This window comes from Cupressus sempervirens, chromosome 5, assembly GCF_028749045.1.
Source record: "Cupressus sempervirens isolate cs-2001-9-10 chromosome 5, ASM2874904v1, whole genome shotgun sequence".
Taxonomy (NCBI): Eukaryota; Viridiplantae; Streptophyta; class Pinopsida; order Cupressales; family Cupressaceae; genus Cupressus; species Cupressus sempervirens.
In genome coordinates, this window is record NC_143122.1 from 243551326 (window position 1) to 243672284 (window position 120959).

Below are 120959 nucleotides of genomic sequence, written 5' to 3' on the forward strand. Positions count from 1 at the left end.
GCATTGGTATTACAATAGTTCAACTCTATCTCTTGAGATTTAATTTTCTCTCTTACAAGATGATGTTGAGTTTCTATATGATTTGATATTGCATAAAAAAAAAGGATTGTTTGCAAGCTTGATTGTACTTTTCTTATCACACTTGATTGAAGTAGGTCCTTCTTGCTTTTCTCGCATATCTCCAAGAATTCTCCTTAGCCAAATTGCTTCACATGTAGCATTGCATAATACTTTGTACTCAGCTCCAATAGATGAAAGAGAAATAGTTGGTTGCTTATTTTTTCTCCAAGCAATAACACATGATCTTATGTTGAATGCATAACCATTTTTTGATTTACGATAATCTAGATCTCCTACCCAATCAAAATCAGAATAACCTTTCAACTCAACATTCAAATGGTTAGTATATTCAATTCCAAAAGATATGGTGCCTTGTAGGTATCGAAGAAATCTGTTTACTACATTCCAATGGACCTTGAGAGGATTAGCCATGAATTCGCTAAGTATATTGATAGAATATGAAATATCAGGTCTTGTAGTGGTCAAGTAGTTTAGACTTCCCACCATCTACCTATGCAATGTCCCATTGACTTCTCAAGTGTCACTATCACAAGAGAACTTGAAATTTTGTTCCAATGGAGTACATGTTGCTTTACACTCTTGCATATTAATCTTTTGGATTAACTTCTTTGCATACTTGAGTAATCAAAGTCCTACCATTTTGTTTCCACGCTTCAATTCCTAAGCAATAATGCATTTTGCCAAGATCCTTCATTTCAAATGTCTATGATAGACTTTCCTTGATTGAATCAATCAACTCTATAGAACTTCCTACGATGTTAAAGTCACCCCACATACAAAGAAATCGAAACAACATTCACATGTTCATCATTCTTTATGTATAGATTTGGATCATTTTTACTATTGATATATCCTTGTTGAAAGAATAATTTATGAATTTTCTCATACCATGACCTTGGTTCTTGTTTGAGACCATATAATGTCTTTATTAAATTTTATACCAAATGTTATTTTCCCTATTTCACAAAACCTTCAAGTTAAACAAGGTAAATTTCTTCATTTAAGTCACCATTTACAAATTTTTACTTAACATCCATTTGATGAAGAACCCAGTCAAATTTAGTAGCAAGTCCAATCATTAATCTAATAGTACTCATTTTAGCAACTGGTGCAAAAGTATCTTCATAGTCAATTCCTTCCTTTTGTGAGAACCCTTTTGCAACTAATCTAGCTTTGAATTTATCAACGGTGTCATCAACATTAAACTTTGTTTTGAAAAACCATTTACAACCAATAGGAGTTTTACGTGCTAGTAGTTTAGTCAGCTCTCAAGTATTATTATTCATAATTGAAATATATTCTTCATGCATTGCATTCATCCATTCATCATGATTCTTAGATCCTTCAAAATTTTGAGGTTCATCTACACTCATTACTTGGGTCATTAAATCATAATCATTATACATGATTAGTGCCTTGATTTTCCTTGTAGAGCTTCATAATACTTCATTATTGGATGGAGTGGCCTTATCTTGACTTGTCTCATGCCCACTTTGATCATGATTTTGTTGATCTACAATATCTAAACTGTCATTGTCTTCTTCAAGTAGTTTCAATGAAATGGTTTTGTCCAACTTTTCTTCATCTTGAACATCATCTACAAATTCATGAAATATAACATCTCTACTAGAAAATACCTTATGACTAGTAGGATTATACATAACATAGGCCTTACATGATCAATAAAATAACCAGAAAATATACATTTGAATGACTTTGCATCAAGTTTCCTGCTATTCTCTTTTGAAAACTGACAATATTCCTTACTTCGAAAAATTCTCAAATGACTAATAATTGGCTTAATTCCAAGAAGAGCTTCATAATTTTGTTTGCAAGATACTTAGTAGGTCTTCTATTTAACTAATAGATAGTTGTATTAACTGCTTCAGCCCACACATTATTAGGGACATTATTTTCTTTCAACATACTTCTAGCACATTCAACAATTGTTCTATTTTTTTCTTTCAACTACACCATTTTGTTCAGGACCATGGGCAGCTGTGCATTACTTAAGAATGTCATTATCTTTGCAGTATTTCACAAAAAAATTCAAAAGTATATTTCCCCCTCCCCCTTAATCTGATCTAAGTATCATCACATTATGAGTAGTTTATTTTTCTACCATTATTTTGAATTATTTGAAACATTCAAAAACTTCACTCTTATTCCTTAAGAAATACACCCAAGTGTATCTAGTACAATCATCAACAAATATAAGAAAGTAAGATGCTCCCCCAAGGGATTGATCTTGCATGGGACCACACACATTTGAATACACTAATTCAAGAATAGTTCTTTCCTTTACATTAGTTCTTATTGGAAATTCATTTTTATGTTGTTTTCCTAATGCACATCTATCACAACTAATTTGTTCATCCTTGAATATCAGAAGACCTTGCACCATCTCTTTCCTTTGTAGAGAAATTAGATCTTTTAAATTGAAATGACCATTCCTCTTATGCCATAGCCTTCAGTAGATACACACATGGTAGTAATTGCATGATGACTTTCCATTTTGACGTCAAGTTTATACAAATCTCTCATCCTGATTCCTTCAGCAATCACATTATTGTGATTTTCCATATCTTTGACTTGGAAACCTGACTTCAAGAACTTTCTCAACAATTGTTTTTGATGTATTAAAAAGAAGCCAAAAAAGGGGGCTGACCCTAGATTATAATAGGCTAGAGGCCAGCCGCTAGTCATTCAATAGTAGTTCATCCTATTCCTTTTCTAAACATAAAAAATAACCCATCTTCACAATAAAGATCTAAATCCTTCCTACTAACAATATTAAAAAAATTAAGCATAGTATCTAACTGACTAAACCAAAGAATATAGTAGCAACTCATACTATAAGTGATGCTATACTTTTGGTAGTGTTTAAAATTATACATATTAGCCCCATTAGGCACAGAGTTTATAAAATACCAAAGAATATCAAAAACTTTAAAACAAAATCACAGGGGATAGCTCCCCTTTTTATCCCCTGGGTCATTCTTCACAGTCATGTCTTCATCCTCCTTCGTAGATTTTTCCAGCAGAATCTTAAACCAAACATCTGTCGGGAAGTGGTGGAGAGAGCGAGTGGTTTCACATTCTTTTGTCCCATCCTTCTCCTCATTATTGAACTACAGAAGATACAAATTTATGGTCGTTGAATGCATTACCTTAGTGGTGTACTCAGTAAGGGTCTCAAATTTCCTGTACAAGGTCTCCTAGTTATCCACAAGTTCATGCAAGGATTTCTCTATCCTATCCACCATGTTTTTACTTTTATCTTTCTCATAGGGGGTCCCTCTACCTTCCCCCCACCCCTCTCTGCATTCCTCATAAAGGAAGTGATATCACAACCCAAGCTCTTGTCTGGAGAATGGTTACCTTCAAGGGTATCAGAAATATGGGATGGGATAGGGTTATCTTTACTCTCAGAGCTAGGGTATGTCATTTTCATTTTCCTCTTCTTGGTAGGTTTGGTCTCCGTCTTTGTGGGTTCAAAGCTCACATCCTTTTTTGGGTGGGGTTCTATTTTTTTCTATTTTGAGCCTCTTGCTTGATATCCTAGTGACTTCATTGCTTTTACTAGTATCATTGTCCAAGTTAATAACACTAATAGCCTTCCCGATACTAAGGGAATTTTTAACATATTTTTTCAAGGTCAAACTAGGGCTCGGGTTGTTGGGAACCTGAGGGGTAGAAATGGCTAGGGGGTTCACAATTAGGGGTGGATTAAGGGCTTGGTGGAATTTTTAGAGCTTGAAAATAAAGGCGTGGTGAACAATTTAAAAAGGTCTCCCTTTTTCCCTCTTCTTCTGGACATTAAAAACACTATCTTCCATAGAATGCAAAATGAGATGCGGAAAGAAGATTAAATCATGGTTTCTAAAATGGTTGAAAATTTCAAAGTGGCAATAGTAAAGCACCTAGAAATTATCCTCGAGTGTGATATGCTACATGATTGTGTAGAAAACAACATCTTAGGGCTCAAGAAGATCCTCTCTGAAAAAGCCACCATGAATGTCCACTGGTTCCCCCTTAGAGCGGAAGAATTTTTGCAAGCTTACCTCGTTTGAAACTCTCATGGGTTTCTTACACCAACTCTTTCCTTGAAGAGATAGGCCACACACATTCACAATGAGTTCCTTCATGATTTCAAAATAAATCCCATTAATAGTCACCTTTCTGTTAGCCTAGGTGTCCACAAATTGCATGGACACCTTCTCTTCAAACCCTTCAATACACTCCATGAAGAGAAAAAGGTCTCCTTCCCTCAAATAAACCCATGCAACTTCATTGTCCCTTAGGTAGTCCTCAATCTTCTCTAGTTCAATTTGGTTAGGTTGGCACCCATGGCTCCTTCTCCAAACTCAATTGCAAAACCCTTAGTATTGAGCGATATACCTGTGTTGCAGGTAGAAGCTTGAATAAGAGAGATATTTGAGACTTATCATTGTGAATGGCCTTATTTTCATAATCAATATTTGTATTATGATCACAAGGCATCACATTTTCCAAATGCCACCTTGTCTTTTCATGTATGAAGGGTACCTTCCCCATCATGCTCGAGGAATGCCAGATGTTTCACCATCTTGTTTTATGATGCACTAGAAAGTCGTAATTATGATCTTTTAGTGTGTCTGTCCTTCGCGGTTGCATTCCACTGAAAAGATCCTCATGGATTGTCTTTTCACCTTCATCATAAATGTTTTCGGTCATGGCCATGTTATAAAGGATAATAATATTAAAACCCTCTCTTTCCTTAATATCATTATGACATTTAACCAATAATGAATCATGCCCTCATGGCATAATGAAGACTTGCGACATGTTATAACCCTTCATACTACGCCAATATGTTGTGAAGTTGGGTAGATAGTGGGATCTAGCTAATACCATCCCAATTTTGTATCCCATTACAACTATGTCCTATCTTAACCATGTCATCAACCATGATGTTTCATTTTTTACAGACATGGTCCACTGTAACCTCCTAGAGTCTACTCATCAAGGTACGGATTTCTTGAATAATCGATTTAGTGTTTGAATTTCTATTTTTGTCACCTTTCACGAATTTAATAATTAACATAGAATGTCTTTCAATAGATAGCCTTTCCATTCTTCTTGATTTCACTATCTTCATGCCCCACAAAAGAGCCAAGGCTTCTACTTCATTATTTAACCCCCTTCCATAGCTTCCTACATAGGCAACAACAAGCCTTCCCATTTCATCATGGATAACCCCACCAGCAGCAATCCTTCCCTCAATGGCAAAGCCATCAAAGTTAAGCTTCATCCATGAAGTGGGGGGAGGTTGCCACATCGTGTTGCATTTGCCATTGATTTTGGAATTGTCATATGTCACCACCCTCTGGCTAAGGTCCCATGAGTTGGCCCATTTAGTATCATAGTCACTTGAGGGGTTCGGTGTAGGTTTCCAATGCTAGATATCTATACATTCCTACAAAAGCTTTATCAATTGACTCACAACCACCGATGGGGGGGGGGGGGGGGGGGGGGGCTGGCTTGTCTCGAAAGATGCAGTTATTTCGTTCCTTCCAAATTTTCCAACACACAAAAGGCAGGGTGATCTTCTAGAAGGATCTTTAAAATGGGTGGTGGGATGGGTTTTTCCAATCCACAAACTAATGTAGTTCCTTGTTAAAGTACCACTGAACCTTCTATTTGGAGAGAATCTCACTCCAAATTACCTTGGCAAAGGGGAAATGGATGAGTAGGTGGGGGATGGATTCCTTGGCATTATTGTAAAGAACACAATGATTTCCCATTTGGAAGCCTTTTTTGGAGATTATCAATGGTGAGGATGCTCCCATGCAAATTCATCCACCAAAAAAAAATGATTTTAGGCAAGATCCACAAATGCCATACATGCTTCCAATCCTTTGGTGCATCACCTCCCTCAATACAACAAATGTAAGCAGATTTAACAATGAATTCTCCTAAGGGGTCCAGGCTCCAAACTAAGAAATCTTCCATAGGGGTTATGGGGATACGATATTTGTCAATAATTTACTATAGATCTTTGAGCAATTTGGTCTCCATAGGATCTCAATGAATGTGTAATCTCTTACATTGTTTATCAGGGGTATTATAGCTCCACACCTGATCTCCAAAGTGGTTGGAGCAATACTCCCTAGCAAGATGGAACCTAGAGTAGGTAAGGGGCCCTTCATCAACCCAATGGTCCTCCCAAAAGTCAATGGTAGCTTCATCCCCTAACACCCATTTTATGCCCTTCTTCATAATTTTTCTGGTGTTTAATATGTTATTCCAAATTCTGAACCCTGGGGGAAGACTACTACTATAGAGATGACGGTGGAACAAGTCTCCCATTAAGTATTTAGAATGAATAATGGTGCAACAATTACTCGAGGTTTTTTCTAGTCTCCATACCACCTTAGATAATAAGGCTCTTTTCAAATTTGTGTTCCTTCTAATGTTCAAACTACCTAGGGGCTTGGGCTTGCAGATTTTGTCTTAGCTAACAAGACTTAACCTTGTCTTCTCCTCTATCCCAAACCAAAGGAAATTCTTTTGAATCTTCTCTATCATGTCATTATATCTACCTAGGAGTTTAAAGAGGGATAGGAAATACACTGAGATATCCTGTAAGGATGCTAAAAGGAGTTGGAGTTTCCCTGCATTACTTAGGATCTTTCCTTTCAAACTTGCAAGCTTTCTTTGTATGTGTTCCACTAGCCCATTCTAGTACTGGGATGTCACCTCCTTAACCATGAGTGGAAGACCAAGATAGGTGTCTAGTAAATCAACCTCCTGGCACTCTAGTATATTATCACTTTCCACCTAAGGTCCCTTTTCATGTTGAAGAAGTACAGCTTGTTTTTCTAGTAGTTTAATCATTTCCCCAAAACCTCCTCATATTGATCAAGCCAATTTTTCCATGCCCTAGCTTCATGGATCGAAGAGATACCATAAGGGAAAGTCTCATTTTTTAGGATTAAGCTCAAACAAAAATAAAAGTCACATGCAAATATAACTAATATCAAAAAATAATAAATCACACCAAACAAAATATAAGACACAAGGATTTAATGTGGTTTGCCCAATCCCTAGGCCACGTCCACCAACAGCAAGTTCAATATTATTATTATCCAGTGATTACAATCTACAATCCCTTACATCTCAATATTGTCGCAAGAAGTTACAATCTCATCATACATTATGAAATCCCTAACTCTAAGCCATTTTATACAAGCTTTTGTCACTTACAAAATTAGGGCTAGAATAAGTTGTCCAATAGAAAAATAGTAGTTGATGCCCTTTACAATGGTAGGGTCATTTTTGGCTTCGGGAGCAATATCCCCAAAAACCCCTATGGGGGCATTACCCCTCGACCCCACCCTATACTACGACATGGAGCGCACTAGGGCACTGCACCCAAACCCCTATAGAAATAATATGGGAGGAAACTGCACCGAATAAACCTCTGAGTATGATTAGGCTCCACATCACAACATCATCAACAAATTGTTGTAGCACCTATGATGGGAGCAAGGAGGCAAATCATATGCCTTTGATTTTACCCTAACAGGCTAAAGCCATTAAGTTTCTTCCCAACACTTATATCACCACATCCTTTTATATCATGTGACCTATTATCTCCTAAATAGATCTTTCTACCGCCATTTTTCTCTTGCAAAAATTTTGAACCAATTTCTATGACATGACATATGGATTGATGCCCCTGAATCTATAAATCAATCATTACAATCACTTGATTCAGTTGAAAGAACATAGTCAGAAACAAACAAATTTAAATCATGAAGGTTATCACTTATTGTATCCTCATCATTCACAAAATTACCCTCATATTTGTTGTTTTTGGACTCATTTTTTTTCCTATTTGTAACATTCATATGCATAATGACCAAGTTTGCCACAATAATTATAATTTCTATTTTTCTTTACATTTGATTTTGATTCTTCCCTGTCATGATACCATTTCTCTTCTTTGTTCCTTTTGTTGTCAAACTTACCCCATCCTTTGTTCTTTGACCATTTCTTTCCTTTATATGGCTTCTTTTCTTTCACCATCAAAGTTGACTCTACACTTTGAGATCTGTTATTCACGTATTTTTTTCTCTCCTCTTCTTGTAGAAGGATACTTGCCAAATTCTCAAAAGGTGTATTTTCTCTTGTAGCCAAACCAATAATGCAAACTTGATAATCGCTAAACATTCCATTAAAAGTAACTGTTACTAGATCATTACTAGATATGTGTTCACCAACATTAGCTAACTTATCCCTCAATTCCTTAATTCTTGATAGAAATTCACTAACACTTCCATTTACCTCCATTTTGATAGACAATAATTTTATCTTTAAAAAACAAATTCTATTTGAGTTTGTAATCTCATACAAAAGTCAAACTTAGAATTTGACAGTCACCCTTGCCTGTCATATGTATTTTTTATGACAGAATATTAATGCCTTTCATTTTACGTTCTAAGATATATATTGTTTTTCATTATTTAGTAATTATTTCAAATTTTAATATTCAATCAATATAATACAAATATAAATTAGTAATATTTGCAAAAATCTCAAATCTAGAAGTTTCTAAATTCATCAGTTCTATTAAATAATATTAAATTTTAGAAAGTGATTATAAATTAGTGTCAACTTAAGAAAATTTACAAGTTCATATTTCGCATACTGTCATGCCTTGATTTTTCTAATCCAGAACACATTCTCATTTTTATTTATTTATTTATTTATGCTATAAGTTAAAATTTGCAAATATGTCTTTTACAAATTCTTAAAAGAAAGAACAAAACTAGGATGTAACTTTCTCTTTGCCTCATTTATTTGTGTTTATAAATGCAATGTGTGTTACAATGGAAATTTATTTCCTCTTCATTTCATATAGAAAATTTTTATTTGCAAAATGAATAACAAACTATCTATTTAAGGCAAGAACATAATGGTGCAAGCTTTCTTTTAGATAATAACAACACAAAACAAGACTACAAGTGTAAACTTTATTACATTTCTCATTTCTTACTTACAACATTTTTCAGTCAAATAAGACAACAATCATAAAAGAAACTAACTAAAACACCATATCCACCTTGCTCTTTTCCACCCTACCATAATGGCATCATAAGCCCTCAATGGTCCTAGCCATACCCAAAGCAAGAGAACTCATTGCATCAAAGGATTGTTTATGTTGTCATATGAGTTTTGTCTTAACACAAGAACTATTTCCTTAACACTTTCTCTAAACTACATCATTTTGCTACACATATCAAATTTAATAAACCCTACTCAAGAAAAATACCATAAAAGAAAAGAGTTAAAAATACTCATCTTCATCAAGCCCCCTCTTATTCTCCATCTCCAAATACTAGATCTCCAATCTCTCCTTCTCCATCCTCCTCCAAATTCTACTAACTCCACAACTTGTCTTCAAGATGTAAAGTAGGTGAACAACCCACCAGCTCTTCCCATCCTCCCTCTAATATTAATTACTATGACATAAAAGTGGAATTTTTCTTTGCGATTTGAAAATGATGTAAATTGATGAAACATTTAAAAATAGATAAGTTTGTGATTTATTTTTATTTATTTTTAAATTAATAATAATTGATATGTTTTTTTTAAATTTTGATAGACAAATTTTAAACTATTGAAAACTAAAGAAAATTAGTGCTCTAGTTCCCACTATACAATTATATGTAAATAAATTATTTCTCCCTAATTTCAATATATATTAGAGAGAACATATGTAGCTAGTGCATGAAGAATAAAGATTGGTTTTTGACTTAGATTTTCTCTATTATAACTACTCCATTACAACTCACCTGAAATTGACAATTTTCATCTCTCATCATTTTTTTCATAACAAATCTATCCAAATCAAAAATATATATACATTCTTGAAGAGGACTTCCTCCTCTAGTGCCCCATATATTTTTCAAATTTTTCTAATATGATTTTCTTTCTTTCTCTAAATAACATCTTCACGACTTTTAAAATACCTACATGTAATATTTTTCAATTATAATAGACTATGTCTAATTAAAACGCTATTAAATCTATATGAAGATATTTTTTATTCTAATTTTTGGACCTCAAGGGATATAAAACATGAATTAAATAGATATTTTAAATTGGAAAAGTTAAAAAACTTATCCAACTTAGTTATAATGAATATATCAAGACCATTTGCTTGACCAAAATTAGTTTTAGTTCAAAATACTCAAATTCAATGGTGCAGATAAATTAGCGTGAAGTGTAGCACTGATAATGCTTTTACCCACCATTATATTCAAGTCAATACAATCTCAGAATGGTAGATCTTTGCTAATTCTCTACAATAGTCAATCAATCATTGTGTGTCAATGACTGAACTCAATCTAAGGATATTTGCGTTTACCATGAACAAATATGATTTGTATACTAAGGATATTGTCGACAATATCAATATATATGTATGTGATATTTTGATCTGATAAAATATTCCAATCTATGCTTGGATTCAATGACTATGAAAAGTTCTTTGTCATCCAAAGATGTCTTGGTATGTTGGTGTGTGCTTTATCAAAAGAAACGATTTAGTGGCAACTGATGATATGGAACTATTATTATTATTTCATAGATGTGATCACAATTTTGAGAAAATTATCATACTTGTATGCTATCAAATGTATGATGGTCTGTATGTATTAGTGATGATCGGATCAAGGAACATTATTATAAGCATGTCAATATTGATGGTCTTTTGGAAAATATTGAACAAATCCCAAAGTCATCAATGAGAGGTACTAGGATGGTGTCATGGAGCTTGAGCAACATGTAAATATGTAGGAAATTTGTAAATGAATACATATGTTGCACTTAATGATGGAAGCCATGTTAGAGTATCAAATATGTCTAGGATTTCTAATGAAGATGAACCTTGCCTTATGTTATTGGGGGAGAGAGAAGGGAGATGAGTTTGAGAGTTTTTTTCTAGAATATGGTCTTATTAAATGTATTGTCTTAAAATATGTAGACTTTCTTTGAAAACCTTTTAGCCCTCATTTTGGCAATCTCTTAGAACATGGATGCATTTATATTTAATTTGTTTCCTTTTCTTGAGTTTCTAGACATTTTTTCTCCATCCCACGATCTCAAAAAGATACTTATGCAAGAGGTCTCCTGGGTTGAGATTGATGTCGACCTCAACCTGAGGCATTTTCCCTCAGGATCCTAGACACATTTTGGGGTTTTTAATTGTGTTTCCCACCTAGTGTAGTTGGCCCTTTCGATTTTGATCCCGAAATCACTATAAAAGGAGGTCTTCTCACTTCATTTGATCATCCATTATTATGCATGTAATCCATTCTTTTTGCAATCTATCCATCATCATATATTATACACAAGGAAACCACACTTTCAAGCATACAAGTCATTATTTGCAAGCAAGCTTTCAAGGTGCATTCAAGGATTTCAAGTCTAGCAAGAAAGGATTCATTCAAGGCCCTAATTTTGTGTCATTATTCATGAATTTTACTCTCAAGATATAGCTTATTTCTTAATTGGAGATAGTGGAGTTGGCCATGAAGGAAAAAAATCTTCATTCATCAACCTTGTCCAAGCATTCAAGAGAATAATTACATCCATGGATCAATAATTTGTGGAGACATCTAACATTATCATTTTACATCATTCATCTACATGAAAGCATCCACACATCTTTGTGGATAGTGGATAAGAATCTATCCATGGAGATTTGGCAAGTAAGGTGAATATTTAAATTTGTCTTATTTTTACATGTTTTCTTTTCAAGTTTAATTCCTAAATGAGGTCTTGAAAATGGCAAGCGCCCCCCACCCCACCCCCCCCTCCCCCCCACACACCCAGCCAAACAAAATCCCTTTTTTCATGTTTGTAGGAGCAAATCCATGACTTTTTGAAGCGACAAATTTAGGTTTTGAAACTAGGGTTTTAGGTTTGTTAGACTTTCAAATTTTAGTTTTTTTTGTACAAAGAAAGTTGAGATCGAAACCTCATCAACCTTGGTTGTCCTTAACCTTGATTCAACCTATACCATCTAGATCATCCTTTGCCAAAATCCCCCAGATTTTTAGAATTGGAAAATCTAATTTTTAGGGTCTTCAATCCAGCATTATTTCAATTTTTATATGGTTTGATAGCCAATTTTCATATTTGAATTGGCCTCTCCTATTAGACCTCAAGGTGATTTTGATTCCTTATTTTTCATTTCATCACACTTACTTTTATGTATCACATCTGATCCTTTCATGTGCTTAGTTATCATATGTGTTTTACATCACCTACAATTCAATTGATTGACCAAATTCCACTGAAAAAAATGTAATCAAATCATTTAATCAAAAAACATTAAATGGAATGAGTATCTCATATAAAGATTTATTTTGAGTATACATATTGGAAGAAGACTTCAATTCAAAATTGGTACCCCTTGCATCCACTTTGAGTAGTGTTAGTCTAAGTTGGGCCCTTTGGAAGGTTATGCTTGAAGGTCCATCTTTTTATTTCCATTGCATGTGCCTCCTATTTTTTATGTTATAATAAATTCTACTACAGAAGTTTCCAGAGGCTTCATGGATATAGCTCAGAGATTTCAATTGTTGATGTTGTATGGAGTAACAACTCTACATGAGTCTTAGATATATTCCAATGATTCTTGGGTGGAGAAATTTTGGAGTTCTTATTCTACACTTTCTTTGATTCATTTAGATGAGTAACAAAATGTGTGCATCTTTCCATTCGTATACTATGTGTTGCTCAGAAGTTGGGTAGTTTGGAAATAACAAGAAATGGATCCTCAAGAGTTCCAAAAAAATTAAATGGGTGAATCTTGGGAATGGAGTAGATATTGTACTCTTAGATTGTCCTCATGCAAATTTTATGTTTTGTTATTTCCACATGGACTCTTTCAAACAAGAGGGATCTCCTAGCAAAAGGGAGTGGAGTACAAGGGGATTTCGGTCTAATCTCAGGACTGTCATATTTATGTCTCATTTAGGGCTTGATTTTATGATAGTAGATACAAGATGGTCTTGGATCTAGCACTTTTAGAAATATATGGATCATGCAAGATGATGAGATTTTTTTGGATCAAGATATCTTTCATAATTGGGACCATGTAAGAAGGGCATGCTTATATAAAAGAGAGAGAACCTAGAGGTTCTACTTCAATTGACTTCTAAGGATCTTGATCATATTGGTTCATAGTGGGTAGACCATGTTGAGATGGTTTATCAAGTGATTGAGAAATTGTAGCAATCAAAGGACTATGATTGATGGGATGGAGCTTTATGTGTATAGTTTGAAAAGCCTTTATAATGACACCAAAGAGAGAATCACATTGTTTCCTAACTAAGAAGAGTGTGATTTAATTAAACTATTTTCTCTCAAATTTCAATCTAGAATAGTGACTAAACAACTTAGCATGAAAGATTCAAATAACTATTATATAATTATTGTGATTCAACATGATTTGAGCAATGAAATGACAATGCGATTAATTAAATTATGCTAAGAATGATCAAAGATTAAGCTAGATGCAAATTAACAATATGAGAGTATGTAAATGCAAACTTAGATAAATTGAGTTTTGAATGAGTTTCTTTGTAGAGTTGAGATTCATTTGGATGGTTTAGATTCATCTTGAAGAGTGGTTAAGATTAATCTTCTCTTGATCCACGTGATCATCCCTTGATTGGTGGGTATTAAGTCATTTGTCTCTTAGTGATTAGATGGAAATTAGAGGATCTAAATAAATTGCTATAATTAATATATCTAGTCAAGGGATTTAATTACCTTGATTTAATTAATTAGGCTTGGAGTATTAATTAATGAATTGATTACCTTGATTAAGCTTGGATGCTTGATTATTTGATTAACTAGATTTTGACGAATGATGCTAGCAAATTTATTGATCACATTAACATAATTAGGAGATTGATTTGATTAGGATAATTTTTTTATTAATTTGATGATTTAGACCTCTTAGTTTGACTAGCCCATTTTTAGGTGATTAATAGCCCTTGTAATGCATTATTCTCTGAGATAGAAAAAATTGATGTGAAAGCCCTTGTAATGCATATTTCTTTAAGATGGAGAAATTTGAGCTGTCAACCCTTGTAATGTATTTTTCTTTGGGACAGAGAAATTTGAGGTGTCATTCTATTGCATTTTTCTTTGAGATGGAGAAATTTGAGGTGAAATCCCTTGTTACTCTTTCGGCTCATAGGAGTAGCCTTAGTGGATGCCACATTTTGAGAGACTTCATGACAACATCAAGTTAACACTGTGATATGAGCTTTTATTTAATTTGCACATGGGAGTAGCCATGGTGGATGTCATGTGAGACACTCCATGACTTGGCACTTGTGTTTATTCACCCTTAGGGAGTAGCCATGTTGAACATCATGAAGAGATGGCTACATCAGATTGGGTAATTTTGTGATGAGCACTTGTGTTCATTTGCATTTTCATTCATGGGAAGCATTCCCTCTAGTAGTATTCATGGTGGATATCACTACCTAACTCAAATATTGAGGAGGATTCCTCTCTAGCTAAGAGAGTGTTAATGTTATTGTAGTTATGGTTGAATTCCTTCAGGCCGATATAGATAACATAAAGGTTATGATAATATAATAATTATATTGATAATATAATTATTACATTATTATGGGATAAAATAATTATATTATAATTATTATATAATTATTAAATCAATGGAATCACATGTGGAGAATGGTAACCCTTAGTGAAGAGGAACCACCTATAAGTATAAAGGAAAAATAAATCTTGCTCTCTCATTACCTAACATAGACACAATCTATAAAAATAACAAAATATGTTTTGACAAGTTCTAAATTAACTGATAATTTGACTCAATTTATTTGTGTTGCCAATCAACTCCATCCTATTTATAGGACAATATATCGTGCACTCTTAAAATTAAAAAGTAGATGGTCCTTATATGCAATTTATAGCATAGTTGTGGTCTTTTGAAAATGGAAGGATAATAGGATCATCCAATTCAAGTATGATACTAGAGAAATTATGGTTGTTATTGTAAAGTAACAACTTTAACAATGGCTTAACCTACTATAACGATGGATATCATATGGTTGATATCTTTGGTTGTATTGTGATAGTTCATATCTCTTACATAATGATAACTAAGTAGCATGCCAATACAATGAGCTATATTATTGAGATATGTCATGGTGGATTTTATGAGATGTAACATCCGTGGATAGGCCATGAGCAGATGTCTTCTTTGGTAGGCATCATGGGACTTCAAGCTAAGGCATATACCAAAAATGATATTAGTATGATGGACCCTATGTGTGTGACCTTCGGGTTATGTTTAGGGCATCCTTGTGGACCATTCCTATGTTTGCATAACTATTGGATTGTTCGCATTGGAGTTAGAGATCTTTTGGTGGTTGTCTGTATCATGTTCTTCCTTTTTTGGACTGACTTTGGATTTTTGTTTGCGATCTTTGATCCATGGGAGTTAGCTTATGTAATGTTGGATCTGGTTCATTAGATAGCATGTGGACCTATATCTAAGGTTGCATAGTATAATTTTATCTTATGAGTTAGTTATGTTCATAAACTCGGGGCCTGTTCTAAGTATTTATTTAATGTGATATGCTAGACCGACTTGTGGCTTGTTTGGTATAAAGTAAAGAGTTTTGTGTTGTTTAGAGTCATAGGTGGTTAGCATGAAGTAGCGAGGAGCATCTTGAGGGATGATAGCTTGGAGATGGAATTTCGCATATGAGGATTGAGATGTATTCTTATTTGTCATGGTCATAACTGGGAAGGCCTGACAGAACGACATGTTGGATGTAAATCTTATGACTATAATATATGAAAGAGTTTTGTTTTGGATCATCTGAATCTTTGTGTTGTTTGTATCTTCCATTGTGTGGCTATTTGTTGGGGGCTAGGTCACCTCCATTGGGGGTACACCCAACCTTGCACCGTGTCAAGTGGTATCAGATTAGGCTTTCAATCTTGTGTCAATTGTGTGGTGGATTGATTGACTGTGGAGTCCTAGATCTCTTTATTGTGATGTAGTGAATCTTGGTTCTGACTTGCAATTGCAGAGGACTCCTAGATGGATAATTTTTTGGTTGTGAAACCTTGATGTGAGAACATGGAGTTTTCCTTGGGTGAAGAGATTTTTCAAATCGAGGTAGGTTGCAAAGATGGAAGGCAGATCATCGAGTGTGAGGTAGTTGTAGTCTTGCAATCAAATTGCCAATGTGAGGTAGTTGCACTTTGAGAGGAACTTGATGGATAAGTTGGATCAGTTTTGGGATAAATTTAATAAAAGGATTGAAGAGACGATGCAATCTTGTTTGAGTTGGCATTTATCGATAAAAAAGAAAGTTGTGTAGCCGGTTAGAAGTATTGTTCATAGAAGAAGCCAAATTGTTGAAATGCATAATGACTTCATTGAAGATTATGAGGTATCATTTTATTTTCATGACCAGATGGATAAATTAAAGAGATTGTTGATGATGAGAGTTTCACTTGTCTTGGTGAAGAATTACATATTTTTGTTGATGTGAATATGGTTTTGGATTCACATGTTGTTGCCTATATGGTTGAGGATTCTATTGTTGCTAATATGGACATGGATTACATGTTGCTGATGTGGATTTGTGTATTGTTGATGTGGTTGAGGATCTATATGTTAATGTTGATATAGATATGGATGATACTACAGATGTGGATTTGGATGTTGTCGATGCAGATTTTCTTGTGGTTGACATGGTTGAAGATTTTTTTATTGCTAAGATGAATAGTGATTTACATGTTGCTAATGTGGATTCACTTATTGCTATTGTGGTTGAGGATTTACATGTTGCTATTATTGTGGATTTGGGTTTAAATGTTGCTGATTTGGTTTTGGATTTTCATGGGGTTGTTGATATGGTTTACATTTATAAGGATGTTACTATTGTTGGTTGTGATGATAAGTTGCAGAGATTATTTGAGAAGCCTTATGTTGTCCAGTTTGTTCTTGTGAGTGAGCATGTTGATTGGGTTGTTGAGATTCATATGTTTTGGATGTTTGAATGGATGAAGCGGAAATGGTTGATTTTCAGAAGTGTTATATTGTTCTTGAGGAATTGGAAGCCTTTGATGAAGATGAAGTTTTGTGCAAATATTTCTTTTGGCATCAAAGTCTGGAACACACTTTTCTATTTACCTCAAGAGTCTGATGTAGGAGCATCGAGCATGGTTTTGGGTGGATCCTATGTCCACCCTCTTAGGGTTATTTTTAGGGCATCCCTATAGATTATTTCCTATGTTCACATAACTATTGGCTTGTTCGCATTGGAGTTAAAGATCTTTGGTTGGATGTTGGTATCATCGTCTTCCTTTGTTGGATAGACTTTGGAGATTGTTTTTGCGATCTTTGATCTATGGGGGTTAACTTATGTGATCTTAGATCTAGATTGTTGGATAGCGTGTGGACCTATATCTAAGGTCGCATAGTATTATCATAACTTATGAGTTAGTTATATTTGTAAAATCAAAGCATATCATAAGTGTTTATATAGTGTTATCTACCATGTTGACTTGTGCCTTGTTTGATATAATGTAAAGTCTTATGTTTTCTAGAGTTTTAGGTGGTTAGCATGGAGTAGCTAGGAGCATCCTGAGGGATAATAGCTTGGAGATGGAAGTTCACACATGAGGATTGAGATGTATTCTTATTTTTCATGGTCGTAATCGAGTAGGCCTTGTAGCACAACATGTTGGATATAAATCTTATGATTATTATATATGAAAGATGTAAAGTTTCTGCTAAATCCTTATCTCTTAATCAGACTTTTAATCCAGTCTTATATGTTGAGAATGATCTTCTAAGTAGTATGAATATTGATGAAATTAGTGCTTATTATAATGCAGATGCAATATTGAATATTCAACCTTTTATTGTGATAGAGAATCGCAGATGTAAATTGCAGGATATAAAATGCTTATAGGAGCAAACTGATGTAACTGTGTGTCCTATAATCTGCATTTACAACCTACTTATATATCCTTTTTAAAGGGTATGTCTCTCAAGGGACATAACCCTTCCTAACTTGGCACCTATAGGAGAGGTATATATATCATTAAATGTCAACATTACAAATATATTACTATTAAGAGAAAGTACTATTTGTACTGTCAGACCTGTAGGTTTATCTTGGTTAATATTCTTAACACTCCCTCTTAACCTGGTAATCCTATAGAGAGATATTATATCTAGCAACACCAATACAAATGAATAAGCAAGAATTAATACTCTATATATGTATGTCTCTTCTTAGTTTGTGGTATCATAGAACACATGATACAAAGTCATATTACTAAACTTGTGATATGACAAATTACTACCACTAGTGATATTATACAGGATAAATTTGAAAAGTAATCTCTTCATTTATCCAAGTTATGATTTCATAGAAACTGGTATTTCCATATCAAAACATGATCTTGAGTTTTAAGATCTACCAGAATACAGGATAAACCCGAAGAATACTAAGATTCTTCCTTTATCCAATTTGTGACCCATGAATATAGCAATGTCAACATCACAATATGATCTTGAACTTATCTAGATCTTATAGTAGAATTCTACTGTTTAGCACATTATCTAAGAGATCGTCACCTCTTAAAATAATGAATACAAATGGTGGAGCCCATAACAGTCAATAGCCTGACAAAATAAAATTATTTTATTAATAATCAAGAGAGTACAAATGGATTACAACTCAACCATACCAAGTCTCCTCCTGAAGTGTTCTATCTTCACTCTAGATAGAAGTTTGGTGAGTATGTCTGATGTCTGATGTGCAGTGCAAATGTATTCCAATTTTACAGAATTCCTATCTACCATATCTCTTACATAATGGTAAGGAATTTCAATATGCTTGGACCTGTCATGGAAAACTAGATTCACTAAGAGCTTGATGGAACTCTAATTATCACAATGAATAATTGTGGGATTCATAGCTTGCCCAAATAATATCACAAGTAACTTCCTCAATCATACTGCTTCTCGAGAGGCCATCGTTGCTGCAATGTATTCGGCTTCTGTGGAACTCTGTGCTATTAAAGACTACTTTCTACATTTCCAAGATATCATTGCTAATCCCAAACTGAAACAGCATCCTGAAGTACTTTTCCTATCTTTAACACTTCCACCCCAATCTGAATCAGTGAATCTATGTAAGTCTAAAGCAACTTTCTCATATTTGAGTCTGAGATTAAGAGTGTTTTGTAAGTATCTCATAATGTGTTTAATTACGACTAGGTGAATCTCCTTCAATTCACACATAAACTGACTTAAGGCATTAACTGCATAGCAAATATATGGTCTTGTATTTACTAAGTACATAAGAGACCCAATCATCTATCTGTAGAGAGTAGAATCTATGGATGGTGATTCTGCAGCTACTTCCTTAAGTTGATGTAGATTAGTCTCCATTGGAGAAGACATAGGTTTGCAATTCCATATTCTAAATTTCTTTAAAAGATTTCATGTATACTTCCCTGTATTTAGTATGATACTGTCAGAATTTTGCCGTACTTCCAGTCCTAGGAAGTAATGAAGGAATCCCAAATCTTTCATCTCAAATTCTCTAGTTAGATCTTTCTTGCATTGATCTATGAGATGATTATCACTTGTTATTAGTAGATCATCAACATAAAGTATCAAAATTACCATATCATCTTTATCTCTTTTATAATATAAATTTGGATCAACTTCATTCTTGGAGAATCCTAAGTTGGTGAGATACTTATCAACTCTTTTGTACCAAGCCCTAAGAGCCTGTTTAAGCCCATAGAGAGCTTTCTTGAGCCTGCAAACAAAAGCATTAGGATCATGAGTTTCAAATCCTTCAAGTTGCTCCAGATATACTTCTTCTGAAATCTTTCCATTTAGGAATGTTGTTTTCACATCCATCTAATGTACCTTCCATCCCTTTGATGTGGCAATTGCTAAGACAACTCTTATGGAGGTATATTTGGCAATAGGAGCAAAGGTTTCTTCATAATCAATCCCTTCTTTCTGAGAAAATCCTTTGCCTACAAATCTAGTTTTATACTTCTCAATACTACCATCAGCAGCGTGCTTTATTTTAAATATCCACTTGGAAGAAACAACAGATTTTCCTTTAGGTCTTGAAACAATTTTCCAAAAATCATTTTTCACGATAAATTGGTATTCTTCTATCATAGCTTCTTTCCAAGCTATATGTTTAATAGCATTAGAAGGATTGGTTGGCTCTATTTTGGATAAATCACTTATGTTAGTTGTATAACCAGAGAATCTTTTAGGTCTTTAGCTTTCTCTGACTATTCTAGAAGGTACAGCAAAGCCTTGAGCTGCTTCAACTATTTTAATGGCCCAAAGTGGTATTTTCTTTGAATTTTCTTCAAGGTTCATATTTTGAATTTCATCTTCAATTTCTTCTAAGTTCTCCCTCTGGGACCCAGATTCACTATTTCTTTCAGAACTAGATAAAGGAGAAGGTTCATCAGAACTTATGGCTCTTTTAAATGCAAGATCTTTTTCAAAGATTACATCTCTGCTAAGTTCAATAGTTTTCTATCCAGGTATTAAAATCATATATGCTTTAGAAGTTTCACTATACCCTACAAAAATACCTTTCCTCCCAAAGGGTTCTAATTTGATTCTCTTTTCTTTTGGAACATGGATATATACAGGACGTCCAAAAATTCTAAGATGACTTATATTGGGTTTCACTTTAGTAAATACTTCTCCAGGTGTTTTATCTTTAAGATAGAAGTGAGAACTTTTGTTTTGAATATATACATCAATACAAGAGGCTTCTGCCCAAAGATAATATTCTAGGTTTTGGTCAAAAATCATAGCCCTAGCAGCTTCTATAATTGTCATATTGTTTCTTTCTACTACCTCATTTTGTTGTGGGTTATAAGGAACAGTGTATTCCCTCTTAATCCCTAATTCTTTACAAAATCTTTTAAACAAGTCTGAGGTATATTCTCCTCTGTTATCAGTTCTAAGGGCTTTAATTTTGTCCTGAAAAATTTTCAGTTAATGCTTTGAATTCTTTAAATCTTTGTAGGATTTCTTTTGATTCCTTGCATTTTAAAAAGTAAATTCATGTTTTCCTAGAAAAGTCATCTATGAACAAGATATAATACCAGAATCCTTCAAAGAGAAGGAACAAACATAGGTCCACATAAATCTGAATGAATTAATTCTAGTACATTGTTTGTTTTCCTAGTACTATCATGAAAGGGACTTCTGGTGCTTTTACCCAGAGCACACCCTTTGCAAATGCTAGGGTGGTCTTTATTTAATTTGGGTAATCCAGTAACCATATTTTCCATAGTTGATAAAGTTTTAAAATTTAGATGCCCTAATCTTTTGTGTCATATTACATTTGAATCTTCAACTTCGTGGACTAGGGCTTGAATGGATCGACTAGATTTTGTATTCAATTCATACAAATATCTCTTTCTTTGACCAATTAACTTTGCTTTCTCGATGGAAGAGTTCTTAACCCAAGTTAATACTTTGCCATCCACGAATGCAACATTGTGTCCATCATCTTCAAGTGTTATAATTGAGATTAGGTTTCTTTTAATCCCTAGTACATAGAGTACACCTTTAAGAAGAAGAGTATTTCTTGATTTTAGTTTCAAAGTACAATTTCCAATTCCTTCAACGAAGTGTGCTGATTTATCGCCAATGGTAACTTCACCATTAACCTTCTCTAATAAAGAATCTAGAGTTTCTTTGTATCCCATTATATGTCTAGAAGATCTACTATCAATTACCCATGTTTTATTTGAAATTTCATTTGATAGAGAGGAATACAAAACACAGTTTTCGGGATCATAAGTATGTTCTTCTCTAATGACATTTGTACAATTTGCCTATTGTTTGACATTTTCAAGACAATTAGATCTATAGATCTTTCTTGGGCTTTCCATTCTTTTGATTTCCTTTTTTCTTCTTGAAATGCTTCTTCTTGTCTTAATAAGAGTTTGTATTAAGAACGTGAAGTTCTTCATCTTCTACTTGTGGTTTCCCTCCTTTCTTTAGTTTTATGGATTCTTGAAGACAATCATTCTTGAGTCTATTAAAATCTAAGAGCTGATCTCTGGCACTTATTCCTTGTGCAAATGTCTCCCATGAATCTAGCAATCCATCTATAGCCATAAGTGTTAATTTTGTATCACTAATGATGGTTCCTATGCTTGATAGTTCATCTCTAATGCCGGCAACCCTTAAGAAGTAAGAACTTATTGATTCTCCTTTCTTTATCTGAATGTGATTTAGTTGCCTTTTTAGTGCAAGAACCCTGGTTGCATTGTTTACTTCATAGGCATTTCGTAATGCATTCATCATATCAAAGGCAATTTGATGTTTTGTAAGCATAGGTACAATATCATTTTTAACTCCATCTAAGATGATTTTAATAGCTTTTCTATTTCCTCTGCTCTAGATAGATTTGTGAGGTTCAACTGGGGGTTGTTTGGATGCTCCATCAATGAATTGTTTTACATTGTTCTCTTCAAGAATCATCATGATTCTGAACTTCCAGGCTTCAAAGTGCTCTTTCCCATCAAACCTGTCCTCGGGTCTGATTATGTAAGCCATGGAAGATAGAAGATTGTTGTTTGATGTGTACAAAGTCTGATTACTGAAATTTAGCAAAGCCTAGGTTCGATTACCAGAGCTCTAATACCATGTAAAGTTTCTGCTAAATCCTTATCTCTTAATCAGACTTTTAATCCAGTCTTATATGCTAAGAATGATCTTCTAAGTAGTATGAATATTGATGAAATTAGTGCTTATTATAATGCAAATACAATACTGAATATTTAACCTTTTATTGTGATAGAGAATCTCATATGTAAATTGCAAGATATAAAATGCTTATAGGAGCAGACTGCTATAACTATGTGTCCTATAATCTGCATTTACAACCTACTTATATATCATTTCTAAAGGGTATGTCCCTCAAGGGACATAACCCTTCCTAACTTGGCACCTATAGGATATATATATATGCCAACATTAGAGATATATTACTATTAAGAGGAAGTATGATCTGTACTGTCAGACCTGTAGGTTTATCTTGGTTAATATTCTTAACAAAAAAGTGTTGTTTTTTATCATCAATATCTCTGTGTTTTCTTCATCTTCCGTTGTGTGGCTATTTGTTGGGGCTAGGACCCATCTATTGGGGGTAAACCTTGCCTTGCACTGCATCAATATTCATGAACATACCGTACTCCTAATGATATCATGAGGTAACACAAATCATGGTGTATGTCATGTTGATATCCTTTGTATCATTGTGATGATACTCTTCTCTCACAATACATTGTTTCACTGAATAGAAACCACCCTCCCAAACTAAGAGGGAGTGTTGATGATTTGTAGCTTTGATCAAACAAGTTCAATCAGTGAGATTAAATAGAGTAAATTGTTGTTATCTATCCTTCCTTATTACTCTTGTCCAATATATATATATCGCTAATTGTATATTGAAGTTTATTGAATTGCAAAATCAATAATGTTAATCAACTATATGAAGTCGATACAACACAAATAAACATGAGAATCAAACCCAATACAATACAAATGAATATAAATCAAGTCATTGTGTTTCCTTGTTGCACTGTTAGCACCGATGATGATTAATCATTAACATATCATAAATCATAATACACGTAGTATGATCCTTCTATCTCCCTCCCTCCTCTCCTTTTAGTGCCTCCTAAGGTTGCAATCTGTAATTTTATTTTCCTTTACTCTCCTGCATCCTAATGATGGATCATGCAGTATGACCTGAAATATTGGTGCTATAAAATTGTTACACAATTGATCCCAAAAAGAAAAATGTGCATTGATATGGATTGTGGAAATCTGATGGACTTAATAATAAATGTTATGAATTGTGTGCACCGATCGATGAGGGAACATGCCTTGCATAGGGACGTGTCCCTACGTGAACCATGTTCATTGAGACGCATGTCTCTACATGAGTCATCTCTCTCTCTCTCTCTCTCTCTCTCTCTCTCTGCGCGTGTTGATTATAATTTGCATCTTGGAAAATACATAAATTGATATGTACTAGTACAAGTTATAAGAGATTAATATATATTTTTCCAACTTACAAACAGCAATATCATACTTACTGATCGGCAGCCTTGTTCTTATATACAATTCTGCAAAAGAACAATCTCATTAGTTTGAAAGGAGATCAATTCAATAAGACATTTCAGTTTCTACTTATTGAAAGAAGAAATAAAATTAAAATTTCCTCTATTGGTTAAGAAGAACCACCTATAAGTATAAAGGAAGAATAAATCTTCTTCTCTCATTGCCTAACACAATCTGCAAAAACAACAACGCGTGTTTGGACAAGTTCTAAATTGAGTGATAATTTGACTTAAAATTTTGTGTCCCCCATCAATTCCACCCTATTTATAGGACAATTTGTTATACAATCTTTAAATTTAAAAGGTGGACACTTCTTATGTGCAATTTATAGCATAGTTGTTGGGAGTGATCTTTTGAAAATGGAAGGATGGTAGGATCATCCAATTCAAGTATACTACTAGCAAATTTTGATTACATGAAACAATTAGAATTTTTTAAATTTAAGATATCGAAAGAACAATGTAAAGCTTAGAGACTCTTCCCACATCATCATACCGATGCAAGATCGCATAAGAGTCCAACTGTCAACATCAAACAAATATATTTTCCCTCTGAATAATACACTGTGTATTGCGTATTCTCCTATTCGATATGCTCCTCTCCACTCTTGGACTATCCTCCTATTGTGGGTTTTTGTTGTTCGGTGGAAGTATCTTCGTTTTGGTGGCTCAGGATTCTTTTCCTTCTCATGTGCTGATTTTCTCTGCTGCTCTATTTGCTGGGAGCAACCTTGACAGTGCAATCTTCGCAGCTTTTTGTGCTCAGTGAGTAGTGTATTTTGCTGGTTTTGTTCTTAGTAGCCAGGGCTTTGATTTTCTTGGTTGACAGTGGATATGTGGCTGCTGTTTTTTTTGGCGCTCTTGGTGCCCTTGGATGTATTTGTGCCCACAAATATCCTTGGAAGTGTTCAGCTGTCCTCTTTGGTGCTTTCTTTATATATATATGCACTTAGTGGTACACGCTACCTTTCTTGTTCATTGTAGAACTCTTATTGCTCATGCCCAGAGCTTGTCTAAATGTTTGGGTGGAACAGCAGACGGTATCTTCTTTGTTGCTAGGACTACTGGCTCCTGTATGATGTATGAAGTGATTCCCTTCATTGTATCTGTGGTGGTTTGAGGACTCTCTCCCATGAACTTAACCTCCTTATGTGGGTCTGAAGCTGGAATTCTCTTTCTTTTAACTTGATTGTGTACTATTTTATTTACTTAATATATTACACGCTATAGGTGTTTGGCTGAAAAATTTATCAAATGCATTTTTGCTTTAATTTTGGATTTTAGAAAGTGTAAGAAACCATCTTTAATTATTCAAATTCAAATTTTTCCCTGTTGAACATTCACCTTTTATTGAAATCTTTCGAGGTCCCACATGACAATTGAATATTTATTCATAACACCTCATTAAAATCAGAGTTACAATTTCACATAGGATGATCAGAATGATAGGACGCATGCATGTTGCTTATTTAATTAATGTGTGTAACCTTAGCTAACTTGTCAAAAATGAAGAACGAGTCTTCCACATAAAAATGATTGAAATTTTGAACAGATGAAAGCCCGTCAATTTAAAAGAGGAACAGATATCTAATTAATGCACATTTAAACATACCAGGTACTCATCATAGGTTTATAGATAAATGGAAGTTGAATGACATGTCCTTGGGAACAGAACTTTCAACTTCCAACAGGTTCTCCACACTCGGACATGATTTGTACATAGCAAGTGCATAGTTAAATGACGCTGCCAAGAACCCACTTCTCATTTTTATTCCTAGATGAATGATTTAAAAAATAAATAAATAAACTTGCAGGCATAATATAGAATTGGGAAACTCATTGTGTCAATTAAAAAAAATCAGTTTTCAAATGAATGTTAAGACTGCCCACAAAAATTTAAGACCGAGTACTCTGCAAAAAATTGAATGCAGAATGTTACACATTTTCCCTTGGCAGACAAAAAATTTCACATTATTGTCTTTGTCCGAATTACTATCTATGAGCTCAACAATCTTTACAACTGAAGTGTAACATACTTTTTGAAAATTACTCTTCAAGCTCAATTATCTTTACAACCGATGAATCGCCTACTTTTTGGAAAACAACTATGCGATCATGAGGCTTGATAATTCCTGTTGCTTTTCCATGATCCAAAGCTATTTTCAATATAGACTCATTTGTAGCACTTGTAGACTCCGCCTGTATATTACATTCAAGTTTTCAACCATTAGTGAGACTAAAATTAATTTATCCATTTGTCCAGTTTATCAGATGATACAAACACAATATAATGCCTGAAGGCTAAAATGAAATGAATTTATCAATGTGCTATCAGAAATGAGAGTATTGTAGGCTAATCATCCCCCGCCTCCATAAGGGAGACCAGTACGACAGTCTCCTGTCTTTGACACCATATTATATATTCCCATACATGTCAATGTTCATAGGATATATTCAACATGGCATAAATTAATCATGATCTAGAAAAAATCCTACAAAACTGTTGATTTCAGCTTATTGTTCAGTCATTGAATCTGCTGTCATGGTACCAACTCTATATCAAAATATGGCTGATAAAGATAGATAGATAATGAAATCTTAATCAGCTTCTTATCATTAAGACTGACATCAAAGGCCTTGACTTAAAAACAGTTTGCATGAAATACAAATCAATATAAGAAATAACAGATTCAAAAAATTTGATGCAAATTTTCTAGCAATTCTGGAAAAAATAATTCTGAAATAAAATTAAAAGATGTAATAAAAAGGAATGTTCTTCACTGTAGCACAGATTTTATGTATTGAGAAGACTGCAAAAAAGATTATGTTATGCAAAAATCACTTGTTAATGAGAATGCTATCAGTCGACAGAAATGATCAAGTTTTTAAAGAGTTCATGCAATCAATTTGACATTTGATAAAATATAAATGTAATTAAAATTTACAATTTTTCAAGGAAAGATTGCTGAAATTTTGGTAAAGAAAGGTTAGAAATGACTTCAGGCATATCTAACAGCTGTAAATTTTCAAGTAGCTTTCCAATAATATTTGATTTCTGTGCAACTGTGCCAAAGAATCTTACCGCATGTCGAGGATCTGCCAATGTTGGGAAAATTCCTCTCACAGAAAGACACTGTCTTGCCTGCACCATTTTGTTTTTCTTGATTAGCTTTTTCCAATTTTAAATACAATGAACCTTTAAAAAGGAAATCCAACAGAATAAGAAATGTAAACATAAAGAAACTCTTTTGCTTGAACTGCCCACTTATAACGCCTTGACAACATTTACTTCGAAGACAATCAATTATTCTAATAAATCTGTACCACTTGAATCTACTACATTGTTTTTTGACTTTATAATGATGCCTAATATTTCATGTTGAGAATGCATTGGGAAAAGCACAGAATATCCACAGATAAGAAAAGACTGCATCATATATAATACAAATAATTTTAATAAACAAATTCTTAAGCAGTCCACTAATAGCTAATTTTTTGTTTGTTACACAACACCTGTTTGGACTGTATGTGCATGATGCTCTATTGCTCATATAACTACAAATCCTATGTACTATGTTAGAGATCCATTAGTTGTCAACTAAATGCACTGCAGTAATTTTACAAAACGGGTGGGATATAGAAGGTTTTTTGAAGATATAGATCTACACATTTACGATATAACATTCCAAATACCCCATCCCCAACAAAATCGAAATAAAGCTAATGAACATTAGTTACCAACAGTAAACAAAGTTATGGGAATTTATTCAAGGTTGCATGGGTACTCGTACCCACACCCCTGGTACTCATACCCAAGTACCGGGTACACGTATCCCACGTACCGGGTACTCGGTGGAGAGCATCATAGCTAAGGATCTTAATTAAGATTCTGATTTTTTTTTGGTTTTTTATTTTTGTATTAGCTTCTTGTTTATCAAACGTAATTCAATATCAAATCAGTTTGAAACTTTGATACTCATTAACAATAAACTTTCACTGTTCAAGTCATAAGTTTATCGTTTGCAATATGTCATTGTCATATGATTTAGGATCTTCTTGTTCATGTTCAAAGTCTACCTTCTTTGTTATGCATCTAAGCATTTATCATGTATTATTATTTCAAACATATAGCAAATCTGAAACTGAAAACAATACATTACATTTGCAAACTTTATCACTGTTCTTGTTTTGAAAAACCATTGTCATGACTCATAATTTCAGATTTTTAATAAATATAGAAGTATAATTTTTAAATAAGTTTGACATACCCAAGTACCTCAGTCCCCTATTATGAAAAATACTTTAAACATTAAACATTCAGCAATAGCATATATATATATATATATATATATGACTTATGGCTCATATTTTCAAATTTCTTGTTTTGAATGCTCAATGTCATGACTCATGACATATATTTTGATTTTTATATTTTCTATAAAATATTAATTATATAGAAAAAATTAGGCATGCACACGTACCCCCGTCCCCTATTTTGAAAAATATGCGTACCCGTTCCCGTTCCCATACCCGTTCCCATAACCGCGTACCCGTGCAACCTTGGAATTTAAGCTTTGATAATGCCTATTGAACAATTATAATACAGTTCGGTTGCACTCAACATAGCCGATTTGAATGCCCATGTTTGGCATCTGCAAAAACATACGCCAATGCAACATGCCTAACAATATATTCCCAATCAATATTTTAGTCTGATTAATAAACTTCAAGTTTGTTAAAGTTCCAATTAAAAAATATCTTCCTTACGGTCTAATTTCTGTACTTCGTCTAAGACTTAACCCAGCCCATAATCTTCATAGATGAGAACTTAAAAGATTTAAAATAGCACTTGTTATGTTGCCAGTCAACTTTACCCATTCAAGCATGTGTAACTCCCAGGGTTCCATGCTACTAAAAATGCTAGTATTATCCCTTTCTGCATATTTCTAAAAACTTCTCAATTGATAAACTACAAGCAGAAGGGATTCTAATATTGTACATTGTCCTAATCATCATCCACATCTGCTTTCTTATTTACAAGAATGAAGTAACTAATGTTTTTTAGATGAAACACCCCAATTTGAATTAGCTGCTACAACGAAATACTAAATTGTATCCAACTCAAGTTGCCACAAAGCCTATACCTTCCACTCATTATTTCTTCAACAAAACGATAGTGTTGTTTTTAATGTAACATCTGATAAATAATAAATGTCAAGGATACATAGGTTTTAAAGGAAACATGAGGTTCACATTCACAACACTAGGTGTGAATCCCGAACACAATTGAGCAGTTGCAATTGTAAGGTGGTTCAAACATTGAAGAGAGTGGACTAAAAAAAACTTAAGTTCATTCATCATCTTTGACACTTATGATCTAACTATTAAAACATCAAACATGAAAATTGAAAATTAGATAATTGCTATGTTCCATGGTATTTCTAGGCTGGAGGTGGTAGTCCTGGAGGCTTATGCTCCACAGGGATACGTACCCTGCCAAATTTTCCTTGCACCCATCTCGAGGATGGTACAGAGACACGGGGGCAGGAATCATCTTGCACACTTACAATCTAACTATTAAAACATCAAACGTGAAAACTGAAAATTAGATAACTGCTATGTTCCATGGTATTTCTAGGATGGAGGTGGTAGTCCTGAAGGCTTATGCTCCACGGGGACACGAACCCTGCCAAATTTTCCTTGCACCCATCTCAAGGATGGTACAGGGACACGGGGGCAGGAATTTCCCATTTTATTTTTTCCAAAATAGGGAACATTTCGGAAACACCACTTTGAGAGCAGCAGTATACGGGCACAGCTAGAAGTTCCAGGGACGGCTAAAAGTCCCCTACGTATCCCCCAGACTTCTGGCTGTCCCCTATAACCCATTTTTCGACTGTCAATATCAAAATAATAAGGCATTCTTATATTTGGAAAAAAAAAATTGGCTGGCCCCCAAGGACACCAAAATCATATTTAACAATGCCCTAACCTTATCTAAGCATAAAATAACCAAAAAAATAACATTTTCACATTCGAAAAGGAGAAGAGCAATAAGAGAAGAAGCAGCTGGTCAAGGAGTGAACAATGGTTGAAAGAGGAGGTTATGGCATCAAATTTACTTGATTTAAGATCTTAGACATACCATCTACTGATTATCAGTTATATATTATTTTGAACTTCTGCATTTATTGCTTAGTAGCTTAATTATAGTATTTACATTTTAATATCATTATGGACAGCTGATTATGGAGTTGGACTTCTAAGTTATTGTTTACTACTTAGTATTCTAACTATAGACTTATAATAGGATGTCTATTGTTAACATTTCAATATTTTATGTCATTTCATGCATGAAACTTGGAGCCTTTGGGCATTTTTGCTATGTGTATTCTATATTTTTACAACAAAAGTATTTGAATTTTGTTAATTTGCAATGTATTGAGCTTCTAAAATGTCTATGATGAGTGGTTTATCAATGTTATGATATGCATATTTGAAATCTCTATATATAAAAAACTCCCCTATTTTTCAAAAGTCATCCCTTACTGTCCTAAAAATTGGCCTTTAACAATACCCATACCGTAAACACATCCCCATCCCCCAAACTCAGTGGAGCATAAGACCATTTGTGGGGATGGCAGGGAGCTTCAGTTCAGAAGACCATATTTTGGGGACAGAAAAGGATGTTCACTTAAAAAAATATATACATATACACTAATTCAATTATAGCTGCAACAACCTTTCAAAAATTATCTAATAAACCTATTTTAAAAAAACTATAGCTGCAACAGCTTAAATTTTTTTCTCTTCAATGTTCAATACCACAAAGAAAAATACAAGATGATTGTGGTTGTGAAATTGTGAGTTCCAAAATGATGGGTGGAATAGTTACTGGTACACATATCCCAAATCCATCTATCTACAACCCTCCAAGAGATATCAATCTTAAATAATTTTAGAGTTTCCCTTTTTATTATTTTGTCACTATCTAAAAATTATTTTATTCTATTTACATTGTTTCATTTATTTTGATTCAGAGGTTATTTTATTTACTTGAAAATATATTTTATTTGCTGAACATTTATTATTTAAAAAATATTCTACAGTAATTTCTACTAAATTATTTACTGTATATCTAATCATATAGTTATTTAAAATTTTGTATTATCTATTATTTATAGCTTTATTTACAGAAGTGCAAGCTACTTTATATTATAATAACTGTACAAGCTATTTACTGTTTTATTTGCTAAAGTACACAGTTATTTCATTAAATTTATTTTGTAGAACTATGAGACTTTTTTGTCTCACATATTTTACCGGTTTCATAATGCCTTTTGTGTAGGCTCTTTCTCTTTAATATTTTTTGTTAATACACTCACTCCATCCCTTGCTGCCATCCCAGGTACGCCTCAGTGTAATAAAAAGGTTTTAGGGTTTTATAGGTAGAATTGGGAAACTTGTAGGCTCCTGTTTTCAATAAAAATGGGGACAATTTGGACTTCCTCCAATTGCTCCCTGTGCAATAGATATTTGTAGATTACTTTTGACAAGAATGAATCCAAGCATGTAATGACTATAGGGATAAAAATTGATTGTTGAAGTGGATTCTTTCTGAACTGGCCCGAATTCTCAGGATTATAGGGAGCGATTTCATTTTGATTGAGAATGAGGAGAAGTATGAGGGATCCCCACGAGCTTGGAAAGGAAATAAGCAATTCCATTGGATTAGAATGAAGAAAATCAAAATGTTTACACTATTTGATCTTGTAGAAGGGAAGTAGAAAGATAATAATAAGTATTTGGTGTACATGGTGCAATAATCAAAGCAATTGTAAAAGAGACTACTGCAAACTTGATAGGTTATATGCTCAAGAAGAAACCCTTGGTTGTGACAACAGGAGAGATTCCAATTGTGTCCATATTGAAACATTGTCTAATCGTTAACCCACTGAAGCTAGAAATATTGTGAAGAATATTGTGCTAATACAGTTCTTAGGACGAATGGCTTGGGATTCTCAAAATTGAGGTTTTGAAGTACCCTGATTTCCCGGAGGATATTGGTACTGTTAGATATGTTAATAAACTATTTTTTCACAGGAAATCTGCCAGAGACTAATGGGAATCCAGATGGACTGGTCTCTAACTTCAAGACCTTAACAAGAACAATTAGAAAAAGCTTGCAAATGTGGGCTGAAGAGTTTAGTATTTGTTGTGAGATGAATTGTTGAGTGCAAAAACGAAGATTCAGAAAGACATGTTCAATGGGGACCGCATTACATATCTCAGTTTAGGTTTTGTCAGTTTTAGGTCAGAAAGGCACAAGGGTATAGAATTAGAGCAAAGGTAAATTGGGTCAACGATGGAGATAGAAGCACTAAGTATTTCTTTAATATGTTGATGGTGAAACAATCAATGGAATCTATTGGGCCAATTTAGTTTAATAACAGATGGTATCGTGACGATGGGGATATTAATGGGAAATCTCTGGGGGCCAATTGTCTGGCAGTTGAGTTTTATAAGACATATATGGAATAGATAGTTGATTTTTTTTTTCCGTGTTATCAGGAAGCTATTGAGGAAGGTCTGATCACTAAAGATAAATTGTTGATGCGATTTGACATTTCAAAATGGGGAAATCTCTTGGGGCCAATGATCTGCAGCTGAATTTTATAAGGTTAATATGGAAGGGATAGAAGATATTTTTATCGTGTATCAAGAAGCAATTGAGAAAGGCTCTCTAGGGAAAAATATAAATAGGCTATTATTACACTTCTCCCTAAGGATCACAATAGGGAAAGTAATGTTAATAAGTAGAGGCCCATAACCTTGTTGAAATATCATACAAGATAATTTTCAAATTGCTCATTCTAAGATTATCTGAGCTTCTATCTGTGATGCAAGTGCATCCTAGGGTCGTTGGCAAACTTGCATCACCCAAATATTTCCTTTCGGTTTATATGTTTACTGTTTATTTGGACAATTTTCCTGTTGTTATAGCTTGTGATTGACTCAATTAGCTCATTTTCTTATGTGATCCTTATGGTGTGGTCTAGGCATCGTAGTGTTCCTATGTCTAGCTTTGCATCTTGTTCCGATGTTTCTAGATGAAGTTATCTTAAGATTTGTTGGGTCCTATACTAGCTTTCTTGTTCTAACGGTCAGGGTGGTGAGTTGCAACTTGCGATGAAGCTTCACGACATGCAATATGAATTGGCGCATTGCTCTATGTTGTTACACGTTTGATTGACCCTCTTATATGTTCACACGTCATGATGTATTCATTTGGGGATGTTCTTGTGATTTGAGTCCAGACCTAGCTATTTGTAATATGTTTCCTTTGTCTTGGAATTTAATGATCGGATAAGCCGACTTGTAGTTGGCGATCTTGTATATATGTAGGGTAATAGTTCTTGTTTAAGGAGTGCTAAGTGTCACAAGAGTGCTAGAATTGATTCGGAGAAGCAACTGGGATAACTTGGGTATGTTTGAAGGTCGCATAATTTGAGGAATGATCAGCTATGAACTTGTTAATGAGGAGAGCAAGTCTATCTGACTTGTTAGCAGTTGTATATTGTCAATGGAGATGTAATAACTGCATTTGCAAACCAACTTGTTGATAATTTAGTAATCTTTCTTCCATTCTATGTTTATTGCTTGTTAGTTGGTTTGGGCATTTCCACTGTGGTTTAATCTAGCTGCAAGGTCAGACATCTCCTTTGGGGGATTCTCTCTCCTTGGCTGCATCAAGTCATATCAGAGCTGGTTGGTTGTACATCAAAGCTGAACAAGCCCCTGGAATCCAATATCTCTAACTTTCATGCTTCATTGTTGTCGAGTGGCAAAAGTTGAGGATCTAGTCCACATCAGAGGATAGTGCAAGGTGGAAAGAGAAGGATTGGTTGTTGGAAGATTGGAGATCACACTTGTGAACCTCATTGTGGGGTGGCAAGATCGGATCTGACCTGCAATTGTGGAGAGTTGCACAAAAGGATTGGTTGGTTGGCAAAAGTTGATAGTTTCCTAGTTACCAAAGAGACCTAGTTGCTTGAGACAGATTGTTGGTGTTCGTAGATTGTCAGATTGGATTAGGGCAATCAACAATTATAATCAGACCATTGAACCTAAGGGCTTGAAGATTGGCATCTTGTTAAACATGTTGCCTAGAAGGATGAATTCTAGAAGACTAGATCAAATGATGGAGGATTTTAGAAATGAGATAAGGATTGAGATCCAAAATGCTTTGACTAGGGCTAGGAGAAACCTTGAGACTTAAGATGCATTTGAGGAAGCTGCTAAAGATACGGGGATAGCTGAAGTTGATATACTTGTAGACGAAAGATTGTTGAGAGCTATGGCAAAAATGGGTAAGAGTCATAGAATTGATGCTACATGCTTTTATGGTTCTTTAATCTAGAGGAATTAATAGATTGGATTAAAGAACTAGAGGATTACTTTGAGCTTGAAGATGTTAGAGATCCACAGAGAGTTAGCACAGATTAAGTTGAAGGGCCATGTTGCCTTATGGTGGAAAGAATTGCAAAAAGATTGGGAAGATAATGGGGAACCTAAGATCACTAGATGGAGAGTTATGAATTCTAGACTATAAGCTAAGTTCATACAAGGGGATTATGAACTGGAATTGTTTAAGAGATTGTAGAATCTGAAACAGAAAGATCTGACAGTTAGGAGTATAACAAGGAGTTCTATAAGATGACAATCAAATCCGAACACCAAGTCATCCAAGGAAAAGGTGGCTAGGTATGTTACTGGTCTGAGACTTGAGATTCAAGATGAGTTAAGTATGTTGAAGATTAGTACTATTGAGGATGTTTATCTATCACTCTAAAAGCATAAGAAAAGTTGAAAAGAAGACAAGTTACCCCTAGCTTTAGGGATAAACCAGTTGCTGACAAAGGCAAAAACAAACTTCTGACCGAAGAAGAACCTGATTTGAAGGCTCAAGGAAGGAGCAGAGGGAACAATGAATTGAAAGGCACTCATTTCAAATGCAAGAATGTTAGTCATAGAGCTTTCCAATATTCAGGTGGTGCTAGGAAAGGAAAGCAGAACCTAGTGGTACATGAGGAGCAAGCAGAACTTCTTGAAAGGGAAGTTGCACCTGAGATGGGGGAATCTCTAATGTTCAGAAGAGACGTTGAGCAAGAAGGAACCAGAGCCCAAGCAAAGAAGGTAATTGTCCAAACTGTTTGCAAGTCTAGTAGCAAATGTTGCAAAGATAATGGATGGTGGAAGTACAAATAACCTTGTATCTGAACAAATGGTACAAAAGTTGGGATTGAGAAGACTCAAACATCCTTGTCCTTATGGGATAAGTTGGTTTGGATAATCATATGGTGGAAGCAAAAGAATAGTGTTGGGTTAGTTTCAACATTGGACCAATATCAAGATGAAGTATTGTGTTGATGTGGTAAACATGATTTGCTTGCCATGTTTTGTTGGGCAGACCTTGGCAATATGATGTTGGTGCTATTCATGATTGTCGAAGTAATTTTTCTATCATCAAAGATGGCAGAAGATTTGCTTTACTTCCTTTGAAGGAGGAAGGAATGAAAGCTAAGAACCTAAGCATGATGAGAACTTACACCTTAGGATATCAAATTGTTTCAAATCAGAAGGTGATGGATCTGCAGCAAGTGGCTGAAAAAGTTTCTGAGGTTGTACAATTGTTGAAGAATTTGATGGAAGAATAAGAGGCGATGAACTTGAAGACTGGTGACAACTGGATGATGAGGATACAACAGGTTACTAGAGGAATGGTATCAGATGAGCAGTAAAATCTTGGAAATGGATTGAAGGCTGAGAGGATATTGCATGATGACAGAGGTAAAGTCACACAGCAAAACTTGGAGCAGGTATTAGTTAGTAATTGCAGAAATGACAGAGACCAAAGCACTTATTGTGGTAAGATTGATCATAACAGACATTGTGAAAGCAGCAGAAGATACCCGATGATGGAGTGTATTTTGTTGGATATGTGGGTTTGCAGAGTCAATATAGTCCTTGCTCTTCTGATGGAGAAGGCAACTAGGTCAAGAATGAGCTTGAAATTTATATTCTGAATCCTGTCAGATGTTCATAAATTCCTTTATGGAACATCTTCCAATTCACCTGGGGTGTTTGATGCAGGTGCATAGTTGGGTCGTTGGCAAACTTACATCACCCAAAATATTTCATTTTGATTTATCTGTTTATTGTTCATTTGGACAGTTTTCCTGTTGTTTAAGCTTACAATCAGTTCAATTGGCTCATTTTTATGCGATTCTTATGGAAAAGTCTAAGCATCGTGGTGTTCCTATGTCTAGCTTTGCATCTTGTTTCAATGTTTCCAGATCAAGTTATCTTAAGATTGGTCTAATCCTATACTGGCTTTCATGTTCTACTGATCAAGGTGGCAAGTTGCCGCTAGCAACAAAGATTCACAACATGCGATGCAAATTGGCTCATTGCTCTATGTTATTACACATTTGACCGAGCCTCTTGTATGTTCACACGACACAATGTATTCATTTTGGGTTGTTCTTATGATTTGGGTCCAGACCTATCTATTTGTTGTACTTTTCCTTTGTCTTGGAATTTAATTATTGGATAACTCGACTTGTGGCTAGCGATTTTGTACATATGTAGGGTAGAAGTTCTACTTCTTGTTTAAGGAGTGCTAGATGATTAGATGGTTAGAATAGATTCAGAGAAGCAACTTAGGATAACTTGGGGTTCTTTGAAGGTTGCTCAATTTGAGGAATGATCAGCTCTGTGAGCTTGTTAATGAGGAGAGTGAATGTATCTGACCTGTTAGTAGTTGTATATTGTCAATGGTGATGTAATAACTGCATTTGCAGACCAACTTGATGATAATTTAGTGATCTTTCTTCCATTCTGTGTTCATTTCTTGTTAGTTTGTTTGGGCATTTCCGTTGTGGTTTAATCTAGCTGCAAGTTCAAACATCTCCTTTGGGGATTCTCTCTCCTTGACTGTGTCAACCCTATGAACGTCAAAGATAGCCAAAATGGGTTTGTCAGAGGAAGGTATATTTTAGATTTTGATTACAAGTTGGGAATCCTTAGATTGGGCTAAAAGAGGTAACCAGAATGTTGATATGCTACTGCTAGATTTTGCAAAGGCATGTGATATGGTAGAATGGTCCTTTGTTATTTCTATCCTGGGAGCTTTTGGCTTCCCTCGGAGGTTTTGCAGAATGACTAAAGTGCTGTTTAAAGATGCTAATACACAAGTGGAAAGTAATGGGTCCCTCTCTAAATCTTTACTATTTGAAAGATCTCTTTGGCAGGGCTCTGACCCTATTTGTCATTGCTTTTAAAGCTCTGTAATAAATATTAAGAACTATATTGATTAGCCCTAAAGTTCTTGCTGTTGTCCTTCAGACTTCCTGATAGTTCCTCGTTACTCAATGTTCAATTTGTTGATGACACTGCTTTATTCCTTGTGTTTACTGAAAGCAATAAGGATAACCTTGTGAACAGATTGCCAACTTTTTGTCAAGCTTCTGACTCTAAAATTGCATATGCTAAATCTATTATGATGAGCTGGTCAAATGAACCTAAAGGTTTGTTTTCAAAATTCGGCTAGCAATGAGGTGGGCCAAATAAGATGATAGGTACCTGAGCATTCCTATCTCTGTCAATCTTCTCTAAGACTGGAATTGGATGTATAGCAAGATTGAAAAAGAATTGAAGGGTGCGGAACAAAAACGACCTTTCCTTCATAGGTTGAGGGTATAACTGCGCCAAGAAATTCTTGCCTCAATCTATGTTTAACTTTTTGCAAAGTTATCAAATTAAAAGCATGCAAAAATTTATCATGGATTTTCTGTGGTCAAAAGATAAAGCGAATAACAAAAAGCATTCAATCAAAGGGTATTGGTGAGATGGGTTTTAAAAGCAATTGATAGACAGGAGCAACGGAAGGTGCTCATTAGAAAAAACATCCAAGATATTGTGCCTAAAGTTGCTGAGCAATGGAGGGATCTTCATATTTTGTTTAGAATGTTCTATGTTAAGCCCTTGGGGTCTGCTGTCTTTACTAGTATTTGGAATACCTGGGAGGTTAGTACGAGAATGGTCAGCGGATGTGATGCAATAAGCAGAAGTAATGATGCGTTATCTGGTTTCAAATCTATTTGGTAGAACTTGAATCACAATAATAATCCCATTGCCCTATTCCAAGGGTATTATGCGAGAAAATGGAGCATTAAGGTTGTATCTTCCTTCAATGATATTTTGATTAACAGTGAAATCAGAAGTTGGTCCCAGCTGAAGATGGAATACAGCCTTCTTGATTTAAATGAGAGATCCTTCTTTGTGCTTAAAAGAGCAATGATTTTGGATAAAGTTTCTATTGAAGATGTCACTCCCCTCCTGAATATCAATCACATAGACTGTACAAGTTATTAACCGTATCTCATGAAGTCCTTGACCATGTAAACCAGGTTTGAGATATTAAACTTGGAGAAAAAGGATGGTCTTCATTGTAAAGCTCTACTGGTCCAATAAAATTGATCCAAAGAAATGTTGTTTCACATAGATGTTATTGCTTTAAAAAGTTGTGACTAGACCTACCCGTTCAATCTACTATTGTCTTGAAAATATTGATAATAATATAGGTTTTTGGTGCACTTCTGCCACTGTTGTTTGGTCTATCTTTATGGATAATGTTGCTGGGTAGGACTAGGGATAGTGTTACCTGGGTTAAGATTTTGCCTGGCTACATTAAAGGTCTGAGTGCTGATCTTAATTTAATCTGGTCTGTTCCATCTACTGAACTCGTGTGGCTTATCTAGAAAAGGAGAAATGAGCATTTTGGCAGGGCAAAAGAAGATGACTTATTGAGCCTACTCGTAGACTCGTATCTCTATTGGTTGTTAAGTGGCCAACACATAATTTCATGAAGATTCTGGATGAAGGATCAGTACAGTTGCTCAAAAATGATGTACAAGAAGCCGATTATTGGCCACAGGGCCTGTGAAAGGTTGATTAAAATTTCAAAAAGAATACACTGATTTCCAGAATATATACTGCAAACTCCATCAGTGTGAATTAGAGAGAGATGATGCTATTACAGACCTAGAGATCACATGCCGGAACTTTGCAAATAGCAATTAGAGAATATTTCTCCCCCTTATGGGACTATTCCCCATGTTGATTCCTATAAGGGCAGTAATACTAATGCTGTGAATAAAGATCAGAGCAATGTTGATAAGGACTGCAGCTAGCAGACTATTTCACTTCTGCTATGTGATCTTCGGTTAAAACTGTTCTCCATGATTTGTATTTTGTAATTTTTGATATGCTGCCTGATTGGCCTATCCTAATGTGACTACCCTAATCACAGATATATTATAATCAGACTCGTTCTCTTTATGGTAATCGAATTTCAATTTGAAACAAAAAAACTGATGGATCAATATATCTCTGCTGAAAGACTAGATGTCGACAGCAGAAGTAAGCTGCAAAACACTTGACATCATTGTCTTAATTGCAAATTGAGTCTGGTGCCAGAGAATATCAGCTGATGTGGATAGTTATCAAGTAAATAGGAATAGACAACATCTTATATTTAAGTTTCTCATAAAGTAATAGGCTTCAATTTCTTCTTTAACAATTTTTTTTATCATTTATTTAATAGCATGTATCCAAAATTATGGTAGACACACCAAATGAACTAAGCACCAGGTGTAATTGGCGTAGAGAACATGGTAAAAAAATGTGCATCTCAACAACACTGAAAAAACCAGTGTCATGAATTATCTGTTAAGCAGCTACAATTACCACCGAACATGACCAAAATAAAATTAAGTATCACTCATACTTTGAAGTCAAAACAGAAAAATTGTTACCAAGCTCCCTTGTTCAGGTTAATCAATAGCATTTAAAAAGTTACTTCCTTGCCCATATATAACAAAAACTTGAGATGTTAGATTTAGAAATAATCACATAATTACAAAACATATCAGGCTCGGTGGTACAAGAATATAAACAAAGTACACAGTAGTAGGTATCCATCATGTCCTTGACACTATTGATAAATCGTGTCAACCACATTAAACCTCAAATGCCCATTCAACTAGTCTGCATGAAACACCTACTAATTAACCTCCAACTTAAGTCACATTATACTAAGGAAATGGAAAGAGTTTCCAAAATAGATAGAAGTTTCAGAAACACCACTCCAAAACACACAATTATAACATAACAAAGAGTACCATATCTTCATGTATATATACTGATAACTAAAAATAAGAGAAAAACAATTAGTGAGTTTCAATAATCATAGCTATAAGTTAAAACTATTCAAACAAATGAAATCAAATCATAGAAAATATCAAAATGTAAGATTGAACAAAAATTTGCCTCTGTACAATATTTTATATTTGAAATTCAAATTTTATCATATCTTATCATGCTACAAAAAATTATCTTAGTGAAATTTACCTAAACGTTAAAAGAAATATTTGTGTTATATATCCTAAAAAGCTGCATTATATCCCTAAAAACTTGAGAAGAATGAAATAAAACTACATCTATATCCAGAAATGATCTAAGTAGGACAATACAAAAGATATAGGGTTAAGAGGACCTCATATTTTGAAAACTTAAAAAGTAACTAAACCTGATCACTAAAGCAGTTTAAAAATCAAGAGGAGAATTACTAAACAATGATCACTAATTGCAATTTAAAAAGAAATTCAATAAAATCTTATTATCCAAAAGAAAATGGATCCCACAATGAAACATCAATTTGATGAAAATCAAAGCAAAAGCTCAAGACAAGAAACTGCCACTCTCAAACATCAAGGAAAGGTGACAGCGAGAATAAACAGCAATGTCATCTACTATGTTGAATGGGAAAACACATACTACCTAGAAAGTTATTATGGGGAATATCTGCAGCTAAGGGAGATGGGCAATTTTAGGAGGACGGGGAGATGCAAAGCAGTTCACTTAGAATGTCTCATATCACCAAAAACCAATTGGCCTCTTTAAGGCACAGAAAAATGTTAAAAGTCTTGAACTACCAGGCAAGGCAGGTTAGAAGGCACTCAATGTCAGGGGGCATAAATCCACAAAGCCTAGTATTATGGTGAGCAAGTTAGGATGCGCTATTAGTTGCGCAGGTAGTCTTACTGACCTCTCCCCAATTGTGTCAATTGACAGTGTCAAGGGTGCTTAATGCCTTCAAAATTCAATATTAGTTACAACATTCAAGAAGGGAGTAATCAGCTAGGTAGTTCTAGAGGTCCTGTGTAATATCACCTGAAAGTGACAACTTCTTGGACAAAACATACCAGACACCTTTGAACAGGGGTTAACAATGGACAGTGCAAAGGGAAAAGCCATAGTGTTTGAACAAAACAATTCCTCCCATTAATCTCATAGAAGTCTAGGACACGTTAGATAAAATATTATAATGTTATAATATTATTTCATATCAATCTCCTAGAAAGAGACAAGATGACAAATCCTCTCAGTAAACAGAACACAGTGATCCATCTCAACTTGAAATAGTAGAACAGCTGACAACCCAAAGAAGATGCTCACAAGAGACGGGATCATCCATAGTGTGCATGAAATGTGCAGCATATGAAACTAACATGGGGACGAGAGGCTCCACGGAAGAGAGATGTGTCACTAGAATGTGTGGGAAGTACATGTCCTTTCATAAGCTTAAATGATCACATGTTTGAAAGTAAGGAAAAAGGGGGCATCAAAGAAGCATGTGAATGGTGGAAGAAAATCAATGTGGATATTGACAATTTGAAGACCAAATCTGGCCTCCTAATACCACCACTGTTGATGCCCATGACTAAGAGAGACACAGAGACGACTCCCTTCAAAAAAAGGTCCCAAATATGGACATCTTTCATGACTAAAAAATGAATCCCAGGTTTCTAAGCCTGAGAATATATAAAAGTGATCCAAAAAAATTCAAGGGAGCTAGCCAGACAAATCTTCTTGGAAGGCATAAAGGAATCAGCTCAATGTGATGGATCGAACACTGAAGAATAATAGTCTAAACCCTCTTGAAATAATAATGGTCAAGTGAACTCTTATTGGATCCCAGTCAAAGCAAGAAGGGAAAATTTCAGATGATGTATAACTTGCCATTTTCTGTGTATACAATAAATATGCATTTGAATTTATCAGAAGCAAATTAATTTAAGGAAGCAGATATAAATGGATAGTATACCACAATTTTGTCTTAGCATGTTAACGTTTTGTTGTGCTAAAAGAAGCTTTACATTTTCCCATGAAGTTTTCTTTTGTCCAGCGTGTCATATTTGTGGTTTCTTCAAAAAAAAGTGGTTTCTTCTTGTGTCTCACTTAGATGTGCATTGCCCTATCCCACAAAAATATTCAAAGCATTTTCTGTGCAGAGAAACACTTTAGCATATGGGAAACTGCTAGAAAAGTTTAAAACATCTATGAAATCTCTTAAGATTAGAAAGTACTCTCCTGGTACCTCTTGAAGTCTCACAAAGACAAAGACAGTAAAACCGAACATAATCATATCATTAACACTGAACGTTGATTTGATTTTACTGTAGTGATAAGAACATCTACAAGCAATAAAAGTTAAGGCACTAGTGAACAAACCTGAAATGCCCCAGTGAAAGACCACCTTAGCAAATTAGTCATAAGCCGTGGAATCACAACAGCCAAAACAGGCATAGATGGCCTGTATTTCGCAATCAGCCTAAAAAAAAAATATCGAAATTCAAAATTCTGTTTGATATACAAAACAAAGGAGATATAATATTGAAATTATGCCCAATTTCTGAGATAAATTTATAGCAATCATTCAAAAAGCAGAAAATTATGGGTACCTTGCAGCCCGTCCTGATGATGTGAAAACTATAATAACAGATGCCTTCACTTTGATTGCTGCACGTACCTGCAAATCATATGTTCCAGCATTCATATCCTTGGATTAATGATTAAGGTCTCGAAGATAATAAGAAACAAAATACTGAGAACAAATAGCCTGCCACACCATAATTTGCGCAAAAGCAAAACTCATTGCACTCTAACAGACAACTTGATGATGGAGAATTCAATAATAATGGAACAAAATCATACCGCTGATGATGCTATAGATTCCAAATGAGTCATCGGTTCACCAATATATTTGACAGTTTTTTTAAAATAAATAGCTTGGTTGTAAACTTTCTCCGCCTGTATTTGTTTGAAAAGTCAAATAAGTCTACAGTTCATTAGAAGACATTTAATGGACTTTATTTGTAACAAAAAAGAATACAGGTTCAAATTTTCATTATGACAAACCACAAAGCTATTCTCTTTGATTATGATTTTTGTTGTGGGTTTCTTTTCGATTTCACACTCTCTTAGATAACATCTTGGTTTTTGAGTCATTCTCAACAAAATCAATAAAGTTATTTCCATCCAAAGGAATCCATAATAGCTAATAATTGATAAGTATGATAACTTACTTCTGCACAAATTCTACCCACTGTTGTTATGGTTTCAACAGGGTACAAACCCCGAAGAGTTTCTGCTCCTAACAAGATTCCATCTGTGCCTGTGACAATCAGGGTCTCCAACTAGTTAACCAAATATAAAAAGAGAAAGAATATGATTACCTTAAAAACATAATGTCAAAAGATTCTTGCGAAAAAAGTGAACAATGTAACTACATTCCCCAACAAATAAAGTCAAAAGATGGAATTGGAATATTTGAAAGCCAGCACTTGCCCATACATACCATCAAGGACAGCATTTGCCACATCAGTTGCTTCAGCACGAGTTGGTCTTAGGTTATCAGTCATACTGTCAACCACACGAGTGATAATTGAAGGCTTCCCAGCCATGTTACACTTGTAAACAGCAGCTTTCTGAAACAAAAAGACCTGATGTGCACAGAAATGTTTAGAAATTTAATTCAGCTCAGTTATTAACTTAATTAAAACAATTTAGAGAAATATTTTGGTTTTCCTATGTAACTTTTATTCCTTTTCTCCTCGGCCTCAGAATTGTAATCATATTTAACTTAAAATGGCATCAGCATAATGTTAATTTACAACAACTTTTGATTACATTAAGCCTTTTGCAGTTTCTGTATTCTCACAGATCATTTCAATGAAAAACAAAGATGATTTGCTCACAACTTAATGTCTATAAATTGCTTTCTTCATTATATCTATTATCAACAAATAAATTATGTGACAAAACATGATTTTGACATATCCATGGAGAAAATGCAGTTTGGTTTTGTTGCATGACTATGTTCACAGGAGGCAGCTGACCAACACTCTCTTCTTTACAAAATTACAAATAGCACATGTTATTGTATTTTAATTTTTACATGACTGCTTATATTTTTGCAACCGCATTTGTTTCATCCTGCAACTATTATTTTGCATCAGGATTGAATCTTTGTATGTTCTCATCACAATCTCACCTATGTTTTCTAAATTAGCAAAGCCCAGAGCTTATAGCTCAACTTTAGTTTCAAAGTTTATGGTAAAGCTTTTTGTTTGTTAATATTGAATTTCTAGTTTCTCTGCTTTTTTAAACATGTTTCAGCATGTCTAGTTTCTACTAATAGATTCAATTTCTTTAACATTTGAGAGGTTCTTGTGTGCTTTGTGGATGCCACTGCATTTTGATATTGCCAATGTAAGTATTGTTCTGCAAATTCAAAGCTTATTCTAAACAATGTGCATACTATCATGGTAAAATAATGAATGTTTTATTAAACAGAGCTCATAAATGATCTATATAAACAAGTATCAACAAGAATGTTTTTATAACAAACAAAGAGAAAAATAGAAGCATTCTGAAAAGTGAAAGAGGAAGTTTCCATATTGAACCAAGAGGGAATATGGAAACATAGAAGAAGAGTGACCATCAGAAATAGAAGAAAAACTACAAAAGAGAGAGAAACAAAATTAGAGAGATTTAACTCTAATACCCTCCCTTAATGTTCAATCTGTTACATACCAAATTTTGCCCTAAATTTTAAGTTGAACATAGCCATTGTTTTAACGAAACAATATCATGTGAAATTGAGTTAGTTAATTATAGCCATTGTTTATTTCTTAATATCATGTGAAATTGAGTTAGTTAATTATAGCCGTTGATCATTTCTTCATCATCATGTGAAATTGAGTTAGTTAATTATAGCCGTTGTATCGATTTATTTATCACATGAAAGTGAGTTAGTTAATTATAGCTGTTGTATCAATTTATTCATGATCATGTGAAAGTAAGTTAATTATAGCCATTGTACGATGAACATGTAGAGTTAGTTATTCTGACATTGATGAAATCCCTAACGGTCACTTGATGATTTTGAATTAGCAATTTTAATTCTTGAATTGATGTTTTGGCGAGAATGTTGTTTTGAATGATTACACGAAGAAGACTGAAGAGAGAGGGGAAGCATTGCTAAACAGGGTCATCGGAAGGGGATGGTCAAATAGCCCAGTCATCAGAATCGACAGGATTGACCTAAAACTATCTTGGCAAGGTTACTAGGACTTGGCAACATATGTCATGGTGGAACTGCATGAGCTATAAGAAGAACATTTTAATAAATAAAGTAAAATAAACATAAATTCTTACCTTTAAAAGACTTATCAAATATTATTATTTAACTATTATTTTACGTTCTCAAATACGAACATATGTAAATAATAATAAGATGACACCAATACATTATAAATAATAATAATCCAATGATGCCACCTTATCATTACGTACACATAAGCCTAGATAAGAAAATATAATAATAATAAAATAATAACTTTTAAAACTTTTCATCTTCTTTCTTTCTTTCTTTCCCTCCTTTCTTTTTATCATTTAAGTCGATTTGAATGGCTTTCGAATAGAGTCTTGTAATTGTTGGAAGCCGATGAGTCAAATTAAACCTTTTAATAGAGTCTCACGAGTTCACCGAATTCATACACCTCTGTTTTTCGATGATTTCCAACTCACACCTTTGAAGGAGTCAATCTGTGAAATACCTCCTATTTTCTATTTACTGTGCACACTACTCTTCTGTCCACAGAGCTACAAACCAAAGTCAAGCTCAATCTATATCTTGCCACAACAAAAGATAGGATCAGTCACGTAAGAGTGTATTTTTCCTTTGCACGTTTATTATACTTTCTTTTGCTATGAATTGCATGAGCCATCGAAAAATTATGCATAATCTTAACCATTTGCTTTGCCGACTGTAAGCCTGGCTAACCGATGGAACTCGGCTAAATAAAATCATTTTAAGATGAGGATGTGATATGTTTTAATTAAATATTGAAGCCACCCTTTTTCCTTTCAAGTCTGAAGTCGATTAAATTAAGAGAAGAATCTTGTTCACTCATTCTGTTCAAATCTCTTTGATAATCTTTGTTCTTACTTTAGAGTATCAACCTTAAATATACCGCAGTAATCTTGTATAATAATTTTGATCAAAACATAATACATTCTCTTCTATCATACTGAGATGGTAATTATAATCCACACCGAGGAATTCACCGGCGATAATGCCATAGAAGGTGAAGAGGTGTATGGTGGCTATGACTCGTGAGCACCTGGGAATCACCAACATGGTAGCCTGAGAAGTGAGGTGTTGAGAGTCTGCACAGAGAAAAAAAGACATCAGATGTGAATAATAAATTAAAACACTACAATAGTTCATGCATGTTCCAGTTACGCAATATGTTGTCAAGACAAGTGGTGGAGATTGGGTTTGTAGACCCAATTTTGAAATCCTTGGCCAGGGTGGAATTAGGCAAATTTGCCGAAAAAGTGATCTTTGTTGATTGTCCAAATGCTTCAGTTATTTTGGCGAATAACTGTTGGGACTTCAACCCACCTGAATACTCTAATGGCTGGACTTATGAACATCCCAAGCCCGATCTCAAGGTAGGGAGGGCCGTTCTATTAAATTAGAATAAGTGGGGATAACTAATGGTCCGCAATTGGGAGGTTAAGCCTATGTCAATGCTTCTCCTCTCACCAATGCCGGGGCTTATTAAAGAAGTTCCTCAAATTATAATGTATGTTCTTTAAACCTCTGAATGTTTAGTTATTTCATTTCAAGATGAAAATCATTTACTTTACAAATAGCTATTACTTAATTTAGAAGAAGTTAAATGTTCGCAATTATCCCAATTTGTAATTAGATAGATATTTCATTTCAAGAACATCTGTTATTTAATTTCCAGCTGGATATTTAGTAGTTAAATGATCACAGTACATAAATATTTCAGTTTATATTTTTAGATATTTCATTTCAAGAACATCTGTTATTTACTTTCAGCTGAATATTTAGAAGTTAAAATACAAAAATATCACATTTTGTATTTTCGGAAAACTCGGTAGAATATATAATGTGTATTGAAAAGAGTTTGATTTCAGTTATAAACAGTTGATGGAAATCTTTGTCATGTGATATGAATTAGGAAATCAGTTTGATTCAAGATTAAAACTTGTTTAGGAAAATCTGTATGTTACATATGGTATCAGAGCACTGGTTTCGACACTGAACCTAGGGAACACTACCTTCTTAGAACTTAATGAAAATCTGAAATGACTACAGGATGTTAGTACGTAAAACTCCTTGCAAGAAAACTCGGCATCCTATCTTCCCCTATCTTATTAGAAACATGACTAAGTATGACTACTCTTGTTGTTCTGAACCTCGAGATAATGAAATCTTGAATCAGGCAATTTAGCGAATGAAAAAAGAAAGAGTCAGGTGGACTCCTGCCAAAAAGGCGGCTTATAGAAACAAGCTGATACAAAGTTGGAATGCTCAGCAGAGCAGCCCCCTATTACAGTTTCATAGATCCTGAATGGTACGAGATACGTACCAGTCTAGACCAAAATGTAATGCTGTAAAGCAAGATTAAAATGTTATGTAGACGTCTTCAGTAGAGGCAAATTTTGTTAATAAAATTGCTTAGTTGAGCAATGGAAATAAAATTAAGTTATTGGAAATATGTGTTGTAAGACTATCTCTATTTTTTCTTTTGAAATTTTTTGTTTTTTCCACATAATAACACACTTGTAAATTAACAGGTGGGAAATCTAAAATATAAAAATGAATAACAACATAAATGCAGAAAATCAAGATATAATATGCAAAAACCCTCAATCTTCCAATGAACTACTACTCCAAATCTTGCAAGAAATGCAATTAAAGTTAGAAACCATGGAAAGGAGGATGAGTGAAATGGCAGCCCAGATGGGGCAAAATCGTGAAGAAGTGCAAACCACACCCACTTTTAGAGCAGCGATAGAAGTCTCTGAACGTAATAAAACCCCCTCTCCCAAATGATCAGAAAAGCAAAAAAAGAAAGAAATAGTGGCTAATTTATCAACAAACATAAAGAAAATTAAACCACCTAAGTTTTTTGGTTCTGAGTCTGAAGAAGAAGCAGAAGCATGGTTGACAAAAATGGAGCAATATTTCAAGATTAGAAACTTCTCTGCGACCTCAAAGGCAATATGGGGTATATATCATTTTACCGAATAAGCTACAACTTGGTGGGGAAACACTAAGGTCGAGCAAAACATTAGAACTACTAATATTACCTGGGAGAAATTCGTGGGCATATTTCGGAGATGATGGCTGCCTCAGAGCTTTTATGATCAGAAACTCTTGGATTTCCAAAACTTAAAACAAAAAGATTTGTCAGTGCATAAGTATTGGGAAAAGTTTATTCGGTTGCTTAAATACGTACCACCTTATCAGCAAGACACCAATCTGAAGGTGAGAAAGTTTATCATGGGACTGAATAACAGGATAGGAGGAGTTGTTGATGTTCTTGCACCTCAGACCATGGAAAAGGCTTTAGAAAACGCTGTTCGACAAGAGCATAGGATTAGAAAGGATGACTCCATCCGAGACAACAAAAGAAAGACTACCTGGAATTTAGAAAGCACTGATTTTGGACTGTCGAACAAACAATTTAAGGATTATAAGAATAACAAACCTGAAATTAAAAGCAATGGAACAAGAGATGTCAAAGGTAATTTTTATGTGAACAAAAACAACTGAAATAATGAGAAAAAGGGACCACTGGGAGGATGTTTTATCTACAGAGAAAATCATTATAAGAAGCAGTGCCCTAACATTAGTCAACCACAACATCCACCTTTGCCGCAGCAGCAACAAGTCTTTCAACACAGGATTCATGCAGCCTTGGATAATAGGCAAGTAGAGCAGCAGATAGGCCCCATTGAAACCCCGGGTAAGATTTACGGAAACCCTGTATCCATATTAATTGATACTGGAGCAACTGAATGTTTTATATCACCTAGGTTGTTAAGTAGATTTCCGAAAAGATCTGGTTTTATGGCAAAACCATGGACAATCGAGTATGCAAACCAGTCAAGGGCCAAGGTAGAGCAATGCCTATTTGAAGCTCAGGTTGATTTTCCGAATTTCTCTACAGAATTGAAATTATATGTAGCTCCACTAGGGTCATATGACATTATCATTGGAATTAATTGGCTCAGTGAACATAAGGCTAAGGTAGATTGTCTTGCCAAAACTGTAAACTATGTGGATGATCAAGGTAGACCCACAAGCATTTCAAAGATTAAACATGAAATCAAACCAAAACAGATTTCTACAATGCAACATAAGAGATATGGAAGAAAAGGCTGTGAAATTTTCACAGTGAAGATTGAAGATACAAGAGAGCCTAAAATAACCACATATGGGGATGACTACATTTATGAAGACGGAGAAATCAAGCAAAAATTAAAAGAATCCTTTGAAGAAAAATATCCTTATTTGAAGAATTATCAAAATGTGTTTCCTGAGGAACTTCCTAGATTACCCCCTTCCTGGGCATTTGATTTTACCATAGACTTGATACCGGGAGCAGAAACCATATCCAGGGCCCCATATAGAATGACCACCGCAGAGTTAATGGAGTTACAGATTCAACTGCACGATATGTTGGATAAGAAGATGATTCGACCAAGTGTCTCACCATGGGAAGCCCCAATGTTATTTGTAAGAAAGAAGGATGGAACCATGAGACTATGTATAGATTATAGGATGCTTAATAAAGTCACCATCAAAAATCGATACCCATTGCCAAGGATAGACGATCTTTTTGATCAAATAAGGGCGCGACTATATTTTCAAATTTTGATTTAAGGTCAGAATACCATCAATTGCGAATTAAAGATGAAGATATACATAAAACTGCAATCAAAACTAGATATGGACATTATGAGTTTAGAGTGTTGTCATTCGGATTAACTAATGCTCCAGTAGCTTTCATGAATTTAATGAATAGTATATTTCAGAATTGTCTAGACAAGTTTGTATTGGTCTTTATAGATGACATCTTAATATACTCCAAAAATGAAGAAGAACATCAGAGGCATTTAGAGATAGTTCTGCAGAGACTAAGAGAACACAAGTTATATGGGAAATTATCTAAGTGTGCTTTTTATTAAAAGGAAATTCAGTACCTAAAGCATATTATCTCAGCACAGGTTATAGCAGTAGATCCATCTAAGATAAAAGCAATTAAAGAGTGGCCCATACCTAGAAACATATCTAAAGTCAAGAGTTTCATGGGATTAGCTAGATTCCACAGAAAATTTGTCAGAGATTTCTCGAGGATAGCCTATCCAATCACTTCACTCCAGAGAAAGGGGAAGAAATTTGTTTGGACGAAAAAGTGTCAATCAACTTTTGAGTTTCTAAAAGAAAAATTGACTACTGCACCTATTTTGAGGGTATTCGATCCACAGAAACAGTTTGTAGTTATCACTGATGCATCAGGTGAAGGTTTAGGGGGGGTGATAATGTAGGAGGAACAAGTCATTGCTTATGAGTCTAGGAAACTGAAAAATTATGAACAAAATTACGCACTTCATGATTTGGAACTAGCAGCAATAGTGCATGCCTTGCAAAACGTGGAGACGTTATTTAATTGGAAAACCTTTTGAGCTTAGATCTTATCACCAAAGTTTAAAATATATTTTCACCCAACAGAATCTTAATGCTAGACAAAGAAAATGGCTGAAATTTTTAGCAAATTATGAGTTTGACATAAGCTACATTAAAGAAAAGGAAAACAAGGTCGCTGAAGCCCTAAGACGAAGAAGACACATCTTGACAATGACTATGGTAAATTTCAGGTTGAAAGACCAAATTTTACAACATTTGGAACATGATGAGTTTTATACATAAATCAGCATGGCACTTATTAGAGACCCGCAGGATCCAAAGTATTCAAAGTTTAGCCTAGAAGAAGATGGATTGTTAAGATATCGCCACAGAATCTATGTGCGAAATAACCCTAAACTCCGAAGATTGATTTTAGGTGAATATCACTCAGCTCCATACTAAGGACATCTAGGAGTAACGAAAATGTTATCTGATATAAAACTTTTATATTTCTGGAAGGGAATGAAAAGGGAAATAATCGAGTTTGCAACAAGTTGTTTAGAATGTCAAAGAGTGAAGGCAGAACATTGGTACCCAACAGGTTTGTTGCATCCAAATGAGGTACCTGAGTAGAAGTGGCAGGTAATATCCATGGATTTTGTACAAGGGCTACTTATGACTTAGAATCGGCACAACACTATCTTGGTCGCGGTTGACAAATTGACTAAGGTTGCTCATTTCATACCAGGAAATTTATCTGATGGAGCAACTGAAATTGCTCATAAGTTCATAAAAGACATTTTTAGGTTACACGAGATTTCAAAGAAAATTATTTCAGATAGAGATGCTAGGATAACTTCTATATTCTGGCAAACATTATTTTCAGGTTTGGGCACCAAATTGAATATTAGTTCAGCCTATCATCCTGAGACAGATGGTCAAACCGAGCGAGTAAATCAAGTATTAAGGGATCTCCCAAGAGTATATTGTATGGATCGACAGTATCAATGGTAAACATATTTACCTTTGGTAGAATTTGCATATAATAACTCTTACCAATCTTCAATTAAAATGGCTCCTTTTGAGGCTTTGTATAGTCATAAGTGCAGAACTCCAATAAGTTGGAATCGATTGTTAGACAGGGTCATTGTCGGGCCTGAAATGCTTTAGGAAATGGAAGAACGGGTACTTCAGATTCGTTAGAGATTAAAGGAAGCGAACGACAGACAGAAGAGTTATGCTGATGCTAAAAGAACACCTAGAGAATTCTCAATAGGGGACAAGGTGTTACTAAGAGTTAAACCTCAGAAGAGTGCTATCAAGTTTGGCAAGAATGCAAAATTAGCCCCCAAATATGTGGGACCTTTTGAGATTTTGGAGGTTGTCAACCTAGTGGCTTACAGGATTGCTTTACCACCAGCCCTTGCCAGGATGCATGACATCTTCCATGTGTCTTACCTTAAAAAGTATATTAGCCACCATGAGCATATGATTGATTGGAAATTACTGCAGGTGCGAGAGCCAAAAGTGGTAGAGGTAAAACCGCTCAGAATACTCGAGGTACATAGGCTATGCTTACGAAATCGAGAAGTAACACAATGCAAGGTCCAGTAAGACCAATATACAAAAGATAATGCCACCTGGGAAGATTATCATGATATTTTTCAAAGATATCCCTACCTTTTCTCTGAAGTTGAAAACTGAATACTTTATTTCTTTTATTTTAACTGATTAAGTACAATTTGTTATTATTTTCATCGAGGACGATGAAAAATCCAAGGGGGTGGGTATGTTACATCCCAAATTTTGCCCTAAATTTTAAGTTGAACATAGTCGTTTTAACGAAACAATATCACGTGAAATTGAGTTAGTTAATTATAGCCATTGTCTATTTCTTCATATCATGTGAAATTGAGTTAGTTAATTATAGTCGTTGATCATTTCTTCATGATCGTGTGAAATTGAGTTAGTTAATTATAATCGTTGTATCGATTTATTTATCATATGAAAATGAGTTAGTTAATTATAGCCGTTGTATCAATTTATTCATGATCATGTGAAAGTATGTTAATTATAGCCGTTGTATATACGATGAACATGTAGAGTTAGTTATTCTGACATTGATGAAATCTCTAACGGTCACTTGATGATTTTGAATTAGCAATTTTAAATCTTGAATTGATGTTTTGACAAGAATGTTGTTTTGAATGATTACAGGAAGAAGACTGAAGAGAGAGGGGAAGCATTGCTAAAGGGGGTCATCGGAAGGGGATGGTCAAATAGCTCAGTCATCAGAATTGACAAGTTTGACCTAAAACTATCTTGGCAAGGTTACTAGGACTTGGCAATATATTTCATGGTGGAAGCGCATGAGCTATAAGAACATTTTAATAAATAAAGTAAAATAAACATAAATTCTTACCTTTAAAAGACTTATCAAATATTATTATTTAACTATTATTTTACATTCTCAAATACGAACATATGTAAATAATAATAAGATGACGCCAATACATTATAAATAATAATAATCCAATGATGCCACCTTATCATTACGTACACATAAGCGTAGATGAGAAAATAAAATAATAATAACTTTTTAAAAAAATCATCTTCTTTCTTTCTTTCTTTCCCTCCTTTCTTTTTATCATTTAAATCGATTTGAATGGCTTTCGAACAGAGTCTTGTAACTGTTGGAAGCCGATGAGTCAAATTAAACCTTTTAATAGAGTCTCACAAGTTCACCGAATTCATACACCTATATTTTGATGATTTCCGACTCACACCTTTGAAGGAGTCAATCTGCAAAATACCTCCTGTTTTCTATTTCCTGTGCACACTAATCTTCCGTCCTCAAAGCTACGAACCAAAGTCAAGCTCGGTCTATATCTTGCCGCAGCAAAAGACAAGATCAGTCACGTAAGAGTGTATTTTTCCTTTGCACATTTATTATACTTTCTTTTGCTATGAATTGCATGAGCCATCAAAAATTTATGCATAATCTTAACCATTTGCTTTGCCGACTGTAAGCCTGGCTAACCGATGGAACTCGGCTGAATAAAATCATTTTAAGATGAGGATGTGATACGTTTTAATTAAATATTGAAGCCACCCTTTTTCCTTTCAAGTCTGAAGTCGATTAAATTAATAGAAGAATCTTGTTCAATCATTCTGTTCAAATCTCTTTGTTAATCTTTGTTCTTACTTCAGAGTATCAACCTTGAATATACCGCAGTAATCTTGTATAATAATTTTGATCAGAACATAACACATTCTTTTCTATCATACTGAGATGGTAATTATAATCCACACCGAGGAATTCACCGGCGATAATGCCATAGAAGGTGAAGAGGTGTATGGTGGATATTACTCGTGAGCACCTGAGAATCACCGACATGGTAGCCTGAGAAGTGAGGAGGTGTTGAGAGTCTACACAGAGAAAAAACGACATCAGATGTGAATAATAAATTAAAACACTACAATAGCTCATGCATGTTCCAGTTACGCAATATGTTGTCAAACCGAGTGGTGAAGATTAGGTTTGTAGACCCAATTTTGAAAGCCTTGGCCAAGGTGGAATTTGGTAGATTTGCTGAACAAGTGATCTTTGTTGATTGTCCAGACGCTTCAGTTATTTTGGCGAATAACTGTTGGGACTTCAACCCACCTGAATACTCTGATGGCTGGACTTATGAACATCCCAAGCCCGATCTCGAGGTAGGGGGGGTCATTCTATTAAATTAGAATAAGTGGGGATAAGTAATGGTTCGCAGTTGGAAGGTTAAGCCTATGTCAATGCTTCTCCTCTCACCAATGTCGGGGCTTGGGCAACAAGTTAAAGAAGTTCTTCAAATTATATTGTATGTTCTTTAAACCTCTGAATGTTTAGTTATTTCATTTCAAGATTAAAGTCATTTACTTTACAAATACCTATTACTTAATTTAGAAGAAGTTAAATGTTCGCAATTATCCCAATTTGTAATTAGATAGATATTTCATTTCAAGAACATCTGGTATTTAATTTCTAGATGGATATTTAGAAGTAGTTAAATGATCACAGTACATAAATATCTCATTTTATATTTTTAGATATTTCATTTCAAGAACATTTGTTATTTACTTTCAGCTGAATATTTAGAAGTTAAAATAAATTAATATCTCATTTTGAATTTTCGGAAAACTCGGTAGAATATGTAATGTATATTGAAAAGAGTTTGATTTCAGTTATAAACAGTTGATGGAAATCTTTGTCGTGTGATATGAATTAGGAAATCAGTTTGATTCAAGATTAAAACTTGTTTAGGAAAATCCATATGTTACACAATCTAACTTAAAAACAAAAAAAATTACAGGCGAATCCTCAAAATGCGTAAAAGGCAAACTCAGGCTGATCAGTGAGCTCTGCATGTTCTGCAATACTGACCTGTAGCTAAGACCCTCCCTATTTCTGATGTTCAAAAGCAATGCGAGTCCTACATTCTCAAATCAAATGACCAAATTTGTGGCAATAGTTGCACAAGATTTGCTTCTTCTAAAAGCTATCCTGAGGCTGAGCAGATGACTGAGATGGGCCTTCATCCTTGTGAAAGGATTGAACTGAAAATGCTTGTCCAGAGGAGTGTGAAGGGGCACTACTACCAAATTGTTGTTTCCAACAATCCTGCTGCAGAAGTTTGATGCACAAATCTGTAGATTTGAGGTCAACATTAGTTGCAATAATGTTAAGCATCTCCATGAAGTCCTCATAGGATGCTGGTAGACTTTTCAGAGTAATGACCACCATATCCTATTCCTCCGTTGTACAGCCAATGAACTCAAGTTGATCTCTGATGTCCTTAATCTTTAGAAGATGTTCTTGTAAGGACATGTGCTCATTCATAATTATTAATGATAGAGAAAAGTTGATTCTTCAGAAAGAAAGCTATGTGCCTTCCAACAAAAGATTGGTGAGAGATGCCATAACACGTTTTTTATGCAAAAAAAACATGAACATCTTTTATTAAAAAATAATAATAATAAAGGCATGTACTTCAAGGCAAGCGGGCAAAAGACCTAGGACAAATGAAAGGTCACCCATAAGAGAACTTGAAAAACCTAGAAAGAATCTGAAATTAGATTCTAAATCTGCTGGCTCGAAAATTCTGGCACAGAAAACGATGCACCCAGAAATAACAAAGACCAACCTAGTTGAGATCTGCAAAAACCCACCAAGAATCTACAAAAAAAAAATTCAAAACAACAAATAATCTATGTGTTTCTCAAGAAATCCTAGCCGTTTTTTGAAAAAAACAGGATAGTGCAATTTTCACTACAAAAATGGTGGAAAAACAAACTGGACAAAAATTAAAGATTGGGTTTAAAACACACTAGATGTCGTCCTTTGCAGAAGATGTGCTGAAAAAAACAAGTCGGAAATGCCAAAAAAAGGCCACGAAATTGCAGAAAAACAGGCTCACAAAAAAACATCAAATGCAAGCCCAAAAACGCCAAAAAACGTGTCATTTTTCAGAGGAAGCTGGTCGCACAGGCAAGGGAAAGGCAGATGACGCATGAATTGCAAAAGAAAAGCCGACCGGAAAAATCATGTGACTACAAAAAGGAAATACATGATTTGCAAAGATTAAAAAAATTCTTCTTAGAAACCCTAGTCGGGTTCTTTTGAAAAGATTCACAACCCTACAAAAAGAAATGAAACATACCCAGGCATAAGTTTTCGAAAATCTTACGAGTCTAAAAATTTTATAAAGAAATTAAAGATTTTCAAAACCTATTTCAAAAAATAACTAACAAAATTCAATAATGAAATTGTTATTTTTCAAAAAAAATAGCTCTGATACCACATTATGGTAAAATAATGAATGCATTATTAAACAGAGATCATGAATGATCTATTTATGCAAGTATACACAAGAATGTTTCTATAACGAACAAAGAGAGAAATAGAAACATCTGAAGAGAGAGAGGAAGTTTCTATATTGAACAAAGAGAGAATATAGAAACATGGAAAAGGAGTGACCATTAGAAATGGAAGTAAAACTACACAAGAGAGAAACAAAATTAGAGAGATTTAACTCTAATACAAGAATGGTTCATGTGTCAATTGAGACAGCCCAAATTGATGTGTTTGAAACCCTGCCTTCACTTCCAACATCATTAAGAGGTGTTTGTGTGCTCTGTGTTTACATGGTGGTTTCAAACAAAGTGGCACATCCCCTGAGTTAAGAATTTTGTTCCACTATAAGATCTACTGAGCATATTTGTTCTATATACTACCTCTACAAATCAAGGAAAAAGAAAACTGCTTCCTGGTATATAAAGCAGAAAGAAGAAACTTCTAATATGCATTCCTATCATCTTGTAGATTACTAGTGTTCATCCTGGAAACCATGCTGTTCCACAATACAAATCAAACTTTAGAGACATGCAAACCTTATTTCCATTAAAAACCAAGAGAACAAGTGCAAATATGTTGGCATTTATTACATTATCGATTAGTTTTAACTAGTTAGTTTTACATAATAACGTATAACTGCTGGTTAGTTTTGCAGTTATACAACTTCTGCAGTGTTTTGTAATGCCTTTTAAAGGTACAGAATTTGATTGAATATAATCATTAAAACATGCTTTAATCTTATGTTCTTTGCTCTCTGCATTTGCATTTGGTATCAGAGCAGTATTATGCTCCTACGCTGTTAGCGTCCAATGGAATGAAGTTGATGGTGTGAGAAGAACGATTGTGTTCAGCCGTGTGTGAAGTCATTCAAAAAGTATACTATTGAGCCACGCAAATTTACTGAATGAGAGTTGTACATGCTTCAATTAAATGAGCATGCATGTCGTTGGGCACAGAGATACTGCTTCACTGTGTGTCTTATCTTCTTCTCTTAAATGATTATGAAGAAACGAAGAGGCTGGGAATGGTACGTATGTCAACTGCATTGGTTTGAAAGTTTCTAAACATATCCGCTTTCTGCATATCCTCAAATTATAACGATCCAACGCCTGAGATACTTAGGAATGGCACTCAAGAACATCTATTATGGATTGTAGAGATATCTTCAATGCAGAGAGGGCTTTGAAATCTATTGGATTTGTAAAGAGAATTTCACAGTAATATTATCAGAGTTGTTCTCTTTAGAAATTATAAGACAGTTTATCGATTTTAGGAAGTCTATGTTTTGGTTGTATTCGGTTGCAGTGTATTTGCTCGATGCCAAAGAACTAAGGTTCATGGGTAAAGGATATGAGTTGAGTGTTGGCACGAATCATCTAGGTCATTTTGTGTTATCCCAGTCACTAATAGAGGTCATGAAAAAGTCTATTTTCAGTTAAAATAGGATGATCTTGTTAGGATCAATTAAAGTTGAGTATTCTGCTATTGTGGAGTATATCGCTCATTATATTGCAGGTCAAGTACACACAAAGTGGTGTAACAAGGGCCTTTGGTTCGTCCACATTGTTTGTAGGTTTTGATCCATATGCAAGTTCTTCTCTTTATCAAACAAATCCATTGGGTATGTTCTCTCCATGGAAGGTAAATTTTATCATAGAGTTATTTGAAAAGGAGGATGAAACTATAAAGTTTGCAGCCATCAAAATCTTACTTGAAGCTGTGGAGAGTAAAGGAAACAACAAGATTGTTGTGATGACACATGAGAGGGGTTTGCAGTGACCTAAGGAATCAGATATTGAGGCAATTGTAGCAGAAGTAGCCATTAATGGTATATTTGATGTTCAAAACTTAAAGGGATCCTACAGAAGGCTGGAGGCAACAGAGGCAGGAGGTTTTCTATAATCCTAAGCTAGCTTCTTGCTCAGGGATGATTCATTGCATGAGAAGCGACCTATTGTGTCCCTTAAAAGTGGGGGCTTGGCAAATTCGTCCTTGAAGAAAAGAGAGGGCTCAACATACTTGTGTCCCAGAGGGGGCTTCACATCATGATTGTCCCCTCAAGTAGTGTGGGAGTTGGGGGGGCAAAGATTTGAATATTATTTATCAAGCACTTGAGGAGATGTTAATTAAAGACACTCGAAGGAGATGCGAACATTCATCAGAAAGGTGTTTAATGTGCAAATATGTCTGTTGATTTGTGCAGCAGAGGAAAGATGTTTCCATAGCACTTGACGAGGTGTTAGACATACTCAGAGGAGATGTGGACTTTCAGAGGAAAGGCATCTCATGTGCAGCACTGGAAGAAGCATTAGAGACATTTGGAGGAGATGTAGAAGTTTGGAGAAAATGTGTCTCATTGTGCATGCAAGGTGGGAACACTCATGTTGCACAGATGGTTTAAAGTTCCATAGTCAGGAGATCCACAGATGCAGTCAGTTCAGTGTTTCTTGAGCGAGCAAGAAGAATTGGTGATGACGCTTCGTCAAAGTCTCTAGAAGGGTTGGGTACAAAACCCTCGTAATGTTTCATTCTTGTTCGGATCATTGTAATGGGGCGAGGGTGGGGGAGGAACATAAGCGTTTATTACATTCTCAAACAGTTTTAACTTTTAACTAGTTAGATTTACATAATAACATATAACTGCTGGTCAGTTTTGCAGTTATTCAACTTCTCCAGTGTTTTGTAATGCCTTTTAACATATAACTGCTAGTCAGTTTTGCAGTTACACATGGAATTTGACTGAATATAATCATCGAAACGTGCTTTAATCTTATGTTACTCTCTATGTTTGCAAAATATAGCATTACACCCTAAATGATTTGGTCATTCTCCAAAAGCTCCTCTCGGGCAAAAATGACAGGAAAAAAGTTCAGTCAGGTAAGGAAGTGTAATATCACCAGTACAAAAAAGTAAACCATATTTTTTTGGTCTGATCTGTGTTGGTACAGAATTTTGGATAATACAAAGCATTTGATAGAAACTTTTAAATTGTAAACCCAAAGTAATAAAACACAAAAGCATCTGACCTTTTCTGGTGGAAGATCAATCCCCAAGTTTCCACGAGAAAGGATGATACCATCTGCTTCTTGCAAAATCTCGTCAAAGTGTTGTAAACCCTGACACAAGCAGTCATCTCGTCATACTCATGTCAGCATAATGGATTATTTATATACTTTTTCATAATGAAAGATCATAGAAATTCATACAATTCAATAACAAATGAATCAGTTAGTTATTCTGCAGCAGAATCACCTCTATATTTTCAATCTTGGCATATATATGGGTCTGGTGAAGGTCCCCAATCTTAGAAAGGTAAGCACGAGCCTGTGTAATAACAGAACAATTAAGATCTGGCTTCAGTTACAAAAAGCGCACACAACAATTTTATAGGGCTTCCTACACCAATATGACTCATTCGTTCACCAGTAAGCTAATCAAAGGAAATGCATAGCTAGTAATATTCTTATTGGCTACGCGTATCATGACTCATAACTATAGCTAGAAGTTCCAATTCCTCGTACAAGTATTTCTTGAATCACTGTTAATATTTTCATCAGCACATTTTCAAGTTCATAATGGATTGTCTATTCTACTAACGAATAATATGAAACATACCAAAAATTAGAATGCTTACTTGTCGAACATCTTCTGCATGGCGAGTGTATGACAAAGAAAGAAAGTCAATGCTGTTATGTGCTCCCCAAGTTGAGATGGCCTGTCAATGGTCACATAGGATGAAATAGACAGAATGATTGTAATATAGACAAATAGACTACATCAAATTCCATAATGCTTTTACCAGCTATGCTCAATGATTTAGGTCAGTGATTTCAACATTAGCACCATCAATACAATGCATAAACAGAATAAACTAGAAGTTTTTTAGTGCAGATCTCTATTAAGTACATGCACAAATTCAGTCTATTATGCCACTTTTGTCTTTAATATCGAAAAAAAAAATCTTAGATAGTAATCCATTCAGTCCATTGCAACTGTCCTTGCAAAAGGATTCAGTATTCGTCATACAGAAAACATTAACACCAGGAAATCAAGCAAACAAAGGCACTCAGAAGCTCCATTACGGAGATCTTTGGTCAGCATTTCACTAATCTCTCACAGATTGGAAAGCATGAACATTCAACAGAATCCATCCACCCAAAGAAAAAACAACAGAAATAAATGGTGATAATAGAATATATACAGAAAAAGTATCACCCCTATTGCTCATTTACAACGAAAAGATAGCAGGATTGCTGAAGAACGATGACCATCCCGTCGAGCACAAACCCTATATTTCCTTTCAAAAATACCAAAGAAAGCTAAAGCAATGACACAGAATGGACTTAATTGGTCACTTATGGTTGCATGGCAATCACTCGTTCGGTAGAAAAATATCTTTTCCACATCCAACCTTAAAGCTTTTGGATGCAGATAGCAGAAATAAAGTAATCTAAAAGGAGTCACAAGGCTGAAGGATATCATTACGAAAATAACAGCTAAGTGGGATGTGCTTTCAGTATTAAACATTATGCTTGGTCTAATAATAAGCAAGGCCCAGTTGTGACCGTCCATCACTTTCATCACCCATTTCATGGGACCCCCCTTTTGGTAGTTTCCTGTTTGCGTGGATAATAGAATGGGTTGCAAAAATGATCCACCATTGATTCTTTTTTAGCATGGAACATGCTTCAATGCACAGAATGGATAGTCAAAAACAACTGAATCCCCCGCACTCTCCAAAATGTGCTCTCCGTGAAATCAGGAGCGCACTTTCAACCTTGCCATGGATTTTGTCCAGCTCCTACACAATCCACGACTCACTCAAAACTGAGCTCTCCATGATCTGCGGGGCACTTTTTTACAATCCCATGGAAAGTCTCCCATGGACAGAAATCCTTAATGGATATAAAACCCCACTCTCCCATATCTTTGGAACACGTATTGGCATGCATGAAGGAAAGCATCCAAATAATGAAAACCTTGACTGCCTTAAATTTGCGCTCTACGCATTTCTCGGGGCAGGATTCTCAGCCCATCAAGGATTTTGTAAAAATAATGAAAATCCTTCACTGCCTTAAACTTGTGCTCTCTGCATTTCCTGGGGCATGCTTTTGAGCCTATCGTGGATTTTGTCCAGCATAGGGAAAATCAACCACATGCCCAAAACTTGTGTTTCCTCTCCCACAGAACGCATACGAAACATAGTCAGGAATTACAACTATGTTGGACAAAATCTGTCATTAAATTCCCACTCAAGCCCCTTTCTCAAGCATGAAATCCACCTAGCCAAGGAATATGGTGAAAGGTCAGGGAAAGTATCCAAAGGAGTGGTCAAATGGGTAAAATCCATCACAAGGCTAAAACCCGCCCTTTTGACTTTGATGATGTTGTTTTTACCACATACCTAAAGAGGATGACCTCCTCAGGAATAGGTTGACCTATACCTGAAAAGGATGACCCAGGTCGACCTCTTCCCTTGGGATTTTGAAACATAGTCAGGTATTACAACTATGTTGCACAAAATCTGTCATTGAATTCCCACTCGAGCCCCTTTCTCAAGCATGAAATCCACCTAGCCAAGGAATATGGTGAAAGGTCAGGGAAAGTATCCAAAGGAGTGGTCAAATGGATAAAATCCACCACAAGGCTAAAACCCACCCTTTTTAACTTTGATGATGTTGTTTTTACCACATACCTGAAAAGGATGACCTCCTCGGGAATAGGTCAACCTATACCTGAAGAGGATGACCCAGGTCGACCTCTTCCCTAGGGATTTTGAATTTTAGGGTTCGAAGTGTCTTGAGTTTCTAAATTTGTTTAGTCTTGCTCTTGGGTTGGCCTTCTTTGTTTCGATCTTGAAAACTAGTATATAAGGGGGCTTAGGCATTTCATTTTCATCATCAACATCATCCTACAAGCAACCAAGAGAAAGCATGTGCACGTTCATGAGACTTTGAACAAGCATTTTCAAGCGTTCATCAAGACCAAGCATTTCCTTCTTGCATCAATCTTCTTCCATGAAGGTGGTAGTGGAGTTTGGCTTCTAAGGGAGGACATCTATCATCCAAATCATTCATGTTCTTCCATCCTTAATCATGGCATGTCATATACATTCCTATTCATGAGGGTTTGACTTATACAATTTCCTTTTGGAATCTTTGAGTCAAGGCTATTACATTTGCATACTTGATCACATATCAAATTCAATTATATCAACAAACGTAATTGTATTTCTCATTGATATATTCAGTACTACTACATGCTAGCATTTCCTTCATCGTTATCTCTATTTCAAGGTTGATTCTTCAATCTAGGGCTTGACCAAGGCAAGCCCTAATCAAACCAAAACAAAAACCAAGTTTTACTATGTGAAAGAGCAACCACAAATGTAGAAATTACTTTGCAAGACCTTTCCGAAGAAGTTAAGTTTACTCTACTATAGTGTCCCGAGAATGTGTCCATCTTCCCATTAAGTGTCTAGACACTTTAGCACCAAGTCAACCTATTCTAGGAGGTCTAAGAAAAAAAGGGTTTTTTAGGTTTTTTGACTTGATCACAGATCCGCGGTCAAAAGTTCAAACACAATTTCAGATCTGTGATTCACAAAGCAAAATGGTATATTCCCTTGCACATTTCAAGGTAAGTGCTTCATCATTTATTTCATCTTTTAGCATAGACCTATTTTCATATTTTAATTGGGTTGATTGCATATATTTAACACCTAGATCTATCTTACACTCGTCATTGAATCAATTCGTACAATTTACATTTACATTGCATGTCTTAAATCAATTTATATTGCATAAAAGGGGACTTGCCTATGTACTTCCTTGATATAATTTGGGTTTAGGATTAGCATCCCTTCATTCTATTTGGGTTTTGCTAATCTAACTTGGGTTATATTGAGAGTTATACTTGGAAGCCCCTCTTTTTCTTATGTATTGAATTTAGTGTGTAGTGGAAGTCTTATATTTACACACATTTAAGTGTTTCCGTTTCACCACTAAACAAATGGTAGATGTCCAATCAGAATGCCTGAAATTTTAATACTAGTAGCAATGGCAAGTCAACAGAATTTCTTTTTTACTGAATGTTTCATTAAGGCTTAATTAAATGTTAAAGCTCAAGGATGGATTAATATCATCCCACTCTCTTCAAAAAGTGGTTGTTTTATAAGTATAGCCAAACCACAATTCTTTTTTAGTTTCAACTATTTTTTGCAACCATTATAAATTTGCAGAAGTCCAAGGCTTGTGATCTTATGTAAAAACTAAAGCAAATGAATTTGTCTCGGTGCCAAATGGTTTTATCTAAGGTCTTCCATAGGACTCTTATGGATATTATTATTTACATTTTAACTCTTCAAGATATCAAATTACAAGGAAACTATAGCCACACTTCTACCATGGAATAACTTTTAGTCGATATTAATTATTACTAGCAAGGTCCAAAGAATCTTACATGCTTGTCCGCATCACTTAGTGTAGGTAGATCAATATGGACTTGGGAAACATGCATTGTGAACAAAGAGCCTGTAAGTGTAGCACTGTTTTTCACAAAACAGACCACATCTTTACCCTGTATTTCTGAAACCTGCAAACAAGTATTATAAGCACAAATTTGATTTTGAAACTGAATGCATCAAAGCAAATGCATTTGAAACCCCAATTTCAAAGATAATCAACAGCAGTCGACTCTCACCTCAAGCCACACAGACGTAGTCTCACTTCCAGTGAAAAGGTAATGGCCAACAAATATTGTATCCCCTTGCTTCACTGCCTGAACTCACAAAAAACCCACAGACAAAAGCATAAATAAGTCATATATTTTGATGCAAGCACGTCAACAATGGCATATACATTATTTTGCAGCAAAAAGATAAATGTTGAAACATACTAAAAAAATTGAGAATAAATACATAAAAAACAGAGGATGAATTCATAAACCAACCATATTTATTTCATAACTTAGAAATGGAAAGGGAATGCAAGGTCCAACAGAGTTCAATTCTTTTATTAGACCCCTTACACATAGTAATTGTAATTAATATAGCATGTGAGTTGCTTGACAGCTGCCCATGCTCAGGTCCAGTGCATAATTCTATTTGAGATCAAAAAGAGGGAGCAATGAATAAGAAAATAGTGATAAATGTTAGGTAGAACCAAAGTCACTGGGAAAGGGCAAGGGCGCAACCTCGAAAACATATAGCTTTCATCTTTTTTGCTCCAGTCATGATTCTTATGATTCCCAGCCCAATCATCAAGGTTTTTGGGGATTTAGAGCCATAATCCCCCTTTTCTTATTACCAATATTGCACACAAGTACATAACAATACATAGCCATCAATAAAAAAATGAGCAAAAGATCCAATTTCCATCAGAGTTTTGAATTTCAATAATATTCAGATATAAATACTAAATAGCTCTTATATTCTCTATTATTTGTTTTATTATTCCGCTTTCAGGTTTTTGTATTGTTATATTTAAAATTCAGACATTCAGTTGGATCCAATTGTTCTGCCCCATTCAAAACAACTTTGTCTAGAGAGACTTTGGATCGAATCCAAAGTGTTTGATTATCATGGTACATCTTTCTAAGAATTTTGGATAAAGCAAGCTTATTAACAATGCAAGAATTTTGCAACATGACCACTACATAAAGCCCTAACAAGATGCATTTGCATGCCCTGTTGCAAAAATATTATTGCATGCTCTGCACATTATGATGATATTCTGTATCTTAAAGCTATCTTCATTCAACAATATAAAAAAATAGTAACACCTTGCTTCGCAGTATGGCCAGAATTGTTTTCAGATTGGACTTCAAGGTTGCCTGCAGATTCGTATGGGATCCTGGTACTGATTGCTTGAGGACAAGCAGTTTTAAGGAGGGGAGATTTGTAATGTCCCCTTTTTGGGACATTAGAAATATTAAAGGCATATTATATTTAATATTAAAATCGACTTGGAGAGCGTAGATTCAAAATATAGAAGGTCAATTTAATATTAAAAAGGGGCCAAAAGGGACAAGGAGAGATAAGACGAAAGGACGGGAGGTCGAAGAGTCACCACTGTGAGGTTAAAAGGAGATGAGACTCTTTCATTTGGGCATGCTTGGATTTATTATTTTAGATTTCAGTTTCTCTCTTGCAAGAGTATTTTGGAAAGCTTCAGCTTTCAGCTAGTATGAGGACGTAGCCCCTTGTGCCGGTAGATAGTGGACGCAAACCCATTGTCCGGCGAGACATCAATTCAAGTGTTTCATATGCACTTACAGGTTCTTATTCTAAGTATTTCAATCTGACTGTGAAACTGTATTTAAGATTGGATTTGTTAGTGCTGGTTATTGTACTGCTGTTGTATAATGCAATAACATATTTTAAGGAGTTATAAAAGTTTGATGGTTTTATATTACTGGTTTGTAACATATGGTTATATGCTCAAATTTTGAATGTTATTTTGGAAAGAACGGGTTATTATTATCCTGTGGAGAATCTTCTAGTTTTATGGTTGTATCATTTACATTTGCCTATGTTTGAGTTTGAATATTATAATCAAGAAGAAGCCGGTTAAACATCTGTTGGGATTTCTACCGATTTCGATTGAGTTCATAATACATCTGCATGTGTTTAGTTCTGAATATATTTTAAAAAGGAAAAACGAGTAAATATCCGGTTTGGGATATTTCACCATGGAAGATGACATTTTGGAAGATGACACCTAAAAAATTACTTAATTGTATTCACCATATTGAACTCGAGAAATATACAATTAAATTAAAACATAATCATCAATTCTCAAGTGAAAGCTGAGCTAAAAGAATGGAATGAAAATTAAACACATACTTGGGCAAGTCCTCCAAAATTTATTGGTAGAACTTGGGAAGAAGCTTCTTTGCTCAAGTCCGGAGTCAAAGTCACAAAAGCATCAACCTGCAGCTCAATCGGTATCTCGTTCTTATTGACAACTTGCAACTCTGGACCTACTGTATCAAGCATCACCTGACAGATGCAACATTGCAAAGCATTAAAATTTCACAGATCAAAAGCATGGCAATGATCACAAAACTAAAAGAAATAGTGAATATTCTAAACTCAAAACCAATGCTCGAAAGAACAAGACAAAAAACCAATGATGAAGCGAGTTCCCAGCAAGCATTATCAATTTCTTGACAACCCAACATTCTATATTGAATTTGATGGTTGAAAAAGGAACAATTTAAACTTCAAAGTGCAACATACCAGAAAACAGCTGCAGAAGAGAAGGATTAATAATGTGAAAGCATACAATGAGCAAACTAAATATGCTTAAATAAATCTTCAATCCAATCTTTACTTGAGCTCTAATATGCGCCCAACATATTATTTCTCATCTTTTATCAGTGCAGTTTTTCAAGACAGTGCATATTAATCTACTTTTTTTATGCACGAACTATGCCCCCAGCACAATATTCCTCTCATGTTTTATTTACAAAATATTGACTAAATAGTACAGTAGTTGATATTTGTGCAAAAAGAACATACTCTCTAGTCTCTATACCTGTGATTTTGTCAACCAGCTCCAAACAAACAATTTCAACTTTCCTGTTTCATATTTTCCTGCCAGTGAATATGTTGGGCGCCAATGACCCTGAGGAATGATAGCTGCATGAACGGAAGAGTAGATGAAAGCCCACAGTTGCTTGAAAGAAGGAATGAGTAGGTTAATTCTTTGCCAGAGCTCAAGGTCGAGATAGGATTTTTCTCAATAGAGTGCTCAAGTAGTTTGGTCTTGGTCTACAGTCAAGGAACTGGTTTAGGAATTGTTATTCATCTGTCACATTCTAGGTCTTAGTTAATGGATCAGCGAAAGGTCTCTTCCCTTCAGCCAGAGGCCTCTGATAGGTAGATGCTTCACCTCCTGATTTTTTAATTCTCGTGTCTGAAGCCATGAACCACAAAATTGGTTTTCTTGACAACCAAGGTATTCTCACAAATTTGAAAGCTTCAACCTCTTTGGCAGAGCCCTCTACCAGCGGCAATTTCTGAATGACAACTCTATTTTCTTTTCTGTCCGATCAGGATGTTTGGACTGTCAAAGATCTTTTAGACTTATACAAAAATGCTCCAGGGCAAAAACACTCTAGGGAAAAAACTAAAATCTTCTCTGCTGATTTCAATGGGAATGAACAAACTTTTCTTTGTAGTTGCTTATCTTCTAGTAAGGGTGCTTTCTGGTCTCATTTCTCCCTCTTTCTTGGGAACACCAAATGCCAAATTTAGACTTCAGTTTTGGAAAAACTGTCAAGAAATTTGGAAGGTTGGAAAGGAGGATGGTTGCATCGAGCTGTAAGCATTGTTCAAGTCTATGCTCCAAGCAACAGTTCCCAAAATTTAGTTTTTCAAAATAACTGAGATCTTGAAATCCTTTCTATGGAAAGGAACACATGATTAATTCACACGTCCCCTTATCTCCTGGGATAGGATTTGTTCTAGCATTCACAAATAGAGTTTAGCCTCAGAAATAGTGATCTCTTCAATCAAGCATTAGTGGCTAAATTGGTGTGTACATTCATCACTATCAATGCCACCACATTGTGCACTATCCCAAAAAGAAAAGTACCTATCTTGTAATAACACTTTTCCCATTCTTTCACACATATAACCCCAAGAGAACGGGTGATTAATTCACGGATCCCCTTATCTCCTGGGATAGGATCTGATCTAGAGTTTAGTCTCGGAAATAGTGGTCTTTTAAATCAAGCTTTACTGGCTAGATTGGTGTGTACAATCATCACAATCAATGCCACCACAATGTGCACTATCTCAAAAAGAAAAGTGCCCATCTTGTAATAATTTTTTTCCCATTCTTTTATGCATGATCCCCCAAAGGGTTTGGCCATGTGGAACGGAATGAAAGGTAGTAAAAGCCTTATTGAGAAGTATGCTTTTTTAGAACATCCAAAATGGGCCGAATATTAACTTTTGAAAAGACAGACGGCTAACAGATCAACCTTATTTAGACACTATTTAGACACTGTTTACATTTGAAAATAGGCTACCAAACTTAAGGATAGATGGGATTCTAAGGTCCAGGATTTCAAGATTGAACAGAAATATTTCTTTGTGAGTAATAGATCATGCAAAGTTATTCCAGACATTCTATTCATCTCCAAAGAGACCTAAAAGGTGTCACACAGCAACAAGAAAAGCAAAGTGAACAATTGATAGAAAACAAAAATAATCGGGTACCCATAAAATTATTGAAAGAAGGAAAAGGATCCCCTTGCTGATATTGGCATGGTGTGATGGATTAGTTATGGTGATGCTGTTCTCGACATCAAGGTTCAAACCCCATTGGTGTGTTATTGTTGAATGTTTATATTGTGGACGAGGTCCCTCATTTGTGACCTCACCAGTTTATAGCTCCACGTTCAAAGTAAACTTTTATGAAAAAAAAAACAAGGGAAAAGAAACAAAATTTGAAAGCAATCATATGATTTTTTTGGCACTTAAGGAGGATAATGTTGCAAATAGCAGAATGGTGTTGAACAAATGCCTCAAAAAATATTTGGAGAGATAAAAGTGTAATATCGCACAAGAAGAATCAATCAAGGAGACAAATTACTATGAAAATAATCAAATAACTGCAAACAGATAACCAAGAGAAAGAAATTAATGAGACCTGTGATATTGAAAAACTGAAAGGAAATACCAGCTTCAGTAAGATCAGAATACATAACATAAGGAAATTGATTTCAGATGGAAAAGGACAGAAATTTGAATGCCACAATCACAAAGAATAAATGAATAAAGAACAAAACGAGCCGAATGAAAATGTATACATGATTTGGAAACCCAATTTTCCAAAGAAGAATTACAGAAAGACAAAACACGTTAAAAATAGAGAAGAAAAGACTGAATTAATGAAACTAGACATAAAGTTTAGAGAAGGCAGAGAAAAAACAGAACCATAAGAGTTAATGCAACAAAGAATTATCACTAGAAATCACATCCAAAGAAAACCAACTGAAATGAATTAACAAAAATCAAGCACAGAAAGAGAAAACTCGATAGAGTTAAAGAGAAATTGAATAAAACGCACACTGTCCAGAACTGTGCTAAAAGGTTCAGGAATAAAGGCATGAAGACGGAAAAAAATCCCAAAATTACAGAGGCGCATCCAGAAATCATCAGATTCACAAGAAAGTAAAGATTACTATAGATTGGGGCAAAATTCCCACACACCAGCAATGAAAATCTTAAATTGGGATAACATAGGCCTGCTTAGCCCCTAATAGAAGGGTTGCCTTTTAGTCATTTGATACAGGAGTAAATAAACATTATGCTTCTTTAGTAAACTCCTTTTGATGAGGACGAATTAATTATGGCTACAAACTTCACATTGCAGGCAAGTGAGGGAGCATCTCTTGCAACAAAAGAAACAACAGCTGCTTCAGCCACAATCTAGAATCCTTAAAAGTTTAGAAAAGTGGAGCCAATTCAGGAAAACAGTTCTTGATTGGAAACTTACATTTCATTGTAAAATATGTATGAAGCACTAGCACATTGTCAGAAAAAATGTTTGAAAGAGCTAACTAATAAAATAGGAACTGCAAACAACTATGATAGATTTATATTCATATTGCAATGAATAGAATCTTCTGAACGAAATTGAATGTTGTGAACAAAAGGATGTAAATCCTCAAGATAAGCTAGAAGATGATAGAGAATAGGCGTAGAAGGATCAAAAAATATAAAATGGCATGACTGGTGTCGGTGGAGGCAGCCAGAAGAATAGAACCAAACTATAATTTAATCAAAGAGATACAACAAGTTTTAATATTATTCTGTTATATAGATCTAAATGTCAAGACTGGACAGAACCATAACAATAAACTTTCAACGGATTCTACTCGACTAATTTTTTGATAGCTTCCACTCTCTATATTGAGGTTGTATGTAACATTCAATCCTAAATGAAAATCTATTGAGTTCAGTTGGAACCCAGCTAATATCAAAACAAACTTGAAAGATGTTATCAGAAAAGCATTAATGATTAACCTGAAAAAAATCTAATTTTTGCATTGGGCACCAGAAAGAGGCCACGAAAGGTCACAAACCAATAAATGAGTCCATTTTACAAACTAACATGATGAACTGGTGCAAGCGCATCTTGGATTCTTAGCAATCTTGCATCACCCAAAAAGATTTCCTTCTAGATTGTCTGTTTCCTATTTCATTTGGACAGTTCTTGTGTTTTAGGTAGTGAACGTTCCCGTTGGCTTGTTATCTTATGTGATTCTTATGGTGAGGTGTAGACATCATAAAGATCCTATGTCCAGCTTTGCAGCTTGTTCTGAGCTCTGCAGGTGAAGTTATCTTAAGATTGGTCTGACCCTATATTTGCTTTCCTATTTAAATGACTACGATGGCGAGATTCAGCTTGCCATGGAGATTCAAGACATGCGATGTGAAATGGTGCATTGTGCTATGTTGCTATACATGTGGCCAACCCTCTAGGGTATCTGCACAGCATGATGTAATATTTAAGGGTGTTCTTATAATTTGGGTCCTCGCCTATTCGGTTGTAACAAGTTTCCTTCTCATTGAGTTTTGCAATTGGATCAGCCGACTTGTAGTTGGCGACCTTGGATATAGGTAGGGTAGTTGTTCTTGTTTAGGAACATAGAGAGAGGAGATGAAGGATAGCTTGTAGGCTATTATCTGATTTTGCAAATAAACAGGCCTATATGCCTAGAATGTTAGATTGCATATCAGTAGGCCAATTGGATGTAAATTCTTGGTACTTTGTCAAGGAGAACATCGGTTTAGATGGCTTAATTGGTTGGTATCAGTGGTTGTTGATTTCCATTGTGTTGACTCTAGTTCCAAGGTTCAACATCTCCTAAGGGGATATCTCTGATCATGACTGGATCAAGTTGTATAAGAGCAAAGATTCATTCTTGTGATTACAAATCCATTGTCCTAAGCTTGCAAAATCACAGATTTGTTGTTTGTAGGGTGACAAAACTGAGGGTCTGACCCACATCATCAAATAACTTCCACAAGGTGGTTAGGAAGGGATTTTTTGCCACCGATGTGTGCGAGAGCTAATGAGAGCTAGTTTCTTAAACCTGTGCTAACCAATTGAAATTTTGATCTTGTAAAGCCCTGTTCTCTTGCATTTTGTCATCACAAAATGCAAGTAACAGTACGAAACTTTTTCAAACTAGTTTCGCATCTCTCGAAGTTGAATTTGATATTCAATTGCTTAATGTTGATCGATCGATCAACTCCAATTCGCATATCAATTTGTTTTATTGAAGGCTTTCATCAAGTCCTTTTTGTTTTTCTTTTTGTCGAGCCTATGCTTGATTTTTTAGGCCTTCATCGTTCTTTTCTTTGATTTTGAGTGTGCGTTTGTTGGCTTTTAGTCCTTTGGCCTTGCTCAAGTCATGGCTTTTGGTTTCTTCTTCAATTTGATCTAACCTAGAGCGTAATCGGAGTTGTCAATCAAGAGATATGGTCATTTTAGTGCCCAAAAAGTGGACATTTTTTATGCAACAGTATGAATTTAAAATATCATGTCATATTTTTTATTTGACATTCACTTTTTGAAAAATATAACTTAAATTCACTTTATGTTATGTTTTTAAGTTACTTTATCATTTAAATTTTCACTTAAAGTAACTATAGTGCACTTTATGTTATATTTTTAAGTTGAGTTTACTTTTCGATTTTTCACTAAGTGACTACATTAACTATATAGTTCAATTTGATTTTTAGCATTTAAATCAAATGCTCTAGTAAATATTACTTTTTAAATGATATTTACATGTTATATTATTAATATCATGTGTAAATATAATTTATGTTCCATTTAAGTAGTATTTTAATGACTTTAAATTGACATGTGCTTATTAAATCACTTTAAAATCATCAAAAGTGGACATTTTGTATGTCATTACATGTAAAATCCATCAAAAGTGGACATTTTGTATGTCATTACATGTAAAATGAATTTAAATTTACATTTCATTACATATAAAATTCAACTTAGAAACATAAATCCATCAAAAGTGGACCTTTTCCATGTCTTTGCATGTAAAAGTCATCAAAAGTGGACCTTTTTTATGTCATTGCATATAACTCACTTAAAAGTGCAATGACATCAAAAAGGTGAGTTTTATAACTTAAATATGCTATTGCATCTAAAATGTGAGCTTTCACTTAAAATATGCAATCACCCCAAAAAGGTGAGTTTTTAAGCTAAATGCATATTTTAAAACATGCATGCACTCCCAAAAGGTGCATTTTGCACTATGGAGGGATTTATAAAACATGCAATGACCATGAAAAGATGTGATTTGCATCTTAGCATGTTTTTAATATATGCTATGGACACCAAAAGGTGTGTTTTGCACTAAAAGTTCATGTTTTTGCCCTCAAGAAACCCGTTATTGGAAGAACACATGCAAAGAGCCTCCAAGAACTCATTTTTGAAGATTGCAGAAGATTTACTTCATGGTTTTTCACGAAATCTTCTCTACTAGGGTCGTTTTTGCTAAGCCATGGGTTTAAGCAATGAAAATCGATTTATCTTGCTAAAAAAACATTTTATTCAAACTCCTTCCAAGGGTATTTTTTTGGAAAAATCTTTAAAAACGCCATTTGGCTCACATTTTTGCCCAAAGAGGCATCAATTTGGCATGTTTTGGTGTTCTCATTGCATTGTGATACACATTCTGGCTTTTGGAAGCCAAAACGTTTTGATCTCTCACCTTGAAGAATCACGTTTTTGGTCAAAAGCGTCCCACATGCATGTGCAACCAAAAACGTTAGGATTTAGAGCAAGGATAGGGCACATTTTTGGCATCTACCATTAAAAATGCCTCATTGCTGCCTTCTCCATTTTGAATTTGCAAAGTCTGAAAGAGTCCAAGTGTTTTTGAAGAAATTTTCAACTTTGGAGCATTCTCCTCCATCTTAATCTTCTTATTCTTTCTTGCTATTAATTTGTGCTTATCCTGCTGATTCTATGCACATTATTGCTTGATGATTGCCACTTGTTGAAATTGATACCATGGGAAAATGCATTTTTCCTTTAAAAATTATGAAATTGTTCATTTTCACGTTTTTGGTTTTTCCCCAAACTCCAAATTCGAATTTGCCTATTGAAATGTTTTATTTGTTGACATGTTTGAGTCATTTGCCAAAGGTACATTTTTCTTTTGAAGTTTTTGTGTTTTGTGTGCTTGCTTTCCAGTTTCCTCCACTTTGGAGAAGTTAGAAGTTCTTTCCCAAGAACTTGTTCTTGTTTCATTTCATGCAAAAGCGTCATCACATTCCTTTTCCATCTTCCAAGTCACAATACTTTGCATCTCATCTGACAAATGTGATTACATGTTTTCCATCTCATTCACCATCCGCACATGCATGTAATCTCATTTTCCGCTTCCATTTTCACTCATCTCATTTTCTGTATCCACTCGCACGACATGATTGCATGAAAAAGCTTTACATGTAATTGCATCTCCAAAACCCATTATTGATTTAAAGTCACTTTTTGAAAAGTCAAAAATGTCACGTGCATGTACTTTGACTTCACAAGGTCAAAATCTCAAAAATGTCAAAATAAAGTTCATTTCACCTCAAGCTACATTTGATTTTCACAAGGTCAAAAATGTAGCAAGAAATGAACATAGTACAAAGTACATGCATGAAAATAAAGTTCATTTCACTTCAAGCTACATTTGATTTTCATCTTTACATATGCACTTAAACCTCCATGAGCAAATACATGTCATTTCACTTTCTATGTCATTACACACTTTTCATCTCATCTGTTATCTGCACTTACATGTAAGCTCACCCTTCATCCGCATTTGCATCTCATTTTCCATTCCTCATTACATGTTGCCTTTACACGTAATCCACTTTACATGTAATGACATCCAGAGAACCATTTTTTGACTAAAGGTCACACTTTTAAAGTCAAAAGTTCTCATTTGCACACATTCCCATGGGCCAAGCACTTTACTTTTAAAAAAAGAGTTGAAGATGTTGACGGGAAGTTATTCGGAGTTAACATCTGGACATCATCAAGAAGGTTTTCAAAGTGTCAAAGAATCCAGAATGTGCCAATCTACAAAGGAGAATTCACGACAACTTGAACAAGAAAAACTTGATCACATCAGGTTTTCAAATGACAACGGACAATTCGTCAAAGAGAGTCAAAGGTTATCAAAAGATGCAAGACCATGGTTATCAAGGTGAATGTAGTGACACAAAATACCGGGACTCCCGATCCTGTGATCATCCGGGATAACATCGCCAAGTACAAGGCCTTTCAGGACAATCCCTAGGATTGTTTCAATTCTCTTCCATCTTTCCTCTTCTTCTTTTTTCATGTTTGTAATTGAAAAGGATGTATTGCATGGAAGGATGTAATTACATGTAATGCGAGTTGCTTATGCAATTGCATGTAACCCAATAATTTCTCTTTTAGTTAGACTAGGTAAAAGTTGGTTGAGTTGCTCCCACTTTTTCCTCCATCTTTTTCTCAACTCCTGTGCCTATATAAAGAAGTGCCCCCTCATTGTAAAAATCATCTTTTGTTGTATGCAAGAAAGCTCTGCCACATTTGAGCAAGCATAACTTTGATTGTGTAGTATGAATTTGGGAGAAAAGTGAATAAAAGAAACGATTGGATTCGAAGCTTTGACTGGAAGCAATTGTGATAGAGCAAATTAGAAGCTTTGACTATAATTTGTGCCTATTGTCTTTGATTCATGTTATTATTGTCTGTTCAATAATAGAGCATAGTGATTTAAGAAGCAATCATGGCCAAAGCTTTGACTCGATGCGATTATGGCAATACGTAGACTAGGAGCTTTGACTGTAGCTTGTATTACCATCTCAAATTCACGAAAAATAATTAGAATTCCCTACTTCTAGAAGTCTTTGTGCCTTAATGGTAGAAGTTATTCTTATAGAATAGGTTAAATAGGACTTAGAGCCAAACTGGTACGCTTTCAGCTAGCGTTTAAGTTAGTGTTAGTTTATCACCATTTACAACTTTAGATAGAATTGTAGTTTGAGGTTTCATCTTGCCCATTACTCACTCGGCGGGTAAGTGGATTCTTTCCTGAAGTTAAGAGAAAAGAATATTGGTAACACCCTTTTTACAAAATCTCTCAACTTCTTGCTTACCTTGAGTTGATTTAAGGAACGGTGAGAAAGTGGAGCCTTCCCTTTAAGGTAGGAGAGACTCTGTCTCACACGATGTGGCTGATCATCCTATTTTGCAACTGAATTTTACCCAAAACTGTCGGTTGCAAAATATCCACCCAACAAGCCCTAAATATATTTGTTGTAAGGCGACAGAGCATGTATTTGACTCGCAATTGCAGAGGACTTGTACAAGCAAACTGTAGAGAATTGTTGGCTTGTATGAGTGGCGCTTGTGGTTGATGAACTCGAGTTGATGATTGTTGTTCCTAAGCTTGCGAAATCCTGGAGAACTTGTGGGATGGCAAAAGGTAGACCTGAGATACAATTGCAGAAGATGTGTGCAAGGATGGATCGGAAGAAAGACATTAAAGGTTGTGAACCTTGATGTAAGTTAAGGAGACATCCCATAGGTGGACAAATTGTTGAATGGAGGCAAGTTGATGTAAAGAACCCACGCCCTTCCTGGTGTCTGGAAATTGTCCAAGATCACAGGCGACAGGAAAACTAAACCAATCGTACGAGATGGTAAGAGGCCTGATGGTCGTATGGGATGAGAAGTTAATAGTCGTACGGTGAATCTTACTGCCTGTACTAAACTAAGTGATGGTCGTACCGTTGGGTATCCGTACAGGAAGAGAATCGTACGAGAATGAATGGAAAGAGACCATACAGTGTCTTAGACAGTTCATACGATGCAAGATCTGAACTATACGTACGGTAAACAGTCCATACAGAGGTGTTGTGCAGCAAGAAAAGTCATACGATGGTTGAGATAAGTCGTACGGTTAGTGTAGGAGGCTGTAAGGTGACTCAAATGGGATTTCAGAGCCGTACAGATGGATGGAAGGTGAGGAAAGTCAGTACGGATGGAGAGCTAAGCAAAACGGAAACACAATGTTGCTTGCATAAAAACACAGAATGTTGATTAAATCTATACCACAAGAGAGAGAGTCGAATGCGAATATTGATTGCCACCAAAAGATAATACTCTGATTTGCCAAAACCAAGTGAAGTAACACATACACCACGAAATAGGATGAGGGTTGAATCCCACCGAAACCATTTGAGCCAAATAGGGAAGATCTTTCATTTCCGAAATGGCAAACAATCCCAAACTCCAATAGGAATCCGCAATACATGAAAATATAATCCAAAGCATACCTACTACAACCTACAAGCCGTGCTTAAATTCCCGTCGGGAAACTTTCTGAGGGTGTACAAAGATAGCGGACAGCGACACAAACTACGGAAACAAAAATAAAAATGGGTTTGAGATACATTAAATCAATTGGCCCGTTACAAAAGTTTGATTTATTATTTATTTTATAACGGGAATATTACAGTCCTCCCATCCCAAAATTTGCTTGTCCTCAAGCAAATGCAAACCCAGTTCTAAGAAACCTTCTGTAATCAGCTCCTTCAATTCCGAGTCAGGCACTAAGTAGATCTTCCCGTCAAAGTAAATGATATCATTAATAACCTTGTATCTTTCATCGTGTACATAACCATCCATCAACTCACATGCAAAAGTGTTCTTGGAATACACAACCAATAGATGAGCCCGCCACTTATCCAAAGAAGGCGGTGAGGTGTTGACTATCTTGTTTTTACTTGCAACGTCTGGGGCCAAATCCTGTTTAAAAATTGCCTCCATCTTCTTGATTGTGACTCCCTTCGATCCTTTATTTGATATTCCTCTTAGCAACACCTTCTTGCCATCCGTCTCGACTGAAAAGTCCATCCTTTTGAAACTTTGAGTGTACTGGTCAAAAGTTTCCAACCACTGGATGCCCAAAATGATATCAGTATCAACCAAATCGATGACAAAGAAATCATCTGCCAAAGTATAGTTTCCCATGGAAATTTGTAGCTGTGAGATCACCTGAGTGCAAGGTAACAAGGTTCCTCCTGCAACATTAACCTCAAATCCTCCGTGCTCAACTGTGTGCAGGCCTTTACTAGTGACCAAAAATGAATTGATGAAATTGAGTGTGGCGCCACTATCAATCATGATTGGGACTCGTTTTCCATGAAGTGTGTTGTGAACTCTGAAGATACCACCTCCAGTCGGTGTAGTGAGGCTAGCAATGGAACCCCCTTTTTGTATCAAGGCATTTATTCTCTCCTGCTGGGTAATTTTTTTGTCAGTTGTTGCAGGTATCTGTTCTTCAAATCCTCCGTGCTCAACTGTGTGCAGGCCTTTACTAGTGACCAAAAATGAATTGATGAAATTGAGTGTGGCGCCACTATCAATCATGATTGGGACTCGTTTTCCATGAAGTGTGTTGTGAACTCTGAAGATACCACCTCCAGTCGGTGTAGTGAGGCTAGCAATGGAACCCCCTTTTTGTATCAAGGCATTTATTCTCTCCTGCTGGGTAATTTTTTTGTCAGTTGTTGCAGGTATCTGTTCTTCGTTGTCATTAGGCATCACCTCAATGTAGTGAATCTTTCCCTTTCCGAGGCAGCGATGACCAGGACCCCATGGTTCTTTGCACGTAAAACAGAGCTTTTTCCTCCAGAGTTCTTGCCGAGAATCTTCATCAAATTGAGGTTTTTTCTGAATTGGATCCTTGTCTTTGTCTTCTTGTGGGGATGGTGTTGGTGTAACTGTGTGAGCTTTGGAGGAAGATGCGGCCATGTCGCGCACCTTCTTAATAGCTTCGTTGAGTGTACCTGGGTTGAACCCTTTGATCCAGTGTCTCAAAGGCTCTCTCAGCCCATCCATGAATAACACAATTCGACGTCTTTCAGAGATGTCTGTGACTAATACAGAAAGTTTCTGAAACTCTGCAATGAACTGATCTACTAATCCAGTTTGCCTCAGTTGCACCAAGTCTTTGAAATTGAGTTCAGGATCTTTCCCATCAAATCATTCTATCAATCTCTCTGTAAATTCTGCATTAGTCTTTATTTGATCATGCCCTAATGTGATGGTGTCGTGGTGCCACCATTCATGCGCAACTCCCTCCAAGTGCAACGCGGTAAATTTCATCGCTTCTTCCTCTGGCATAGGATTCAGCTAGAAGTAGGTATCGGCTTTCATCACCCACGCTTGTGTTGAAATGGAACCCAATCTGTCAAATGGAGATAAATTCACCTTACTCAATTTTCTCCTGAGATCATCGTTAAAGTATCCTCCTCTGTTTCTGCCTCCCGAATATCTCATTCTCAGATCTGCATAATCTTTGTGGGAAATGTCTTCTTCAAGGTACGCATTCCTCCAATCCTCTCTTATCTCTTCGAAAGTTGGTAATCTCTCTCCGTGATGTGCTTCCGTCCGTGGTGGGAAGGTCGGCATGGAAGGTCGAGAGCGTGTTGGCTGAGGGTGTGCTTTACCCGATACTAAATCCGTGCTGTGACCATTTTGTTCTCCAGATATTTTGTTCTCCGCCAAATTCTTGAGAGTTTCTTCCATAAGTCATTGCGTATTAGTGATTTATGCCCGATTCTGGGCAAGTTCCCTCAAAAGTGCCACAAGTTCGACACCCATCGGTTCCTGTTCGTCAGCCATTCAATCAATAAAATGTGTCCTCCTCTTTCGGCTATAAACTCTCATTCACCGTCTACAGGCTGGCAAGATCGAAGTGCTCTGATACCACTGTAAAGAACCCAAGCCCTTCCTGGTGTCTAGAAATTGTCCAAGATCACAAGCGACAGGAAAATTGAACCAACCGTACGAGATGGTAAGAGGCCTGATGGCCGTACAGGATGAGAAGCTAATAGTTGTACGGTGAATCTTACTACCTGTACTGAACTAAGTGATGGTCGTACGGCCGGGTATCCGTACAAGAAGAGAGTCGTACGGGAATGAATGGAAAGAGATCGTACAGTGTCTTAGAGAGTCTGTACGGTGCAAGCTCTGAACTATACGTATGGTAAACAATTCGTACGAGGGTGTTGTGCAGCAAGATAAGTCGTACGATGGCTGAGATAAGTTGTACGGTTAGTGTAGGAGACCGTACGGTGACTCAAATGGGATTTCAAAGCCGTACGAATGGATGTAAGGTGAGGAAAGTCAGTATGGATGAAGAGCTGAGCAGAACGAAATCATACAGTGACAGGAACACAATGTTGCTCGCATAAAAACATAGAATGTTGATTAAATCTATACCACAAGAGAGTTGAATGCGAATATTGATTGCCACCAGAAGATAATACTCCGATTTGCCAAAACCAAGCGAAGTAACGCATACACCATGGAATACAATGAGGGTTGAATCCCACCGAAACCATTTGAGCCAAATGGGGAAGATCTTTCACTTCTGAAATGGCGAACAATCCTGAATGCCAACAGGAATCCGCAGTATATGAAAATATAATCCAAAGCATACCTACTACAACCTACAAGCCGTGCTTAAATATCCGTCAGGAAACTTTCCGAGGGTGTACAAAGATAGCCGATGGCGACACAAACTACGGAAACGAAAATAAAAATGGGTCCGAGATACATTAAATCAATCGGCCTGTTACAAAAGTTTGATTTATTATTTATTTTATAATGGGAACATTACAGTTGAGGGTGTGTTCAATAGATCACCGAAGAAGAGGCAATTGAATTCTTGTAGCCAGATCGTTGAGCAAAGGCAACTACACCTAGGATACCAATTCATCTCTTGCAAGCTAGGCTTCCACATCCAATGCGGACGAATCCCAGATGCATCCGGAAGCGTTGCAGATGCTAGCCGAAAGCCAGCCGCAGGCTCCCGGATGCGTCAAGAAGCATCCACGGGCCCAACGGCCAAAAAAGACAAAAAAACTTTTTAAAACACTTAAGTTGCCCATTCAACACATGTTGTAATTGCATTTTTTAGGTTACCATAGATTCATAGTCATACTATCAAATGATTTGTTTTTGTATATTTCTTACATTTCTTTGCATATTATATATATATATATATATATATATACATTTCCTCCCGCATCCGCATCCAAAAAAAAAAAAATCCTCGCATCCCGTATCCGCATCCAAATCCGTAACTTAGAGTTGCACTATAGATTGGGAAAGATGTCACCGAAGAAAAGAATGAACCCTACATGGTCAGAATTTATAATGATGAATAACTTCATAATTGAGATGAAGAATGAAACCAGAGATATATTGGGAGGTATGCATGTTGAAGAGAAGAATTTGTTGGAAAGGCATTTGCTGAAAAGGAGTTCAGTAATGATGGAGTAGATGAGGTAGCAGATGTCTAGTTGGCATTTATCGGTAAGAAGAAACTTGTTTGGCCTATGGAGGATGATCTGGAAGCAAAAGATGCAAATTGAAGTTGCTGCTACAGACAAGGTAAAGATCCTTGAGGTAAACAAGTTTGTGGATACTTTGATCTCAGAAGTTTCAAAGGTTAAGGTAGATGTGGATGCGGTTGCTTGTCATGATTAGTTGATTGAATCCGATGAGTCAGTTGAGGATTGTCTTGTTGTTAAGATTGACAATGAGATTGTTGATGTTAAGGAGGTTGACCCAGTCGAGGTTGGAATTGAATCTCCTTTAATTGAATCTGGTAACCTAGTTAGGTTTGTTTAAGAGCTTACTACTGTTGGGGCTAACATTATGTATAGTGTTGCTAAAGACATTATTGTTGTAGGTAAGTATAAGGGTATGAATGCTGGTGGAATTGTTGATCAGCTTAAGGATGTTGTGGATAGGGTTTTCATGTGTGATGATGATCATGTTGTTGGTGAAGAGTTGCAAACTGAATTGTTTGGATTGATTCGTGATCTGCTGCAGAAGTCACCTAGTAGATGTGAGAGTAAACATAAGTTGCTTAATTAGTTTTGGTATTGATCAAGTTGCTTTTGAGGGAGATCTTGTTGCTACATATGTCATAATGCAGGTATGGAAGGATGAGCAACATTTCTATGGTAGGAAAGATATGTGTGCTTAATGATGGACATATCGAGAGCGAAGATGAAGGCAGATTTGAGGACTTGCACCTTAGAGGATCGGGCTATTATAGATAAGTGGATGGAAAGTGATTTGCAGCAGGTGGCTGAGAGAGTGTCTAAGGGTGTACACTTGCAGAAGAATCTAGTCAGATTCTTGAGGCAGATAGTTGGTGTTGGAAAATAGCTCAATTGTGCAATCAATACTTGTGATCAGATCACAAACCTGAGAAGCTGAAGAAGGATTTGATGGATGGATTTGAACCGGTGGAGTTATCAAACGCTGATGATAACCGGATGGTGTTGCAGCAGCAGAGGCAAACAGAGATGATGGCTTTGATGACATTAGTATGAACTATGGATGAAATATCAGAGTGGTGGATTAAGAGGAGATGATGAGTTCATTGATTTTGACGGACAGATGACAGATTATGGTCCGAAGTCTGACACAAATGGTGATAAGTGGATAAAGGTATCAAGAGGGTTTGAGAAGTGGAGTACAGAACCAGTGCTTGATTGTGTTGTTGATCAGTTTGGCCTTGTCGGTGGATTTGTTGTCTGGTTTGTTCCTGTGCAGTGAATAAGCAAATCAGATTGGGGGAGGTGGAGAGTTATGGTGTCTAAGTTCATATTCTTGACCATGAGGGTTGGGAAGCCGAGGTCAAAATGAAGACTGAAGATCTGATGCAGAATTCTTTTGCATCATCAAAGTGAGAGGCTCACATTCTTATTAACCCCAAGTGTCTGATGCAGCAGCATCTTGCGTTCTTGGCAATCTTGCATTGCCCAAAAAGATTTCCTTTCAATTTGTCTGTTTCCATTTCCATTTGTACAGTTTCCTGTGTTTTAGGCAGTGATCGTTCCAGTTGGCTCATTAGCTGATCCGATCCAAAGAACCTATGTCTACCTTTGCAGTTTGTTCTGACGTTTCCTGATGAAGTTATCTTAAGATTGGTCTGGTCCTATATTTGCTTTCTTGTTTTAATGGCTAGGGTGGTGAGATTTGGCTTGCGATGGAGATTCACAACATGTGATACTAAATGGTGCATTGTTCTATGTTGTTATACATGTAGCCGACCCTCTTGGGTATACACACAGCATAAGGTATATATTTAACGGTGTTCTTATAATTTGAGTCCTAAACTATGTGGTTCCTTCTCATTGAGATTTGCGATCGGATAAGCCAACTTGTGGTTGGCGATCTTGTATATAGGTAATGTAGTTGTTCTTGTTTAGGAGCATAGAGAGAGGAGATGGAGGATAGCTTGAAGGTTAGTATCTAATTTTCTCCAAATAATTGGGTCTGTATGCCTGGAATGTAAGACTGCAAATCGGCAGGCCAATTGGATATGAATCAGAATCTTTAACTCTTTTGTCAGGGAGAATACCGGTTTAGCTGGCTCTATCTGTTGTTTGGTATCAGTTGTTGTTGATTTCCATTGTGTTGACTCTAGCTGCAAGGTTGGACATCTCCTAAGGGGATTTCGCTGATCTTGACTGCATCGTGAACTTTTGCAATTTCCTGGTCAGCTATGTAAAAATAAAGCATGCTTTATGGAGAGTGACTGAACTGTGTCAGAATTGCACTGACTCGTGCAGCAACTTTATGTCTTATTTCCTCTAATGAGCACACCCGATCATTAGAAAATTTTCTCTGCATACCATGTATCCATGTTAAAAATTGAATCCTCAAAGGTAAACATCCAAGCAGACAAATAGACTAAAACAGAAATGTATACCATAGAACCATACATGCACACTCAAAACTAATAAAAGCTGAAATGCTGTGGCATATTGAAGCTGACTGAACATGCATTTCAGAGTAACTATAATTATATAAATACATAATATTTTCCAATCAACACCCAATATATAAAAAGGTTAACATAATTCTTGTTGATCCCCCTAACTTTCCAATGTTAGGATTTCCAGAAGATTTTCAAGAAAGGAGACACATGGAAAATAACGGTAACTTACAGCACAAAGCTTCTTCACATTCTTCACAGCTTTTTTTAGATTTTCAAGTGTTTCTTGATGATACTCATTGTTTCCCCAAGAGAAGTCAAAACGAGCAACTGTCATAGTCAAATAGCTGCTGCAGTGAGAATTAACATACCAATACCCCAGATTTAATTCAATAATTAAAAATTCACCAAACCTAGCACATTTGACTAAGTGAGAAAATATTCTATCAAAATTATTTCTGTACCAAATAAAGTGAAAGCCACAATAAGGAAGTTGAAGGAAAAATTTAAAAACTAACCTGACATTCCAGCCTTGAGGCATGCCTCAATCACTTCTACAGACCGCGATTTTGGCCCAAGAGTGCCAACTATCTTGGTCAATGCAGGAAAGAAAGTCTGCAACAGTACAAATTTAGTGATTGAGATCTTGATCCAATTAAATGCTACTAAAGGTTTCACAGAACTTTCAAACCGTAATATAACAGAAATTTGCAATGCAAAGAAAGTACAAATGGATTATATTTATTCCAAGCACTGTCTTGTCAAATACAGCGTTTAAAGAAAAGAAAATACAAATTAGGAAAACCAAGCTTTACAGATTAATATGTATTCAGAAAAACACTCAGTGATAGCTTGTCCCTCCCAAGTCCATTCATGGCCAAGTCCTATGGATGATATCCATTTTCATCAGATTCTTCTAAGGCAGATAAAGGATACAAACTATTTTTTATCTGCATTTTTAAATTACCTGCTGGTACAAAATTACCCTAACAAACAATAATGGATAGGATTGCTATTGTCAGTAACAAATGCCCAATGGCCATGATATGGCGCACTATCAGATTTTACAGAATTGAATTTTGCATTGAAAATTACAAAATATGGATATACGAAATGATCATCAATAAAAATGAAAAAAAGAGGCCCAAATTTGTGTGGAAACTCCTCCGTCATTATGAATGGCTCCTTAAAATTGAGCTAATCATAGAAGATTCAGAGAAATTATCTAATTCCTGAGACAAGTTACTACAAAATGCATTACAAAACTATGTAAATTATATTATTATCCCACTCCAAATCAGAAGTAAAACTTTGAAGACAAGGCCTTTCCATGTTAATTAACAGGATTCAGAGGTTCTCTCACACTATTGAACCACCATATGCATGGACAGAGATGGAAAATCAACGTGCATAACTGGAATTCTTCAAAAACCTATGTGAATAGCTTCATTGAAGTACTGATTCTATCAAATGAAAAGTTACAAATACCTGATTACCCCGCCATTAAGTGAACCTCAATGACCCATCCAAAGAAAGTGAGAAAAAAATAAAGAAAAAAAGAAATAAGTAAAAAAGCATTATCAGCAATTTGTTTAAGGATTGCTATCTTAACAAATATTCCCAGTAGCCACGAGCTAAGAAAAGACGGCAATTAATTAATTCATAAAACGTACTAAAATATTCATTGAAAGAAATAAATCAAGTAAGTTTCTTCAATTTTCAGTGGATATTCTCTCAAGTATAAGGAGATCCTTCTTTCAATTAGTATTATTTTAATCATGCATTCCACTGAGTGTTTTGGCCTTTTGCATACAATCCAAAGTTTCAGCAGACTTCATAACAGATTTGTGGTGCATGGGTGATAGGGTACACTCTAAAATCCCACTCCAAATCAAAAGTAAAACTTTGAAGACCCTTTCCATATTAATTAACAGGATTCAGAGGTTCTCTCACAATATTGAACCACCATATGCATGGACAGAGATGGAAAATCAACATGCATGACTGGATTTCTTCAAAAACCTAAGTGAATTCCTAGCTTCATTGGAGTACTGATTCTATCAAATGAAAAGTTACAATAACCTGATTACATATCCCAAGACAGCCAGGACGGAGCAATCTGTCATGTCCCTGCCATTAAGTGAACCTCTATGGTCCGTCCAACGAAAGTGAGAAAAAATTACAGAAAGAAAGAAAGAAATAAAAAAGCATGATAAGCAATTTGATTCAGGATTGTTATCTTAACAAGGCCTTAAAACGATGATACTCAGTAGCCACAAGTTAAGAAAAGACGGCAATTAATTAATTAATAAAACATACTAGAATATTCATTGAAAGAAATAAATCAATTTTCTTCAATTTTCAGAAATAAATCAAGTTTCTTCAATTTTCAGTGGATATTCTCTCAAGTACAAGGAGATCCTTCTTTCAATTAGTATTATGTTACTCATGCATTCCACTGAGTGTTTTGGCCATTTGCATACAATCCAAAGTTTCAGCAGACTTCATTACACATTTGTAGTGCATGGATGATGGTACACTCTAAAAGGACAGCCCAGTTCAAATATATTCCCTTGCACTAAGGAAAACCATAACCCCAGAAAACATGAGGCAAGTTTGTGATGTACCGAACATGGGAAACATTTAAATGTATCACAATAATGTAATCTAAACGTCCCCGCTAGTTTTGAGGTGACCCATAGCCTTACCTTAGATTTACTAATAAAACAAAAGCAGCCGATTAGTCATTCTGCATACCATTCCCAATGCCCGTTAATTGTGATATAATTTATACACTAATGCCTGCCTTGTCATAATCTAATGGTAATCCCGCTCGCAACAGTAATGAAATAAATTCAAAACTTTGGCAGGAGTTACCCGACAATTAGGAATTTGGTGGCTGTAATGGAATTTGATAAAACAAGCCACTCTCTGAACAACAAAACTTCTGGTAGGTCAAATGGTAAAGCATCCCAACCAAACATGTCAAGCATAATCATGGGAAGGCCACAGACTTAAATCTTGACTGTTCCGTGGAAAAAAATAACATAGTATAGTCCCCAAATTAACAGTTCCGAGCACAGAAGAGTGGCATAATGAGGTTATCTGATACAATCCACCCTCGTGAAATAATATATAATTAGTGCAGCAGATGGTAGGTCCTAGATTTCTGTCCTAGCTCACACATAAGAGGTAAATAATGGAGGAGTTGCCTTTAACAAATCCTTCATCCGATAGTAGCCATTCAAGATAATTTTCGTTTTACTACAGCTATAGAGAGGGGGTGACCATTCCATTTTGAGGAATTAAAAGAAGAAGAATAAAAAACAACAGCAGCAAATAATTCAATGGCCCAGATAAATATAACGTCCGGGTAAGATCATGCCACATACTTAATATGATTAAGTGTTTTGAAAGCAAATGTACAGACTACAGCCAACATCAACTTAAAACGAAAAATGTTCAGTAAATTATCATTCTTACAGATCTATTTGTAACTTTGTGGAAAGAAGATATAAGTTTTACAGGAATCTGAAGCCGCTTAGTCAATGTACATTGCAAATTCCCACTAAATACGTCATTGACTTAACATGAAGTTGAAAGCAAACAAATTTCCCCGCCTTAATTTCTACAACTTTATAAAACATAAAATACATAGATGCAAGATTTAACGAGCTTCAAGATTCTTAGATCTTCTTGTCTGCAAACCAAACTATAAATAGCCCATTCGTAGGGTTTGATTTAGTGGATAATTGGTCAATTAAAACAATTACCTGTTTAGATGGCTCCAAAATGGAGATCATTCTAATGGGCTCTTCTAGGAGCAAATGTGCAGACAACATTTTTCTTGTTTTTGCTGCAGACCCTTGAACTGGGATACACTTGTGCTATGTTCGCACAGTGTATTCCAAGCATATGTAATATATATACACAGTATATTCACCTTAAAGCATAAAGCCGATCAAACCTCCGGAGGGTGGGTGGGATCAACAAACCCGTCACACCTGGCCTTACCGTCCCTTCTGTCTAATTCTTCTCACGTGTTGTTCAATATTCTTTGTAAAATCAGAATATTCTTCAATGTGTGGCGGGCATGACTTCATGGGTATACTTCTAGGCGATATTTCTCCCGGAGGTAGATGTTTTTGTTTAGGCACTCTATTAAATTGACATATTTGTCTTTGTAAAAGCACGTAGATTGCCCACAATTCCTCGAAAATGTCTTTTTAGATTGCCGAGAGTTCCATGAAAAATGCTCCCTTTTCCCAACAAAATCACAAGATTCCAAACTGTCATTGTATCTAGGTAACTAGGTTAGTCATTGTTGGGATTCTATACTGGAATGGTACATTCACATTTTTTTTCTTTAATAAAACCCACGTTCAAGCATTCATTAGACATAATTCAAATGAATGTCAAGTGTTTGTTCTTATGTTTTATGTTATTTTGTTTTAGAAACTTCACATTATTGTCATTATTATTTAGTATTATAAGAATATTAAAATTTTATATTATTTTTATTAAAAGTAAACTAAATAATAATTACATTGAAGACATATTATACTAAAGTTTTCTGATTCACTTTGTGCATCGACAATTCACACTCAAAGTCGAGGCTTGTAAGACAATTAGAACAATCTGAGTCGTCCATTATTTTTTTCCACACGATCACCTACAACCATTTGCTGAAATTGCAGCCTTCTAAAGGTTGTTGAAATGCGCGGTAACGCTCTGCACATCTGCAAAATGGGACCCTATCCATTTAGCCGCCAGGTGGGGTACTCTTTATGGCCCAAATATTGTCATCCGATGTAACGGGAAAAAAACTAAAACTTGTCAAATTATTACCTTGAAAACTAGAATAGAGTAAGAGAGTTTGCAAGGAAGTGTTGAATATGGAGCCACATGGATAATGCAATGATGATAATAATTTACCACTCCAAGTCAGCAAGGCAAGCTTTTGTAGCAATATTTTTTATATAATTCCAACTATTCTCAGTGCAACTGAGTTGAGCAATCTTTATATTGCATGACCATGACATAAAACAATGGTTGAATTCCATGACAATTATCACCCCCCACTCTCCCTTGTTTGTGTTTCACAAAATCTTGTCTATCTTTGTAGTGGGAAATTAGGTCAGCACTCTGTGCAGTGAGAATTTGTAATTGAACCCCATCACTGGATTTTGTATGCTTGTTTTCTTGGGTTTCATTGTTGTTTATGAATCTTAAATTTTGGCTTTCGGTAAAATGGCATCATTTTATTTTGCTCATTGTCTCATTCCGTAGTTTCTCATGGATGGCCTATATTGTCATTTTAAATTTCTCATAGGCAAAATTGTACAATCGGATAGGCTTTACTTGCGAGGTTGCTCGGGTACAGCGAATGCAAAACCTATCTTACCCTTGAAACCATTGTTTAGCCGGTATCAAACTGCACATGTGGTTTTACTCATCCAACAGGTCGGGTTGACTAGTGTGGGCCTAGTTCCTTTCTCCGCCTACCTCCGTCCAAAAAATCAATGTTGTTAATCTTCTTTTGTTAATGTAGTTTTGATAGTGTAATTTTGTTTATGTAGAATTAATAGTGTATGTTTGAATCAATGGTGAATCTTGATGAGTTAGGAAAGTCACTGACGAGTTGAGGTAGGACTCAGAGGAGAGCTTTGTCCTTTTATTGGATGTTGCTCTGCTTTGTTGATCACTGCAGAAGGGTCACTACGGAAGTCCCTATCAAATACAAATTTAATTTAAGATCTTACAACGACACAATAGTAAATTGTGACCTTGTCATTTAGGAGGTCTTGGGTTCAAGTCTCTTTGAACACATAAGTTATTGCAACTAAATCAAAATAAAATACAACTTTTAAGTTTCTTTCACTTCAAAACATAAGTAATATATAATTTATAAATTAAGAAAAAAAATTGCAATTCAATTATTATTTATTCAATTCCCACTCTACATAGTGTGGTTTCCTTTTATGCTTTATTATGTTCATTTTATGACTATGTTGGAATTAAAGTAACTTTGATCACCTACCTTACTTCTTTTTTTTCAAAATTTAGCAAATAGAAAATATTTTGTAGTTGTTTATTCTTATTATATACTAATTTATTCTAGAGATATAGATAGAGGAACAAATTGAATTCATTAGATCACATTAAATATTAATTTTTAAAAATCATATTTAAAATGAACCACTAAAAAAACCTAGACTAAGCATCCTTGATTAAAATACAAGGATTATTAAAGTTGATTAAACTAATGAGCTTTATTATGTTCATAATCAATTCATTATTATTAATTACATACTGACCACTCTTGATTAAAGTACAAATAAAATAAAGGTCTTTTTATAGCCCATATTTTTTTAGATCTCAAAAGGAATCATGTTGATGGGGTAGATATTTCATGACATAACCTAAAAAGCTTTACTTGTAAAATAAAATAAAATCTTGTCAAAAAGCATCCTTCTTTCCTACTTAGTTTCTCTTATATATATTTTTTCTAATTATGTTTACAAATACAATATTTTTTATTGTGTTGGAAGTAATTGAAATGGTGCAAGCCACCATTCCACAATATCACATCTTTCTAAAATATTGCTTTCACAACAATGTATCAGCTTACCCTTGCACCTTCTTCTATAGCAGATGCTAGTTAGTATAACATACGCGTTGATATAGGTACCTAGTAATCATTCATATAAGCATTGCATATAGTTATCTATTAAGTTATAAATAAATAAATAATACTATATACATATAAAGTTAATACAATGATGCATTTTACTTGCAAAAGAACTAATATTATGTAGTAGAAATTCAAATTGTAGAATATAAAATACATTAGAAAAGTATATGGTTATCTAAGTTAACTCTCATATTCTAAATTTAAATCATCCACATTAATTTAAATCTGCTTTCAACACATTTACTATTGTATTTGTCATTTAAAAATAATACTTTTATGCCACGTTTTTACTGGCACATATTGACAACAAACTACATTTACCCACAGTAGGCTAAAGTCGTGGTTTCCAATTCTGTAGATGATGCGGCAATACAGTAACAATATTTATTGGAAGTGAAATATGTTTCCTTTGAGTGTGAGTGCATCATGCAATATGTTTTTCTCATCGCTTTCTATGGCGTATCTAATCATCATTTATGCAGTGCCCTACATTTCAGTCACAATAAATATCTTCTAAAACCACTGCTCATGGTGCCATTATCACGAATGGTGGCATATGAGACGTATTTGTTGACTACTCCACTTTTTGCCTGCATATGGAAGTAGTTTCTTAAGTTCACAAAATCTTCTGTTGCAGTCTTCAAAGGTATTTGTTGCATCTTCGTGAGTTTCATTCCTTCACTGCAAAGTTTGCAAGTTCAACATTTACATTTGGTATGTACAAAATGAATGTTGTTTTTTCATTTTTGGCAATGTACAGATAAATGTTTACTATCTTTGGGGTCATCCCAATACTTACGTTTCATGTGGCCTTATGTCTGGCCTGGGTTGTTTTGTTAACCATTAGCTTATTTGCATAGGGCCACATTATACTTTGTCCCCTTCCTCTTTATGTCGTTTTGACCTTACATTCAAATGGACTTTGTGGTAAGGTTTTCGAAAACCCCGTTTGAAAATTATTTCTGAGCTAATTGTTTCGTGATCGTGATGAAAAGTCAATTCAATGGGTAGAATGAGTTGGGTTTTTACAAAAAGAAAAAAATTTGTGTCTTTGATTTAAGAAAATTATAATTGGGCATCAATATTGTACAAAGTTATATGGATGATTGAGAGCTAATTGATTAGGATAATACTCAATATCCTTGCAAGAATCACCTTATCCAATTATCTAGCCGAACACAATCGGACATTTGGCATATGGTTTGTGCTAGCATTTTTTTGGTTGTTGAGGGTAAACTATCTTTGAGGGTTCGTGTTCACATTAGCTTTATCAGATGTCTCCAACCTCTGACCAATCTTTCCAAAGTAATTTGTACATTCTCCAAAATGTTATTAATGTTCACATTCATTCACAACATAGCCAGATTCTGGTAACGTTAGAGTTTTGTTTCTGTAAAATTTGTCTTAATTTGGGTTTGATTTTATGTCTGGATATTTATTGAGGCATTTAGCCTAGTGGGTTTGAGTTGCTTGTGTGAGAGATTTTTCTCCTATTTCCCCAATTGTTTCCTATTTTTGGCCCTTAGGTTTGTGCTACTATTGCTATTATAGCCTCTCGATTAATTGTGTAGCCTTTTAAAGAAGCCACACCACTTTTGTTAATATGCGAGCTCCGCATGAGGTTATGAATTCTCATCAAAGAATGATAGTTAAGAGAGTGCATGTGTGTTGTGCAAACATTCTCATTTTGCATGCACGACTGCTAGGGTAATGCACTAAAAAGTTGTGGAAATAATTATGTTTTGTACATATCCTTTCAAATTTATGCCATTATATTTCCTGACCTCATTCTCTATAACTTATGAAGTAAATTAGTACGCCTAGCTTACACTTGTCATCCTGTAATGGGAAACTTACACTATAAGCATCCATTAATGCGATATAGTACTTAAAGATAAGAGAAGCTTCGAAATATTGAGATTGTGCAGCTTTGAAATCTTCATATTGTGCACCTTATATCAAGAAAATTGAATAATGCCTTCTTTTCTCTTACCAACTGTGTGTGTTTATATAAATGTTTTTATTTATTTGAAAAAAAAAAAAATCTGAATTCAAATCGAAATATCTATCCCCAACCCCATGCAATTATGCTCCAAACAATTGCATAATAGGGCCCTTGTCAGCAAGAGCAACCAAAAATTTCATATTTCTCTTGTTTGTTGTAGTGGCATGCAGATGGCCACAGTGACAGTGATGGAAGGCATACTTGAAATAATGATACCCTACGAAATTTGTTTGAAGCGTGCTTTCCAAAAAAGATGCCCATAGCCAAACACTCCAAGGAGCATTTTGAAGAGCCTAAAATATCCTTATATTTGTTGATTTTTGCATGAACTTTTAAAGAGGATGATTGTTGTTCTGGAAGGTTTATTTTGAAAACATTTTGACACAATGAAGCTCAAATTATTTGAACATATGGATTTTACCCAACAATCATTGAAGTTTTTTTCACTCAATTGGATAGACTTTATTATGCTGGCTTTTAGTCATTTCTCAATCCCCAAACATCCAATTAAAATAGGGGCACCAAATGTCTTTTCAAGAGAAAATAAGACAAGTAATAAGTAGTAAATACTAACCAATGAATATTGGTAGTATAATAATGAACAAAAATAGGGGTTTAATAAATAGTAGAACTTACATTTTTCACCCATTAACTTCTATACAGTGAAACTCATGCTTTCCTTCACTAAATATGTATGCTTGAACTTTAATTTTTTGAACTTGTAACATTGAGTTCAAATTTTGAAAATAAATTGGATGTTTTTTTAAAGCATTACTTTTGGTTTTTATTTTTCAAGCATTAGTGATCTACTTTTGTCTGCAACATGTTTGAAACTAGAGGGTTGTCAACAAAAATAACATTGTACGTTAAGAATTATGTTTTCTATTTTGTGTAATTCCTTCATTAGACATTAAGAAGGTGGAGATGCATATTACTTCATCATAGTACTTCACCCACAAAACAAAACAAAAAACTTTTTATGATAATTCCTAGTTAGTGAATTTCGGAAAATTAATTTCCAACTCTTAACATTTTCCATTGTTTTTAAGAGTTTCAAAGGTTGTTTTCGAATTTTTTTATTTTTATTTTTAATAATATTGTGAATGAGAGCATTTAATCAAAAAGCCATACAACATTTGGTTAGAATTATAATTTATAGTTTTGTCTTACAGTATATAATTAATATTCTTTATATTTTAAAAATAAAAAAGTATCAATTAGGTTCAAAAATGTAAAATATTCTAACAAATTTCACCAATAAAATTACCTTTTTTTTATCAAATTATTAATGTATTGTTCAAACTATATTGCAACATGACTTGGTTATGAGTATTTTACTTTAAATTCAATTGTCTGATAAATTATATTTCTATGAAAACTTTAACAACAAAAAATATAGCTTAGAAATCATTGCTATAATAAAATTCATTTTCTAAAATCATTCCTAACTTAATTATAAAGAACCACACATAAAATTATTTTTTGTTAGTAAAATTATATCATATTTTATTATAATTTAGCATACTTATTGCACCCTTAGGTGCGATTGCTAGTTTAATACAGGTGACAAACTTGTATGGAAAAGGTCATATGATGTCCACAGAAAATCAAAAGAACTCGTATGAGGAATTCTCCACCACTTTTTATTGTTTAGTGCTAAAAATATTACTTATTTTATTGTTAGTTTCTTGGGCATTGTTTGAGTGCACTTTATAGTACGACCTTGTAATGACCAACTTTTTTTTAACGTATACATTTCAGTTTGCACTTGTTCATCAAAAAGAAAAATGGTATAATTTTTAAAGTGACAAATTATTAATCATTTAGACTTATTTTTCATTGCTCGGTTATTTTTACTTTCGAAATATAGATATGTAAACTATCTTCAAACTATTATCACTTACCTTTGACTAATTAAGTATTTTCATTGTTTGAATATATGCATGTAAACAGTCTACAAACTCTTGTCTCTTGCCTTAGACTAATTAAGGTATTTTGAACAATGTGATATGTAGTTTGGATTTATTTATTTGCTATCATCAAGACATAAAGAAGAGAGGAAATTAATCAAATGCCATCATAAAAGATTATTTACCTCATAAATTTATATCTTTCATTACATTAATATTTCAATCTTTATGATTGCTCAAAATAATATCTAATCAAAGGCTAGCCCTTGTTATGTTTATACTCGTATTTAAATGCAATGTTGTAAAAAATTTATAAAACATGCCCATTTTTCACAAATAACATAAATAATGGAGGAATTTGGCTTGGTGGTATAGTTTTAGCTGTCTTAATAGATACGTAAGCAAAATGTGGTATTTTGAATGGGCTCCTACTTATTTAGACTAATACTCATTAACTAAATTAATATGTAAATACATGATTAAGCTTTCGTCAGTTAGTAGTGGGTACCATCCCTTGTTAGATTTGTGACGTACTTTAATAATCGCTTGTGCCTTCTATAGGTCTAGTGGTTGTATTGGGCATTGCCAAGTCGATCTTTTGGAGCAACAACAACTTAGCAGTTAACAAGTGGTATAAGAGCTTGGTTTAAATCATTGTAGGTCATTGCAAGTAATGTTGGGAGGGGGATTGTCAGCATTAGTATGCCATCCCTCCTTAGATTCGTGACATGGTTTAACAACCTCACGTGCCTTCTATAAGTCTAGTGGTTGTATGGGACATTGATAGGTTGATATTTTGGTGCAATGACAATCCTAATAGTTAACATAGCCATCCATCAAGTCATAAAGGATAGAGGAATTCATCAATATTGTTGTTCTAATTATTTGAATAAATATCTAGACAAATTATGGAAACATAAATAAAGCAAGTCTCTTAGTTGATAAAATACCTAAAATAGTTTTTACCTCATGGAATGCCATGATTACATAAAATACACATAAGAAGGCTTTTGTTTAATATTTTGGGATTTTTTCAAATAATTTTGTAAAATGTCTTTCTTTTTAAGAATCTTTCTTTTAATTATTTATCTACCATTTATGTTGTCTTCAATCAAGGTATATATTTCAAATCTTCTAGATATTGGGAAGGTAATTTACAAAGAAAAACCTCATCTTTTCCTCTAAAGTAATTCAAAGGGATCCTCTTAACTATTGAATGTGAGTCTTTAACTTTCATACATGGTTTATAGGCTCCTCCTCCATTTCTAGGGGCATCCTCAAAGTTTTTTTTTTTTTTTTTTTTTTTCTAGTCAAGACATTAAAAGTGAAGGTTTTTCCTTCAATAATTATAATAATTTGATAGCTAGTTGCATTTTGATTAAAAGGTAGTTGTTTATTTAAGTTATCATGGTTTTATTTAGAAACTGTTAGTGTATTTAAGTGTTGTGCCTAATAAGATCCTATCCTAGGTCTTAATCATGCATGTTGCTTAAGTTTACTTAGGGACCACGTAGAATCATTTCCACGTTCCAACAAATTATCACATTTCCACTTTTAACAAATTATCACATGTCCACCTTAGATGGGTGATCCACCTTCATAAGTTGTATCACACCAACACTTTTTGTATAAGAAAATTAAGGTCACAAAACAACTTTCTACATTGACCTTGAGAGGAGGGTTGTGTAAAACAAATTTGTTATTTTCACAAAAACTATATGAATTTAACATCTAGATAACATAAATAACTTGCATGCCACAATATAGTGATTTACATGGGGAAAACTCTTATGGGTGAAAAGTCTCACGCTATAAAGGTGCCTAGACATTCCGTAGTGATTTGAAGGTAACTCAATAGCTTTGAGACTCTTACACATATCCTCCATCTCACACACCTAATATATAAGAGGTATGATACATGAAGCCATCAAATGGTATTTCACTACCATGAGCTAAAAAACACCCAAAAAGTGGTTCCCATCTTATCTCCAATAAAAGATGCCCTATAGTCTGTCAAAAAACACACCAACATTTATAACTCATTTATGTTTTCATCATGTTTTTAGATTTCCCATTTTAGGAGACCTAACTTTTGCAGGTCATAACTTTAAACTAGGTGTTCGATTAACAAATCATTTTGGGCATTGAAAAGATCGTGATGTGCTTTGTCAAGCTATAATGTGTTGCACTAGTTATGGACAGTTTCAAGTGTTTTAGCAACATCTTAAACATTCAAATTTGTCTTCTTAAAATTTATTCAACAAATTCAAAGATGAAAACTTTAAAATCTTCAAATTTAGGCATAATCTTGAAACAAAAATTTATTGGCATGCTTAGTCGTCACATTCATAGATTTGGGGAAAGTTTAAGAAAAATTCACCCTCAAGTATAAAATTACTATTAATAATAACCTTACAAAAATACAAAGATGAGGCACTATTCCACTATTTCATGGACACCTTCCATGAGAAAAGAGAGTATCTACACCATAATTTGATTATTAGGGTCGATGATGCCCATAATCTTTAAACATCGTATAAACTTAGATATGTGCATAAGGGAAGCAAGGTATAAAATGCACGAACATTCCAATCTGACATAGAGCAATTGGAAGGTAAAAGAAAAACACTTGATCTCATCCATTTAATGCCAAAGAAAGTTCATCATCTTTATTCTTCAATTCAAGCATTCAACAAGTGATTCAAAAACACTGTGGAGTTGCAAAGGGATTGTGAAGATGGATATAGTACTTTAGCCTTAGGGGATTGCAGGCATGATTTCTATGATATTTTTAGATTCTTAGCATTTCTTAGCTTTTTACATCTAAGTCTATGCTCTAGGATTCACAAATACTATGTACACACACATAATCTTTTCTAACAATTATATATGGAGATGAAAATCACCAAAATGGAGGTTTGACTAAGGTAACCCCCTACGTAGCCACCCATAGATAGACACACACTCAATTTTCATATCTCCAGGTGTTGAGACCAGAGTTTTGCAAATAGATTTGAATATCGAGAAAGTTTTTGAATATGAAAAGTTTTGGGAGTCAGGTACGTGTCAACTAGGTTGACCTATACCCTAAAAGTTGACATGCACTTTTACAAGTTGAATTGTACCCATTACAGAGAGTTTTATGGGTTTTTCTCCTTTCAATTTCCCGATCATAGTTTCTATTTTGGACGTAATCTAGTTTTGGAATTCTTGATTTGGTCAAGCTTCTTCTTTAATCCACTTGAGGTAGGGTTTTATCATTTTATTCTCCATTTGCAAGATTATATCAGATAATCATATGCTTTTAAGTTGATACATTGTTTTCACATTAGATACGGATATTGATTGTTATTATCATTTGATTGTGCATTTAGAGAATCAATTAAACATTGCATGGAAGAGGACTTTCTTGTGCACTTCCTCAATATAATTTGCGTTTAGTATCAACATCCCTTCACCTCACATGGGTTCTGCCAACTTGACTAGGGTTATATGTAGAGTTATGTTTGGAAGCCCCACTTTATCTTGTATTTAATACCTTTGGGTGAATATGTTTAACTAATTAACTCATCCAATCTATTTTGCATTAACAAATTGATTGCCTCCATGTTCCCCCTGAACATTTTGGTGAACCCTATTGGAAATACAATAGGGAAGTAAACTCTGAGAGAGGGGGAAGGGGGGGTTGAATTAACACTTAAAACTTTCAACCTCAAAAACTATTCACCACACATCCATCTCACAATCTATGCATATAAATTGAAATACCAAATTAAGCATATACATTTATAGTATGAAAGTAAAAGATTCAACACATATATGACACAAGATATTTGGTTACCCGGAAACCCTCCAAGGAGAAGGTATAACTAGGGTGGTGATGACACCCACAAATCTTCACTACTGCAATAATAAAGTGTATCCAATGAAGGTTACAATGCTTGATCATGAAACATGATCTACCTTGTGAAATGTTTTCCCTGTTAAAGGCTTACAAGATTGTTAGATCTTACCTTGTTAAAGGATTTCAACACCCTACTAAAAGTGTGCTTATTAAAAGGACTTTAACTTACAATGAAGTAAGCACCCTGTTAAAGGATTTACAACAGCTTGTCAAGACTACTTTGTTAAGATATTTAATTGATTCACCTGTTAGAATGTCTCAGCAATGATCCTTTGGTTAGTACTATGTTGCTTGATGTCAGATCACCTCTTTCTTAATGTATACTTTATCCTTTCTGATAAGATGTATCTCTGTTGTCTTCTTATTCCTTTCCTTTGTTATTCTTTAATTGATTCTACAATGTAACTCAAATCATAACACCTTAGTCACCTGAATGCTCTATTTTCACATGCAAACTCTCTTCAGTTTTCCTTAAGCATTCATAAAAAGTTTAGGGTTTTTTCTCCTTAAGTAGACCTAGGTGACTTAGGGTTAGGTATGAATCAACAGTGGTGATTTACCCATATTGCCACTTAATCCTTCCCTTTTTCTAATTGGATGCATGTAATGTGTAGGGATTCACAATTAAGATTCATCCTTATCATCAAAGATCGTAAAATAATCCTTAAGCTGGCCCAAAAATGGTTTACATAGAAAATGGTTTACATAGAAGTTTGTGCCATCATAAACATCTATGTCAAAACTATGTAACTCTGTACTTGAAGTCCTTGATGCTCGGCATCAACTACAACTTCAATGTTGTAACTCAGCCTCTGAATGACACGGCATCCACTGATCACTTAGCATCTGAATAGCTCGGCATATACCATTTGCTCTGCACTTGAGTGACTCAACACTTACTAGTTACTCGGCTCATACTAAATATTTATTATTTGACATATGTTATCTAACAACTTATGCTCGACATGTACTACTTGTTTGACATGAACTAAGTAAATGACTTAAGTCTATTGTCACTCATATGTCAAAACCAATATGAGATTAACAATCTCCCCCTTTGACATGAGTGGCAAAATACTTGGTTATGCATGAATAACCTTTAGCCTTTCAAGCATAACTCAGATAATATCCATCTACATACAAAACTTCAAAATTTTGTAAAAAACTTATGACTCATCAATCATACCTCAAAATTCAATAACTCCCCCCGAGTTGATTATGTTGTTCTATATTTGAATCAAAATTATTCCTCCTAATGAGTAGATTTGCATTAGCTGATCTGTGTACTCTGTTTCTATCATAGCTAAACTTTTCTAAAAAATGGTATCTCCCCCAAAAATATTATCTCTCCATCATATCTCCCCCATACTTATCTCTTCCTTTATCTCTTATTTCTCCCCCATTCTGACACTAATGCCAAAGGGTTATACACTTAGAGTGTATTTGTCCAAAAATGATTTGTGGACCTCAAGCATGATTTTCAAAGCAACATCCCAATTATCACAAGTTACCTCCAATAATTTGATCTGGATGGCCAACTTGGCAGCAAGGTGAACTAAGTCATCATGAGTAGAAAGATGTGGATCTTTCTTCATGAGTGTTTTAGCAAAGGCTAGTTCCTTGTCCAATATCTCCATATGCGGAGTTAGAATAGATTGGATGTTGATCAGTTTAGCTTTGATGTTTGCTTCATTTGTATGTAACACTACTAACTGACTTTGGAAGTTTAGGAGATTCTCGAAATGCTTCTCACTTTGGGCTATAGATTTTGGCAGAGTTATACCCGATGACTGTATATGACTCTCCAAACTCAGTATGTGACTCCTTATTTCTTGTGTGAAGAGTGTTGGATTGCACAATTTGGTGTACAAAGAGAAAATGTCCTCTAGTACCTTCTTCACACTATCAATTTTAGTTGCTAACTCAACCTGTGATAGTGCAATAACACTTGATATCTTTTCATAAACCTTACTTGAAACTTCCTTTCAGGCCATTCAAGTAATTTCACATTTAAATTTAGGTCTGTGTCATTTAACTTCTCCACTAAGTTGGTTAGCTGCTCTATTATCAACTTTGTTGCTTTTGATGCTGGTAGGCTAAATGCATCAAGAAAAATGTCCTTGATATCTATCAAATCTTGTTTCTACCTATGCTCTTGCCTAATTATTTCTTGGTTCTTCTTCTTTGCAAGATCATCCTAAAGTATGCTCATCTGTTCAACAGTGATGATTGCAAAATCAAACTTGGGCAACTCAGTCACATCAATGTTGGAATTACAAGTGGGAAAGAAGTAAACTTCTAAGAGGGGGGAGTGAATCAAGAGTTTGAACTTGGACCCATAAAAAATTTCATCTCACATCCACTTTATGCATCCAATAGATAAACTAAAATAACATGTAAAGTAAATGCATCTAAAACATGTAAGCAATTAAACACACACACTTTGACACTAGATATGATTACCCATAAACCCTCCAAATGAGAAGCTAAAATTGGGGTGGGGATGACACCCACAAATCTTCACTACTACAGCAATAAAGTGTAGCCAATTAAGGTTACAATGGTTTGACATGAATCATGATCTGCCCTATTAAAGGCTTACAAAGACTGTTAAGTCCCACTTTGTTAGAGGATTTCAACACCCTATTAGAAGTGTGCCTGGGTAAAGGACTTCTATCACTCACGTGGAATGTCACCCTATTAAAGGATTTAATAAGGTTTGTTAGGACCACTCCACTTAGGATATTTAACTGAAATCACCTGTCAAAATGTCTCAGCATAGATCTTGTGATTGGCTCTAGATTGCCTAATTAAAGATCAAAACCACACAATATCCTTCTTGATCCTTCATAGTTAGATGTAACAATGTTGTATCCTTATCTATCCTTTGTTCTTCTCTAATTGATTTTGCAATTCGTTCTCACTGGTAAGTCACCTTGAAAACTCTGCAAACTCTCTTGTTCATTTCTTCAATTTGATTATTCACCTCTTTACTATGCTCTCAACTCTCTCTTAAAACTTAGGGCTTTGCCTTCCATTCTAAGACTTTGGTGGCTTAGGGTTAGGTATGAATCTATGGCTGAGATTCATTCATTTTGCCGCTTAAACCTTCCCTTTTTCTGATTGACTGCATGTAATTGCATAGGGAATCTGCATATAAATTCGTCCTTATTTCTAAAGAATTGAAACCTAACCTTAAGTCAGCTAAGAAATGGTTTACATAGTTGTTTATGCAATCACAAACAAATATATCCAATTTGTGTTACTTGGCACTTGAAGTTACTAATGCTCCACTCATACTATAATTTTGTTTCTGAATCGGCACCTGAACTGCTTGGCATCTACTATTCACTAGGCACTTGAATCACTTGACATGGTCTATCTACTCAACACTTGAGTGACTCGGCACATGAGTGACTCAACACTCATTGCAACTCGGCATGGTCTTGTATTTACATACTATACTTGGCATGCATTACTAATTCAACATGAACTAAGTAAATGTCTTAAGTGTGTTGAAACTCAATTGTCAAAACCAATCTAAGATCAACAATCTCCCCCTTTCACATGAGTGTCAAAAACACTTAAATATGTACAAACAATTTGATCTACTAGAGTATAACATATCCATGACTCTGCTTATATACAAAACTTCAAAATTTCAAAATTTTGCAATAACCTATGTACCTCAAAATGTATAACTCCCTCTGAGTTAATATATATGTTATGTATCCAAAATCTATTCTCCATTCTGAGTAGATTTGTCTATGTTGACTAATACTCTTTGACTTCACTGCACTTATACTCTTTATGCTCTACCTTAGCTGATATCTACTCTGTTATGTTTCCATCTTTGCATTGTATATCTCAAAAATTGTGTATCACTTGGAGTTCTAATTACTCCCTATTCATATCTCCCATATCTCCCCCTTTCATTATTCTCTCCTCCTTTTAATCTATCTCCCCCTTGGTTATTTATCTCCCTCTATTTGTTTATCTCCCTATTTTAATCTATCTCCCCCTTGCTTATTTATCTCCCCCTTTTTGACACTTATGTCAAAGGGTCTATACACGTATGGTGTATTTGTCTAAAAAAGATTTATGGAGTTCTGTTATTATTTTCAGAGTAGCATCCTAGTTGTCACATGCAACATCCAATGACTTTATTTGGATGGCTAGCTTTGTTGTAAGGTGAACTAGGCCATCTAGTGTAGAAAGATTAGGATCTTTCTTTAAGAAAGTTTCTGCATAGTCCAATTCTTTATGGATTATTTCCATATGTGGGGTAAGGGAGGAGTGGATATTTGTTAGCTTGGCTCTTATATTAGCCTCTTCTACTATTAATACCGCCAGTTGACTTTGTGACTAAAGCAATGTGTGGAAATGGTTCTCACTCTGAGTTGGGTTCTGAGGTAGTTGCATACTTGAGATGTCTAGATTCTTCTCTAGGCTCAGAATTCTATGTTTGGTGTCTTGGATGAAGAGTGTGGGATCACACAGTTTGGTGTACAATGAGAAAATATTCGCAAGTACCTTCTTCATGTCCTCAACCTTATTTGCCAAAGCAACTTGTGACAGTGCTATATCACCATATATCTTTTCATTCACTTTTCCTTGGAACTTTCTTTAAGACCATTCCAAAAGTTTGGCATTTTTATTCAATTTTTCATTATTAACCTTTTCCACAATATCTAACAACTATTCCATTAGTGGCTTGGTTTCTTCTGGAGTAGGCAAGCTGAATGCATCTAAAAAAATGTCTTTAATTTCTTGTAATGCTTTCTTTTGTTTGTCCTGTTTTCTAAGCATTTCTTGGTGTTTCTTCTTTTCTAAAGCTTGTTGCAACATGTTTATTTGTTCTAGTATCATTGTTGCATAATCAAACTTAGGTATCACTATTTCTTCATCTAAAGTTACATCTCCATAGTGAATTACCTTTTCAATCTTAGAAGAGCTTGAGCTTGGTGCTAAAATTTGCAGGGGTACAGCTTCCATGCTCGACTTCTAAAGGACTTTTGTACGAGTGTCAGATGTTGGTAAGGTTACCAATGCTTGTGTGGCTTATTGCTCCTTTTCCCTTGGTGCATCCTTACTTTCTTCATATCTTCTTTGGTCAATCATAATGATTGGATTTGCACCTTGTATTTATGCATCAAGTTGATTTTTTGTTGTTTCTTTCTCTTCTGTTGCAGTCTGTCTCTGTTCAACCAAATCAATTTTAATAGTTGTGTCAACCTTTGTGGATATGTCTACTAATGTTTGAATCAAAGGCTGATCACTAGTAGCTAAAGGGATGGAAAAAGGTGGTTCTTGTGTATTCACCTTATCCCTTGTGATTTTAGCTACTACCTTTTGAAGTTCATCCACACTAACCAATACTAGGTTTTCACATAATCTTGCCTAAAGTGTAGATTGGGCTAGTATCTTTTTCAGATCTTATGTAGTTAAAGGATTGATGTACTGAGTAGAGACATTAGGAACATCCTTAACAATTACAGTTTTTGTAGTTACATTGGTGTCATGTGGAGGGCTGACACTCGGCATTTGTGTGTATTGCACACTTTGTTCTTGTTACTGCTCTTCAGCTATTGCCATGTCTTCATCTTTCTTTTGTGTTTCCTCTTCAACATTATTTTATTTTTTCTTATCATCATTTTCATTAGCATTATTTCTTCCCTCAAAGGGATCTTCTTCTCCTTGTTTGATAGTTGTTAACCCATTGGATTTCTTCATAACATCTTCAATGTTTTTCTAAAGAACGCTAAAGGCTCTATATTTAGGTGCAAATCTTTCACCATATTTCTTGTTTGCCTTGGTAATCTATCCTTTTTTTAATTTTGGCATGACTCGTGCTAATGTAGATTCTATAATTTGTTTCTCCAAGTTTAAACAATAATGCCACTTTTGTTCAACAATGTCATATAGGCATTTTGGTAGAGTATTGTCAAATTCAAGTGGAGTATTCTTGAATGTGGATATCATTGCATATATTGATTCTTCTACTAAATTATTTTCTTCCCTTCCATGTTTTTCAAAATCAACATTTTTCAAACCAGACAAATTTGCATTATTCTTGACATTCTCACAGATATTTTCAAGATCAGATTGAAGTGTATGACTTACCACTTTAAATTGGCTTGTATCCTCAAATTATGTTATCTCATCATTAGTGTCTAGTTATGCAATGTATTTCCTTCTTTGTTTCTTCTACACTTGGTCTCTTTGTTTTATAGCCTTGGCCTTTTCTCTGGCTTTCTCCTTGGCCTTTTGTGTGGTGGCCTGTGTGCTTGCTCTAGTTGTTGGTGCTATTGGCTTTATTGAGCTTGGCTTAGCAACTTTCTTTGCCTTTTTCTTTGTCACAGGTTGTTCCTTAGCCTTTCTCTTCTTTGGCTTGGCATGTATTGGTGCTTCGTATGCTTCATCTTCCTCGTCACCCTCTTCTTCTTCTTTATCCTCACCCATGCATTGGGTTAATGCAAGAGGTTCTTTAAGTTTATCTCGTTCTTCCTCTTCTTCTCCTTCCTCTTCTTCTTCTTCAACACCTTCACCAAATTTGGCCTTTAATTTCTTCACCAATTTGTTTTTCTTCTTTAGTGTGGAGGCTGTCTTCAACTCCATTTCTACTTTGGACTTCATCACATCATAATTTCCAAATATTTTGGTTATTTTATCAACTTCTTCAACAAGAAGTGCAGTGATGGAAATTGAGGCTTCATCAACATTAATCTCATATCCTAAGGGTCTTAGCCATCTTACCATAGGTATGGCAGCCTGTACATATGTGTAACCAATATCTACAAGAAAATATGTCATTGTAATATTTTTCAACCAGTGAAATAGGTATTCTCATCCTCTGCTTCATAGACTTCTTAAAGTCTTCAAAATAACTTGTCATGATAGTTTCAAAGTTCTCACCCATTTGTTCAATGTATTCATTGATTTGCACAGCTACTGACCTGTTCATCTTCCAACTCACCTTGCCAAAAGATGGAAATGTATTTTGTACATAGAAAAATATGCAAATTAGGATTGATCCAAATTTGCACTATGCACTCTTGGTTTTTCTAATGGCTCCTAGGTTCTCCATTATTTGTTGCAATCAAAGTTCGGCTAGATCATAGGTATGATCCTTATTCACAATTTTGTAGCCCGCATCTACTGTAATACAAGGTACACTATTCAATCTACTTGATTGATAAAACTTATGAGAAATTACCCTTATGGCAAAGTCCAATAGAGGGTCTATGATGGTATCAATTGTCATTCCACGTTTGTTCCATTTGGCTCCTATGTTTTTCTCGATAACCTCTTTTGAGTCACTTCACAGAGTCTTTGGCTAATCTAGGGTTGTAAAACTAGTCACCCTATGAATTATTCTCTTTGAAATTTTGATTGGTCCATCTTCGAACCACAGGGATTCATCATGTATTCCACTCAATACGATCTTTATCCATTCTGTTTTGAACAATGTGGGGAAATCTAGAGCATGGGTCAAACCCTTCCTTTCTACAATTTTGAACTCTTCCTTTAAGACGTCGTCTTCACACAATCTGTCGTATGATTCCATTATCTCCATATCACCAATTCAACCTATCTTGTAGTTATAACATTTTTTAACATCCCAAACCATAATAACTTTCGAGGGAATCATGGATAGCACTCTTGATGGATCATGTTTATAAGAAACATCTAGAATTGCTTTGAAATCTAGTTATTTCACCTCGTTGCTAACTAATTAGACATTTAAAATTTCTTGTCCCTCTACATTCCTTAAACTAGACACCATTTGAAAAACTAGGGTTTATACAAATTTCAAACTGCGTAGCTCGGCTTATGAAGAATACCTTGGAAATTTGAAGAACGTGAGTGAAATCATTGTTGGGATCTTTGTAGTTGCTTCAAAAAAACTTCTGAATTCCCTTTTGCACCTTTAGCTCTTGCTCGAATTCAAAATGACAAATTATGAGTGAAAATTGACCATATACCCTTCAAAACCTTGCATTTAATGCTTAATGCTTGTATAGCTATAAACTCGACATCAACAAGATTTTTGTTCCACTTGACATCTAATGACATGACCATCACTTAATAGCTACTACAGGCTCAACATCCACTGAATTAGTCTCATAGCATGACACTATCTAGTGTTTCATTCGACATACACGCAGAACTTTTCATGCTTGACAACAACATGAAAACTTTGAAGATTTAACTTGAATTTTCACAACACCTTACATCTTTATTCATGCAAATCAAATTTTTTCAGTACTATTTTCTTCTAGAACTAATGTATGATGTAATACTTTGATTATTAGTCCCACATACCTCTTGTTTTCTTAGTTTGATAAGGTGTGACCACTTGACCCATTGGGTGAAGTAATCCCTTCTACATTTGATGTACTGAAATCATCTTTCTTCTTCCATGTCTTATTCATCTAATTCCTGGTGTGCTTAACATCTGCCTTGCTTGTGCCTTTATCAAAATCACAAATTGGTGCCTTTGACCTAGTTGGACAATTTTTGCTAATATGACCAATCTTTAAACAGCTAGAGCATGTGGTTCGACTCAACCGCCTCTTGTGATTACCACTAAAGTGAGTCCTAATACAATTCTTAGGTACATGTCCATATTCCTAACAATAATGACATCTATATCTTGTATTGTAATCCCAATTATAAGAATTTTCATGGCTCTTACCTTTGCTGGCTTGTTTGATGACCATGTGGACTTGAATATGCATTCAAAGGTTCTATGTCCATACTTCTGACAGTTGTAGCAATATCCTTCAAATTTTGGTGCATGCATAGTTCTAGTTCTGCATTCATGTGCCTAATGACCTTGTTTGTTGCACTTATGCCAATGCGTCATATTCTTAGGCTTAGCATTCTGATTTGTATTCTTGCTCCTACACACATGAGAAGTGTGTCCTTTCTTTCCATAATTGTGACAAGTGGGTTTGGAGTTCTTACCTTTGTTGTTCCTTTCCTCGACAGCTTTGGATGATTCTCCTTCTTCGGTGATTGTGTAACCCAGTCCAGATGTATCTCTGTTAGATCTAGGGAATTTCAGTAATTGGTCAAAGAACTTGATAGCTTCATTTGGCTTGTTGAAACTTTCAACAAATTCCTTTTCTCTCTTCAAGTCATTCTGCAGTTGTTCATTTTGCAACTTAAATGTAGTTATCTCAATGTCTTTGACATTCCACTCATGATGAGCATTCATCATCTAGCTTAAGGTATCCAATTGCTTGTTTGAGATCTTGGATAGCTCTATTGACTTTTCTTCCAATCTATTTGCCAAAATTCTTATGTCCTCTTCAATCATGGCCTTGTCTTCTATAGCTTTCTTCTTTTGTTCAGTCACCTCACATAGTAGTATAGCTTGTGATTCTTAATCCAACTTGAGATTTCTAATTTCTATAGCTTGTGCTCTATTCTTCTCCATTAGATCTGCAACTGTTGCATCAAATTCACTAGAGTTACCATCTGCAAATAGCTTTGTGGTGTCGATCTCTCTGTATTGTGTGTCATTTTCTACTATGGCAATTTATTTCCTTCTTTTCAATGAACTCTTCAAAGCATCTCTAGTTTCATTCAGTTGATGTAGTTTGAAATGTATTTATATCTCTTGAATCTCAATAGTCTTTCCCAATTTCTAGACATTTCAAGATCTTTCCTCTAAGCTACAAAGCTTCTCCTCTTGTGAACTTAGTTCTGATACCAATTTTTGGAATTACAAGTGGCAAAGAAGTAAAGTTCTGAGAGGGGGGTGAATCGGGAGTTTGAACTTGGACCCATAAAACTTTTCACCTCACATCCACTTTATGCATTCCATAGATAAATTGAAATAACATGTAAAGTAAATGCATCTAAAACATGTAAGCAATTAAACACACACACTTTGACACCAGATATGATTACCTAGAAACCCTCCAAATGAGAAGGTAAAATTGGGGTGGGGATGACACCCATAAATCTTCACTACTACAGCAATAAAGTGTAGCCAATTAAGGTTACAATGGTTTGACCACGAATCATGATCTGCCCTGTAAAAGGCCTACCCTATTAAAGGCTTACAAAGACTATTAAGTCCCACCTTGTTAGAGGATTTCAACACCTTATTAGAAGTGTGTCTAGTTAAAGGACTTATGATCACTCACTTGGAATGTCACCCTGTTAAAGGGTTTAATAAGGCTTTTTAGGACCACTCTGCTTAGGAGATTTAACTAAAATCACCTGTAAAAATGTATTAGCATAGATCTTGTGATTGGCTTTGGATTGCCTGATTAAAGATCAAATCTATACAATATCCTTCTTGATCCTTTATGATCAGATGTAACAATGTTGTATCCTTATCTGTCCTTTGTTCTTCTCTAACTGATTCTGCAATTCATTCTCACTGCCAAGTCACCTTGAATGCTCTACAAAATCTCTTGTTCGCTTCTTCAATTTGATTTTTCACCCCTTCACTATGCTCTCAACTCTCTCTTAAAACTTAGGGCTTCGTCTTCCATATAAAGACTTTGGTGGCTTAGGGTTAGGTATGAATCTACGACTAAGATTCATCCATTTTGCCGCTTAAACCTTCCCTTTTTTTGATTGGCTGCATGTAATTGCATAGGGAATCTACATATAGATTTGTCCTTATCTCTAAAGAATCAAAATCTAGCCTTAAGTCAACTAAGAAATGGTTTACATAGTTGTTTGTACAATCACAAACAAATATATCCAATCTAGGTTACTCGACACTTGAAGTTATTGATGCTCAGCTCATACTATAATTTTTCTTCTAACTTAACACCTAAACTGCTCAACATCTACTGTTCACTCAACACTTGAATCACTCAGCATGGTCTATCTACTTGGCACATGAGTGACTCGGCACTCATTGCAACTTGGCATGGTCTTGTATTTACATATTATACTCGACATGCATTACTAGTTTGACATGAACTAAGTAAATGTCTTAAGTGTGTTGACACTCAATTGTCAAAACCAATATGAGATCAACAATCAACAAATGATGTAACCTCATCTACCTTAGATGTACTTGGATTTGGCCTTGATGATTGTAGGGGTATAACTTCTATACTAGGCCTATGAAGAGCTTGACTTGGATGAGTAACAGTTTCTGGGAAAGTCACTGGTGTTTGTATTGCTAGTTTCTCCTCAAGTTTTGTAGGCATACCTAGCTCTTTAGTCTTATCCTTTACCTTCTCTACATGCTCAATTGCACCTTGATCTTGTGTTGTAGGTGTAGGAGTATCTACCTAGCCTATTGGAACTTGTGTTCCTTCATTCTTTTCTGTCTCATTTTTATGCTCTTCAATTGTCTCACCAATGTCATGCTCACTTTCCTTTATATTGATTGAGACTGGAGTACTTTGTGCCAATGTATTGATAGAAGTTGTTGTCTCCTGCCTTTGATATACCACAAAGGGTAATGTGGGTTGTATCAGGGTGAATTGAGGAGGGGTCGTAGATGTCACTTGTTTCTATACTTCCTACCCTGTAGATACCTTGTATGCCTTCTCAATCTCATCAACACTCACCAGTACAGGATTTTCACAAAGTTTAGCTCAGGTAGTGGATTCTACTAGTATCTTCTTCAATTCTTCCTCTGTAAGGGGATTGATGCTCTGAGTTACAATATCAGAAACATCCTTAATCATCACAGTATCACTTTTTGTATTCACCTTATGTTGAGGACTGACACTCAGCACTAGTGTTACTTGTACACTCTGTTATGTTTGTTGCTCATCCTTAGTTGGTGCTTGTATATCTTCATGTGTTTTAGTGCCTTCCTCTTTTGTAACTATCTCAATATCAACTATGATCACCTTAGTTACCTATTGTTGTTTATATTTGTCCTCACCTACCTCAATTGGTTCCTGCATTATTGCCATGGGGGTGTTGTCAAACCATATAATGATTTCAAAATCAGAGTGATTTTCTGGACAAAGTCCTCAACCTTGTCCTGCAATATGTTAAATGTCATGTATTTCAGTGCAAATTTTCTAGTATTCTTCTTTAACATCTTAGCCATTGTTTCCCTATCTAGCATCACTCATGCAAGGGTAGTCTCTCTGATTTGTCTTTCTATATTAAGACTATATTGCCACTTTTTCTCAATTCTATCATATAATTCCTTTGGTAGAGAGTTGGAAATCTCAATTGGAGTTTGTTTGAATGTTGCCATCATGGCATATATTGACTCCTCTACTTGGTTCATCTCAACTTTTCCAAGTTTATCAAATTCAATATATGTGAGACCAAATAAAACAACATTATTCGTTATGTTCTCACATATATTGTCTAAATATGAAGAAGGACGATGACTTACCACTTAAAATTGGTTTTTTTCATTAGATTCAGTCCTCTCTTCATCAAATTTAGCTGGAGCCACGTATTGTCTCTCTGGTCTCTTCTCAGGCTCCTCTTCATTGCTAATTGATCTAGCCCTTTTCTCTTTTGGCTTATCTACTTCTTGAGCCTTCTTGGTAGTAGTCCTTGTGCTTGCTCTTGTGATGTAAATAGTAGGCTTAGGTTTTGCAACCTTCCTTGTTTTTCTAACAACTGGGGTTTTAGCTTTTATCTTCTTTTTCTCAGGTGCTTCACTGGCTTCTTCTCCCTCAACACCTTCTTTACTTTCTAGTTCTTATGCCTGATCTTCTCCTTGACCTTGAGTTAAGGTCATTGGTGCTTGAACAAGTATATCTTCTTCTTCTTCTTCTTCTTCTTCTTCATCATCATCATCTGCTCCTTCACCAAATTTTTGCTTTAGCTTCTCGACAATCTTGTTCTTCTCTCTAATGACTGAGGCAGTCTTCAAATCCATTGTTATCTTAGATTTAGCCCTGCCATAGTTTCCAAAGGCAATAGCCTTAGCATCTACATCTTCTGCAAGTAGTGTTGTTATTGCTACAAAGGTTTCATCATCATTGATTTCATAGCCTAGTGGCCTTAGCCACCTTACCCTTGGAACAACAACTTGAACATATATAAAATCAGTGTCAACTAGAAAGAAAACATCATTGAAATGTTTCTCAACTAGTGAAATTGGTATCCTTAGTCTTTTCTTCATTGATTACTTGAAGTCTTCAAAGTAGCTGGTCATAACTGACTCAAAATTGTTTCCTAGTTGCTTAATAAATTCACTTGTCTGCACTTCAATAGATCTATTTGTTTTCCAGGAAACTTTACCAAATGTAGAGAATGTATTATGTACATACAAGAATTGAACCAAATTTACATTGTGCACTTTTGGTCTTCCTTATTGCTCCTAATTTTTTTGACAATTATTGCATCTACAACTTGACAAGGTCATAGGTATGATCCTTCTTAACTATCTTATAACCCATGTCAACAACAATATATGGTACATTGTTGAGCATGCTTGATTGGTAGAATTTATGTACTATTACCCTCACTGCAAATGTAATTAGGGGATCTAAAATAGTATCAATTATCATGCCTCATTTGTTCCACACTACCCCTATATTTTTCTTAATGACCTCTTTAGATTCACTCCTCATGGGTTAGGTCAGTTAAGTGTTGGATACCCTGTTACTCTATGTACAATTTTCTTTGTGATTTTCACTAGTCCATTATCAAACCATATAGAATTATGATGAATTCTACTGAAAACTATCTTTATCCATTCAGTCTTGAAAACATTGGAAAAATCTAGGGCACGGGTTAACCCTTTTCTCTCTACGATTTTGAATTCATCCTTCAATGCTCTATTTTCACATAATTTCCCATAGGTTTCCCTAATCTCCATGTCTCCTATGCTACCCAACTTGCATGTGTAGCAACATCTTACATCTTGAATCATCAAAACTCGAGGTGGTATCATCGACAATGCACCAGATGGATCTTGTTTGTAGGCAATATCATTTATGGCTCTAAAGTTTCATTGTTTGATCTCATTACTTATCAATTGTGCATTCAAAAATTCTTTACCCTCTTTAACCTTAGGAGTTGAAGAACTAGATGCCATTATTTAACCTAGGGTTTGCAAAAATTCAAATTGCATAGTTTGGCATATGATAAATACCTTTGTAAATTTGTTGTTATGGTGGCAAGCGACTATTGAATCCTACTTGCAAATGCTAGAGTGATTTCTTTAATTCACCTTTCACTCTTCATGCTCTCCTTCAAATTTGAATGATGTCAAATGAGTATAAATCAATCATATAGACCTTAAAACCTTGCATTTAATGCTTACTGCTTACACAGTTGTAAGCTCGACTTCAATAAAGATTTTGACTCACTTGGCTTCCATGAAGTTTCCTTTTCTATTTGGCATCCATAATGAAAATTTTCATGCTCAACAGTAACATGAAAACTGACAAAACTTAAAGATTTCTTCTATATTCTTAACAACACTTTGCATCTTTCTTCATGCATATGTAATCTTTTCATAACTAAATCCTTGGAATTGATGTATAGTATATCTTTTAAATATCAGTCCCACACATACCTCTTGATTTCTTAATTGGAGGTGGTGTGATCACCTGACCCATTAGGTGAAGTGATCCCATCTGAACTTGATGTGTTATAATCTTCCTTTCTCTTCCATTTCTTGTTCATCTCATCTCTGACATTCTCAACATCTACCTTTCCTTTGTTTTTGTTGAACTCACTGCTCGGTGCCTTTGACCTTGTTGGACAATTCCTACTTATGTTACTAGTCTTCAAATAGCTAAAACATGTGGTTTGACTCAACCATCTTTTGTATCCACTTCTAAAATATGTTCTTATGCAATTTTCAGCAACATGTTCATACTCTTGACAATAGTGACAACTATACCTAGTATTATAATCCCAATTATAAGAGTTTTCATTGTCCTTTACCTTTGTTTGCTTGTTTGATGACCATTTAGGCTTGGATTTGGACTCATATGCTCTATGTCCATATTTATAATAATTATAGTAATATCCTTCAAATCTTTGTGTGCTTATGGTCTTGGTTCTGCATTCATGTACCCGATGTCCTTGTTTGTTGCATTTGTGGCAATGACCCATGAACTTCTGCTTAGGATTTTGATTTGGAGTCTTTCTCCTAGAAACAATAGTAGTATGACCTATCTTACCATAATTATGACAATTAGGTTTGGAGTTCTTAGCTTTCTTACTTCTTTCTTCACCACTTTTGGATGATTCTCCTTCTTCAGTACTACTGTAACCCAATCCAGAAATATTATTGTTGGATCTAGGGGATCTCATCAATTGTTCAAACATTCAAACAAACCCCTAGGTTTATTGAAACATTCAACAAACCCCTTTTCTCTTTTTAGATCATTTCTCAATTATTCATTTTGCAACTTCAGTGTTGTGATCTCAATATCCTTTGCATTTAGTTCATGATTTGCAATCATCATTTGACCCAAAGTTTCCAATTGCATGTTAGCGATCCTAGTTACCTCTGATGTTTTCTCTTCTAATCTATTGGTCAAAATCCTTTTGTCATCTTCAATCATGACTTTTTCCTCTTCAACTTTCTTCTTTTTCTTAGTCACCTCACATAGTAATATTGATTGGACTTCTTGTTCTCTTTTGAGATTTTTGACCTCTTCAGTTAGGGTTCCATTCTTTTCCATAAGAACTACAACCATTGCATCAATTTTTTTGGTGTTTCCATATGCAAATATTTCAGTAGTGTCAATTTCTTGGTATTGTGTGTCATTCTCTTCAATAGCAATTTCATTCCTTTTCTTCAGTGATATCTTTAATTCATTTCTTGCTTCATTCAACTATTGTAGGGTGAGTTGTATTTCAATCTTCTAGTTCTCAATAGTATTTCCCAACTTGTAGACTTCCATCTCCAAGATCTTTCCTCAAAGATGGAAAGCTTTACTTTCCAAAGAACTCAACTCTGATACCAATTGTTCGAAATACAATAGGGAAGTAAACTTGGGGGGGCCGGGGGGAGGGTGAATCAACACTTAAAATTTTCAACCTCAAAAACTATTCACCACACATCCATCTCACAATCTATGCATATAAACTGAAATATCAAATTAAGCATATACATCCATAACATGAAAGTAAGATATTCAACACATGTATGACACAAAATATTTGGTTACTCATAAACCCTCCAAGGAGAAGGTACAACTAGGGTGAGGATGACACCCACAAATATTCACTACTACAGTAATAAAGTGTATCTAATGAAGGTTACGATGTTTGATCATGAAACATGATCTACCCTGTGAAAGGCTTACAAGATTGTTAGATCTTACCCTGTTAAAGGATTTCAAAACCCTGCTAAAAGTGTGCCTATTAAAAGGACTTTAACTTACAATGAAGTAAGCACCCTGTTAGAGGATTTACAATAGCCTATCGAGACTACTCTGTTAAGAGATTTAACTGATTCACTTGTTAGAATGTCTCAGCAATGATCCTTCGGTTAGCATTCTGTTGCTTGATGTCAGATCCCCTCTTTCCTGATGTATACTTGATCTTTTCTGATAAGATGTATCTCTAATGTCTTCTGATTACTTTCCTCTATTCTCCTTTAACTGATTTTGCAATGTAACTCAAATCATAACACCTTAGTAACCATGAATGTTATGTTTACTCATGCAAACTCTCTTCAGTTCTCCTTAAGCATTCATAAAATGTTTAGGGTTTGTTCTCCTTAAGAAGACCTAGGTGACTTAGGGTTAGGTATGAATCAACGGTAGTGATTCACCTATATTTTCACTTAATCCTTCCCTTTTTCTGATTGGATGCATATAATGCATAGGGATTCACAATTAAGATTCGTCCTTATCATCAAAGATTGTAAAACAATCTTTAAGTTGGCACAAAAATGGTTTGCATAGAAGTTTGTGCCATTAAAAATATCTATGTCAAAATTGTGTAACTTGGTACTTGAAGTCCCTTGTGCCTAACATCAACTACAACTTCAAAGTTATAACTCGACCTTTGAATGACTCGACATCCACTGATCACTCAACATCTGAATCTGCTCGACACTTGAGTGACTTGACACTTACTAGTTACTCGACTCATACTAAGTATCTGTTGCTCAGCATATACTATCTGATGACTTATGCTTGATATGAACTAAGTAAATGACTTAAGTATATTGTCACTCATATGTCAAAACCAATCTGAGATTAACAAAACCCAACATGAACCCTCCTTGTTTGATCTTCGTAGTTAGGTCTATATTTTATATGCATTACATATGTGTTTGTATAGTAAGATTTTATAAACATAAAATTACAATAACAACAACAACAACAACAAAAATTATATTTGCATTTCATCTTTATTCAAAGAAAATACAAAAAAAATTGCATTTAATTTTGAAGTAGTGGGTATGTGCAGGATCATGGTGTGCCAAAAAGTGGTGATATAAAAAAAGTGGAACTTTTGAAAATGTTTCAAATTGTTTCAAAATTTTCTCTAACTTTTTTCTACCCCTCTTGATACCAAGGCTGAAAAGTTAGGACCAAGCCTTTTCAGGTATTCGATTGGTAATTGGGTATCCGATTTCATATAGGATACCCAAAACCTGTGACATAGATTTTTAAAAAAACCCGAGAGCTCTTTTTACATTGCATTTTTTTGTTTGATTGTTGAGCTTCATTCAGGTATCAGATAAGGATAAGTTTTTTTTAGTTTTTTTAAAATGTTTTGAATGAATATTATTATAAATTAGTTATTTTAAATTGAATTTGTTAAAATATAGTTTTTAAAATAGAAATTGTTGAAATTTAGGTTATTTTTAATAGAAATTATGTTTTACAAATTAATAGGTATGGCTGACCCAAATGATGATATTGAGGTAGGAAACAATGTTCCTTGTAACTCTCCACCAAAGGATCCAGTACCCCCTCAAAACCGTCCACCAAACAATCCCCTACCCCCTCAAAACCCTCCTTGAATTGAAGATTTGATATTTGAAAATCTCATCAAACTGAGGTTTTTGCGAGCCACATATAACACTATACCCACATTGGCTCCCACGTTATCCATGTTAAACACCATAGTGGATAATATTGAAACACTTACCAATGAACAAAATGTTGCTCTTCACTAGCACGAGCAAATGGATGCCATGTTTGATGATGGGTTGGACTATGATGAGGTTGTGACCTAAATGTAATTAAAGATGATATAGTTAGCCTTTTTGCAGACCCAAAAACCAATAAACAAGTAAAACACACAAAGCCCAAACTATCAATTAAATGGTGCACAAATGAGGCTATGTGTGTAAACTTTTGGGATCATTAGTGGATGGTTTTTGACATCCTTGCACACAATAATTTAGAAGTGTCATTTTATTTCATTAAAAAATTGTATGCCAAATTTGTGAACTATTGGAGGATGAGGGCCAACATGGGTGTAGGAGGAGGAGCTCCTCAGAATGGACCCTTTACCTAGTGGAAGAAAGCCGACACTTTTATCCCCCTTACTGATGTCTCCCCCCTTCCTCCAATGCAACATCTTGATATCATTACAGAGGCTAGCTTTCAGACTATTAGAGCCAACCATAGCTTGAGTAGCCTATTGATATCCCAGGGTAGGTCAGTGATGCCTCCCTGTGTTCATGATGTTGGCATGAGTTCATCATCGACGAGCTCATCACATTTTTGTGTGCCCCATACTTGCATAATGTGCAAGAATATTTGTCTAGGTCCCATAGGTGATCTTTCTAAGTATCAGTTTGTATTTGAGGAGGATACACCAAATGCATGTATAGAGGCTACATACCCTGACATGAGAGAGGAGGGGCATGCAGAGGCATGAAATTCTTCTGTGTCAGTACGTGTATACATTTTTTTGTTACACCATATGCGATTTAAAGTTACTCTTTATAATAGAGTAATTTTAATTTTTAACCCAATTTGACTTATACATGTATGTGATCTTCATTTATGTTTAGTTGATGATTGAGGAGGAGCTCAGACAGGTTGATAATGTCATGCTCTCGACTATTTCATTTGGCCCTGAGACATCTATGGTACATTATGTTGTGTTCTCATTTTTTTTTTCTATTTGATATTGGAGCATATATGGTTTCTAATCTTTCTTTTCTCTTGCAGGTATCACCTATCAGTGGGGGGTAGAGTGTGGGGGATGAGGCACAACCCATTGACAAGGGAAAGGTAATTAGGTGCTTTTAAAGTAATTAAATATCAATGCATTCTTGTAAAATGGTTGTGGTAATGAAATTTAATTACATTCTTTATTATATAGGGTGTGACTACTGGTGATGAGTCTAGGCAGATTTCACATCACAGACCATATGGCATTTCCATCCGTAGTGAGAGCCCCATCGTATGTATAAGTATCACTAATTTTTTATTTTCCTTATTTTCATGAATAAATTCAAAATTGATTTCAATGGTATTAAAAACTAGTATTTTGTATTTCATAGGAAACACCTAGTGCATAGGAGGTTGGATGCCAGAGCTTTGTATCTTTACTGATGCAGCCATTATATCCAGAGGAGGAGTCAATAGAGGTAAGTTGTAGTTTGAATTCTTGATTATATGTTATAAATTTAGCATGCTATGAATTATAATGTTATAGTTTAAGTTGTAGATTCATCTAACAAACATACTAGAACATACACAGGCCACAATCAACGAGCTTCAAGCATTGCTGAGGACATATGAGAGGAATCTTGACCGGCACAGAAGGTTGACAAGAGAGGTATTTATGATGAAAGTTTAATACTATAAATATTCATTAGAAAAGGATCATTATGTATTTGAGTAATTCAATGTTAGATACATAGAATCATATCAATTTAGTGTCTAACTTTCGGTTTTCCTTTTTTATTTATGTAGGAGGCATCTGATCCACCTAGTGTAGCAAAGAGACTACATTTTGATCATCCACTAGCAACATAGGATAGTATAGTTGTCACAGGATGTGTCATGAGACATTTTGAGATGGCATATGCCACATTGTATATAGAAACATTGATATTATACACATTCTGATGGCATGATCAACCAAATCTTGTATATGGATCTACGCATTTTGATATATATTTGCATAATTTGTCTATGGATACATGAACTTTGATATATATTTGTATAATTTGTCTATGGATACATGTATTTTGATATATATTTTTGTCATTTATGTGCACAATGATATACATATTAATTTAGTATAGTATTGTTCAATTTATCATGGATCATGTGTATTGTTCATGTTTATGGAATATCATTCATTTTGATCATGTTTTTTATATTTGATTCAGATGAAATAATTTGTGAATAACATTTTAACAACCTTTATTATCAAATTTTAATGCAATGTTTAATTTGAAATTGTATCATATATGTTTAATTTGAAATAATCTCTACAATCCCTTAAGATGTCACTATGGTTCACCCACCCAAACACATTTAGAGAAGCTTGGAAATGAGATAGGTTATTGTAGGCCTTGGCATGACCATCCTGTAGAATTCAACATTTCATCAATAGCTCTCACAAGCTTCGAGTTACGACCCTCAGAAGATCGACCTCGAAATGCACTTAGAGCACATTGGAGACTCTTCGGTACGGGGTGGCCATGAATGATGGAGGCTCTTTGTGGCTAGAACAAGGGTGTCACTAGGGTTCACCCACCCATCTAGAGCTAACGATATTGACGATTTGATGCCAAAATCAATGGTTTCAAAGTTACACCGTGATGCACTTATGAATTGAGGCACACTATGAGTTTTGGCATCGAGCGAGATTACTGTGTCGAATCCAAATAGAATGTGATCTCTCAAAAATGAGATAGGTTATTTTAGGCCTTGACAAGACCATCCTACATCATTCAAAATTTCATTGATAGCCCCCACGAACTCTAAGTTACGACCCTTGGAAGATCGACCTCAAAACACACTTAGAGCACCTTGGAGACTCTTTAGTATAAGGTGGTCATGAACGATGGAGGCTCTCCATAGCCAGAAAAAAGGTGTCATTTGGGTTCACCCACCAATCTAGAGCTAATGGTACTGATGATTCAATGCCAAGATTAGTGGTTTCAAAGTTACCCTGTGATGCACCTATGAATTGAAACACATTGTGAGTTTTGGTATCGAGCGAGATCATTGTGTTGAATCCAAACAGAATGTGATCTCTTAAAAATGGGATAGGTTATTATAGGCCTCAACATGATTGTATTTTAGCATTTTTATGTTTCATCAATAGCCCCCATGAGCTCCGAGTTACAACCCTCAGAAGATTAACCTCAAAACACACTTAGAGCACCTTGGAGACTCTTTAGTATGGGGTGGTCACGAATGATGGATGCTCTCCATGATTGGAGCAAGGGTGTTACTAGGGTTCACTTGTCTATTCAAAGCTAATGGTGCTAATGATTTGATGCCAAGATCAACGGTTTCAAAGTTACGCTGTGATGCACCTATAAATTGAGGCACATTGTGAGTTTTGACATCAAGCGAGATCATTGTGCCGAATCCAAACAGAATGTGATCTCTTGAAAATGAGATAGTTTATTTTAGGGCTTGGCATGAATGCCTTATATCATTTAATGTTTCATCGATAGCCCCCATGAGCTTTAAGTTATGACCCTTGGAAGATCGACCTCGAAATGCACTTAGAGCACCTTGGAGACTCTTCGGTATGGGGTGGCTGTGAATGATGGAGGCACTCTGTGGCTAGAAAAAGGGTGTCATTAGGGTTCACCTACCCATCCAGAGCTAAGGGCGCTGACGATTCCATGCCAAGATCAGTGGTTTCAAAGTTACAATGTGATGCACCTATGAATTGAGGCACACTACGAGTTTTGGCACTGAGCGAGATTGCTATACCGAATCCAAATGAAATATGATCTCTTGAAATTTATGTAGATTATTGTAGGCCTTGACATGACCATCCTGTAGCATTCAATGTTTCATTAATATCCCCCATGAGCTTTGAGTTACGACCTTCAGACGATTGACCTCGAAATGCACTTAGAACACCTTAGAGACTCTTCGATACGAGGTGGCCGCAAATGATGGATGCTCTCCACAGCCTAAACAAGGGAGTCACTAGGGTTCACCCATCCATCTAGAGCTAATGGCACTAACGATTTGATGCCAAGATTAGTGATTTCAAAGTTATGTTGTGATGCACCTATGAACTGAGGCACATTGCGAGTTTTGGCATCAAGCGAGATCATTGTGTTGAATCCAAACGGGATGTGATCTCTCAAAAATGAGATAGGTTATTGTAGGCCTTGATATGAATATCTTGTAGCATTTTATTTTTCATCAATAGCCCCCATGAGCTTCGAGTTACAACCGTTGGAAGATTGACTTTAAAATGCACTCAAAGCACCCTAGAGACTCTTCGGTATGAGGTGGCCACAAATGATGAAGGCTCTTTGCAGATGGAACAAGGGTGTCACTAGGGTTCACCTACCCATATGAAGCTAATGGCATTGATGATTAGA

At 35.1% G+C, this 120959-nt stretch overlaps 1 protein-coding gene across 1 annotated transcript; it reads right to left on the reverse strand.

Moving 5' to 3' along the window:
- Positions 1-26173: 26173 nt before the first annotated feature.
- Positions 26174-87911, reverse strand: LOC149555437 (pyruvate kinase 1, cytosolic-like). The gene is made up of 16 exons (XM_089829474.1): positions 87788-87911; positions 84533-84629; positions 84247-84344; positions 67012-67167; positions 64869-64946; positions 64629-64760; positions 60802-60882; positions 60420-60491; positions 60194-60283; positions 44114-44258; positions 43842-43930; positions 43471-43566; positions 43218-43285; positions 42988-43087; positions 27434-27493; positions 26174-26550 (listed from the first exon to the last, which is right to left on the reverse strand). The coding sequence occupies exons 1-16, from the start codon at positions 87854-87856 to the stop codon at positions 26398-26400; spliced, it is 1584 nt and encodes a 527-aa protein (XP_089685600.1). The 5' UTR covers positions 87857-87911; the 3' UTR covers positions 26174-26397.
- Positions 87912-120959: the final 33048 nt, after the last annotated feature.

Coding starts and splice junctions, on each gene's coding strand:
- LOC149555437 (XM_089829474.1), bottom strand. CDS start 87,856: ATGTTGTCTGCACATTTGCTCCTAGAAGAGCCCATTAGAATGATCTCC. Junction 60,492..60,801: donor ATGCAGAAGATGTTCGACAA/GTAAGCATTCTA, acceptor GTTATTACACAG/GCTCGTGCTTACCTTTCTAA. Junction 43,286..43,470: donor AATCTATAGCATCATCAGCG/GTATGATTTTGT, acceptor TATGATTTGCAG/GTACGTGCAGCAATCAAAGT.